Here is a 144179-nt window from a genome sequence, read left to right as displayed (position 1 = left end):
ATGATAAATTGACTAATTATGTTCCAATATGTATTGCCAACATCTGCAAAATTAATCAGTTTGAAATTAGAATATTTCATTTCATGTATTTTCCGTTCTATGTATGAATGTATGTATGTATTTTTTATTTATTTCAGTAGAGTCTTAAAATGTATATATATGAAGATTATTTTAATGTATTTAATTAAGCTCTCAAACCCATATGAGGTTTCTTTTTCTTTTTCTTTTTCTTTTTCTTTTTCTTTTTCTTTTTCTTTTTCTTTTTCTTTTTCTTTTTCTTTTTCTTTTTCTTTTTCTTTTTCTTTTTCTTTTTCTTTCTCTTCTTGAAAGAAAGAAGAAAGGGCAATTTCTATTCTGGAGCTACAACAACGGATCACACTGCATTCTCCTACACAACAAAATAAATAGCATACAGCACTAGTCTGAAATGAGATAAATAATCTAGAGCTCGAAGGTCAACAGCATGCCTGTGGGAGAGAAAAATGTATGTTAGAAACACCCTTCAAGGTATTTGTGTATATGTATGTTCTGGGAGATCTGGTTACGGATGGTATTCCCCAGTAATTCCTAGAACAGGGAACAATGATGAGTTGTGCCTCTCTAGATGGTTGTAATTAATAATGCAATTGCAACTGCAAAAACAACTGCAAAAGGTATGCAGAGAGTGATAAATGTGGAGTTATTAGAACACATGCACCGCAGCCATCTGTGAGCAGTGATATGAGGTAGGAGGAGGCTGGGGGAGGAAAGGGAGAGAGAGGAAATCAGTGCAATGAATGTCTCCAGCCTGCACGTGTGAGAGAACCCTGCTCAGTAAACCATTTCCCCTACAAAAGAGCTGGCAGTGAATAAACTCGACTGTGGGGATTGATCAGCCTTTTGTCCTCAGACAAAGGAATTGCTACATTTTAAGCCTGTCTGTAAACATCTTAAAATGATTGACATTACTATTAGCATATTTGACTTTCGTTTGTGACTTGATGGGTTTTGAAAGTCTATTATATCCTATTTGCAACATGAAAACGGTGAAAACAAATCGACAGAAAAGAACAGAGGGTGAAAAAAGGCAAGGAGGAGAACAAAATAGAAAGTGTTAATTTGGGCAGATATAAACCAAACTTTTAAAAACCAAAAATCCAACATAAAAGCAATGAAGTGCTTTTGCAAGATGCTGGCCAGCATCAAAGTAAATAAGCTATCCTAGAGCTTCAGATTGCTGAGTTTTTCTGTTTTGAGTTATGAACAGCACTCCCAGCTTAGAAGCTGAAATCTCTACATTAGAAAGCATTGAAATGCTTTGATATTACAGGCTACAGTTTTTCCTCAAAAAAAAAAAAAAAAAAAAAAAAAAAATTGTAAGCTTCAGCCCAAAAATTCATGAAATCACATTTTTGAGCTTACTATCTTCTGAAAAGAATTTGCCCAGCTGTATTTTCAGACTTCAGTGATAAAGCAGGCCTCCTTCAAGTCTCAATGAATGTCTTCTGAATTGATGCCTTTACCATTACCACAGCATTGCACTGGCAGCAAGTTTCAGACATCTTCAGACACTTGTAATCCAGAAGACACTTCATGTTGTAATGACAGTTTCTAGGGATAGCAATTCTAGAGACATTTATCCATCTCTGATCTGCACATCTAGTTTTTCCAATGGAGATTTGGATCTCTATTAATTGAATTGAGTTTACTGAAAAATGGCCTAGTTTTTATTGCCTTCTGCAAGGCTTACAAATAGTCCATATATTTCCCAATGACTGCAATATGGAGAAACACTGAACTATGCAGAACAAGAAGTCTGTATTTGACTGGCTGGGCTAAGTCACATTTACATTTAAGCACATCATGTAGGAACAGTTGGAGTGGAGCCCTAATCTGTCTTTTCCAACGTATATTATGCCACCTTTAGCATGAAAGAGATAAGATCAATATTGGCTTTCACAGCTTTCCTATGCACAGTGAGTGTGATCAGGTTCTGGCAAGTTATACAGAATGTGGAGGTAGCAGCAAACGTACAGGCAGCAAACCTCAGTGGACAAGACTGTTGAAGCCTGACCTCTTTACCGAAATTGACTGGAATAGATTAAATATTTCAAAACAAAGTACTACAAAGAATCTCACCCAGTGTGTTCCACCAGAAAAATAAGAGTTGAGTATCTCCCTGTTGCATAAGTTCAGCCCTAGGAATCTGAAAAATGTAGTAGGTGCTGACACTTTGTGCTTCTGAACTGTGGTTGTGTTTTAAAATATATATATGTAATTGCTCTTTGCTTTGGCTCCACCTCTGTGCTCTAAGGTAACATTAGGACCTGCTAACTGTTTCAGAACCTGTCTTTATTCTTTCATTACCTTAGAAGAATGTCTTTATTTTTAAATTGTGTATGGATGAAATTGTATACTCTTGATTTTTGCTAATACTCTATACCTGCATTTTATCTCTTAATTACAGCAAATAGAAAATCTAGACAAGCATGAATACAATAAGAGAATGTCTCTTAACAGCAACTAATTAAACCACAAAACAAGACATGCTATTTAAGGGATAATGTTCATGGCACTTAAACACATCAAGCAATAAACTGTGTTTGTAGTTGATTAAATGTCAGAGTGAATGTGAAGCATTAGATAATTGCAAAAATCAGCTTCCTGCAGGTATGCTAATAATATGAATAGGTGGAGCTTCACAATAGATGAAGTATGTATGGAAACATCCTGAAATTACAAGGTGGAGGAAAGGTTTGATCCAGAACCAGTGGTCTACTACTGAACTGTGGACAAGTATCAGACGAGAAAGCAGTGCTGTGCACACTTGAGACAGCACTCCTCTGATCCTGCATTGCGCTAGTCCTTTTGCAAAGTGAGAAATGGGTTGATTTCAGCCCTGTTTGGATGTTTTTGTTTTCTGAGAAATTCAAGGGGACATTATATATTCCTGACATTTTCCGAAAAAGTAAGGACATGAAAAACATTGTGGCAGAGTATAGACAGGTCAAGGTAATAGCTCCACGCTTTCTCAATTTCTTCTCATGGTTATGATTTAATAAGTTAAGATCTGAGTCTTTCCCAATCTCAGTCTCTAGTGTTGCTTAGACAATTCACCAAAAAAAAAATAAATAAATAAAAAATAAAAAATTAATTGTAAGGTTAAAAAAAAAGAAGAAAAACAAAACAAAACAAAAACAAACAAACAAACAAACAAAACACTTTATTGCATGTAGCATTAGTTTACAATGCCCTGTAGGATATGTATTCTTAAGCAGAATTATTTGTAGTAAAGGATCATGTATGGAAAGAAGAAATTTCATCTACTTTTCTGTTATGGATCTATAAACAGTACTTCTCAGTGATTATTAATACACTCGCTGCCCTTTCTTGAGTCACTGGTCTCAAGTATCAGTGTATAAATATTAATGAAAGCTTTCTGTTTGGTGATACGTGTAAGCTGCTTGATCACATTGGTGCATATTTTCTGGACCCAAACTTATTTGCTCACAGTTGAAACTATGCACCCTGTTGAATTGCAGATAAGTTTCAGACTCATTTTAGAGTATCTGTTATACAGCTTCTGGCCCACAATTGGCTATAATCCCTCTCCTGTCATCACGTAACTCTATAAAGTGTCTTGAAACAGGAGAGATCTGGCTAACAACATCTCAGTGCCATATAATTATCAGACGGTAACTGCCCACACTGATTACCAGTCAAATTAAACAGGAGTTTAAAGATGGATTTGTGTATGTATGTGTGGGTGGTGCTTGTGGCTCATCTGTGCCCAGTCTCTTTGGCAGTAGGAAACACAGGTACTGTATTTCCTCAAGCAAGAACACTAACTGAGAATTCCTAGCTAGAGCACAGAAAAAGAAAATAGGCCTCAGTCCAAACTGTTTTAAGAGGAAGAAAAAAAATATATTTCCTAACTTGGCTTGTTTAACATCAAGCGGAACTATTGCTACGGAAGGGTCTGTGCTGAAAGTTACTGTGTTCATGCAACTTGTTCTGTTTTCCTTATGCTACCTCTTGGCCAAGTGAGGGTTCATTTCTGGGCTTGTAACAGATCAATATACATTTCTGGAGAGAAAGTGAGGTCACAGAGCCCAGTCTGGTTGCTTTTGCTCACAGAGCAGGCAGGTGCTCTAACTATGGAATGGATGAGAGCAAGAGGATGTAGTCACCAAGTCAGGGAGTGAAAACAACAGCTGCCTCACCATTTAGCCCCTTAAAGATCTCCAGCTATGCAATACATTGCATTAAAGAAGGAATCATAAAAAAGCCTTAACTATCTTTGTAGCTGTGGTCCTCACAAGTGCGGATGACTATACATTTCAGTTATCTCTCTGATACGTTACACAGATTTTTAACTGGGACTTCTACCAATATTTGACCAGGTTGCCACATCTATCAGGTTTAATAGGAACATTATCTACAATGGCATTAATCTTCCACTTAATTTTTTAAATAAATGAACCTAAATACAAGTTCAATTTTTCTAATCATGCAATTTACATTAAGGTGATCTGTGAACAGATGTGGAAGACAGAATCATGACAGTGCATCAATCCATTTGCAAGGGGATTATTTTACTGTTTCTGTTATTACCTAGATCATCATCTGAGAGGCAAACCAACTTCACTCCAAAGCACAACTGTAGTAGGCATTTCCATTTCCAGACTTTTGACAGAAGAGAATGAAAGTGTGTAGAAGCCTTAGAAAGGAATAGTTAGAGTCTGGCAATCTCTACCTGTAAATACTGTAATTTTCTGTGAGCATTTTTCAACAGGAATCTCAAAAGCCTATTTTTAAAGAATGGTGATGACTTTAGAGATCTAGCAAATCTGGATGCTTTTGCAAGTAGGCATTTTGGATGTTGGGGCTTCAGGTTTTCCCCTATTAAATCTTGGTCTTATTAATAAATGGTATGGGCATGGACAAGAAGAACAGAAGTTGAAGGAAAATTTCAGCAATGGTCAAGAAGTCTTGGACTTTGCCAGGCAGAGGGAAAAAAGAAAAAAAAGTTACAGGATTTTGTGGGGGACCGAGGTCACTGTCAGTGTTACTACAGTATCAAAGGTCATTTTGGTTGGAAAGATGAGGTGTGCATTTAACAGGTTTGACTTGCCTCAATGTGGTTGGGGACAGGGATGTTGTACACATGATTGTTCTAGTGAATTCTAGATGAATACTAAAGAAATCCAGCCAGTACAATGCAATTAAATATCATATTGGCAAAATAGGGAAAAAAGAAAAAAAGAATTGGGCTATTTTATTACCATTAAAAGTGGGTGTATACGTGTTAAATGGTTATAGCCATCACACCTCATTCCAAGGTATATAATAGCCATCTTTCCAAACCAAAAAGGAAAAATAAAAAATAAAAAGAATGGCAGGGGGTATTTATCTGATCTTTGGTGTACTATTTCTCATAGAAAGACTACCTGGCCTTTTTCTGAATAGGTACTTCAGCTTTACATTCTGTACAATATTAGATGAAGGCATCACAGCTCAAGGGAAAACTGTCATTCAAGAGTCACTGCCTCTTTTAACTCAATGTTACAGCAGTGGTATCATCAGATATGGGGTCAGATTTCTCAAATGATATGAGAAGAAATTCCTGTCATTACCAATTATACAATGTTATAAAGTTATACCATTTTCTCTTATCCAGCGGTCAAAAGCTTGGAATGCTACTTCAAGTTATGAATTTAACACTTTTGTTTTTTATATTTTAGAACTTCTGCTGGCATAACTTGGTTTATAGCCCTATTAGTTTGAGTTGCTAAAGTGTTACACAAAATAGCAATAGTGTTCAGACAGATTTTGGAGGTGCAGAGCCATACATTTTGACGGCATTTTATTTGATGAAAGTAAATAGTGTCATTTTCCACTTTATGAACTCCATTTGACATACACTCTGATCTTAAAAATTTATTGCATTTGGAGAATGGAGAAGATGGGCTGTTCAAATTCTCCATGACCAATAATTTATCAAATCTGTCTGCCATTTTTTCTTCACTTACAAAAGACTCTTCTGCTAATGTCCTCCAGTATTTAAAGCTAATGGGCTCTATTTGGGGTATTCTATTATCTAGAATATGTGACAAATATTAAGCATTAAAGATGTCTGCTGAAAGGGCAACATGATTTATTATTAATCAAAAGAATAAATCAGGTTTCCTTCCTCTTTGGCAATCCTTGTCTATTTAAAATGGTTGCTAATATTCCATTTCTCATATCTCATTGCTAGTGAAGCTACAAATATTTCTGTTCCTATGGGGTTTTAAAAAGTTTTCACCAATTCAACATCTATGTCCCTACAAAAGGGACATCTACGATTTCTGGTTCTGGACTGAGAAGTGCAGGACAACAACTGAATACTAGACATCAGTATCAAAATTGCATTTTTTTTTGAGAACATATTTGTGTTCAAAAAAAAAAAAAATCATTGCTACTAAAAAGACTTTTTGTTGGGTAAGCCTTACTTTTTTGTTAAATGATCTAGAAGTGCAATGACACAGCTGGGTGCAGCTCAGATATGGGACTCAACAAAAATTCCAGTGATTCCAGTTCCTCTCTTCAGCTGCAGCCTATAATGGGAAGAGACATCTGTCCCCATCATATCAAGAATATGGGGAATACACTGTTTTCAAAGAATCATAGAATCATTAAGTTTGGACAAGACCTCCAAGATCATCCGGTCCAACCATCCCCCTACTTCCAATATCACCCACTAAACCATGTCCCTAAGCACCGCGTCCAACCTTTCCTTAAACATCCCCAGAGATGGTGACTCCACCTTTCCCTGGGCAACCCATCCCAATGCCTAACTGCTCTTTCTGAGAAGAAATGTCTCCTCATTTCCAAACTAAACCTCCTCTGGCACAACTTGAGGCCATTCCTTCTAGTCTTGTCACTGGTTACCTGTGAGAAGAGACTGATCCCCAGCTCCCCACACCTTCCTTTCAGGTAGCTGCAGAGAGCAATGAGGTCTCCCCTGAGCCTCCTCTTCTCCAGACCAAACACCCCCAGCTCCCTCAGCTGCTCCTCACAGGCCTTGTGCTCCAGGCCCTTCACCAGCTTCATAGCCCTGCTCTGGACATGTTCCAGGGCCTCAATGTCCTTCTGGTAGTGAGGGGCCCAAAGCTGAACACAGTGCTCGAGGTGCGGCCTCACCAGAGCAGAGCACAGGGGGACGATCACCTCCCTGCTCCTGCTGGCTGCACCATTCCTGACACAAGCCAGGATGCCGCTGGCCTTCTTGGCCACCTGGGCACACAGGTGATTGAGCAACTTCTGCCAGCTGCTTATAGAACTCCTCATCCATCTCCTCATCCTGGTTTGGTGGTCTATAACAGACCCCAACCAGCATCTCTGCCCTGTTGGCCAACCCCATAATCCTTATCCACAGGGACTTTACCCTATCATTTCCAACCCCAAGCTCAGGGTATCCAAGGGGAATACAGCTTCTAATGAACTGATGCTCCCTGAGCCTTTCAGGAGGGGAGACAAAGAGTTACAAGATCTTAATGAGAAAAGTAACAGAATACAGCTGTTTCCACTGCCTCAGCTTCTACTTTTTTTCATCTTAACACGACAATTGCATGCAGATACTCATATATCTGTCATAAACCCTAATTCCCACTTCATAATCCCTTGGTGGGCAGGACAAGAGGCTATTTAGTTAGTAGGTGGGCCTTCATTGCAGTGCAGTGAAAGAAGGTCAAATCACATCAAAAAAGCTTTAGGAATAAGAAGGATGTGGTCCATAGAATGTTGGGAAACACTATCAAAGGCAGAGAAGCATTTCCAGCTGGGAAGACCTAGTTCCTTCTGTTTCTGGAAAGGAAGATGAATACAAGAGTTTTCTTCAACATCTTGTGCTCCTCCCTAAAGATCCAGTTAGATGATACTTGACCTGATGAACCTTTTATAGAAACCAATATGGCAACACTTATGTGAAGAAATGCTGTTTTGGGTTGATGATAATTTCACAAATTATCAGACAACGTTAGATGGGCAGAAGAACTGTGGAAATCAGACTTCCAGTCCATTACGTTTTCTGTTAAATATATCTGTGCTTAGTGCTCCCAGTTGGCTTTTCTCCCTCAAGGCAGGGATTCTATTTCAAAAAGAAAAAAAAAATCCAGTCTGGGGAGGAGGCAGGGGAGAAGGCAGGGGAGAAAACAAAACAAAACAAACAAACAAAAACACCACAACAACAAGTTTTGACAAACTTATTTTCTGATACTCAGTGTGTTTATTCTGATCCCTAGCATCCAGCTCCTCACTGGGAATTGCAGTTTGATTAATGATACCATGACTGTCCTGAACCAAGAAAAAGCAGACATAAAGCTAAGCATAAAGAGCTGTTGGACACCCCAGCCCAGACCACAGAACAGATACCATGCCCAAAGATGTGGTGCTTTACCCAAGCACATGTACAAGTCATATCAATGAGAGCCCTTTAGGAAAGAGAGCCCATTTTTCCTTTTTCTACTCTCCACTCACTAGCTTTGGGATATGTTAAAGACACAAGTTATTTCTCAAAGGGGAAAATAAGTTCCTCTTCTATCCTCCCTGCAAGCTATCTTTGACTGGTCAGTCCTTAGATCAGTATTCAAAGGGGTATTGCCACATCATCTACCCTCACTATTCTACTCCCAGATTACTCTCATGAGATGCCTACTTTGACCACCTGGACTTCTTACATGAATAGATATTCTGATGTAGCTGAAGCCACTGATGCCATATGGGGATTTTAATCCTCATTCCTTTCTGTGTTTTGATATGTGTTTCCATCTGTATTGTTAAATTAAAATAGCAGGAGGAAGAGTAGAAAATGAGAAAATATTAAGGGGATCTTCTTAAATATAGCCTGAAGTCTCATGCGAAGACCTCACTATAGAAAAAAATAAATTTGTTATTTTATTGTATATTTTAGGAGAGAATAATATCTCAATTCCGGGCCTGTAATCACTTGCCTTTGAGATGTTTAGAAGTCTTGCTCCCTGCCACAACATAATTATACAGCATATAATAATTATTCTACAGTCAATTAAGTACACTAAATGTGCATATTTAAGAAACCTGATTTAAACATCATCTCAACCATGTTGCATAGAACACTTGTAATTCCTCCATCTAAACCACAGATCAATGAGCACTAATGAAGCTCAATGTTTCAGCCATCTTCTAAAGCAGTATTTGAAAGTTCCCTTTCAAGAACCTGCCTCAAAGCTTGTTCTAACTTGTGTATTGCTAAAATCAAAACTATAGAGAAGCACCATAAAACTTACTGCTTCAATTCCAAGAATAAGATTTCTTGTGGCAAAGCAATACATTTTAAAATCACATATCCCATAAGTCAATGAAAACTTTCATTTTTGTAGCAGACCATATTCACAGGATGCACAGATACTCTGTTTTTGTTAATGGCTGAACAATGGTTTATGAAAAGCTCTTATTAAGAAAGATAATAGTCATGTAGAAGTGATCTGGTGTTGGGGGGGGTTGTTCTCCAAATGTTATAATATTAGAAGAATGACTAATATTATGGTATGTATAAAATTCTTTCATCTTTTCTGAGGCACAAGTTCTTTTAAGTCTACAGATTAACTAATAGGCATGTAAGAAGGAGAAATACATTGATGCAAGGTGGAAAGTTAGTTAGCTGCTTTTCCACCCACCATTTTACTACACTACTGAGATAGAAGACATCTGATATGGCTGCTAGACTAAGTAAGGGATGCCACTGACTTCAAACAGAAGCAGAGTGAGAATGAACCAATACAGTGAAATAACAATTCTTTCAGTGAGAGCTGAGGTGCTACCTGAAACAAGTTCTGTATCTTGAATGTTTCTTCCAAGTATATTTAAAGAAAAAAAAAGCTTTTCTTGATTTTTTTAAAACTCCACCTGCATCTGAATTGTTTATTATTTACTATGTTTTACCCTTATCATCTACTTACAGTAGGCAAACACAAAAGTGAATAACACAACCCAAAAGGTCATCAACTATCTGGGGCTTTTATATTAAGTCAACCAAATGCTCTGTTAGTAGCACCTCTCTCTACTTAACATAACTGTATTATGGGGGACAAGAAAAAGTTGTAGTACTACAAGGTTCCTATCCTGTTCTGTGATCAGTCCAATTAAATCTCCTGAAAACCTCTGTCACTTCAGACATTTCTAAAAATAAGGATATCATTCTGACAAGGATGTCAATGCTAAATGATAAGGGTTATCTCCCTTGATTTCACTGAGCTGATCCCAGCTCACATACCCAAACCTGGTAACTTCTAGGTTACCTGAAATGTTCTCCCACTTTTTAACTTTTCAACTTTTTAAAAGGACATTTTAACAAAATGTCCTTTTATTTGTTCTTTTAAAAACAAAACAAACAAGCAAACAAAACAGACTTCAGACATACTCCTGAAGCAACCTGGATTGTCCCTGTTCTTTATCAGGAGCTAGCAGCCCAGCAGAGCGAGTGTGATAAATTAGATGTGGGGTGAAGGAAAACAATGAATGAGTGCAGACTCTGTCAAGGTTTTTCTGGTAGAGAATGTTAACAAAGTATTTGGAGTTTTGTGATAACTCTGTCAGATGGTCCTTTACTGGGAAAAATCTTCCCACCCAACGCCATACCAATGTAGCTGTGGAGTCAGAATTTAGAAATAGTGGCACTTATAAAATGCAAAGTGCAGGTAGTTTTGTTCTCTGGTGCCCAAGTACAGGATTGAAACAAAAATTTCTCTGTTCTGACTGTCATAAATACAGTCACTGTACCTAAGTGAGAGCAAGACATATAGGGCTTGCACAGCAATTCAGGCTGTTTTGTAGAAGCACAAATTCAATGAGTTATCTTTCTGGCTGTACAAACAGACATTTCTTAAGCTATTTATGTATGAGGGAAATGAGATGAACAGCCACCTCACTGGACTTAAAACACATTAATTACTTGCATTTTTTAAAATATAATTTAATTTTAGAATTAAGGCAGGATTTCAATCCAGCTGCTCAGAGGAGACATCTCCCTAAACTGAGTGAAAAAGGTGAGGGGGGACAACCCTGTTTCATGATTCAGATGTCAAATAATTTCTTCACTCTTTCAAATTTAGGCAAAAGATTAACATGATCTCTCATGGGTTGCTGAGGGCTCTCCATTAACTCCAGAGGCCAAAGCATTTTTGCTTTCAGTGAATATGCTATTCCTGCTCTGCAGCATTAATTTTTCTACTCAAATGCAATGAAATTCCTTTAGCTAACCTTGAAATAAAACCAGATTGATTAATTCTGTCTTGAAATGAAATACACTTCTGTATTGAAATCAACACCCTGCTGTGTGAGGGGTGGCAGAGAAAGGGTGTTGAAAAGGGGCTTTATCTTAAAAAAATAATGTTGTTTCCCTTGTGTAAGGGAAAACAAAACAAAGCAAAGCAAACAAACAAGCAAAAAGTACTTGCCTGTGTAAGCGTAGCTTTGGATGTCTTATGAATTCCAGTTTATACAACAATTATCTTTCTGAAAGTTGTTCTGGGAGTATCCTTGCAACTCTGAATTTATAATATTCCTTACCAAAGGCTTAAACCTGGGAAACAAATCAGAATAGTCTATATGTTAGCTGTTTAAAAGTAATTTTTAAAGCATACGGGCTTGGTGTCAGTGTACAATTTGTCTAGCTACTGTATTTTTTCCAGCTGCTAAACTGCATCAGTGATCCTTCTTTACATGACATTCTGAAAGAAACTCCATTAAGGAAAGACTTTGTATGTAAACACCACTATTCCAAATCTGAATAGGTGATATTCATCTAGAAACTCACTAGATATAAAAGAGAACAAAAGAACAGGACACATGATTTGAGCTTGTATTCAAAATGCAAGTGCTCTAATAGAAGGACAAAATCAAAATAAAACTGGGGGAGTCTTTGGCAATTACAGTTACACGCACACAAGTAAAAGTAAAAGATAAAGAAGTTTGCAGAATCAAGACTTGGGAACTAGTAAATGCTAGAAATATGAGTATATGTGAATTATGTTCTGCTCCCAAACAAGTATGATTTTAATGAAGCAATTACAGACTATTTCTTTTCCCACAAGACACCTGCCTCCTCCAGAGCACAGGAGGGATGGTGTCTGTGGATGAATCAGGCTTGTGGAGTGAAGGAGACTGTTTGTGGATTTGCCTCCTCTCATTTGATCGAAGCCTTGCCAAGAAAATTCTGGCATATCTGTACTTTTTAAAAATTGCTCCACCAGATGGTTATTATTCAGCTTACGGGGGAGGCACTAGGGGAGTTGTTTAGGAAACCAGAACTTTTGTGCGTAGATGTCATCAAATTAATAAGGATTGTTTCTCTCAAAAAAGAACTTGGTCTGATCTGGTGCAACGTACAGGCCTCTGGCATACAAGACTGGAAATAGTAGTGTGATGCCAGTATAAGCTGCTTTCCAGGCTGGCCTTTCCTCTTGCTATGGTACCTTGCATTGGCTATATTCCTCGGTAAGGTGGGATGCCCACAGAGATACCTGGTAAGGAGTGAGGATGTAGGACATAAAAACATAAAAACTGTACCTAGGGACCTTCTGCACTGACAGCAGAAGGGTGCAGAGGATGAGAGGCTCACTAGGTGTGCCAAGGGCTATTCACACAGAATAGTACTGACCTAGCATTTCTGCCTACCACCCATTGTGCTTCTAGACAAAAGAGGAAATGGAGATATTTCTAAAGTTGCTTGGACAATAGGAGAGCTCAAGCATATATCTAAAGTCAGACCAGAGGTCAAACCATTCCGCCTGAGCCCAATGTGGAATAAGAAAGTGCAAGCGTGCTACCCTTCACGTGGGGAAATTGGCCAGGAATTGGTGTCTCCATGTTTAGATTTTCATAGCAAAGCTGTCTGATGATAAAATCCCCAGTGTCAGGCTTTGTTCCTTCTATTTATTTATTCATGTATTTATTTATTTATTTTGAGTCCACACTAAGACTTTTATTTTAACATCCTCCTTTACTCAGAAGTATATATAGATAGATATATTAAATGGAGGAGAGAAAGAAGGGGTGAAATATTTAAAAGTGTCTACTTAGCTGGGTTTGAAAAACCCAAACATCTGTATGAGCATGGGAGAATCTGTGGCTGTTTACTTGCTCTGAGTGCTGTTCAGACATGTTTTCATCAGTCAGTTTTCATTTATAACTTCAAATGTAGCATGTTCTGCCAGTAGTCTTTGATATAGAAAATTTGCTTCTCTAAGACTGAAATAAAAGTATTAATTAAAAGATGAAATAATTTCAGTAAAAATGGTCAGTGATATCTTGGGATTTTTTTTAATGGCTTCTGGGTGGGTGCTGAATCTTATCCCTATACCCATGCAACAAGGCCATGCAATATTTCTGCATCTCTGCACACAAAAAATAGTGACCAAGGATTCATAAAAATACACTGCCATGTGCTTACATCTTTATTCATTTACTCAGGTAGTCACAGCATAGCCCTGTCTTAGTTTAACTCAGTTAAAAGAAGCCAGTAGGTGTTGAAAGTCTTTGCAAGTTTGACAGATTTGTTTTCAGACAGGCTTTGTCTGTCTTGTTTAGATAAAATATTTTGAATTATACTGTGTCCTTCTCTAGGCCCACTTCCCAACCATGGAAGCTAGGAGATTTATCTTGTCAAATTTATTTTTAAAAACATTTTTTACAGGAGCTTGGGCAGAGCCTATTGTGTAGGACTTGGTGTCAGTAGGGTCTCCAATAATACTAATGGTTATTATTAAGGATAATTGATTTCTGTAGGTAAGGACTGATTATTCAGTCCTTAGAAGTTGCTCTCAGTTGTAAGAACCCACTCGTCACTGTCCTGAATCTGCCGGCACTGATATCAAGAGAAGACTCCCCCTGGAGTTCGGATAGAAGACACAGGCCGATACTAAGTGCTTCTGAATATCTCAGCCTTACAATCCTTTTATTTGAATGGATGCATTCTCTTTGAAAATGGAAAACTGAACAGGAATTTTAAAGGCAAAATGTTAACATCATTAAATATGTTGCACATTTACCTAACATCTTCCCGCCCAAAGAGTAGAAATACACTCAGCCTATATATGGAGTGCCTTGATACCCTGATAACAGTGAATATATCATCAAATTGTTCTGTTTGTCAGCAAATGGGTAGGCAACTCTGGTACACATCAGTTTCTGGGTTGCTGAACAGTTGCTATGAATGAGCCTTAAGGCAAGAACATCAAGATAAAACACTGTTCTCAGATATTATCTCATGGGAAGTTTAATATCCATGCAAAGAGGTGAGGATGTGACTTCTTGAACTCCTATCTGGAAAATCCCCAACCATTGTCTACCTGCTTTTGCTGAATAAAGGCATAAATTCACCCTGTGAGGATGCATAGCTATGGACTGTAGAGACTGGTAGGCATTCAACCCCAGATGTGGAAGGGCATGAAGCTTCCTGTCTGAACAGCTGAAAAATACTGAAATTTTATATGTGTGGAAGTATGGAGAACTGCTATCATTGTGCTCTCATAACCTCTTATACTACAGTAGAAGAGTACAGCAACAAACATGGTATAGATGGGCAAAGTAGATATGAATGAAACTACACATTAGGGGTGTAACAACCATAGTATTGATTGTATAAAAACATGATACTTCCACATTTTATGCCACAGGCATTGCCCTACTTTCATTTTACAGTGCACTTCATAGGCTCCTGGACTCAAGTAACAACTAGAAGAAAAAAATAAAAGCTGACAAAGCAAGAGTTATCTGCCAGAGGAAAGGGAGAAAGGACTGCCAGTGGATAGCTGCAGGTATCTGTCTGCAGCTGGAGAGGACGTAGGAGGCAAAGATCAAGAAAAGGGAGAGATACACATAATAAGATCTGTAACAGTAGAAGGTCAATGAAAACTGACCTAAAATGTGAAAAAGAGCAGTAGATTGGTGAGGGGAAAATAGCTACCACTTGGAGACTTCCAGGGTGAGTTTTAAATATTGCTGAGACTATATTGCTCAGAAGCTAACCGAATTGTCTGGGCATAAAATTTCATTTAGCACACTGCATTAAAGTGCTGCAGCTGTCTGCAAGGGTGGCAAAGTTTTTTTATGCAGTCTTATGCATTACACCCATCACTGTGATATCTGGCAAGTTTGTGCGTAACGTGATCTGACATGTATCTCACAGGTTATTCCTCCTTCCAGAGGGGCAATTGCGTGTGTATTATTAATGGATAAATTTTATATCCTGTTGGATTTTATTTCTTTTGTACTTTTCTTATTAGATCAGGAACAAACTTAGAACTTGCTAGGAAGTAATGTGTTTCCTCTACAAAAGTCTTAATTGAAAGCAATTTATTTTCACTCTGTTTTCACTGATAATTACATTTGAAATGTGAGCTTTTTACCATAAAACTTATTTTGATTAAAAATAATAGTGTAAGTTTTCACTTCTCTGAAATATTTTTCATAGGAAAAGTAAGTTTTTGACACAATTCTTCAAACACATTAAATAATAATGCATTTCTCACTATGATAGAGATCTACCACAGCACTCGTCACCCTGGAAGCGCTCAGACTTAGTAAACAGGCGTTACTATGAATCAGCTTGGGAAATATTTAAGCAGCACAAAAGGCAGTGGATGAGGTTAAATTGGGAATATAATCTTTCAAGTGATGTAAAACAGGATATTTAAATATAGGCATATTACTTAAGTTGGAAACTTAACCTTGCCAAAAACTTGTTTCTTGACTGAATGTGAATTCTAACTTTGCATTGTTTAACATACCAAAACCCTTTTCCTGTATCTGAGTGGTTGGCAAGTAGGTGTGAAGATAAACATTAATATAACTGTTTCCCCTATATTTACGGGTGTCCAAAATGTTGGCAATTTATGCCTTTAAAAGTGTATTGGAAGTGTATTGGAGTAAAATACCAAAGAAATGCCCTTGAGAAAGACAGATTTATTTGGGGGGGGGGGGGGGGGGGAGGGGGGAAAAAAGTTTACCTGTTATAATCTTCATTGTAAATTCACGATAAAGCACTGAGGGATTTATTTATTTATTTTTATAAATGAGAAAATCTGTCAAAAAATTTAGAGTTGTGAAGTTTTAAGAGGCCTGTTAATTCAGCGCTCAGCTTATCTGTAGCTTCTGTGTGCAGCTGCAGAGCACTATTGTGTCAAATTTATTAAAATGAGGCACTGATTTAGTAAAAGGGACTCTGCAGGAACTGATGAAAGCAATCTCTCTTGAGAAAAAAAAAAAAAAAAAAAAAAAAAAAAGGAAATATGCTTCTCCAGAGCTCTTAAAAGGGACACTTTGACAATGCACCAAGCAAATTGCAAACTCAAATGAAAACACACAAAGTCTGTATCATGTAGCTATCCATGATAAGGTAGCTATGAGATGCCATAACTTGGTACTCTTCTTATTCAGAATAGATTATCATGTGTTCAACCTTAAGACCAAGTTTAGGTCTTGCTGATTTCACTAGAAGTTAAATACACACCTAAATTAGAAGCACATCTGAGAAATACAAAAGACTTCGTGAGATGCAGCAGATATGTTTGGAATAATTGCCTGAGGTGACTTGGAAATTAAACCGATATTCACATTTTAAAGAAAAAGTACAGCATTGAAGAAGCTTCCAGGATGGAGTCCAGGGGAACTTGGTGTGCTGCCTCTAAGAGGAGCAGTACGGAGTGTGGAGTGGATCAAATGGATTAATACAATGGATTAAAATCACAAACTAGATATTCTCAGGCATTTGCATTCAGAAGCTCTACCATTTTTTTTCAACCTCTGTTTGAACGCTGGTGTAAGTGGGATGAGCTGTTTCTGCTCCAGAGATGGATGCGGTGGCACGATGGCACATTAAACCAGATGAACAGCGTGAAAGTCTGCTTGAACATATCAGGATCTGAGCATCAAAATCAACATACTAGGAAAGTTACCTTTTTAAAGAACATCTACAGCCTGCCTTGGTCACCTCCTTCTGAGGACACGATGGAAAGCTGCTGCCCAAACAGGCAGTCTGGTAACTTCTCTTTCTGAAGTTCAAAGGAAGGTAGAGCTGCCCTTGGCTTCCTGCCTTCAGATACAAGCAGATTCTTCCTCCTCCCTCTGCAAGCCCCTATGCACAGCTTTTTTCACATGAAGGCTGAAAACTCCTTAAATTTTTCACCTAACTTCATGTAGTCACAAATGGTTTTTTTAGTATAAATAACTCAACCCTTTTAAAATCCTGTTAAAGTTTTTTTTTTTTTTTTTTTTTTCTCAACTATTTCTTGTGGTATTGAGTTCTATGGGCTGATAATGTTCTACTTTAAGCAGCTTTCCCTTCTGTTCATTTCACATTTGCTGCCTGCCAATTTCATCAATTTTTCTCTTGTACCTGTGTTATGGAGCTGGGACTAGCTGTGGAGCAATACCAAATATTTTTCACCTAAACCGTACATTATCTTTGGTGGGCCTACTTAAAGTTGTGCTTTCTAAATTGAATGGTCTTGGTCATTTTAATCTCTGTCAGTATTTAATCTCTCCTCCACTCTGTTTTCCCCTGTCCACCTACTGCTTGTGTTACACTTCAGCTGCCACTGCGTGTTACAGTATTAAGGGAAAAAATGTATCACCAAATTACAAAATCCTAATCCTGCTCCAATATTTTCTTTAGTGATCCTTGCCAATTTTATTTTTATTTTTTTTTTTTGCATCACTTTTTTTTTTGCAATCATTTCATTTTTTGGTTGTTGTAGATTTGTTCATATTTTCATCAACACGTCAGCATACTAATGACAAATGTTAGATCCTATTCCTGAAATACTCTGGGCAATTTAGATCCCAACATTGTGTGAATAGTACTTGGGATCTTTCTCCCACTTTATATCACTTCACGTTTATCTAGTTTAAATTGTAGCTGCCACCTAACTGCATTGCTGATAGGTCTGTTCCATCCTCTTGGAGCTCAAATATCACCTATCCAAGTTGCTATCATTTTGTTGATTCTAAATTAACAGTACTTTCCTACTCCCTAGAGACAGGGTGAAGCTAAAGACATAATGGGTTTAGTTTCAGAGCCCAGACAGAGTGTTGGAAGATTGTTTGGCCTATAATTTGTCTCATGCAAAACACACAAAATATATGTAACCCTTACCTTACCACACAAGATACCTTTTGCCATCAGAGTATCTAGGCAAGAACATGTGTCCAGAATTTTTTATGATCCTTTTATTATTATTGTTATTATTATTATTTTTGCTAGTAGTCCGGTGACAGGATAGTTCTTGGGGCTCCATTTGCAAGACAACTCAGGACCCACTTGGTTTAATTTTGGATTTGTGTTTTCTTTCACACTTGGTTATCAAAGCTTTTCGTGACAATTCTTCGAAGCTGTAAAAGAATGTGTTTGGGTTAGAGGTCCAGAGAATGATGGCTAGTGAGATCTAAAACATGGTCTAGCAGTATATCCTGCTCTACTGCTGTAATTGGGTCAAGCTCATATCTTTTAACTATGCATTTCTTTCAGACTTTGAATTCAATAGAGCTTGAATCTAATACATTGGCTGGTAGGCACATATGAATCAAAACTGAATGTAATGGCCAAAGAAGAAAAGTAGTGTAAAACTGTCTGTCTCAGTGTTTTTCAGTGTCTGTTACCATAGTATCTAAACAATTATGGTGTATCAACACCTGCAGCTGCTGCTGGCTTTAAGAATACTTCCAGATTCTGTGATTAAAAAAAAAGGGATGGGGATTTTAGATTAACAAACATGCAAGACTTCCTTCTTAACACCCACCCACAATTTTTCTTTTCTTTTTTTTTTTTTTTTCTTTTCCCCTAGTGTTCAGCAGATTTTTACACAAACCTGATAGGATATTGTAGCCAACAAAATGAGAAGAACCAAAAAGTGTAGACAGTTTTCATTCTGGCATCCGGCACTCCTGCATGGACTGCAAACATATCCTCACCAGGTTGCTTAAAGTGCTGACTGAAAGTAACCTAATAAAATATAGCACTTGTTTTAATTGCTTGAGGCACTCATTAGTATCATATTCACTGTTAATGAACTAAAGTGCTGTGTTATAGTAGCAGTTTGATCACTGATAATGAGATAAACTGGCAAAGTTTCTTAGTGGTTGGCAGTTTGATTGCCTTTCATTTTTCAGTACCATGTAAGATCTTTGTTGAACTGTTGAACTGATAAGAATACCGGGATAGTAAACAATGATAGCTCATCAACTACTGCCATGCTTTCTTTTCAGTTAGCTGCGGGCGTATGAAAGTAATGCACTGTTTTTCTGTGTGTTGTGCTTTAGCCTCAGCAGGCAGCTCCGTACCACACAGCCACTCACTCACTCTCCCCAGGTGGGATGGGGGAGAGAATAGGAAAAGTAAAACTGCGAGAAATTGTGGGTTGAGATGAAGACAGGTTAGTAGGTAAAGAAAAGGCTGTGCATGCAAGCAAAAGAAAATAAGGTATTCATTCACTACTTCCTATCAGCAGGCAGGTGTTCAGCCACTTCCAGGAAAGCAGGGCTCATTATATGTGATGGTTTCTTGGGAAGACAAATGCCATCACTCTAAACACCCCCTCTTTCCTCCTTCTTTACACCAGTCTTTACTGCTGAGCATCATGTCATATGGTATGGAATATCACTTTGATCAGTCTGGGTCACTTGTCCTGGCTGTGTTCACTCCCAGCTTCTGGTGACCCTCAGCCTGCTCACTGGCAGGGCAGCACAAGAGGCAGAAAACTCCACGGCTCTGTGTAAGCACTGCTTTGAAACAGCTAGAAATGATGGTGTGTTATCACCACCATTTTAATTAAAAATCAAAACCACAATATCATACAAGACTCTATGAAGAGAATTAACTCTGTCCCAGACAAAACCATGACACTATGAAATATCAGATGCTGTACTGAACTTCTATGGTGAGGTTTTGGTGGCAGGGGGCTGCAGGGGTGACTTCTGTGAGGAGTCCCGAATCTGCCCCAGGTTAGATAAGTACCAGTTCCAGATGGCTCCAGAAGGAACTGCCACTGCCCAAAGATGAGCTAATGAGCAAAGATCGTTACACCTCTGTGACAGCATATTTAAGAAAGAAAAATCTGCTGTGCAAGAGCAGCTGGGAGAGAGGAGCAAGGAACAGAGAGAAACATCCCTGCAGACCCCAAAGTCAGTGAAGAATGAAGGGGAAGAGAGACTTGGGACCCATGGGGAACCATGGTGGAGCTGCATACCACAGGATCCCATGCTAAAACATGGGAAGAGATTGAAGAAGAAGGAGAGGCTGATGACAAAGTGCTCTGAACTTACAGCAACCCCCATTCCCCATTCCCCTGTGCCACTTAGGTGGAGGAGATAGAAGAGGGTGGATGGGGGAGGATGTTTTTAGTTTCTTTTTAACTTCTCACTGATCTAGTCTGTTAACAATAGGCAATAAATTATATTAATCTCCTTATGCTGAGTCTGTTTTACCCATGATGGTAATTGTTGAATGATCTCCCTGTCCTTACCTCAACCCAGGAGCCCTTTTTCATCATATTTTCTCCCCCTGTTCTGCTGAGGAGGGAGAGTAAGAGAGTGGTGTAATGGAGTTTAGGTTCATCATTTAGAAACCACTACAGATGTGAAACAGGACAATATAATTTTTTCTGCTTTGGAAATTATTGGTGATTTGTAAACATACAGATGAGATTGACAGGGGTTGCTTTGACTTGGTACCTTCAGAGCATCTCAAATTTTTAAAGGAATTGTGATAGTTGATTATAAACTCATGAAAAGAGACAGTGACCTGCAGAGATGGATTAAGTTCTTGAGGTTTTCAGTTCCTATATGACTGCCTTCATTCTCATCTCAGCTTCTATTGAAAGAACAGTCTTTTTTTTTTTTTGTCTTTTTCGGAAGAAAAATCTTTACAAACATAGTTTAACATATTAGATACTGTCTGAATCTACAGAGGGCCAGAAATTATGGCCAAAAAGGGCCACTGGACAATGTTTCAGTGAGTCAAACAGTGCAGACAAGATAGTAGGGCAGAGCTAGAGACCAGCGTATGCTGTTGCATTTTGTAGGCATCAGACTTCCACCAAAGATACAACTTCCTTTCTCCAGCCATTCTACCTTGCCTCGGGGACCTGGGATTCCTGAAGGCCAGTCTTGCTGGTGAAGACCGAGGCAAAGGCGGCATTCAGTACCTTGGCCTTTCATTGTCCTGGGTATCCAGGTTTCCTGTTTCTTTTTTTCCACATTTTCCCTAATCTTCCTTTTGGGATTGAGGTACTTAATAGAAATCTTTCTTGTTGCCCTTAATGTTCTTGGCCAGATTCATTTCTATCTGGGCTTTAGCTTTCCTAACTTGATCCCTGGCTGCTCAGACAATTTCCCTGCATTCCTCCCAGGTAACCTGTCCTTGCTTACACATCCCATAACGTAAGGTACTTCAGCAAGTATAACAAATATATAAAAAGAAGATACACGAGTGAAGGCAAGCAACCAGTAAACACCAGAATGAGTGAAGAACTGAAGAAAAATAGACACACTCAAAGATCTGATAGAAAATATTTCTCACAAAACAGTGATTTCATGTTTGTCTTTTCAGTTCTTATCCTCGAGGGAAACCTGTAAAACTGAAACCTTCAAAATAAGTCCCTGGGAACTAAAATTCATAACGCTATTGGATGCCAGAAATCACAGATTGGCTAGAGATATACTAGTTTTATGGTAAATTATGCCTTCTTTTGCACACGCCCAGTAACTCCTGCAAGTTCAATTGATGATAAATTGCCCATCTTTTTAATGCAGGAGAACACTATCTTATCATCTCTTCTGTCACAGGTGTCATTCCTCTGTTCCAGGGGTACCTGCTGCCTTTCCTCTCAAATGATATGACTGGCAAATTCAAAGCGATTGATCTCAGCTTGTATTTAACTCCAAAGATCGCTGCTTCTCTTTCAAGCCTGAAGAAGGACTTACATGCTTGAAAGCTTGTCTGTTTTGCTTCTATCAGTACTTAAAACAAAAACCAAACAACTAAACCAAGCCAAACCAACAACAAAAACCAACCAACCAAACTTCCCTATCCTTCAAATCTTGCCTATGTGTAGTTCAGGAAGCACACCTACATTTTTAGACAGAGTCATTTATGTAAGTTAAATGTCATAGTAAAATACTGGGTATTTTGTTCTTCATGGATACACAATGAAAAATGAAATAAAATCTGTTTTATCCTTTGAAGTAATGACATCCAATATCATATCTTACCACAGGAGTTAAAACAGTGCAAAGATAAATAGAAAGCTGATGCTTATAGAAATACTATTCTGCAAAAGGCTAAAGGAGATAAAATTCTCTGATAATTGCCTCCTGCTGTCTTACACATATTTCATAAGGCACATTGGGCCATATTTGAATGATGTAATTTACCATACGCAAATCTTTTAACTGCTCAGATGTGTACAAAAAGCATTGTGTAAACACCACACAAAGATAATCAGTCCAACCATTCATATCTCTTAAAAACATTAACAGTTTTCATTCATCAGGAAATACATTCCTTCCCCTTGTAAATATCTTTGAACATGAAAACAGTTTGTTAAATTAGACAAAGCCTATGCTTTTAAATAGAATGAATATATTTAAATATATATGTATATTGTTTTGTTTTATTTTTCCCTAGTGATTGTACTTATTTATTTGGTTTTGATCCAATTTACTCTTTTTTTTTTCCCTGATTGCTTAAAACTCCATTATGATTGATTGATGCTCCATTATGATATGCTTGATTCAGTTCTAATTATTTGTGCACAGTATGCTTTGATTTTCAGTGAATTCAGTTGATTCTCAGTGAATTCAGACAGATACATGCACAATTGTCTGAAGCACTTGTGGATACATCATTAAGTCTATCTACCAGTTACTATCTACATGGGGGATATTGATGTTTGGCTTTGGTAGCAGCACTCATTCTGGGCTTCAAGGTTCAGGGCCTGGCAAGGAGGTAAGTGCCAAGCCTCTGGGGAGCAGGGAAAGCACGAATATTGAGCCTTTGTAGTGGCAAGGCCCTGCCTTGTGCATTTGTAAAAATGCACAGGGAAGTTCAGAATGGAAAGAAAGCACTGTCTGCAGAGGGTGGCAGATGCCATCTGTGCCATCTTTAGCCACATTCCCTGCACTGTTCAGCCCTGCCAGAGACTTTTCCAAGGAAGGCAAGTGCTTTTCCTGCCCACTTCTCCCCCTGCAGAAGTATTTGTTTGAAAGATTTGTTGCTACTTACAGAACAGGCCAGCATATAATGCTGTCTAAAGTCATCTATTTTCTACATTTCAAAACACAGTAGGATAAACTTAGGGGGGAGTGAATATAACACCGAACCCCAGCAGTTGCAGCTTAAATCACTTGTACACACCACAGTCGATTCTTTCTTAATGTAGCTGCACTTGCTGTGAGAGAATTAGGTTAAATTTGCAACAGAGTATGCTGCCTTACATTTACAGGTCTCGCAGCCTTGGGCATAGGAGAATTGGAATTTAAATACTTTTATAAAAACAACCTAAATATAAGTGCTTGCCCATTTTCTCCTTCCCACCTCCTGCACAAACTGCTTCTCTGAGAGAAAAAAATAGCACTGATTCAAACAGAAATAAGTTGTGTTAGTTGGCACATCCAAATCCACAACATCAAAAAAAGATGAGCAACATAGAAATCCTCCTGCCCTTAAATATGGTGAAACTTCAAACATCCCTGAACTGTGCACTGCACCAGCTGATGGCTGGGATGAATCAGAGTAACCATATGGCAGGGAAAGAGCTGCAATTATGAAGCAGGAGGCTTAATTTGCTAAGCTTAAGAAGGGGTGTCAAATAGCCACTAAAATAAATAAGGGGTAAATAAATAAATAATGGAAACTGCCTGAATTCAAGTGAGAAAGAATGTTTTGGGATGAATACTTACCCAGGAATATAATACAAACACAGCCAGTGCTTTTCTAATGCTGTGCTCTTCTGCTCTTTTGAGCAGCCGGTCGAACACATTGGGTATATAAATATCCTGCTCTGTGAAGCATTCTGTATCTCGTGCTTGTCATTACAGCAAAAAGAACATGTGCTGGTTTGTTGTGGTAGGGTCAGCTTGCATACAGTGGTAAATCAAGTGGGTTTTGTGTCCCATTTGGGATTTTTGCACATAGGGAAGTATCAACAATCTTATTTCATGAAGACACTAGAGTGCATTATTACCATGACTCTTAATTTACATACAGCCTTTGTTGTTTAAGATGACAGTGTCCTTTCCAGGGGACTGCTGCAGCAATATCTGGGCTGCTCTCTGGCCAGCTAGGTAGTAAAAACACCAGGGAAAGCCTTTGACATTTTTGTTATTTTTTTTTTTTTTTTTCAAATAAGACACAGCTTGTAAGAGTAAGCAGGAAGAAGAAACTGATATAGCTCTTTATATGGTCTAAAGCTGCTTGATTTGAGTCCTATCCGTTCAGCATCCATTTAGAGAAATAGCACTGGAATTATCTATAAACTTGTGAGGAACTATAGTCCACCCTATCAACTATGCCACTTGACAGAAAGAGTCTAGATGCACCTCTTCTTTGCATTTCCACCAAGTCCTTTTGATACACCTTGTATACAACAATGAATCACACCTAAGTAGCTGAAAGGGATGGTACAGATTTTTTCTATTTCCACTACCAGGGAACATGCTTCCTGAGCCTGCAGACAGAGTATCTCTAGAAGCCTTCTTCTCCCTTATAGCCACACACACGCCACATCAAGGAACAACAAAGCTCCCATTTTCTTTCTGAAGTTAAGGATATATTGTTCTGCAAGTGCTCAAAAATATTGTCACACATCCAAAACTTTGTCATCTCAGACTATGACTTCTTTTCACATACCATAAGCAAATTTTTTAGTGTTTTTCAAAGCTGGTGCATGTGCCAATAATTCTCTATTAGCTGAAATATACTCAAAAGAACTCAAGATTTTGGAAACATTGCCAAAATGTCCCCTGTTGAACGCAGGACCATAGATACTATGGACCTTTAAGCTGCAGGAAACAATATGTTGGATTGTATCTCATAGAATCGTAGGTCATTCAGGTTGGAAAAGATCTCTAAGATCACCTAGTCCAACCTTAAACTAGTACTGACAAGTCCACCTCTAAGCCATATTACTAAGTTCTACATCTACACGTTTCTTGAAGACCTCCAGGGATAGTGACTCAACCACTTCCCTGGGCAGCCCATTCCAACACTGTGCAACCCCGTCAGTGAAGAAATTTCTCCTAAAGTCCAACCTAAACCTTCCCTGGTGTGACTTGAGGACATTTCCCCTTGTCTTATCACTTGGTGCTTGGGAGAGAGACTGAACCCCCACCCTGCTACAACCTCCTTTAAGGTAGTTGGAGAGGTTTATGAAGTCTCCCCTGAGCCTCCTTTTCTTGAGGCTAAATAACCCCAGTTCCCTCAACTGCTCCTCATAACACTTATTCTCTAGACTCTTCACCAGCTTCATAGCCCTTCTCTGGACATGCTCCAGGGCCTCAATGTCCTTCTTGCAGTGAGGGGTCCAAAAATGAACACAGTACTTGAGGTGCAGCCTCACCAGAGCCAAGTACATGGGGATGATCACCTCCCTGGTCCTGCTAGCCGCACTATTTCTGACACAAACCAAGATGCTGTTTGCCTTCTTAGCCACCTGAGCACACTTGCTCATATTCAGCCAGCTATGAACAAATACCCCCCCCAGGTCCTGTTCCATCAGGACGTTTTCCAACCACTCTTCCCCCAGTCTGTAGCACTGCTTGGGGTTGTTGTGACCCACTTGGCCTTGCTGAACCTCAATACAGTTGGCCTCAGCCTATTAATCCACCATATCCAGATCCCTCTGCAGAGCCTTCCTACCCTCAAGCAGATCAACACTCCCATCCAACTTGGTGTCATCTGCAAACTTACTGAGGGTGCACTCAGTCCCCTTGTCCATTGATAAAATACATTGAAGAGAACTGGTCCCCAGTACTGATTCCTGGGGGACACCACTTGTGACCAACCTTCAACTGAATTTAGTTCCATTCATTACAAGTTTTTGGGCGCAGCTGCCCAGCCATTTTTATTATTTTTTTTTATGCAACAAAGTGTGTACCTGTCCAAGCCATGAGCAGCCAGCTTCTTCAGGAGAATGCTGTGGGATAGGGTGTCAAAAGCCTTACTGAAGTCTAGGTAGACAATATGAACAGCCTTTCCCTCATCCACTGAGCATGTCGTCTTATCTAGAAGGAGATCAGGTTTGTCAAGCAGGATCCACCTTTGATAAATCCATGCTGAGTACGTCTGATTCCCCGATCATCCTGTAAGTGCTGTGTGATGACATTAAAGATGATCTGCTCCATTTGGAGTCCTGTGACTCAAAGCCTCATCTATTCATTCCTGTACAGCAATGTGTGTGACATTTGCTACCAGAAAGGGGTCCAACTAATTTGACATCAGGTGTCTCCCTCATCCTGCTCTGAAAACAGAAACAACAACAACAACAAACACACACCTTCTCATTTACTTTTCATTTTAGTATGATTCAATATCAACTAAATTTCCTCACTCAATATCTAACATACTGCTGGTCAATTACAGTCAAAACCAAGTGGCTACACAGGAGAGCTGCACTGGGAGTGTTTTGCTTTGGTACCCAGCCGTACTTTTTCATTTATTGTAGCAGGATTGTTCGACAGTTACTACAGTAAGTAAGATCACATACAGCATCTCGACAAGAACCCAGAAAGCAAATTCTATGGTGTTTAATTAAGTGACCCCCCACCCATACCACACTTTCTAAGGAAAAAATCATCCAGGAGATTTTATATATATTTTTTTTTGGATCAATTTATCTTTAAGCTCTAAACTGAAGCTAAATGGTAATTAATCACTGATTAAAAATCTTCTGTAGTACACTGAGTTTGTAGTGTTCAACTTTAGGAGGGAAAAAGAATCTGAAAGTCAAGTGAGAAGAAAATACCAGTAATATTTCTATGATCCAACAGGGGATTTACAAAACTTTCTTTTGTTCTATATGCCAGTATCCAGCCATAATTAACATGTTCTGAAAATAATAAGACAATCTCTTAATTATTTATATTTGCTTACTTGATTATTCATTAGAATGTGTTGGTTGTAACTTTAAAGATGAAACTCAAAAATTTACTGCTACCAAACCTATTCGGGCATTTTAGTTGCTACAGTAAAAATGGATTGATGTATGCACAAACATCCTTTTCTGCATACAGAGGATGGTATGGAAAACAAAAAGAGAGCAGTCAAAGATGTAACAGACTGAATTTGTAAAACAATACACATACATTGGTTGTATTTGTCAAGGCTCTGAACTTGCAATGATTTATGCCAAGGGGCTATTTGGAGTACATAATGTATTTATGTACATAAAGATACATTTTATGTATCCCAGCCTATGCTATTGAACTCACTATTTTGTGTTGAAATCAAATATTTTGGTGCCTGTTGTAGAAATGAAAGAATGTAGCAGTGTATATATAGGTAACAAACTTATTTCATTTTTCTGAAAAACATGCATCTTCAAGATGCCTACTCTCATCATATACTTTTTACGTGTAGGTTAGGTCCTTGGCTGGTATAAAGCAATACAGCTCTGCTGAAGTAAATGACTCTTTTCCAATGCATATGGAGTGAACTTTTAGCTCTGAAAGCAGATTCAGGACAGCAGAAAATACAACAATTGAAATTCCCCTACAAGAAGAGGTAGATCAATCACCACAGAAAGAAAGAGGCCCAAGTCTCAGGAGGGCTGATTTAAGACTATATCAAAAGAGGGCTATAGTACATGGAAGGAAAAGATGGATATATCTGAACAGGGCACCTTCTCATAATTAAACATGATCCAGAAATCAGGCATTTCTCTGTGTATGTTCTACAAGGAATTTACTTGGGAAGTCTACTGGGAACCTCTTTACCATACAAGAGGATCGGATGTCTGTGAAAGGTCCACACGCCTGCCTGTCATTTTCTGCTCAAGGTACTGCTGGAGGAATCTCCTTTTAATGCGGGAGCACTCACCTACATTTTGCTGAAAATGCAGGCCTAGTTTAGTGTTCTGCCTCCTGTGATTCAACTCCACCTCTTTATTGTCCAATCGAGCAGCATAGCTATCAGGCTTTCTGCTTTTCAGAGAGGTGTCTGTGTAAAAGGGTGTTTTCTGCTCCTTATGTTGGCTTTATGCAGGGGAGACTACAGGATTCATTTCACCAGAAAAAGAGACTGAAAACATTTATGACCTTCTCTCCTAATGGTAGTCACCCTGGATAGTTAATGCTAAGTCCTGTACAGAAGCTGGAGAACAAACACAGGTTTTCTGGGTAAGCTTATTCTCTTTTTTTTCCCCACATGAAACAATCACTGGATAAAACTCTGAAAGTTAAAGCATAAGAGCTTATGAAGTACATTACCATGCATGATTTCATCTAATGACTCATTCAAGCAGAGTAGCAATTTGTAAAATGCAATGTTTAATCTGTTGGTTACTAGAAAGAATTCAGTTAGATTCTAGATATTAATGAATTAATGCTCTTTTAAATTCTTACTTAACATTCACTCTTCAGGCAGTGGCACTTAGCTCTGAGTGGGTGTTTTAGGTGGGGCTGAATTTCAACCTTACTTTGGATTGTGGTATTGAATATTTATTCACTTATTTCACTGGGCCCACCTGGAGAGTAAGGTCTTAGTGGAGGGCACCAAAACCAGACTCTATTGAAGTTCACCTAGTGGCTGAGAATAAGGATTCTACTGAAAAACACCCATGTCTGTAACACAAAATTAATCTTAGTTGTCCTTCCAATTTAATCATCTATTTTTCACCATTTCTGATGATCAGTCTATAATAAATTAATGGTGGAAAACAAGAAGATAGCCATGCAAACACCGAATGCTCATGTGAAATATTCTGTAACACTTACCCTTATCTGCTTATTAATAATAAGAAAAAAAAAAAAAAAAAAAGGTGTAATCTTAGAACCTCAGTTTCTTATAAAGCTGTTACATTCTGGTGGTAATGATGCATCATGGTACTTGCTGCTAGAAGTTACAAATTCAAATGCTGCAGGCATTTTCTGATCAACGAGATTATGTCTGTGATTTATTGTTACTGTGATGTACTGATGTTTGAAATCTCTTATTAATGTATTCAGTGTAAGATGAAAGGCTGAGTGATGATGGCAGTCCAGCAACCAGAGACTGAAAATCAGAGGAATTCTGAAGCAGAGGGAAAAGGCTGTTGACAAGATATCTAAAATCCTAAACTTTTAGGGCTAGATGTTGCAAAGTCTCCTGTCTATGCAACCAGACCTAGATTTCCTCTTCATGTTTTTAAGGAAAGTATTGTAGTACGAGGTGACAGTTGTTCTAAATACTTTTTACTCATACTTTTCCATTCTGCTTCACTCCCAGACCCAAAAAGAGGTGTTACACACAATGCGTGCACAGTGTGTATAAAGCAATAGGAACACCACCATAGGTCTTCACTGAATTATTAGTGATGTTGTGTGGAGCAAAGAGAGATCTCAGTAGGGTTCACTACCAAAATAAGCTAACAGCATTTGTTCTTTGCCATATAGATTATTACAATCTTTTTTTTTTTTTTGCTCATTTTTACAGGGTATTTTTGATTGTACTGTATTTAATTATTTTGAAACTGTATTTTTATGTTTGCTGTTATCCAAAACTACAATAAAGGAAACAAAACAAAAAACCTTTAAACAATAAATAGCATCTAACAAATCTCAGAGAGAACAGACATTGCTTTTACAAGAATGAAAGGGGAGATATAGACATTAAACAGAAAATAGAAGCAGCATTTTTATGATGGAGTTTAAAACAAGGATCAAGAAAGTGATGGTGGGAGCAAAGAAGTCAAAAAAAGTTGAACCTGAAAGTGAAAGCAATATTTAAGAACAACAACAGACAAGAAAATATGCCAAGGTCATTTGAAAAGAATGAACCAAGAAAGACAAGAAGACAGGAAGCGTTTGTTTGAGCACAGCAATTTCTATGATGCTGAGGGCTTTGAAACAACAACAGTAACAGAAATGAAGCCAATAAAATGAGGAAAATAAAAAGAAGACGCATGAAACAAAAGATACAGCAACACTTAACCACGTAGTCCAGTCATGGCTGATATAAAGTAGAGGAAGAAAGATGTTGAAAAGGCCACTGAACGAGCTGGCCTTCAAATGAGTGGAATATCACTCTGGCTGGCTTTTGTGCTTTGCTGTCTTGAAATAAATGTTTTGAACTGCAATGTTTTGGATAGGGCAACCCCAGGAATTATCACTGGAAGAAAGTGTTGAAGGAAGAAAGTTGTCTCCAAAGATGGAAATACACAAAGCTTCATTGTAGTGGCCTCTGGCAAGCTACAATTAGAGTAAGCAAGTAAAAATAGAAGAGCAGATAAAGAAAGTAAACAGATGAAATGGAAGAATGAAGCAAATAAATGCAATAATTAGAAAAGCACAGACACTCATTCAGAAACATACACGTGCATAGTTGTTTTGTCTCCACTGAAATAGCAGGCAAAGCAAGAGATTTTGAGATGTATTTATATGAGAAGAGGTACAGCTTTTTAGAAAAAGCTGCCTGGCAGTACATCTGACTTGCAGATAGTTTAGAAACGATTATGATAAACTGTGAATGTGTTTCTGGCCAATCTTGATCTCTGTAAGAATGTATGGCTAGAGTTTTTGTTTGAAAGTTCTGTCTAGTTAAATCCTTATAAAGTAATAATATTCTGTACGTGAGTACAGAACACAGGAAATCCTGAAATACTGAAAAGAAAATACACTGCTGTTTATCAGTTGTTCCAGCAAAACAGATTACATAAATATTTAACATAGCATTGCATGCTACACTCAGTACAAGCAAGGTGCTACACACAACTCTACTTACTTCCTGCATGTGCTGAAGAGAACTAATAAACAGATTTCAAAAACCACATTAATGCACTGCTGTAGTTTTGGAACTTACAATCAAAGTACAAGCACATAATTTCCAGACTATTCCTTATATCGTGATGCAAAGAACAAGCTTTTCCCTTTTGAGAGCACAGTTTATGCCAAACCCCCAAGTAACTTTGAACAATGGCCTTTGAATAATCTGTAGCATAGTGCCTAAACTGATGGTGATTTTACATTTGTTGGAATAATAACACAAAGAAATCATAAGAGGCTAAGTGAAATGACAGCTCCAGCCATCCAGAAATAGTTATAAGGTTTATATATGCACTTCTGATTTTACTAGAGTGTCCCTATGAAGCATTCAGTGGGAAACTCAAGAGTACAAGAATAATCTGTGTATGTTTGCTTCTCTGTAAGTGTGACACAAACAGGAACTTTTACATGCCTCATTTTTCTTTTTTTTTTTTTTTTTTGGGGGGGGGGGGGAGGGGGGAGGGAATGGAAAAAATCATGAGTGCTTTTGCAGGCAATGGTAGCAGACTAAGTCTTCTGTGCTACCAACCAGCACACCTCTTTAGTACTTCACATGACAAATATCACCCAATCTGTGGGTGCTGGCTGATATCCTGCAGCATCACTCAGTAGCCAACACTTCTACCTGATCATTCCCATTCCCTCATTCTTTGCAGTGCAGACTTTACCTTCAGACATTGACATCCCACTGGGACTAAAACCTTATAATTTCTATGGGCCTTAAGGTTTTTTTTTTTTTTTTTCCTGAGCACTACTGTTCTTCTCTCCTCCAGAACTATTGGTGAGATGCTTGCCTGCTTCTGAAGAGCTCATGGTCCAGTGTAGTCAGGGCAGTCCTGTAGGAAATGGGACAAAAAGTCTGAGAGGGCCTGTTTCAGAGCTTTAGACTTCAGTATCACCCATCCCACAGGAGAGTAGGAAATTCCAAGTAGCTCACTTCTTGGCTAGATGAGCCTTCTTACTCTGAGTAATGATGAGTTTTACCCTAATATATTGAACAAGGCAATCTGTAGCTGAGAAATTTTCAGAAGACAGAAAAATCATTTTGCAGTTCTATTTACAGCATCTGGACATGTTGATGCTCAGCTTAGTGGCAAACTTTATGCTGATGTTTTCCTTGCTGGACAGTTCTCTATTGACAATACTTCTGGAGTGCTGAACTTGTGACTGTGTTTGCTTGTCTTCAGCTGAACTTTTGGTTAAATCAACTGTACCTGTTTTAAGCCAGAATTAACTTGTAAGGGATGGGTAGCTGCTGACAAGTAACTTACTCAGACATGCAATCCATGGACTCCCATCCTCAACACAATTGTTTGCTGCCCTCTGAATATCTCCCTGGAAGTTAAAAGTGGATTGGATCTGCCAGGCTTCATTGTACAGTATTGGATCTGAATTTTCTGTATCCATTTCCATTTGAATCAGCAATCTTAACAATGAGGTTACCCAAAGCACCCGAGGGAACATGCCAGGGTGAGGTACAAAGCCTCATTGAGAAGAAGTTATCAATTAGCAGATTCCCATTTGCTATTCAAGCTGCACTAGAAAGTAATTAAATTTAAGCAGTCCTTCATTCAAAGCTGCAGGGGCAAGTAAATAAACTCAACAGAAGCCACAGCTATTAAATGAAGACATATGGCTCAGGCAGTCAATGGCTGTAAAAGACTCCTGAGAAAAGAAACTCTTTCAGCTTATGGTTGAGGAGGAAGCATAACAGTGGACTCTGACCAGAAAAAAAACTTGCTCTAGGTTTTGGAAGCACTTGCTGACAGCATGGTAAAGTTGAGTTTTGTTCTTAACAAAGGTCTGGGGTTATAAAAAAACACTATGTAACATCTGCAAGTTGACAGCACTTATTCTCTGTATACAGAATGACTTCTCCTATGAGTTACAAGTAAGCCATTAGTTTACAATGTCAACAAATTAAATGGAACTCTCCAAGACACATGTTAACTGTTATGGTGTGCGTATGCATAGAATGAGTAGCCATGCAAAATAACTTGTCTTTGCTGATGCCAGTGGAAGGCAGGGAAAGAAATCACATCTTTAACAAAACATTTTCATTTCATTTGGGTCAAAGGTATCCAAAGTGCTTTTGTTGAAATCACCTTGGCACTACTTGATATTCCAAAGGGACAAGATAAAATTTCACTAGTGCCAGGAGTATCTCTGTGGTTTATGAGTAGTTGGGATAACATTGCAGGGAACTTATGCAGCTTTTCATGTTGCATATACAAATTTGACAGTGTGGGGTCATGGATATTAGGTTCTCTTGAGCACAGCTATATGAACAAAGTCATACTGTGTTCTTTATTCCACTTTTTCTGTTACCAACTTTTTAAATTACATTGAAAACATTTGTTTTAGGACCCTGTCATGTGGAATTTGCATATTTACAGGAAAATTGCCTTTTCTTTATCATCTCCAGATTTATGCCCGCTTTCCTCTATCTAAATTTTTGAATGTGGACTCCTGTCCTTCTACAGTACATCTCTGTAAAACTGGTTTCAGGGATATTTTCAACCTACATCCATTTTCTACAAAAAATAACATTTGTTGTTTTTAGCTCTGTCTCGAGGTTGGATCCTACTTATGTTTGTGATCAAAATAGGAAGCAAACAATTTATCATGCTCCTTATTCTTGTACACTCTTGACTGAATTTTTAAGGCTCTTTATGCTCTGTTTTGCTTTGACCCCGTGATTTGGTAATCCAGTCCACTGAGCATGGAGCTTTCTCTCCAACATGTTGAGACTGATCTGTCTCTATCTTGTAGATTGACATCATTTTTCTTTTTTCTTCTCTAAGCCTCAGTCAAGATCTTCTAATCGTCTTTTCTGTATGACTCCTCAGAAATCCCCCAGAAAATAAGCTTGCTTTTCCTTGTCTTAACTAGGCTGTTAAACAAGTCTAATGGCACTGTCTTGATAATGTTAAAACAAAAAGTCCCCTTTGCTCATCTTTCTCTCTCACACTTCAGAGAATTTTCCTACTTAAACAGCTCCTGAGTTTCTGAACCTCTCCTCACTACCTTCTCCCTAGTGGTTATATTTCTTATGATTAGGCAGTGATCTTTCATGGAAATCCTCAAGTTTCATCACATAATAAGAGTAAGTATTCAAAGTAGTAGGGTTAAAATACAATAATGATAAAATGTATTTAAAAAGGGGTAAGAATGTAGATTTGTCTCCTAGTGAGTCTAATTAATGCTGGTACTGTTGATAGTACCTTTGGGAACAGATTTCCTGGCAAAAAGAAAGGTATTGTGTGAGGTTCCTGGCCTATCCTTGTAACTTGATGGCATATCACTTGGGGTTTGACCTCCATTCCTGTACATGTATTTGGGCTGAAACCTCTAGATGGTTCAACGTGTAGCTTTCCAGAGCCCATGTGTAGATCAGCATTCAGTACTAATGCCCAGCTGCCACAGAGTATCATCACAGAAAACAAAATCAGGGAATCCATGAAGCTAAAGCAACATGAAAAACAAAGAAAATCTTATTTCACTCTCTCCTAGAGGAGAGTCAGTTACCAGAAAATACTGGTATCTTTTGGCTCAATCCTGCTGCCATCATCAATGTCCATAGGAAAATAGAATGAAAAATCCCCAAAGCACACAATGTTTAGCCTGACCTTTCAAAACAACTCTTCTAAAAAGATGGTTAACAGTAACAGTCTCAGCACTACAGCTATAATTGTGCACATGCCTCCACATTAAACAGAAATCAGAAGAACCATTAAAACTCAAGTATAAATGTCAACCTTATGGTGGACATTTATACTTTTTTTTTGGGGGGGGGGGGGGGGGGGGGGACGGGCAGAAGGGGGTTCAAACAACTGCTTCTTTCATCTGAAATCCTCCAGATATGTAACGCTTTGAAGTGTTTAATATATTATGCATTGAGATGTTTAATATATTTGACATGATGTATTATTCTGTGTCACTGTTACACAGGATGCTTCCTTAGATTGTATGACACAGTGTCACAGGGGGAAAGATATCAAGAGGAAGTATCAGAAAGGTAATATGCTTTTGATTTCACCAGGGTAGCCAGAATATGATGCAAGGAAAGGTGCATTGTATGTGTGATAGTATGTAGAGTAAGGTCTTTACAGTAGACAGGGAAAGGAACAGTTTGGGGGTAGTTGTTCTACAGATCACAATCTTTAAAATGATCATTCTCTCAGTTTTAACGGTTGTGCATTTGGACTTCTCTACAACACTTTTTTCCAGATTAAATGTTTTTACAGTTGGAAGGAGCAGTGCATGCCTGGGATTTCTGGCACTAACCTTTCAGCTTGGCAGGGCTTTGGTTTGACTCTGAACATGCAGAAGTGCCAGTCAAATGTTAACTGCAGACCTGTTATTCTTACTCAATAAATCTGAACTCTTGAGAATTCCTGTGAAGGTACTGCCCGCACACAGAAAATCAGACACTTTACACAGTGTTAGATGGAAGCATAAAGCACATGCACATATTTCTAGCTAGGAAATGCTAGGAGAAAATGTGTGGCTGCTTCACCATACTCTAGGGCCACCATCAGTTTGCAGTGTAAATACAGGAGTTTTGTTGTCTTTGCCAATGCACAAGAACAACACAAACTACTGAAGGAGAGGGGTTTTTAATTGCTTGTGTCTCTTATCAGGCAGTATGATTAGTAATATTTTGGTTTTCATTTTACCAAGTGTCCTTTATTCATCACTGAAGGCAGTGGGACACTTCCTCTCAATTAACAACTGCAGGAGTGCATGGCTCTGTCCTTCACCCCCACCTCCATGGTGTATTAGTTACCATCCTGAAAACTGCCTATTACAAGTGCAGAGTAGCTCCTTGTCTGAGTCTCCACCTTTTAAACCCATTAAATTATTTCTTTTAGCAAGCCCAGCTACCCTCCTGGGTCTTTCAAAGACCTAGTGCTTTTTGAACTCAGGCTTTCCCAAGATCTGATTTTTTCCATATGTGAATGTCTCTACCACCAAATAAGGCCAATTCTACAACCATGACTCCGCATGATCTGGCCTTCCCCCAGCATCCTTGTTCCTAGTGTTTATTTGCAGAAATATCTGTGCAAGAACATGCTTGCAGATGTCAGAAATGCTATGCAGAGTACTGTTATCTGTATATTTAAGAAGAGCCCTAAATCCCTTGAACAGACTTATTCACACTTATGTTGTCCTTAAAGTTTCTATTTTCTCTATATGAATAGCACATACTTGATACATGCAATATTGTTACCTTTTCTTACTGGAATAATAAAGTTGCATTGAGCTTTGTAAAAAAAAATATATATGAAATGTAATGAATGTTATTTCTGTTTTAGAGTAAAACTGTTGCAATTTTAATCCTATTTTATCAAGTTGACTCTTAAAACTTGTCTATAAAATGTCATTCTGGTTTCAAATTAGGCATGCAAAATTCCTAGGCAAAATAAAAACAATTAAAAGGCAGAAGAAATAGGCTGGTTTTGAATTATACATATTAGGTCAGAACAAACATGCCAGTATCAGACATCACTGATAAAAAACAAAACTATAACTTGACAAGGGTGCGGTTAATCTTATTTCTTATTAAGCTTTTCAATCAGCTTTCCAAATGAATTTGATAATGACATCAAAAAAGTTATACTGAGAGGGCACAGCAGTGCAACACCGATCATTTTGTAGGTCTGTTGTCACCAAAATACATAGCTACTGCAGGTACAAATGCTGTTTGCAGAACTGCACCCATCTGTTAAATGAAAACGTTTCTGAATGAAATGAATCCCAATGTAAATTTTTAAATACACATAAATAAATGCTTGTATGCTCTTGTAACACACCACTATCTAGGAAAAATTCATTTTGTAAAGCTTTTTTCATGTGCTTAATATCACTTCTCCCAGGTGAGACGTTTTAAAATAGATTTTGAATTAATACAGTAAATTATAGAATGGAGAGATGCGCAGAAGACATACTTTAGATAACCTCTGCAGAACAAGACTAGGCTGTGCTTTAAATCAACTCAATCAAGTGACAATTGTGTAATCTGCCTTTTGACAATCTTAAAACCAGATTAGGCATCATATACATAGATTCAGATCTCACCCTTACAATTGTTGACCAGCTCCCACAAAAGATTCCCAAATAATCAAGTTCAACACCTTAATTAATCCAAATATAAGCCCTCTATTCTGAACACAGCAATACAACTACCTCATTTCAAGAAGACAGTGATGAGAAATTGTAGGAACTAAAGCACAGATGTGAATTGGGTAAAGAAAAATGATTAAAATCCAGGTAAAGTTTATGATAATAATTCCAAAATAATCCTAAATATCTCTTCGAATTTTGCAGAAATGTCCTCATTCACTTTCAGTATGATCAGGACAACTTTCCATTTAAAGCTAACTTATTAATAACTTTCTTTCATTTTTATTGTAAAGTTAAAATAAGTTTCAATTACCACGAACGAAGTCTGTAGCTACACTGTGAAAGAACATTTCTTCAAAAAAATAAGTGTGTTAAGAGGAAATACCTAAGGGCTTGCTTCTGACAGGTGCTGAATGCCTCACAGAAGCAGCTCAGAAGCTGTCAGTATCCTACTGAAAATATCTGATTTTCACAGAAGAGCAGAATAACTGTGAAAGCACATTTCTAACCTCAAATACACACTAGTTTACCAACTTCACTTTCTAAACTAAACAAAACCAAAAACTATTACTTATGCTTAACTTTTTCCTTTCTTTTTTTTTTTTTAATTTAAGTTTTGAATTTATGGACAGGAATGTGCTTAACATTAAGGAAAAAATAAGATTGCTTTTATTTTCAGTTTCTCATCACTGAAACTGGAGAAACCAAAAAATTCTCATTAAATGTTAATTCATCTGCATCTTGACCCAAACTCAGGATACGAATGAGATTCAATGTGAATATTTCTTTTGTCATCAGTCTGTTTCAGAGTAAGCCTTTGGCTAACTGAGTAGGGTGTCTCTCCAAACTTCTCCAGACCTGTTGTAAACTGAGCTACAATCAAATGCTAACTTTAAGAACTATCAACTTTTGCCATAGCCTTGGTTAAAAAGTTATTAAAGTGCTAGTGAATACTGCTGAAAGATGACAATTTCAGCCATAAAAATCAAATTATTATTACACTTTACACCTATGAAAATCAATGAATTAATCATGTCTTCAGGTTTGTGCTTTAAGTCTTTCAGTTCATTTGAGCTACAACTTTACTATGACCAAAGTACAATTGTTTCCAGATTGCCTTTGCAACCATTTTTACATGTTACCAAGTAAATTCTCAAATCCAAAATTTATGTACACATGTATTTGTTTGTTGTACTACTTTCTGTAAATTGTAGAAAATAAATTTCAGATTGCTTTGATAGATTATACAAAAATTTATGCAGGGGGAATTATTCAAGCAGATCTTTTTCTCCCTCAGATTAGATATGAATTTCTGAGAAAATCTTGATTTTCTATGCATGAGACAAGGTAAAGAAGAAAATTAACACAGCTTAACACGTTCTGTTTAAATTTCAGTCCTTAACTTTATGCAGATACCATGTAAACATATCTAAGTATAATAAGACAGTATTGCTGAAGACTACTAAGGTTTTTGTGTACACAAGAAAATTAATTGGCACTAGAATAACTGTGGGGGAGCTATACCCTAACAACTCCCTGCATATATGATTCTGAAATAAAAGTGATTTTATTCTGGAGTGATTATTCCCCTTTGGAAGAAGAGTAACTATTCTGGAATAAAATCACTTTTATTCTGGAACTGAATGTCTGCACTAGGGAGTTATTCCAGAATAGTTAAATTGTACCAAAACAGCTATGATGGAAGTTATTATGGAATAGCTCTACCGGTTAATTTCCCCCGTGTAGTACAGGCCAAAGGTTGAATTGCACCAGAATGTATTATACATAATTATGTGATCGATTGCTGTAGAGTAAGAGGGGTTTTAAAAGAGAATAGCTCCCATTTAAGGCCATTTCTCCTACTCCTCTTCCCCCAAAATGTAAAATCCTAGATAATTAAGTACTGCAGCTTAGAAAACTTTGAGGAAAAAAAGCACTGAACAGGTTCCAGATCAGGACATTAAATTACTGTCACAAGTTCCACCCAAATTATAAGGACCGTCTGCAATTGGCACTACCTTGTTTACTGTCTCATACATCTGTCATCCATATCATGTTGTCCTCCTCTACATTCACAGTGACAGCTGTCAGAGTATTCAGGAAACAAAAACATCTTGCATCTGTTCCTGGTAAACCATGGCTGTTTCAATAGGTTTTGCTGTATGTCCTGTAAAGTGTGAAAAATGAGGAAACATCATTTCAATTTGCCTTTCTGAAGAAAGCCTTTCACTCTGTGTCTCATCTAGCTAATGAGGAAGAGAGGAGGAAAAGAGATGGATCTTATAGCATTTAAAAACAGGTACTTAGCAGTAATAAAGTAGAATAAACTAGGGGCTGTAGATAAGACAGATCTCAGCACAGTATGTTGAAAATATAGTGGGGATAAGCTTGTAGGATTTTGTCAAGCCTCTACCTAAGGCTTTTGTTGTCCTTTCAGTTGTAGGAGCTGGGTATCAGGGTGAGGTCCAGGATTTGGACTTCATAAACTGATCTACACTATTAAGGCTGTGGAAAGCATTTTAAAAACAAGAAGCATTCACTTGCACTCCAAGAGCTTATTCCAGTTTGCTGTGGTGTATCCCAGCCCCAGCTCAAATGTGTGCCAGGTCTCCTGACTCCCCAGCTGTGTTAAATGAGCAGTGCTGGGATGGGTATGGTCCCATGCTGCAGCTTTCTGGCATGGCTCTGGAAGCCACTGAGAGACACTGATTTCTGTTAGATACACTGAAAAACAGTAACTCAAAGAAAAGGTGGGTGGGGGGAGAGACTAGGAGCTTGGTGCATCTGTGCATTATCACCCTGGAGAAAAGGACAATGCAGCAGGCTGTTCCTGGATCTGAGATCTAGGTGTTTTGGCTGGTGGTGCTGTGCAGAGGCTGGCTTACCTCCATCTGCCAAAACCTGCCCCAGTGAGTTCTACTCCCTGTCACTCCTCTTCTCTTTCCTGGAGCCAGTGTAGGGTGCTGGGGACATAGACTCCTGTTTCTCATCCCCTTCCTCAGCTCATGCTCTGACACAGAATTTCTCCTTTTTGTGCCAGACAGATGTCTAATCCTTCCTGACTATCTGGCATTAAGCATTTCTTTCGCTTGCTGGCAATCCCCTTGCAGTATGTTGATGTTTTCTTAAGAAGTAATATTTGCTGGCTGTTATTATTTTTAGTGAGAATGAGCACTATAAAGGAATGAAATCTCACTTGCAAGAGAGAGACACTTACAAGTATGATGAATGTTTTATTCTGGAAGTCACACTCATCTGCTCCCAGGTGTTTTCCAAGTAATTGAATTAATCAGATTAATCCTGCAAGACCAAGAACCTGTGACTTTCACGATGGCTTCTTTAAAATTAAGTCAACAAGAGCAATTTAGTTATCAAGAAGAGGATGTATAATCTTGTTGCTGGAATGACTATTACTTTTGCCCAAGTAAGGGACTGTGAAGGCCTTCAAAGATACAGGAAAAAAAAAATCAATGCAGTGGCACCCAGGTTGGGCTGGTCTGTTAATCCATGGCACCATTAAAAAAAGGAAGCTAGGTGTGCCTTGTGGTCATTAGGAAACTTTTGAAAATTTAAGATCAAAATCAAATAAGATCTTCAGTAAGTACTGAATCATGTTATCTGGCACTGGAAGTGGCCCAATTACTCTAAATGGGAGCTGCTGAGTGTTGAGCCCTTTGGAAATCTCACTCATCAAGTAGCCTGGTAAGAGAACAAGTCTGATCCATAGCATATATTAAATTTCACTTCAGTTTTTGTCCTCTTTATACTCCTCTCACTACGTGTAAAAAATGTAGGGTGTTCATATTCCTTTCTGCATTCCTCCTCTCAGAAAGTCAGGTAAATTGCACATGGGCTTTCCCAGCAGTGTTCTAACGTAACATTTATCAAAAATGTATGATCTATGTTGCAACTTTCACTATTATTTCTCAGGTTCTACCTCAGGGTGGATGTACCAGAGGGAACTACTGTGCAAAGTACCTGCTAGGAGGCTGGGATGGATGGGCAAGTGAAAAGACTGTACAGAACATAGGTGTGAGAGAAAAAGTATTTCTAACTAATGTATCCACTTCTAATTTATTATCTGGTTTTTCCAGATCTAAGGAATTTTTCACAGTATGTATAGACCCTGAACAGGGAACAAAGGTGGTATTTCATCATGAAAACATTGCATCTTCAGTTTTAAGACTTTGATACAACTGTAATACTCTTTACAGTTTTAGTCTCACATTAAGATATTGGAAACTTGGTGTGATTACACAGTCTTCAGCTTATGAAGTGTCCTTGCTGCATGTCTACTACTTCTGGGTGGTCAGACAGCAACAACAGGTAAGAAGGCAAACCATGTCAGTTATAGATTAACTAATCACCAGATTAAAAAGGAATAGAGTAACATGCAATACAGATCATATGAAGTGGCTTCCAGTGCATGACCTTGCTAGAGAAAGGGAATTCCTGTAACTAATGCAGTGGCTCATCAGTCTCCACTCCCTTTTGTTTGTTTTCTCAGATCCTCTTTTCTAATGCATTTTTTCCTTTTAAATTACAATATTAACTCTGAATAAAAAATACTTTATGAAATATTTAAATATTTAACTTACTTTAATCAAACAGTAGATATATTGCCTCTTCTTAAATGTCCTTGTCATAAAGGAATTCAAGTGAATCATTTGTTTCATCTTTAGCTTCTCTCCTTAGAAACTCCAAGTCTGGGACTGCTTGTCTTTTTTTTTTTTGCTAGTGTTATTCAGGTCTTCGTTTCACATAGACTTGCACCTCTAGTTTTACCTTCTCCCATCCACAGAAATCAAGAGGCTGATCTGCCACCTTTCTGTACTGACATAGAAGGGGCAACAAAGTGAATGCTGTATGTGCTCTTCTGGTTCAAGCAAAACAGGGTCTATGTACACAGTATGGTGTTTCTAAAGCTACAGTCAGATCCAAATAAATCACTCCTTCCGCACCATGGCTGATTACCTGGCACCTGCTATTAGGTTCCCTTCAACTCTGTGGTAGCGCTGAAGTTAATTTGCCATTTTATACCAACCTAACATGCTAGTCCCAAATCCATGGTAACTTGGATTACCATATTACTCCAAAAATGTACCACTGAGAAGTGACCCAACAGATTTCATAAAGTCAAAATCTTCAAGACTACAGGGTCTGCTATGACCTTTCAGTATAACCTCCAGCACAAAACAGACCATACTGTTTATACTTCTCCTTGAACTATAAGTCTTTTCAAGGACCAAGCAACTGCCAGGAAAGGAAAACAAAATGCTACATGCTGGGCATTCTTCTCCAACTGACTTGATTACCTCTTTACCCATAAGCCACAAGTCTGAGGACATTTGGTTTCCACCCTTTATGAGCTTCTCAATTAACAAAAACAGATTTAAGAAGGACAGCACTCTTTTCAGGACAGATTTTGATGGATGCTAGAACATTAAATGTCAAACAGAAGAGAAATTTCTCATTGGGGTCGTTTTCTATTATATTGTATTGCGCAGTGTGACTGCTTATCTCAGGTTGCAGAGGTTATTTGCTGCAGGGAAGGCTGAGAATGTCGTTAGTGCACTGTGCCCTGAGATAACCTGCAGCATATCATTAAACCATCTAATGACTGTATGGCCCATTGACCTCCATCACTCATTTGCTAACAATGTTTGTTATTTACAGGCACTAGGGAAATTACTGTTGTGTTATTAGTCACCCTTCTCTTGCTGCTGCCACCACAATATTTGGTGATATCCAACAGGAAAAATTAAGAAGCCAGTTAATTGACTTTAATAACTGGATCTGGTGTGCACACAAATTAATGTGGGTGTGTTTAACCAGTCCTCTCTGTCATCTGTTGCCTTCCCACCCCCAAATATTCTGGTAGATTGTTGTTATCATTGAAATAATGTTTTCACTTAGCAATGTCTTTCTATCCAGCTATGGAGTCCAATAGGTGTACTTTTCTTTTAGAAGCATGTTATGCAACAATCTGGTATGGAAATGAACCCAGTGTTGGAAGAAGCTAAATAGAGATCTGTGCTGAATATGTCACTTTAACCCAAGACTATTTCTGCTGGTGTGAGGTATTTGCTGCCACTATTATTAAAACAGCATTGCCATTAATCCAGTTATTTTCAAAGGCACTTAAAGCTATTAGGCATTTAAATCTCATGGGAACTGAAAGGTACTTGGCTCTGATTTTTATTTTTATTTATTATTGTTTTTTTTGGTTTTGGTGCAGAGGGGTGGAGGGTGAAGAGAGTGAAAACAGTTCATTTTTGGTTAGTTTACTTATTTTTAGGTTGTTATTTTTCAGTTTAAACTATTTTTTTTTAGTTAAAATGTAACAAACAAAATTCATGTTGTTTTCATTAAATAGTAATCTTTCCTTGTAGTTAAAGGCCTATTCAGCAGGCTAAATTCATTTGCTTGAACTTTTCATCTGAATTGAACTTTTATTTGAGGTAAATCAAGGCTAAAGAAAAATGTGGAATACACATGAAGTAGTATTCCAATCACGTGCTTGCTTGAAACCTCACAGAGAGGGGTATAGCTTTCACCGCCTTCAGTGAATTATGACAGAACAGAACAAGGCGTTGTGTACTGCTAGAATTAATTAGCATCACTGGCTCCATTCGAGGGTGACCAGATGTACACAGCCAAAGCAGGATGCCTATCACTGTCTGCCAGGATTTCAAAAGTGATAGGACAACAATGTGCAAATAAAGCCACATTATGTTGGTATTACAAAAAGCGCTTCAGCTTTTGGGTTTTCCTGTGCAAAAGGAGAAGTGACAAAAGCAAGGGTGCTCCTATGGCTTCAGTGGTGTTTCTGCTTGAGAGAGTTTGATTCAATTACCAGAGCTACTGAAGTTTTCCTTTTTGAAGCAAGAGTAAGTGCGCTGGGTTCATGAAAGTCCCACTGACTACCTCTTCATCACTTCAATTTACCATCTGTAAAGTGAAGTTCATAAATTATATTGTACAGGTAACAGTGTGAAATACACTGGATTGTATGTCTGGGATACAGGTCCAGCAACAGCAAATAATCTGTCCAGCCAAGGACATTCTGGGCATCAGCTCAAAGCAGTCTATAGAGCACCATAACTTAAGGAGGTTACTAATAACACATGGTATTAAGAAACTGAGTAAAGTTTTACAAAGCTAAAAAAAGTTGCAATCAAATAAAAGGTATATTGTTGCAGATTAGGATCATTTTTGTATTATTAATCTAGGATACACCAAGAGCTGGAAAAAGCTTAGCGTGAAGATGCACAAGTGACTTAACACAACTTAATGATGTATCATGCATCAGCTGACCTACAGGAGCTGACTATAGCAGCATCCTTTACCACCAGCAAATGTTATCCAGAATGCATTAATCTAAACCACAGTGCAATTGCTAAGCTATAGTAACTTCACTTTATTTTGTTTCACAGACCTTTAAACTTCTCACTAGGTTTCATTAAAGCCAGTGCAGATGGCTTCTAAACTCCTGATCCTCAAGGCAGAGAATTCAGAGGAGAGAATATCATTTAATTTTGTTACATTCCAGAGTTTGAATCATGCAATCATTCAGGTTGAAAAAGACCTTCAGGATTATCTAGTCCAACAATAACCCCACTACCAATGTCACTCACAATGACCCTAAGCAGCATATTTTAGAAAGCCATACCACCACCACCCCTCCTTATATGCCTGTCCCTTCTGAAGGGCTTGTAGCCATCCATTGCAGCACTTGAGTCAGTGTGGTCCCACCATGTTTCAGTGACAGTGGCTAGGTCATAGCTTGCCTGCTGCACAACAGCTTCCAGCTCCTCCTGTTTGTTGCCCATGCGGGGTGCATTGGTGTAGATACACTACAATCACATCATTGCCCTCACTCTCAACCCTGGGACTGCTCCCCCAGGTTCATCTCTATCAAGTCTTATTTCCCCCCATCCCTCTTCATACCTAGTTTAAAGCCTTCTCAGTGAGCCCTATCAGTTCCTGGGCTGGAGTACATTTCCCCCTTTGGTACAGGTGGGACCCATCAGCAGCCATCAGGTCAGGTGCCACGTAAACCTCCCCATGATCAAAAAAAAAATTCCTGTGAAGACAGGAGTCTCTCAGTCATTGACAGAGGACTCAAGCACAGAGAACAGAGCCAGAAAATAAAAAAAACAACCCTCAGGGCCACAAATGCTAACAGGCCATGAATGCACAGCAGCCCCAGCAGGGGTAATCACAGACTTTACAGCTAAAAAAGTGACCCTGCTCAGTCTCTTGGTAATACTGCACCTATGTGGTCAAACCCCTTCTGGTGCATACTAAAGCTCTTTGTGAATCCTCTGGAGTGTTACACAAATGGCTTTAAATGTCTAGAGATTAAAATATAATCCAAAAGCAGGAGCATACCCCACCATGTTGCAAAAACAAGTTGGCCAGCAACCTCTGCTAAATATCCCTCTATTAAGTGAATTCCAAGCACTTAAAATCTAGATGGCTACAAGGTCTAAAGACTCTACAGCCAGCAAAACAACAGAAAAAAAATCTCCCAAAATATAACTAACTGTCCCTAACTCCAAAAAAGACTACACCTTACATGCCTACCGCTGCTGGTTTCAGATACATTCTGGCACAGGGAACTTGGAGAATATATTTTTTCCCCTAAACCCTTTACCATCACTTTACCACCAAGGTTGTAACTTTGATAACATTTGACATACAGGTTAAGACAAAGTCACATTCACAGTAAGCCCCATAATTCTGCAAAAATCAGAAGAGACCTAGAACCACAAAGCAAACACATGAAGTAACATTGCCATCCTATCTGTAAACAGGCTATAAGAATTACCTGAAGGGGATCTGCATACAATACATGCACCTACTACTACATAGATTGCTTTAGTCTAAAAGATCCTACTAGTTGTTACCTCAAAAAGATGTGCTTACCTCTCTCAACTTGGAAACGCATCAGTCCATAGGCTCTGACACACCTAAATATCCCTGTAACTGACTGAAGGAAAAACAAAGCACTTATCCCAAAGAGCACAAAGAGCTCTCTGATGAGATGCCTGTGGCTCATATACCATCAGCCCCTCCTGACACCCATCCCAATCACCTGGGAAAGGGGAGGGAAAAAGCAAAAGGGAGAAAGATAGCAGGAGGAGAAACAGCTGTGTGTGTTTATTGGTTGATTTATTGACTTATTGATTATTATTATTAGTAGTAGTAGTAGTATTTTATCTGGCTTAGCTCAACAGGGTGCGGATAAGAGAACTGGGCTGTTTCTGGAAGCAACAATTCCCGTGCTTTTGCTTCAGCTTTGAATATTGAAAGGACACTATGACCAAGCAAGTAACTGAAACTATTTCAGCTGAAATTAGCTCAAACCTTTCTTTACATAGGCAAAAATAATCTAGGAGCATAACAGATTACATGCCAAAAAAAATAATCAATTCCATGTAATAACATGGCTCGTAGGAGAAATCAGGCACTTGAGGGCTACCCAGTGCCTTTAGCTCCCCTGGAAAGCCTCCCAGTGACATCCTGTGTCCTCTTGGATACCCTAGAGGTCTCCCAGGGCACACTAAGGTTCCCTACAAGCCTCCTCTTGCACCCTAGAGGCAAAATTAGGATTCTTCCAGGAATCTAATGGCCTCTGGAGGCCTCGCAGGGCTCTCTAGTGCTCTCTCGGGCACACCGGAGGCCTCCTGTGGCTGAACAAGTATGCAGGAGTTGTGTAGTATGTCCTAAGGTAAATAAGAAAATTACCTTCAGTCAGACCAACGGGGGACCTGTCAGAAGAAAATTATTGAGATTTTTCTCACACCCCTCCCCAGTTTCCTGCACAGTGGGTGCTGGTGCTGACACTGCCCCGGGCTTTTGCTCACCAAAGCTTGGTGCTGCTGGAATAAAAGTCAGTGTGAGAACTGGTCCTGAGCACATCCATGGGTGGAGCTGGAGGGCGGGGGGTGGGGAGGTGTGTGGTGGTGGCCATGGGAACGGCCATTGGCTCAGTGAAACAGCGACAGAACCATGGCCCAGAATTGGGTCCCCGAGGGAGCATCATGGCGACGATCCTGTCTGTCCCTGTCCAACCCCGTCCCCTCCCCAGCCATAATGACGTTGGTGGTGGGTGGCGAGCTCTACGATATTGTGGACATGGTGGGTAAGGGGTCCTTCGGGGAGGTGGCCAGGAGCTGTCGGAAGAGCACAGGAGAGATGGTTGCCATTAAGATCTTGAGGAATGAAGGCAACCAAGGCCAGAGCGCCTGGAATGAGGTGAAGGTGCTGCGGGCGCTGCAGGCGGTGGACACAGAGGCAGCGCACATCGTCCGCTTCCTTGAGTCTTTTCAGGACAGTGCCTGCACCTACCTGGTCTTCGAGCTGCTGGAGCAAAGCCTCTTTGAATTCCAGAGGAAGAACAACTTCTCGCCGCTGCCCGTGCGGCACATCCGCACCATCGTGGCGCAGGTGCTGGTGGCGTTGGCCAAGCTGAAGGAGCTCGCCATCATCCACGCTGACCTGAAGCCGGAGAACATCATGCTGGTGGACCATGCGCGTCACCCTTTCCGTGTGAAGCTGGTGGACTTCGGCTCGGCCTGCATCTTCAGCGAGGCGTGCTTCATCAAGGAGCCTTACATCCAGACCCGCTTCTACCGGGCGCCTGAAATCCTGCTGGGGCTGCCCTTCTGCGAGAAGATGGACATGTGGTCCTTGGGCTGCGTGGTGGCCGAGCTCCACCTGGGCAGGCCGCTCTATCCAGGCAGAAATGAGGACGAGCAGGTCCGCTACATTTGCAAGACGCAGGGTTTGCCGCCGGGGAGGCTGCTATGCACGGCCCGCAAAGCTCAGCGCTTTTTCCGGCGGGCACCAGATCCGGCTGGAGCTTGGCAGCTGAAGCCGGAGGTGGCAGTGGTTGGGGCAAAGGTGACGGTGGGGCGGAGGAGATACATCCTCTCCTCGCTGGAGCAGATGGTGGCAGTCAACATGCGACCGCTGCTTGGCGCCGAGCAGGAGGCGCTGGCCGAACGCTGTGACCTGCACGGGATGGTGGAGCTGGTGCAGAGGATGCTCACCTGGGACTCACATGAGAGGATCACGCCCAGCACCGCCCTCAAGCACCCGTTCATCTCCATGAGGCAGCTGGAGTCCAGCTTCCAGGCCACCCAGTACTACCAGCTGTGCCAGCAAGCTGCCCAGGCGTCCCGCGAGGATGCTGCTGGTGCCACCGCCACTCCTACTGTGGAAGAAGGCATTGCATTCCCACCAGAGAAGTATGGTTCTTGCAGTGCACAGACAGCCACTACCCAGATGGACAACCTCAGCCTGGGCGAGGAGAGCCAGCACGGTGCCTGCCACCCCATCCCCTGCCACTATGGGAGCTGGCACCGGGCAGCACAGCACCCACAACGCCCCAAGATGAACACGGTTTCAAGTAACCTGATTGTGTTGGGGCCACCGTCCCCTCCCGGTGGCAGGGCCAGGTGGCAGCTAGGAGCAGAGCATGCACAGGGGAGCGTCCGCCTCACCCCATGCCAAGGTACCACTGTGGGGCAAGGGGATGGCACAGGGTCCAGGGTGCCTTGGGTCCCCCGGGGGTTGCAGGTGCCTGGGTGCTCCATGTGCCTGGTGCTCCATGTCCACTGGTGCTCCATGTCCCCTGGTGCTCCACGTCATGGGTGCTGCAGGTCCCGCATGCTCCCTGAATCCCATATTATGGGTGTTCTGGGTTCCTCAGGGCCCCAGATTCTCCATTTCCCCATCAGCCCCATATCATGGGTACTAGTGTCCCTACCATTCCATGTCCCCATCAGCCCCATGTCCCCATCAGCCCCACAGCATGCATTTTGGGGTCCCTGCCATTGCATGTCCCCATGTGCTCCTAACATCATAGGTTCTCCCTGTCCCTGGGTCCCCAGCTCCACACAGAGACCCACAGCAAGGGCTGTGACACCTCCCCTGTGCTGCTCACCCCCTGGTGCTTTTCTCACCCACAGCGAGCCCTGATGAGGCAGCACAGCCCTGACAGCCCCTATCCCATCACCAGCCCCGAGCCCGGCTCATCGGAACAGGACTCGCAGCTCCTTCAGGCCCCCACTACCTGCAGTGCCGCTGAGCTGCCAGCGAGAGACAAGAGACCCCGCGCCCACCTCTGAGCATCCCGGACCTTCCTATTCCTCACCTCCACATAACCTCTCTGCTCCACTCATTGCCAGGTGCTGAAGGGGAGCAGGCATACCACCCTTGTGGGCACTGGCCATTGCAGTGCTCCCCAGTAAAGCTGTTGAATGAGCGTTTTGTGTCTCCTTGATGGGTGCAAGATGGACTTGGGACCGCATGGTGTCCCAGGATCTCAGGGTGTCCTGGGACTGATGCTCGCTTACACCACACAGGGTGGCACAAAGGATGCAGATGCTACCCAGCGGCATGGCACCCACCTTTAATTTCAACACAAAGTCTACAAAAAGTGCTCTGTACCCCCCAAAACACCCAAAGCATAGTGCTGGGATCGGCTGAGGTCTGCTCCTCCTCACCCCACAGCAGGAGCCGCACAGCCACTCCCAGCGCCCCGCATTGCGATGTCCACACTGTACGGGGAGCTCCGGTCCTGCTTGACCACTACCCACAGCTGGCCCTGCACAGTGTGTCCCCCCTGGTATGACCACCCTCAATGTGTGTCCATGTCCCCCCCATATGTTTCCCCCAGTTCTATCTCAAAATAATGGTTGGATTTGCACCAAGATGCCTAGAAAGACTGAACAGACGTTGTCCCTGATTGCTATTTCCAGCAGCAACTGTGTCTGGGTTCTCTAGATTTCTGAGGACAACAGATCATACTCAGTCACAAGAAGGAATAGAAGGAATGGTGAGGGGCCTGGAGAACAAGTCCTACAAGGAGCGGCTGAGGGAGCTGGGCTTGTTCAGCCTGGAGAAGAGGAGGCTCAGGGGCGACCTTATCGCTCTCTATAGGTACCTCAAGGGAGGCTGTAGCGAGGTGGGGGTTGGCCTGTTCTCCCACGTGCCTGGTGACAGGACGAGGGGGAATGGGCTTAAGTTGCGCCAGGGGAGTTTTAGGTTGGATGTTAGGAAGAACTTCTTTACCGAAAGGGTTGTTAGACACTGGAACGGGCTGCCCAGGGAAGTGGTGGAGTCACCATCCCTGGAAGTCTTCAAAAGACGTTTAGATGTAGAGCTTAGGGATATGGTTTAGTGGGGACTGCTAGCGTTAGGTCAGAGGTTGGACTCGATGATCTTGAGGTCTCTTCCAACCTAGAAATTCTGTGATTCTGTGATTCTGCGATTTTGAAGTTGAGCTTCCTAAGTGTAGTGGGTTTACATGGCAAGGTTTTGGTAGCAGGGGGCCATAGGGGTAGCTTCTGTGAGAAGAATCTAGAAGCTGCCCCATGTTAGGTAAGGGCCCCACTGCTTACCAGAGCTGAGTCAATAAGCGATGTTGTTTTGCACCTCTGTGAGATCAGATTTAAGACAGGGAAAAAAACGCTGTGCCACACAGCAGCTGGGAGAGTGAGAGGAGTGAGGAACAGCCTTGTAGGCACCAAGGTCAGTGAAGAAAGAAGGGGGAGAGGTGCTCCAGGTGCCGGAGCAGAAGTCCCCTGCAGCCTGTGGTAAGGCCCAAGGTGAAACAGGATGTCCCCTTGCAGCCCAAGGAGTACCATGGGGGAGCAGGGGTTCATGCTGCAGCCCGTGGAGGAGACCACGGTGGAGCAGGTGGACCTGCATTGATGGAGGCTACAGGCTGTGGAAGACCCCTGCCGGAGCAGGTTCTAGGCCGGAGCTGCAGCCCGTGGAGAGGAGACCATGCAGGAGCAGGGGGCCTGGGGCGAGCTGCTGCCTGTGGGGGACCCAGGTTGGAGCAGTTTGCTCCAGAGGGATGGACCCCGTGGTACGGACCCATATCTGGAGCAGTTCTGGAAGAGCTGCTGCCTGTGGGAAGCCCACGCTGGATCAGTTTGGGAAGGATGGCATCCCATGGAAGGGACCCCACAGTACAGGGGACAAGAGTGACCAAGAAGGAGCGGTGGTGAAGAAGCACTATAGACTGATCTAACAGGTTACACACCAAAAAAAAATAAATAAAAAATTCAATTCAGTGTAATAACATGACTCGCAGGAGAAATCAGGCACTTGAGTAGGGTATCTAAAAACCAGAAGGCTGTGCTGATGGGTCAAAATACACTACAGGACACTGAAACCTGGCCTTCTGCTGCACCAACTTAAAAACTACCCCTACACTCACCAAGGCACAACCCCAACTCAAACACAGACACAGCATTTTAGCTCGAGTGTTAACCATAACCATAACTTTTCTTTTTTTTTTTTTTTTTTTAGTACCCTAAAAAAAACTCCTTAATCTCTCCACCTCCTCCTTGAGCTCTGCCACCAGGCTGCTCCGATCCTCCACCTGCTTTCACCTCACGCAGGCAGTATCTCTGTCAGCCTCCATTGGTAGCGGCTGGCTCAGGCACTCCCTGCAGCCAGGAGCCTGAACTGCTGCATCTTGGGGCAGGCACCCGGTCTGTGTCACCACAGTCTTTTTGGCGAATGCTTTATTGAGTGTTTGCCAGCTGGTGGTGACCATGGCTAGGGTTGCTGTCTGTATGGCCTGGCTCCATAGGCCTGGGCAGAAGGTGCTGCCGGCCCTGCCTGTGCCTCCTCAGCCACCCTCACAAGGGCTGCCAGGCCCTGGTGGCTCCCTCGGCTGCCTCGAGGGGCCTCAGGGCAGGAAAAAAGCCCTAAAAAAACAAAAAGCTATGCCCGCTGCCGTCCCTGGCTCTGCTGCAGAATGTGTCTGCCCCAGAAAACCTTCATATCGAGATTGCCAAACTCTCGAGGAAATACTGACTCAACAGAAATTGTTGCCATCATATCTATCCATCAATTAAAGCGTCTGTTCTTTAGGTCAGTAAATATTCTGACCATCAGTCCGGCCCGTTTCTCACTACAAGCCTGAGAAGAGGATGCACACGCTGCATTAAACTCCTCTAAGCATTATCAGGTCTTTCAGGGCTCACAAGATTGTTATGAAGATTTCAAATGACACAGATATCATGGCCCCTGCCAAATCATTTCAATGGTTAACTGCTCCTCCTGTATAAATCAAGGGTTCCTTTCAATCTGAGATATAGTCCTGCTTCAGTTATCAGATATTGGAGTTTATTATGGTTCCTACTGACCTGTTAATAAGCCACCTCTTCAGGTCTCTTTATGCTTCTAGATGTGAAACTGTAAACTCTCATTTTGTATGAGAAACACTGTCTGCTTTCCCTGTTATCTTTCACTTCTGTGGTCAATGAAATTTTGAGAGTTGACATATAATTAACATGAAGAATAATGGAGTAAATGACTCTCCTCCAAGGAGAAGCCCAGTGAAGCACTGAGATGGTAACAGCAGAGAGAAACCCCAGCCCTACCCTGAAAGGGAACGGTGCTGTAGCACAAGAACTTCCTTGTAAACAGCTGTTGGTGTAGCATCTTAAAAATGTAATAGGGAATAACAAAACAAAACAAAACAAACAAACAAACAAACAAACAAAAACTTTATAAGGGGCACAGTCTCCTGGGAAGAAAGGAGAGGCATGCTTTTGTTGCAAGTGGATCTGACTTAGCTAGTGAATGAGATAGGTGGTGAACTACTTGTGAAAGAGAGCTTGTGTGAAGCAAAGAAAAAAAAAAAAAAAAAAGTCAAAATGAAGGATACTATGTTCCTTTAAAAATCCTCACTGGAGAACCAAAGAAAATCCTCTTCAAAGAATGACCAGGCATGGTGAAGAACATGAGTTAGAGAAATGCAACAGGACTGTATATATCATTTTTCTGACAAATTTCAGAGTAATCGTATAGAATCACTTATGTTGGCTATGTGTCTGTATGTTATTGATTACCAGATGTACTCAGAGGGTTAATTCATAAATCTAGAGAAACTGCAATATTTGGGAGATGAGGAAAAGCGTGCTTAAATCTGGGAGCAATAGTCCTAGGGTTGTGGGACAGCATCACAATATAAGCTTGTGTCTGGCAGGAAATAATGTGGTGGAGGAATCGTAAAGAATGTGGAAGAAAAAAATGGAATTGTACTGTTCTGAAGTTAATGTATGGAACTGGCTTCCTGGGATTTGAACACATCAGCCTGGCAAGCTTTCAGGTAGGGAAAGCTCACCTAAAGCTATGTGAAAGATACCTTTTGTTTTATAATTACTTGCAGACTGTGACAAAGCTACTTCTTGCCCTTCTCTCAGCTCAAATAAGGAGGCAAAGATGTCTAAGGCTGACTAGTCAAAAGCCCAGCAAGGGGTGCAAATCTGAGACAAAATAATGTGAGAACAAAAGATCATCTTTTGGCTGGGACTTTATCTCTTTTGTATGCAAGCCTCTTTGGATTCCATCATTAAAAGCACAACACTCTGCTCTTCAATGGTGCTTACATGTAGTAATCGGTGCAGTGCTGGTGTTAAATATGCTGGATACTGCACTTCGCTTTTTGGTATCCTTCAGTACTTTACTGCTTCCTTGGCAGTCTACAGAGGTGATAATTGTGTGTGGAGTGGTTTTTTTGAAGGTTTTTTTTTTTAAAAACTTGGTAGCTATTGTGTATTTCTGTCACAGCTTTTATTATGTTCCAGTGATGGTTTGACAATTTTTATTTTCAAATTGACAGTTCCGATAATGATGTACCACTCAGGAAATCCGTAAATCTTCTGGTAGATAAATCCACTGTATATTTTTGTTTAATGTATTTGACAGCATTATAATGGATTTAAAATTACATTTATTGTGTGTGTTACTGTGTGACAAGGGATAGATTTCAACCATTCATTTCCCAGGAAACACAGCATTATTACTTGATGCAGAAATACTGCTTTTACATATAGGCTACTTATCACAATTTATACTTGCCCTCTGACAGTGATTCACATAAACCTTGCGTGCTCTGTGGCCAAACCGGGAAAGCTCAGCAAGCACTGAGTATTATCAGACTCTCGTGCTGCAAGGGAAAATGTAGGGATTATGATTATATTAAAGCTACTGATCCTGTTTCACGCTGTACCACCATAATGTTGCCAGATCTAAGAGCACCTCTCAACTCTGCCCAACATGGAGCCTTTCTTTCTGACCATGTGTGTTCTTCACATGCATCTGACTGCAGCAGAGGACCAGGGAAAAGGGAGCAGCAGGGCAGGACACCTAGCATCTCTCTGCTCTTGCACATGTTCAGGAAAGATGTTTGATGAGTCCTAATAATTCAGATTTGTTATTTGAAACTGTTTTTGCATGTGAAAGTTGTTATTCAAAACTGGTTTTGCATGTGAAAGTATACTTTATCCTCTCCTGCTTGAGTAGATTTAACAAACAAGCCAATTTCTCAGGCTTATACCATGGGAAAGGCCACGATATCATTACTAATTTCAAAATTATGCAAAAACTCTTTCCATCAAATTCACTTTCAGATCTCTTACAAATAATTCTTCATCTTTATGTAACACCTGTCTTTGTACTGGAAGACTTTTGTGAGATACCTTCTGTGATAGGGCTTTCAGTACACTGGGGGTCCAGGCTCCCTAGCCCACAGGACTTTTGATTAGCTTTCATGAGTTAAGTATGAACTATCAATTAAAGATCCATTTTTGTGTGTCATTACAACAGATTTGCTTCAACCCACACTTACCTCTTCCTGGCAAAGCTCTTCTTAACAGCATCTTACTGCTTTTCTAGATGCCCACTAAACTGTATTATCATCAGAGAGATTTACAGTTCTTGAACAGACTCTCTTAGCAAATGAACACCCTTAACTTTGTTAACACTATGAATGTATTTGCCTCACACAGCTTGTTCATAAACTATGTCCTTCATACTGCTGGCTAGTCAGTTAATTAGCCAGCACAGGCATCAGATGGACTTTCATGCTCTTTCCCATCTTATACTTCCTTATCCACTGTACCTCAGAGAAGGGCTGCCTGTGTAAAATCATAGATCCTATTAGCATGTGTGGAGACATATGCTAAATTGAGTGCACAACTTCCTCTCTATTCTCTACCTGTGGTTCCCCCATGGCTCATATCAAGCTTGTGGCTACCAAGGATAGAACATTCCCTCCAGATTCCTGCCACTATTGCTCTCTACAAGCAAGCAAACAAACAAAGAAAAACAGAACATCACCACCACTGACACCAAAAAATTCATTCTTAAGTGTTCCAGAAAGGGAAGGGGAAATGGCAACATTTCAGTTCAATCAGAAGATTTTGTTTTGGCTTTGATGCTTTTCCCCAATGATTTAGACCTGTCTTTCTTTAGTTTTCCTTTATTTAGTATGTGGGTGAGAGGGCAAGAACACAGAGAAAATTGATTTTCCCCTTTTTTCTTCTTTTATTCCCTCCGGTGAAACGTGGAGAACAGTTTTTGTTTTGTTCCATTAAATAAAAAAATAAAAAATCAGCAAGTGGCAAGAAAATCCCTTCCTTTCACTTTCCAGTTTGAGAAAATCAGGTGTTGGCCTGTTTTTACTCTAGTGAGATCATGTGTTGTTACTGCACTTAAAAGAAAAATTAAAAAAAAAAAAAACGCAGTAAAAAAAAGAGTGACTTTTTCTCTAGAAAATTATTCTCTGATGCATGTATTATACCAGTATATTGATGATGGAATCATTTTCTTTCTTACCTGCAGTAGCAATAACTGCAAACTTTGCTATAGAATCATAGAATCATTTAAGTTCAAAAAGACCTCTCAGATCATCAGGTCCAACCATTAACTTAACACAGCCGTCTAATCCTAAGCCATGTCCCTAAGCACCACATTTACACATCTTTTGAATATCTCCAGGGATGGTGACTCAACAACTTCCTGGGCAGCCTGTTTTAATATTTCTCAACTCTTCCAGTGAAGAAATTTTTCCTAATACCCAGTCTACCACCTTCCCTTCCCTCCCAGCTTTCCTGGTGCAACTTAAAGCCATTTCCTCTTATCCTATCACTTGTTGCCTGGGAGAAGAGACTGACCCTCACCCTGCTACAACCTCCTTTGAGGTAGTTGTACAGATTGATAAGGTCTCCCCTGAGCCTCCTTTACTTGAGGCTAAATAACCCCAATTCCCTCAACCACTTTTCATAAGACTTGTTCTCTAGATCCTTCATCAGCTTTGTTGCCTCATGGTATTGCCTCAGTGCTCCCAGTTTTCTCCATTCATCCTTTTTCAGCATTTTCTTTTCTATCTTTTCTTAGCCTGATGATGATAACTTATTCAAGAGTTGTTAACATGAAGGGAGTTTACACATTTTTACTCTCCTTTTTTTCCAGGGACCAAAGCTCATTATGAACATCTAGTTCCAATACAGTTTTTATCTCTTTTTTTGTCTAAAACTTATTTGTTCTTAAAAAAAAAAAAAAGTAAAATAAAAAGTAAAAAAAAAAAATAAGGTTAGTATTTCACTGCAGAATTCACACTACCAATGCGAATTTCGCAGATACAAGTTAGCGGAAGATATGTTATAAACTTTATCAAACCTCAAATAGTAGCATTATATATGGCAAAATTACCTAATACAATTCAGTAGGCTACAGCCACCATTAAATCATTCATGAAGCTATGAAAATTAAAAAAAAAGATAACTTTGATGTTATTCATTGGGACTTTAAAGAGAGTAATTAGCATTTTTTTCTCCCTTGACACCATGACTGGTTTTTCCTCATCATTCTTTCTTGAAAAGAATCTTCTCTCAGAAACACAACTAAATATTATGAAAAATTAAGATGAAGACAAATGTGGGTGAGTAATGTTGACTACACCAAGGGTTGTGACATAATTTCTCTCTCTCATCAGCAACTGCTTGCACAAGCAGGCAAAGCACATTTAGGAAAGTTACAATCATACGATCTGTTCCATTGAACAGATGAACTTTTGACTTTTTACCTACGAGTTCCTTTTACCTTCCATTACTCAACGGCTGTGATCACTTTTTCTCTTCTAGAGCAGAGGATGAGTGTTGAAGAGGTTAGTATGTCTTGCTAGCAGCTACTCATTCCATTTTGGGAGGTTACTGTCCTTAAAGATTTCCTAGGGGAAAAGTCCACGAGTGCTCCCTCATCCACTTCAAGCTAAATTGATCAGGTTAGTTCATCACTGGGCACTATTTGACACCTTAAAGCAGATTCTTCTTGCCTGTATAGAGAAAAGGGTTCTTTTTGCTTAGTCTAAAATGCTAGTCATCCTATCCAAACTGCCCTTTGTGGATTCCCCTCATGGTCTGTTGCCACCGATATTCATCACATGTCAGTAGACTGAATTGCCTCTATGATTTTCAAAGTTCCTTCATCAAGTGTCCAAAGAGAGTCTAGCTGAGACAAACACCTGTTTTCAGATGGTGAAACTTAGATGAGATGAATCCTACTTTAAAGCAACATAAATTGCATTAAGAATCTTCACAATTGCTTTTTTAAGTTGTTATTTTTCAAATGGCATTATTCCTTCTGTGATTTAAACAGAGCATTTATTTAACAGAGGTTTGTAAAAATCTAGATTTGTAAGAAGAGAGACTTTAGACATGTTACATATTACTCTATAACTTGGACAAAGCCAATTCTGTGCTTTTTCCAAGTGGCCTGACCCCAAAATCCATTTAGGTAATTTATTTTTATTATTTATTTTGTTTGTTTGTTTTCTTTTTTTATTTTTGACCTCAAATAAAACTATTGAGCAATTCATTTTTATAGCTTCAGGCTATTGTCTAGTAATAAGTGTTGTTTACCCAAGCCATGGTTAGAAATCTAGCTAAAAGAAGCAGCCAAGTATTTTGGTCCAATTTTTCATGGTCTTCATGGGAATGAAAGAAGGGAACAAAATCCACTTATTAAAGCTTGCTCTTGTCCATTTAATTCAAATGGGTCACAGTTTGTTTCATAAGTTCCTAAAAAGATATACTTCTGCTAGCAATGATTCCAGAACTTATTTAAATGAGCAGGGATAAGACTTATCCACAGTGACTAACTGTGAATGGACACCTGTTTATAATGTACTTTTAGAACACTTCTCTTTAAAAATATTCATAATTATGTTAAAATTGAAATCTTACATCCTTTTCTTGGACAGCATTTTCAACGTGACTAATCCATTTCTAACTCAGCTGTGTATTACTCAGTGAAACACATCCAATTAGAACATTCAGTGATACACATAGAATAAGGTAAAAGACATAAAAACCCTCACACTTCCTTCTTTAAGATTAGCCAGATGAGAAATGGATTAATTCATTTAACAATAAATAAATAAATAAATAAATAAATAAATAAATAAATAAATAAACTGGTGACACAGTAAAACACTCAAATACAATTCCTAAACATATCCCTGCTGAATCTTGTTTCAGATGAGTGGAAATATTTCTCTGGAATGGATTTCAAAATGTAATTATGAATGTCAAACAGGGAGTCTACACAATTTTATATCTGAACATTTTACTGTCTCTCTCCCTCCCTCTCTCTCTTTCCTCTGTTTATATTTTAAATTCTTAAAAATAAAATAAATTAAATTCAAAAGCTATTAAGTAAGGGCTTTGAGGTTTTTAACCCATCACTCTGATCATAATGTAGAAATCCTAATGATTTCTGCTTGCCATCTTGAAACTGCTAACAGATGTATTTTGAAGAAGAAACTCTCTTCCTTACATCGCCTTTTCTGTGGATCATCCATAGCTGAATCTCTTGTCTAACTTTAGCCTTTGCCTAAAACTCACATTTCCCCATTTCAGTGAAAGCTGTTTGATCTCTTTCTTCCGTAGACAAAATAAATATGCAGAGGACCAATACCAAGCACCTATATTTGAAAACCATGGTCTTACAAGCATGTGTAACTGTCCTTAGATACACAAATTTAAATACATGAATTCTGTCAGTACCTTTGAGAAAAAATTCTATTCATTCTTGGACCATAAATTAAGCTTTTAAATTTATTTTGCAATTCGAGCTACCAGAGAATGAGATCATCATTATTGATTTATTTGTTTGTTTGTGGCAGCTTTGGAAGCTTCTAAATATTTCCTTGTTCACTAGAACACAATGAGGGACTCCAAGGGTGTTTGGGTATTAGGAACTTCATGAAAACTTCTGTTTATACTCAAAGTGTAGTACTTTCCATCAAGAAGAGATTATTGAAGAGGGAAATCTGAAATTGTCACAATAGTTTGAGTGAAGCTTTCCAGGAAGTAGTATGTTCTTAACATTTTTTGTATTTTTCCCCACATTGAGATGTGGGAATTGGAACTGTGACTTCTGTAAAATTTTGAAAACTTATAAAAACACTCTTTTATGAAGATTTTTGTTTATTTTTAACTTCACTGAATTAACAGAATAGAATAGAATAAAAAATTATGTGTAGCATAGTCAAAAAGCTGTATAGGCAGGTGTGGTGGTTTTATTCATGTGGATAGGGGCAAGATGTTACCTTAGCATTCTATTTCTATGTTGATCTGTGTGTCAGAGGCTGTTCAGATCTTGTTAATGATGCCTGTAATTGCCATGGCTAAGTCTTGTATGGATTCTGAAAGAGAAGGAATAATTCCATACTCACTGAGGAAACCACAAAAGAATATTATCATGACATACAGCAAGTATTGTATCAGTGTCTTATTCCTCCATGCCAGTGCTACTTTTAAAATCATTTTATCTCTTTAAAGTTCAGAAACTTTCTTTATTTTAATTTCTTTCTAAGAACTTTTTCTAAAAACTTAAATTTATTTCTAAAACCTTTTTTTTTTTTTTTTTTCACAAACTGACGTTTATCCAGATTCTTCAGAAACTAAACAATCTGTTAAGAGTCAAAGCAGCAACCTCAAGCTAGATGCCATATCTGAACTGTGATTTTATTAGTCCTGGTTATGGCTTCAGGCATCTTGGCAAAGTTTTGCAACAAGGTTACACCGTGCTTTTCAACCCCCTGTTCACTCATCAGTGGAGGGTTAGAAAAATGAACACGAAGTTCATATTCCTAAAGAAATTAAGATGATTCTGTATATTGATTCCGCATCAAATTAAAGCAAACCCTTTCAAAGCTGTTCATCAAAAACCCCAATAAGGGACTCATGCTCACATCTTTCTCCTCAAGGACTGGAAGGAGATTAGATTGTGAAATTAGCCCTCTAGTGTTTTTTCTGATGTCTGCTTTTGTCTCTCAATGATGTCCTCCAGGTAAAATAACTTTAGGGGATTTTTAATCCTAGTTTTGACACACCATGGAGGTAGGCAGCCTGCTCTTAGCTAGGATGCCAACACATCACCTCTTTTTCTTGAGCTTTCACATACAAACAGAATTAAGCCATTGTAAACAAGAGTGTAGTAGCCAGTACCCACTGAAGAAGAAAGATTTACTGCTGAATAGATGTGCTGGCTGCCAGCACCTAGCCTCATTTTTCATCTCTTCTTCAGGCTATTAAATTATCAACTGGTATTCACTAATGGGAAGAGTCATATGGTGTTGATGTGGCAATGCTAGCTCATTTTAACCCTGGGTTACCAACACACATTCAGTGGGAGGTACTGTGTCAACAAGGCTGTGGAAAGCAACCTCCATGTCTCTTCCTTAAAGACACTGCAGTTTTGTGTCCCCTCTCTTGTCTTCTCCCAGGAGTTCCACATTAATGGCAGTTCAGTTCCATTTGTGTGGGTATCAGCATCCAAGGAATACAATGGTAGAAAGCCATCGCTCAGGGACTGGCTATTTACCTTGGAGTTTGTCTAAAGATGTCTGAACATCCATGCTTTGAAGCAGAGTTTTTCAGAGGATTAGATAAACATATTAACATTAACTCTAAGCTCAAACTAAGGGGTATTACCTCACTTAAAGCAAGGAATAGAAGCCAAGTCTATCAACAAGTGTCTGTGCCATATATATTCTCATGGTCATTTAGGTTCCTCTCACATATAACATTGAAGGCTCTTTTAAATTCCTCATGACAAATAATCTCCAAATGTGACTATATTCTGTGTAATGAAGTTATTATTTTCACAATAGCCTTGGTCAACATAAATTAAGGAAAAAGGAGCTGTCCAAACATGCTTGTTACTAACAAAAGCCAATATCCAAAGATATGCCAATCTCTTTTGTGAGACTGAAAAGGTTTTCCAAATTAGTGAAATGTAAAAAGACAACCAGACTGCAAAACAGGCTTCTTCTGATGCTATGTTCTTGTGTCATAATTTAAGTAACATTATGTGGTCTAATATTCCTTTCTTGCTATAAGAAATAAACAGGTCTGTGATCTCCCATGCTTTTGATGGGAGGGTATTAATGAAGATTTGTTACCTTCATGTCCAAAATTCAAGAAAATGGTATAAGAAAACTGTCTCACATATAAGGTGTATTTGTAAAAAAATGCGTGTGGTAAGGTTACTATGCTTCAAAGAAAAGGTCTTAAAGAAAGGCCACTGGTGGCTATGCCACAGAAGCACAACATAGAAGGAGCGGTAGGGTGAGGAGAAAGGCACAGCTTGTCGTGCTGAATCAGAGGATTGGTCCATTCCTGAATTTCCCCTCAACAGCAGCTTTTAGTTGACATTTCAAAGGGAAATCAGATACTTAGGCCTACATTACTTCTAAAAGACTGTGTTGTTGATACAGTATAAAAATTTCAGCAGTTTCCGTACTGATATCTATTAAAATTGGATTCTCCTGTAGCTATAGTATGGAGCATCATTAATTTTTTTTAGCCAGGAAAAAATATTGTTGCATAGCTTCTTCAAATGCTCTATGCATTCAACCCCAATGAAAGCATCTCTAACTTCAAAATGGGGAAAAATATATTTTTTAATCCAATGTAGATTTTAAAGTAATTATATTCTGATCTTAAATTACTGTATCTATTCTACATTAAATTTCCACACCTCAGCTTACTTATCCTAAGTAAACGTAACTAAACTGATAAGTAATACTTGTACATACGGTTCTCTCCCTGATGGAATAATAGAGCCAAATCTGAAATGTTTAATGAACAGACAGGCCAAACCTTTGCTATGCTTAATTATGTAGAAGGCAGTTTAAAAACTTTATATGTGTAAATGATGACCCAGGCCTGGAGGATGTGTTTGAAAAGATTAGATGAGGAACTCATGATACGCATATGTCGTTGGCCATGTAAATAACTTAGCTTAGTATGCATGCCTAAATTGACTGTTGACCTATGAAGGAGCAATGGAAGAACCTGAAAGACCACCAGTAGAAATATACTTCAACAAGTTTCAGAAAATAGTGTGGATATGTTAACTATTTTTTAAATCTAATGAATATGTATGGTTTGATTGTATATAACCCCTGTAGTCTGGACATTTTGGCACACACACTGGCTGGAGTGATCTCTTGTACATCTCGCACCACAATTAAAGAATGTCTGCTTTCCAAACCTCCAACTTGAGTCTTAGAGAGTTTCTTTGACCAAATTTTACAGCAACAAAACCTTATTTCTGAAATTCCTGCATTTGTAATATCTAAGCTGGAGATAATTGCAATGCCTCTGATGTTTGTTTGGTCTCTTCCTTAAATTGCTTCAGTGTGCTTTTAACCTCACTGTCACTTTATCAGTTTCTTTTAGAAAATTAATAAATGCACTAAGTTAGGTTGACCCTGACAAACCACCTCTGTGTTCCAGTATGCTAGCCCTCTGCCCCGAGGAAACTGTTTATTCCTGACCTTTGCTTCACATGTCACAGACATCTCCCTGCACCTTTACTGCCCATTCCATGAGCACTGAGATGGGATGAGCATGAGCAGAGCAGGACACAGCACAGGTGCCCTAATGTAATCCTGAATATACAACTGTGCTTCGAGGGGTAACAAATGCAGATCTTATTTGCTGCAGAGCTGCCTCTTCTTGACTTAACCAGCTGGCATTTAGCTTTGCCCTGGACTGTGCTGCTGATGGAGGACAACAAAGTTGGAGCAATTATGGCCGGTAGAGCAGCTGGGGCAGGTGTGGCATTTGGGAGAGTTGGGGAGGTGTGCCAGTTTGATACAGTAAAGGTCGGTCAAAGAAACTCTCTAAAACTCAATTTGGAGTTTATAAAGCAGGCATTCTTTAATTGCAGCACCAGATGCACGGGGAATCACTCCACCTAGTGTGTGTGCTAAATTGTCCAGGATACAGACAGTATATATAATTAAAACACACTTATTCATTAGATTTCTGAGAGATAATTAACATATTCATATCATTTGCTGTAATTTGATAAAATACGTAAATGTTCCTGGTGCATGTGCATTTGTTTCCACTAGTGGTCTTCTGGGGGTCTCTGGTGGTCATAGGTAGTCTTCCTCACTATGTTCTTGTGCATGCTCGGACCATCTCCTTCTTTCTTATCTTGTTCCAACTTAGCCATGCATACTAAACTAAGTCATTTACACACCCAAAGAGGTGCATACCATGAGTCCCGCACCTATTTTTTACAGGCACCTCGTCCAGGCCTAGGTTATCTTGCCCCCCCCTTCCCCTGTCTGTGTTACAATTCTGTATGGTCTTACAGATAAGGCTGGTTCTTTAGTAAGGCAGCATTAGACACTCAAACTGCCTAGTCCTCCTTCTAACTAAACATAGCAAAACATTTCAAATTTGGTCCTCTTGTTCTATCAGGGGCAGAACTGTATGTCCTTCTGACTCAGTATGAAGTGCAGTTAGGAGGTGCAGCAATTGGAACAGATGTAGCAGGTGAAGCAGTTGGGAGGTGGGGCAGCTGAGGCAGTCGAGTATTTGCAGAATTTTGTACAGTATTTGCAGCAGAACAGCAAAGGCAGGAACTCCTGAAGTAACTTTTAGTCATTAAAGATGCATTTTGGGGGATCAAATCTCTACGCAAGTGGGAACGCCCATGTTTTCAGATCACTATACTGCTGTTATATACGGTGCTGTCACTAACTACATACTTTTAACCAGGCTTTTTTTTTTTTTTTTTTTTTTTTTTTTTTTAAATAATATTTTGCTACATGGGAATGGTTCTTAATAGATTTCAGGACTGGAATGGCTGCACAGGTCTTTGTTGCAGAACTCTTACAAAAATTGCAGCCTCCCTATGAGGCCTCCAGAAATGTAAAGACTGCTGCTGCTGGTGGCAGCAGAGAGTAGACAGTTATTTAAAATGCTATTAACACATGGTATATCACAATGCACCAGTGCTGTAAACAGACCCAGCATGTACACCAGTGGTTCAGTTCACCTATCAGTTTTCCCTATAGCAGTCTATATTAGGCTACATTCCACTGGGCTAAATTTCAATACTTCCAGCCAACACTTCCTATAACAGTTTGCCTCAGCAAAAATGTTTTGTTTATTATATTTTCCTTATTTGATAAAATTATTTATTAAGTTAGGGAGAATTCATTGCTTGCTTTGTGCTGAAACATCATAGCTGTTTCTGGGAAAAAAAAAAAAAAAAAGTTTATTTTTGTTTCTGATTGGAGCTTTGGGAGCTTGCAGCATGGCTGTCTGATCTCAGGGAGATGCGTTCCTAGACAAATTTAAGGTTGTCCAAGTTCAAAGTTTCTGACAAGCCACTTTTCATGTTGTGTTTATTAGAGATGTGCTTGCACCTAAATCCCCTGAGGCCTTGCACTGCCTCTGAACACATACTGGGAACACAAAGGAGTAGTGGTCCAAGCACGAGTGAGGGTGTGTGTGTATGAAAGCCCTCTCCAAGTGGCCCAAATCAGGTACCTCAACATCGAAGGGTTGAACAAAGCTTTCAAGGCTACTCCTCTGCTGAATCATATATATATACATTATATATTATGTATATTTGATATATATATTTGCTATTTGTTTTTAAAAAATCAGGGTCTCTACAGCAGGTTTCCAAGCCAGCAGGTTGTTTTAGCAGTGAGGGTGTTGCCATGTATTAAGTGCTGGACTTCACTGCCTGTTTGTAAAATGAATCCCAAAGAGTTCTGACATTTCCAAATGAATGCTTAGCTTTACAATATTTACTTTGTTAATACTTCTAGCACACTTTTAAAAGAAAGAATAATGTTCATTAGGCTGAATTTTAAGAATGATGTAACGCGTTTTTACATTTGTGGTTTAAAGTGGGTGTGTGTCTCTGAGCATGTGGCACAGTGATGAGCTGCAAGGCCAGACCAGTATTGCACTTCACATTTCTCAAACTAGCCTCCTCGTTGAATTCTGTACAGACAATTGAATCAAATTGAAGTGTTGAGCTCTGGTGAGCTGCCACCCTTTCCAAGTACACACACCATAGATCAGACAACAGCATTAATACATTCTCCTTATCAAGTTTTAAGAGAACAACAACAAAGGAGCTATTGTAGGTTTTAACTGCATACTTTAGAAGTCGTTTCCTCTTAAACCTCACGCTACATCAGTAAGTCCAACTACAAAGATTTCTGCATTTTGTCACTACCAATAAATAAATCATAGCTTTATTGCTTCCAAAGCTCATGGTAAGGTGTATGTTCACCAAAGAGAAAGTTCAAACACTTTTCCATTTTACTAACATTTTCATATGGAACAGATCATCATTAGAATCTTAGTTCTCAATTCTGTCTTGCTAGATTAACAAGTTTTCTTAAGAGAAACAAAAGATATTTGAAAGATATTTACCATGATGTAATCCTTTTGTCCTGAAGTTAACTGACAATTGCTCCTTCCTGACCATGTTTCACTTTTCAGGGATGTTGTACTTGGTTTTAGTGATGCTCCGGAAGTGTGATGATACCATGTCTGGAAAAGAAAAAAAGTGAAAAGAGTTTCAGTTTAGACGTTCACTTTTCCAGTTAAAAACACTTCTTTTAAATCTCTTGTGTGAAATAAGAAGATATAAAAATAAAGTTTAGTTTGAATTAATGCTATGCTCAGCCTGTGGGTAAATGATGAAAATCCCTACAGTATGTAGATCCTTAGATAAATACTATTTTTTAAAATGTTGCATTAAAATTCAATTTTACATAGATCTGCAAGCTAGAATATTTCAAAAAGGCGACATTAGGAGGCACGCTTATTGCTATTGCAGGAATTGTAAAAAGTGCAGGAAGCCCACTGTGATGGTTCTGTACTGACTACACTTGGGAAAGCTACATTCATTCCTGGTTTGGGAACAACGTAGTTTATGTGTGTTTATGAAAAATTTACTATTATTTTCAGACAAGACTCTGTATATAGGAGCCTAAAGGAAGTTGAGGGATTTAGGTACCTGTGTACCTGGGACTCAACTCCAGTATGATGACTGATTCAAGCATGTACTGGCCATGGGTATTTAAGGTCTAGCTCCCTGTGCAGTTGATAGAGAGATGTAGTTACAACTTCTGAGTTTAGGACCTGTAAGGGGACTGACTGTAGCCTCCAGGCTATTCTGGAAATCCTTATCAGCATCTCCCTGTACCTTTTGATGCCATAATACCTTTAGATTTTCCAAGTCAAACTGTAACAGATGCAGCATGACTTTCTCAAAACTGCCAAAGGTTTCCCCCTTTCCTAAATATATTAGTATTCTTTCAGTTATTGTTATGAGAAGGCAGTTGTGCTAAGTATAAGGATGAAGTACTGATAGAAATACCTTGTTTAAAATTTAAAAGTGCTCATAATAAATTATTTTAAGTTCTAAGAATTCAATAGTTTGCTTATAAGTATAACATTTCCTGCTGATATTTTCATAAACATGTTATACATGTTGATCTTGTTGGTAATGTACTTTAGAATATCTACTAATGAACTATTACAACTTCAAAAGCATTTATGATTATCTCTTCCACACAGAATGAAGCCAAAAAGGGCTTATTTATCATATGAAAATATATATTAACTAAAAATTGCAGTGAGCCATGTGGATAGGCATTGCTGTATGCTTTTATCTATTTTGAACACAATCTTTTACCTCCTTTTTTCAGCACTAATGAGTTTAAAGGTAACCAATGCTTGAATGCTACTTGATGTGTCAAGTAGCATCATGCTGAAAAGAGACAAAGGAAGACAGTTTCTAAGAATATTACTGCTTTAGAATTGCATTTTATTGACTGATCCATTGATTTATTTTATTATTTTTTTTGCAGCAAAACAGAAACACAGAATGGTTTAGGCTTAAAGGTCTGGAAGTCATCTTGTCCAACCACACCACTCAGACAAAGTCACCTAGACCCAATTGGCCCAGGACCATGTACAAAATTTTTCTAAATATATCTAAGGAGGGAGACTCCACAGCCTATTGGAACAACCTGTCTTCCGTCAGTCACTGTCACAGTAAAAAAATATTTCCTGATGTTCAGAGGGAACGTCCTGTGTTTCTGTTGGTGCCTGCTGTCTCTTGTCCTGTCACTGGGCTCCACTGAAAGAGGTGAAACAGCTTCTGCCTGGAAGTAGAAGAGATGTATTTTACTAGGAAAAAATTACCTGTTGTGCTATGTCTACTTCCCCTCTTTCCCATTAAAAGGTCCAAACTCTTCTGCCTGAAACCTCTGCTTCTGTTCAGCCAAAGATAGCAGCTTATCCTGTTCTCTGAAGTGTTTCTCTCGTTTAGCTGGAGTTTGTGGAGCAGACTCACAAAGGCCACAAGTCCACTACATATCCTTCCTTTCTATCTCTGTGCTACTTAGATAATGACAGATTACTGCAAAATGATAGGATCATATGTCATGCTCCATGACACATTCAGACTTCTAATCATTCTTCCACATATTTTTATTTTCATTTACTCTCTATTTCTATTTTGCCTATTACATCTACCTGTTCCTTCTTATAATCCTAGGGCATTTGAGTTTGTGTTTCAGCTGCATTTTATAGGGCCCCAAGCCAAAGATCTCTAATACTTGTTTAGGCCCTGTGAATCCTACTATCATATTTAAATACTTAAATGTTTGAATATCTTGCATAGTTCTGGGAAAATATTTTAATATTCGTTTTGTCCTAGTTACTCTGAAGTAAGAAAAATATTTCCTGCTGTTTCACGGTCTGTGCTACTCACACTATTACTTTTACCTAGAGCTGGCAGAACAGGATGAACTATGTAGAAGATGATGGATGACAGAAAAGGAGTGCTGAATCACAAGAAGGGTATCAAACCATGCGACAGCAATCCAAATAAAGCCACATGATGTTGGGAAAAACACTCGTCTAATCATGTCTTGATATTTATACATGCCTTATTGTAAAGAGGCATTTCTGAGTGAAAGACAGCCCTCTGCTGTTAATGCAGGAAGCAGGGAAAGAGAAAATGAGAAGAAAAAAATCCTTTTATTTTGCCCTGTAGTATGTGTATATATGAGGTCTGTTCTTTTTGTTTGTTTTTCTGTTTTGCTTTGTTTGTTTATTTTTGTTAAGTACATATCATTTCATTTCATTCTTATTTTAATTTCTTCAAATATGTTCATTCTTTCACTTTTATTCCCCTCAGCCCATCAGTGTGGACTGAGATTCTTAGTATTTCCAGTTTCATTTGAATGGTACACTTGCTAGAACAAAGTATTATTCAAAATAATCAGGATGGACAGAATCTTCCCTAGCACTTTTCAAAGGAGTCTTTCTCAGGGTTACAGAAAGAGAAATATTTTGGCTGACTATCTTCTTTAACTTCTGCCTACTTAGCAGTCTTTGATATTCAGAAATTATCCCAAGTACTGTCCACTTCTCTACAGGGCTGTATGAATAGGAAACGTCTCCTGCACAAAGCAGTGTTGCTTTAGTAGAACTGTTGCTTGGCGCGTTGCTGTGCTTTATGCTGACCTGGTGGGGTTCAGTAGTTGTAACTGTCACTTTGATGGTATTCTGTGGAATATTATTGTGGAATAGTGCACACACTAATGTTGTTAACTATCTTGACCTGTTTAACATGCAGTGAATATGTTTCCTATAATGTTTGTCAGAGTGAATTCCATTTCTGTATTTTGTTTCTTTCCTTTTCAATTTGAAATTCTTTTTTTCCTTCCATCAAAACTAAATACTAGGATTAAAATAGCCAAACATGCGTGCATAGGAATGGGTAAGTTTCTCTGAAATATTATGAATTTCTTATGATTTTGAACATTTTGTTCTGAAAATACTAATTAAAATTAGGCTCAGAGTTTACTATCAATCTTTGCTTCTGTTGCAAAGGATGTATTTCTGAAATTAAACATTAGCCTTAAATGTATAATTAACTATAGCAAACTATTAGCTATTAGAAACTTCTGTTTCTGTTCCATAATAAGCTCAGATCACAGCCAACAGTATCATCAGAACTCCAGCTGTGTCTCTTGACTTTGTCACATTTCTAACCCTGCTTCTATGAAATCAGTGTTGGTGTTGGCACATGAAATATCACACATTTACCCAATGACATCAACATTACTTGCATCTTGAAATGCAGCTGTCTTTCTCCTCTTCTGAGTCCAGACTGACTGCTAAAAGTTCAGTCATTCTAGGCACCCATCTACAAGCCATTTTTAAAAATAAAGAAGCCATGGTTAGGTGATTAAGTTTTAAACTTAAGATAAAATGTAAACATCTTTTTTTCAACCAAGTTAAAGTGGGTAAGAACTGTAAATGAACACCAACTCTGAAAATCAGGGCTCACCACTAGCTTTGTAAAAGGACTTACTCCTCAAAATTTCTGGCATAAGCATTAGAAGAAATGGATATTAAACAGGTTTCAACATCATTTCAGGTTCATAAAATAAGCTAATATTGGAATTGCTGGAACTGCTAAGCATTTCTGAAAATCTACTCTTTACATAGGTTTTTCAGAAACATTACATTATTTTTTTCTTCCACAGACCATAACACACATGTTTTCCTATTGCTCCAAAGCTAGGGAAAGTATGTTGTGGGCTCTTTCTGAACAATACTATTCCAATCTGTTTTACTGGTTCTGTTTTTCTCCATGGAAGAAATAATTCCTTCATTCCCTTGGGATATTGCTTAACAGGGATGTGTTAGAAAAATTAGCATATAACAATAATGGCTATTTATGGAATACAAAGTACTCAACAAAAAACAAGTAAACCTACTACTGTCTTAATAGTAATAACATGGAAGGTCTTTAACTCAGAGACATGTGTTAGGCCACTTTTTTTTTTTTTAATGTTGGGATTTTTTTTTTTCTTTGAGGAATTGCTTCCTTCCTTTCTACTTTATAAATCATTCTTAGATAGATGGAATTGTGCATAAATTATTAATTCAGGTAAACATATCATCCAGTCTGTCTAGGCAAGTGTTGTCTCGCCTAAACTTTTCACCAAGTAACAGGCAGCCATTTTCTTATGTCAAGAAAAGGTAGAGATGAGGAAATAACAATTAATGACAATTACAACAGCAGGCCTCTTTATCATGATCAAGGCTTAGAAGGAGCTGCTTTGAAGGGATGATTTGTGGACACAATCCCTAAACCAGACGGGCGTCGCTTCCAAACAGGTAGATTTCAGTCATTTCTGAGGCACAGATATTTTAGATTGTCAGTAATGGAATACTTACAATTCATTAGATGCCCCCCCCCAGGTGCAAGGCTGTCTTCTGAGTTAGACAACTCACTTCATAATTCCTTGGTCAAATGCAGCAAATATGGAAAATCAAACATTTGGCTTTCCAGCATAGACCTTTCAAACCACAGGCATTTAAATATCACACCTGCTGGCCAGTTCATAGAATCACAGAATCATAGAACCATTTAGGCTGGAAAAGGACTCTAAGACCATCAAGTCCTACTATTAACCTAACCTAACACTGCCAAGTCTACCACAAAACCATGTACCTAAGCACCACATCTACACATCTTTTGAATACCTTCAGGGATGATGACTCAACCATTTCCTGGGCAGCCTGCTTCAATATTTCACAACCCTTTCAGTGAAGAATATCCAGCCTGAACCTCCCCCAACGCAGCTTCACATCTTTCAGGTCCTATTGCTGATCACTAGAGAAAAGAGATTAGCACCTCCACCTCCACTCCCCCTCATGAGGAATCTGTAGACAGCAATGAGGTTATCCCTCATTCTGCTCTTCTCTAGGCTGAACAAACCAAGTGACCTCAGCTGCTCCTCATACATCTTTTCCTCTAGACCCTTCACCATCTTTGTTGCCCTTTGTTGGCCTTTGGAGAAGGACATTTATATTGAAATGCAGCTGCAGCACACTTACATCTTTTGCCTTCTTGGCAAAGAAGACTTTCTTCTGAAAAAATGCAGCATTGTGCCTGTATTTTTGTGTATGCTGTCTTGTGAGGGAACAAATTTGGCTTAAATTTTGAAAATTACCGGACCTTAGCACAGTCTTATCCTGAAAGAAGGAATCCCAGGAGTGAAATCCTCACTTTTCAGCAGGATGTTAATTTGGCAAGTCTTTTGGAGGCCTGCATTAGACATGGAGAACCTTCTACTTGCAAAAGCTTCCCACCAGATTTTATAGATTTCAGTCCAAACCTAACAGCTCTTGAAGAGCTTCCTCCTACACTCTCTTCTCCTTTGGCAGCCTCTACACTAGTCATATGGAGCAAGGGATGGTATTTCAAAATGTTGTGGCTGGCTTGCACAACCCTATTGACCACCTTCTGAAAGAATGTTGCAGCAGTATTTCATATGGCTGTTGTTTAGGGGGCTTTTAGGAATTCAGAATCATAAAGATTCTGCCTTAGACTAGCAGGTGAAGTTAGCATAATGAGATCTTTAAACAACTTAACAAAAGGCAAAATCAATGCAGACTTTTGCTTGATCTAAAGCCCTGGTAAGAGAAGACATTGAAGCAGGAGGATGTCTGAGGATAAGGAATAATATGGAAACATTTATAAATGTCATTCTTTACATTACTAATTCACTCTCTCTTCAAAAGCTATGTTCAGTTGTGGGTACTTGATCTCAAAAAGCATAATACAGAATTAACTGAGGTTCGTCAAGAATGAATAAGGGTATGGAAAAATGTTTATAAAAAGGGAAGCTGAATTAATTGGGGCTTGGAGATTAGGTGTGTGGCTGCTGTAGTTTAAAGTAATGCTGAAACTGCCATTAATATTAATGGAACAGCATCAGTGAGCAAACCAATCTGAAGATGACACAACAAAAAGGTGTAAAATAAAGAAAGGACATTGTAAAAGTGAATCTGCAACAGTTTTACAAACAGGAACTAGGACCACTGGATTGTAGCAAGTAAGCTTAAGCCCTCTGATGACACCTCAGACCTTGAGGCATTTAGCATCTTCTACGTAACAGACCAGGAGAAAACATTGTTAAGTTTTGAGCTGTAACTGCTGCTTTATGGTTTCTTACACATGTGGTGTAAGATGACAACCCCTCTCCCAGGAACAGAAGGTTGTGTTGGGTGTCCTGGGATCTGCCAGGCAACTCCTGTGTTTCTACAGCCTGGAAGTGGAAATCTCTCCTCGGGTCTGTTTCTTCTGAAACCACTGATGTTAAGCTGAGAACACTGAACTTCTGCATTTGCTCATTTCTAATGTAGGTTTAGAAGTTCCTCAAGAGTCTTCATCTATTGAATAAGGAAGGAAAGGAAGTCCTGGCACCCTGAACTGTTGTTTGGGTCAGGGCAGTGAAGTAGTGTTCATTATCATAACTCTCCTTATTTTAATGGTCTCATTCACCTCCTTGTCCCTTAGACCCTCCCCACAGCAACATCCAAATCATACTTTTAAATTTTATTTACTTCCAAGTCCCCTTCTGTAACTCTATCTTCAAGGATTGATTGTTGTCATTCCTTTTTATGTAGTCATATGGTAACATTCTCAAAAAGGGCCCTCTTGAAGGCAAACAACACAAGCTCCTGTTTGTGTTTTGAATTACATGTGTATTAAATCACCACTGTCAGTAACAGAACTGACCCCTGTCTGCACTTTTCAGACACTGATGAGGCATTCTTTGATGTCAGCTTTACAGACTCCTGATTTTGGCATCACACAGGGGCCCTTAGTGCCTATGGCCATGATTAGAGACAAACGTCTATTTGCTATTCAGTGATCCCAAGACAATGTATGGTGGCAGATATATTTAGTGAGCTTTTTTTTTACAGGAATTTTGTTCCTTTTTGGCTTTTATCTTGCCTCTGTTCCTGTATATGGCAACCATTTTGTTTCTGCTTGCCACTAACTTCACAAAGGTGCTTGTCAATCATAGCATTTTCCACTGGTTGTTTGCTTTTTTTATTGCCTTTAAAAAGTGGATTATGGAAAAGGAACCAGGGTAGAGAAAAAAATAGAGGAAAAGCTGCTCTTTTAAAAAACGTTATCCAGATCAAACAAACAAACAAAAACCTGTAAAGAAAGAGAATTATGATTCTGTATAACATTCTAACCCAGGGTTTGTTTCCATTACCTTCCATCCAGACATCATCTGTCACAGAGCTTGGAAATTATCCACCTTGATTAGCATGCCAGGTTAGGTAATGGCCTGGTTTCATCTGAGACAGAGTTAATTTTCCTCCTAGTAGCTGGTATGGCACAGGTTATTGAACAGGTTACCCTTGAATGAGAAACATGCTGCAATCAAGCAAGCCAAGTGGTCAAAGCCTCTCTGGTGTGGAGTATGATGGCTGAAAAGGGAGGCTGACAGATTGATTATATCACACTCTCTTAAATGTACAATGGCAAGTACCACGTACTTACAATGGTGGGAAAGCAACCATTGGATGGCTGGAAATATATCCTATGCCCCACTGCCTGGAACATACAATTGGGCCTTAAAAATCAGGTCTCATGGCAACATGACACGCCAGAAAGAACTGAAGCACACAATGGGACTCATTTCCAAAACAACCTCTTAGACACCTGGGCCAAAGTGCATGGCATTGAGGGGGTGTATCACACCCCTTATCATGCACCAGCCTCTGAAAATCAAACAGTACAAAGGACTGTTAAAGACCACACTGAAAACAATGGGTGCTGGGACATTTGAACATTGGGATACGTATTTATCAAAGGCCACCTGGTTAGGGACCACTAGGGGATCTGCCAACCGAGCTGGACCTTCCAAATCAAAACTCTTAGGTACTCTAGAAGGGAATAAAGTCCTGTAGAGCACATAAAGAACCTGCTAGGGAAGGCAGTCTGGGTTATTCCTGCCTCAGGCAAAGGAAAACTCATCTGTGGTATTGTTTTGCTCATGGACCTGGGTGCATTTGGTGGGCAATACAGAAAGATGCAGAAGTCCAATGTGTACCTCAGGGAGACTTGATGTTGGGTGAGAATAGCCCATGACTAGGCTATGAATTATATGATTTTAATTGCTATATAATACTGTATGTCATCACTATTATCGTTACTATATGCCATATTAATGCTGTTACAGTAAGAGTCATCCGGATAATGACAAATGAATTTTGATAGACAACTGGACAAACACAGTGGTGATGGGACCAGCACTGACTTCAGCATGCAACAATCCAGCACCATGCACCATATCTCCTGCCCTGAAAGACTGTCATCATAGATGAAGACCAAAGTCATGGACTAAACAAACTCAATGGACATTTTTGAAGGATGGCCCAGAGAACAATATCTCTGTGTGTATATATATATATATATACACTTAGCGATAGAGAGAGACAGGAAAAGTGCTGATTACTTGGGATGTTTAAAAAAGTGTGGGATGCAAGCATGACATAAATGGTATGGAATACCATTGCCCAGACAGGTTGTGGATGCCCCATCCCTGGAGGTGTTCAAGGCCAGGTTGGATGGGGCCTTAGACAACTCGTTCTAGTAGGTGGCATCCCTGCTTGTGGCAGTGGGATTGGAACTAGATGATCTTTAAGGTCCCTTCCAGACCAAGAATTGTTCCATGATTCTATGAATAGGGGGTGGATATTGTCCTGTTTTTGTCTGGGACAGAGTTAATTTTCCTCCCCATAGCTGGTATGGTTCTGTGTTTTGGATTTAGGATGAGAATAACGCTAATAACACACTGAAGTTTTAGTTGTTGCAGAGCAGTGCTTACACTGAGTCAAGGACTTTTCTGCTTCTCTACTGCCCTGCCAGCAAGGAGGTTGGGGATGCACAAGAAGCAACCAGGATAGCTGATCCAAACTGGCCAAAAGCATATTACACACTATGTGATGTCATGCTGAACAATTAATATGGGGTGGCTGCCCAGGGTGTGGGGAACCTCTGCTTGGAGCTGGACTGGGCATTAGTCAGTGAGTGCTAAGCAACTGCATTGCGCATCACTTGCTGTACATGTTCTATTATTATTATCATCGTCATTTTTTTCTTTCCTTTTATGTCCTATTAAATTGTTGTCTCAGCCCATGAGCTTTTACTTTTTTCTCACCAGTTCTCCCCCCCATCCCACAGAGAGGTGTGTGCAAGCAAATGGATGTGTTGTGCTTAGCTGTCTGATATATTAAACCACAACAGATAACTTCCTGATGTACCTTCCAAACTAACTTATTAGATAAATCTGTGTTTCAGCACATCATGTAGAGATTGCATAGGCATTAGGGCAATATGGTTACTACCTGACCAAGAGAACAATATTTTTTAACCTTTTTTTTTACACTGTCTTTGCATTTCTCTCAGTTTAACACATTTTGGTTTTTCTTCAATTTAACTTTATTAGTGAATTATATGAGGCTTCCCAGGAATTGCAGCAGCAGTATAATACTATGTTTACAGATGTGAATGAGCTCCAGTTTAGCATAATGTTTTTCTTACTCTATTTTCAGCATTTCTGATGAATAAATGTTATCAATACATTTTATGAGCTCAGGCTTAGTATCAAATTTGGTAGTTCTCTTTTCTTTGTTTCCTCTCCTCTTTTTTTTTTTTTTTTTTTTTTTTTTTTTTTTTGACAATGTTCTGCGTTTGATTGATTTAAATCCAGTTTAGTTTTCCTTGTCAAATAGCATGATGCAACCACAGGCTGAGTGTAGGAGATGCATGACTAACTTTGGCTGACTCAAAAGCTGACCATGCCAAGGGAATTTTATAACCTGCTACTAGAAGAAAGCGAGTTTTTAGATATGTTGCACAATCTTTTACTCAGGTCTTAAGCAAACACCTGTGGTTACAGAATCAGTGTCTAAGCTGTAAATCAGCTATGTGAACATGTTCATTTCATTTTGCATGTATTGAAGTTGTGAAGGAGGCATCCATAAAGATGCTAATTCTATATGGCTAAAAATGCATGTCTTCTAACAATGAATTACAAAGGTTAGTAAAGAATTATGTTAATTAAAAAAATAAATAAATAAATAAGTAACCAAAGTAGCCATACCTCTCTCTCTTTATCTATGTAAGACATACTGCCTGATAATTCTATGACATTTCTTCTAGGTTGGGACATATGAGCAATAAGCCCTCATGATTTTACCATTTATAGCTTTCACTCAGCCTAAATTAAACAGTTGCAATGATATTTTGAGCATATTTCACTTTGTTGACGGTTTTCTGGTTGTTTTTTAAACCCCACGCCAAGATGTGCTCTATTACTTTTCATCTGATGTAGTCTTGTTTTAGTCGCAGTCAGTGGAGTGAAGTGTAGGGTTTTTCTGCCACCGTTAGGGTGGGAGGCGTACTGCAGCAGCTCAGAAGCAATGGAGGGGCTCTTAGAAAAGCAGAATAAAGACAAAAGAGCACTTTCTTATTCCTAAAGGTCTTTCAGGTTTATGCAGCCAAAGTACATGAAATTAGATGCTCTTGTTCTTGTCTTGCAGTTCAGAATCAAGGCAAAAGGGCATCACTGCAGGTGAAATAACAATGGGTACAGTGACTGAAAATGTAGATATCCGCCTACTATAAGTGACACATTTAGTAAGAGCACTGCATTAACTCTGGATTCAGCAAGTGACATTACAGCTGATTATAAGATGAGATATAGAAATGACTGTCTTCATCAAAGACCAAATTGTCCAGCATCCCACTTGCCCTTCAGAATCAATCAGTTTTACTCCTTCACCTCTGCCAAAGGGTGATATATTTGCTCAAGTTCATAAAACAAAATGCAGTAACAAAAGGAAATGTTTTCAGTGAAATACCTTCAGTAAATTTGGAAGGTTAAGAGAAATAGCCAACATGAGAAAAGACTTGCTATATTTTGTGTGATTACAGAAGATTGATACATAGAAGCAAGTTTTCTTTTTCTCAAAAAAAAAAAAAAAAAAGTTCATATTCAGATTTAATTTGGAAAGAGTTTGCAGATATAGTTACAAGTAGAAGAGGAAGGCTTGGAAATGAAGAGAGCTTATATTTGCTCAGTGAGGGGCTTGTTTTGAAATTTTTCCCTTAGGTTGATTACTAGCATTTTCACAGAAATCAGTATGGATGATCTCAAGATTCTGAGATTTGCCAATAAAATATGAAACAATCAAACATTGGATTCTCAGAACTTTAAAGAAGACATGGCTAGGAGGAATCTGTTCTATATCTCATAGCACCAAAAAAAATGCTTTTTCACCTTAGTACAGCACAAGAAAAGCTGAATCAGATCAAGTAACCATTCAGCCTTGTACCTTGTATTTTCTGAGAGCAGTGAGAAATGTTCAGGGAAAAAGCACTGAAATATGGGATTAGGTGATAGGGTGAACTCACATGTCATGTGTATATCCCACCGTTAGTTCTGAGAAGGACTTTTACTCTCCCTGTACTCTTCCTCCATGACAGTAGCATGATCATGCTCGTAAACCTAGATTTCACTTCTTATTCAGTTGCTTATCAGTTCTTGGCAAGTCACTCTACATTGCTCTGCTTTCGTTTACCCATCTGTAAAAAGGCAGTGATTCTTTTCCCTTTGGAAAAAAAAAAAAAAGAAAAGGGTACTTATGTCTGGAATATTTGTCTTTGTGTCACTGGCCGCCTCTAACAGTCTTGTCTACATCTTGCTACTTATCTCCATTAAAATCTAATCTGAAAATTCATTTTTCTCTCTTTTAATTATATCTGATTTTATTTCCTCCTGCCTTTTTATTATTATTTTTTTAATCTCTGTAATTGCATTGTTGAACGTTTTCACAGATTTCTCAAATAATTATTAAACTGCTAAGAAGTCTTCCTTGTATGTCATATTGAACAAGTCTCACACCTTTATTGTCCCATAGTGTCAGATTTATCCACACTATAGCAAGCACGTAAACTTGTACCTCCTTCTGTTGAAATGCATTACCACCTAGATAGCTTTTCCACTACAGGAGGAAAGGTAACAATCCCTTAGCTCTTGAGTTATTATGGGAAAAGGAGTCTAAGTTTTCACCAGAAACTGTTGGAGACCATCTGGTTGTGCCTTGCTACATGTGGATTGTTCGTGACCTTTACTATTATAACAAGAACAATGTTTTGGCCCATACAGGTCAACTTTTATCTTCTTTCTCAAGAAGAAACCACAGTCTCAACATGATGCTGAAGTAGGACGAGGTAAAGTACAAGCATTGTTCTTAATCATTTGTCATGCTTCTAATCATAGGTTTGATTACAACAGAAGCTTAACATTCTTTTTCTGCTCTGTAAATTATGTTTCTGTCCTCAACTAAGTGCAAATTATTAAAAGAGATGGCTGAAGTTGACAGGCCAATGGGAACAGCAACTCAGAAGGGAACACAGCTCTATGCATGTTTAAACAAGCTTAACACTACACTCTGCTGTCTGGATATTGTCCAAAGTACATCTAAGATTGAGGATGCAGAGGTACAGCTACAGGAAGGACTAAATCATAAGAAATACATGTAAAGCCTTGGGACCTTCATTCTTGGCTGGGTGGATACCCTGCTCCTAGCATACTGGACTGCATTGTGCTGGGCAGCAGACACATCTTTGCTGTTTTTCCTTATTTTACTTAAATTATTACTATTTACATAAAGTTTTTGTTTGTTTGTTTGTTTTTTGGTGGTTTTGTTTTGTTTTGGTTTTTATTCCCTCTTCATTTAACTCCAATTCTGATGCTCAGGATCTCTGGGGATTTCTTTCTCTCAACAATGTTACAGCACAATTTGCTTGAACAATTAGCATTTTTAAAAAATATTTTTAACAACTGGTTTCCTCTATGAAATGCACAGACCAGCTGTAAGTGATGATTATGAGGAAACATTTGGTCCTTCCTTGAGGCACACTACTAAGGCTCAGAATGTAATATACATGTATGGTGTTTCTAAAATTATTACATCATACAGCTTTCCTTAAGCTCTCTTCATTTCCAAGCCTTCCTCTTCTCCACAGGTGCTAAGATTTTATGACAGAATAATTTTTGAGAAGGTGACTATTTATTTGTAAGTGTATTTTTCTTGCTCAAATTCAGCACTAAACTGGCCTTTTGTTGAAAGTCTTGAGTAAATCCCAGGCTTACATGAAAACATACATAGAAGTAATAGAAGATGTCTTGCTGGGCTTGTCTTTCTTGGATGATGGCAGGAATTTGATACCAGTCTATTTATTTATTACTGCTTTATTCACTAAAATGGATCAAAACTCTGAGAATTGTATCTTTTCCAGGAAAAAAAAAATATATATATATATATTTAAAAAAAAAAAAAAAAGATATAAGCAATTCCATGTGAGCTTGTAGTTTGTTGTTGATGTTTAAATCTAGCATTGAATTGTAAAAACAGTATGGGAATACAGACAAGCTCTTAGTGTAGAACTGATAGTATTTAATCAAAAATCAAACTGTCCAGTTTAATGTCCATGTTTAACTGATCACATGAGAAAATCTGGCATCAGAAGCAGTGCATGTAGGGAAACTGGATCCTCAGGAGGCTATTTGGGATATTTCCTAATCTACATAAAGGAAGCTGGATAAGATGACACAGTAAGATTTGTCATTGATTCAGAAGGCAGCTCCTCCTTTTGGTTAATAGAGTGATAGGGCAAAATCACTTTGGGATGTGTAGATTTATTGGATTAGAAGTGGCTTATGCTGTATAATGAAAATATTTTCTTGAAACACATGTGTTAGGCTGTTCTGATGCTGAAGATCTTTGAGATTTTTATAAGGTCTCTAGGAGGTTATTAGAAGTATCAATATGGAAGCAAGATAAACAGATATGAAATAATATTTCACCTGTAGAATAAATACTCCTCATCTATAGTGGCCCTCAGCAGCCCCTCAAACATTTTGCCCTCCAGACCCTTTATCCTTGTTGTAGCCCTCCTTTGAACACTCTCTAATAGCTTTATGTCCTTATATCTCAGCACCCAAAACTGCACACCGTACTCAAGGTGAGGCCGCACCAACACAGAGCAGAGCGGGACAATCCCTTCTCTCCACCAGCTAACCTTGCCATGCCTGATGCACCCCAGGGTAGATTTGGCTCTTTTGGCTGCCAAGGCACATGGATGATTCACATTCAATTTGTTGTCAACCTAAAGACATTTTTACTAGGTATTTTGTTCCTGCTCTATGCACTGCATAGGTAGCAAAGCAGAGGGGAGGTGTTCTTGAGAAGAAATATTAAGAGAGAATGATGAAGCACATCTTAGCATAATTACTTCCCCAGAAAATAATAATATACTACACTATAGGATTTTGTTTTCAGTTTTCTTTCTTTCAGATACATATATTCCACTGGGAAAACTTACAGAGATTGTTTTCAGAAGAGGAGAGTTTGGGGGGTGGGGAATGGACAGAACTTTTCCTGTATGAAATTTATCTCAGGGACTTTCTGTGTTGCAGCTGTTTTAAAAAATGTTCACTGTGTGTGCTTGAATGTCAGGACTGGAAAAAATGTTGCCAAAATATTTCTCCCCACAACTAAATTGAAATTTTAAGAAGTGGTTTATAATTGAAGGAGAAACTCCTCCAACACTAACTCAAGTGAAAAAAAGATAGATAGATACTTCAAAATAGAAAATTAGGACAGTTTCTGATTCACAGAAAACCATCCAATCAAAAATACATTTACTTTACCTCAGGTGAACTAGATGACTCTCTTTATAGATTCCTATCCATTTGCACTAGCAATGCCAGCACCATACTTGAATTAACTCTAAGGTCAGCCTGCCACAGCTTGAAGTTTTACAAAATGGGGAAAAAAAAAAAAGAAGAAAAAAAGAAAAGAAAAAAAAATCAGGGACAAAAAAAAGGGGGAATACTTTTCTATTTTATGTGCTCATGTTAGTGCAGTTTTGAGCAACTATTCTGAAATGATAAGGCAATCTCATTGCACACATGCAAAGTTTAGGTTCAATATAGTGAACAGCATAACCTATCAGCATAACCTGATATTTTAATTACTCACTGTTTGTAGCAAATTGTCTAGGTCTTGATTCTTTTGGACCTAATTGCAGATAGCCTAGCCAACTTTATAGATCATTCTCACTAGACCACAGTAATAGCATCATTCATAAATTGAAGCAATATATTCAAATTATATTCCATAACATGTGCTTATCCCCAAGTTACTACTGGCTAAACTACATACACTGAAGAACAGCATAATGGTATTGCTTAGCCAGTCTGAGTAATTAATTCCTAGGGACCAAATTCAATACTATACAAACTCCAGGTGGGTAATGCCATTACAACAGGGTGAAATTCTTCCCACTCAACTAAATGTATCTGATACTCTAAGCTGTGGATGATGGAAGGCAGAAGTTTTGTTGACTAGCGAGAAGAAAGGTATTGGGGTTGTGTTATCCTTCTAATAGTTGAGGTGTTCAGAAAGTGAAAATTGCTTCCAGGGAAAATTGCATCATAAAATGTACCCCAAATTTTGCATAAAAACAAAGACACACATTTTCATTGGAGGAAGTTTTCTTTAACTTTTGCTTTTTTAACATTTGCTTTTAAGCATTCTTCTTACATTCTTGCAGCCACACTTGAAGGAAGGCACTACACCTTACTGCAAGTTGAAAATGGTTTGAGTAGACGCATCCAATTAGAGGGAAGGGCAAGGAAACTACCTCCTAGTTCCTTTGTAAATCTACACTCACACTGTTGCTGGCTTCATATATGACTACCTAATCCTACTCTCTTTCAGTTCATTCGACTTTAGGATGATGTTGCTTTTGCAGTACATTAATTTGCTTTGAAGCAGGTAGCAAGCTCTTCCTATCAGTTACATGTCAAGATGTCTCACAGAACAGCAAACATAAAAGCTTACATAAGAAAAAAAAAAAAAAAAAACTTTTTATTTATTTTTTTTAAGGAATACTATGTTTATGGAACAAGTTTCAGAGTTGATGAATTTATTTTGGACAAAATGTTAAATAATTGTAATGGAGCAAAAGACCTGCCTTTTGTGAATAAATTAATGAGGAACTCAAAAGGTGAGGTAGCAGGGTGAAGCACTGTATTAAGATACAGTACTTCATTTTCTTGCCCCTCTCTTTCAAATTTCCATCCTAGTAGGATGCTGCTAAACTGGAAAAGTAAACTGAAGGAGAAGAGGAAACAAAAAATGCCATCCATACTGAGGAGCTGTGTCCTAAATTTCAGGAGAAAAATGGAAACTGCAAGCTAGTATTTTAGTATGTTCACAATAGAAAGTTGATTCTTTTGTATGGAGCGTGTGATAAAAATCAACAAGACTTTAAAGCATTAGCAAAGAATCATGCTCTTTTCAGTATAACTAATTTGCCTACCATAAATCTGGATAAAGAAGCACTTGACTGAATAAATATTGAAAATATTGAGATGGGAACAATTCAGGAGAGGATAAACTTAACAAGAACTCGAAAAACCTTTCCCTTGGTTGCTGCCTAGGTAGAAAAGTTACGTTTGTTTTTTAGAGTCAGACTTTTTTTTATAATTTCTACTTGCAATGACCAATATAGGTGACTTGCTAAGGTCGAGCTGTATTGTATGGCTTCCTACAAAAAATGTTTATATTTAACTAATACTTGAACTCTGTATTTGGACAAAGGAAAATAGGGAGATGAAGTTTATAAAGAGACAATGACCTACAGCTAACTTTTGACTTGCTAGTGCAATGCTTTTCATTATTCCCCATAGGAATGAAACAATTATACTGATCTCCTTCCTCAGTCAGTGATCCCAGGCCAGAAACCTTAACTATTAATACCAATTGGGATGAACTCATCACGATGCTTTCAAAAGCTTTCTGTATCCTTCTTACCATCTATTAGTCAAAGTAATCTTTGCAGAATAATAGATCAGCAGAGAAGGTATCCCTGCCCATGGCAGGGGGATTGCAATTAAATGGTCTTTAAAGCCCCACATAACACAATCTATTCTATGATTCTACAATTTAATCTTTACGTATTTTTATAGTCTCATCCAATGACAATTTTATTTAATTATTTATTTACTGCTTCAGGTTTACATTTCTTGTCCCAAACAGGTTCTATATAAAAGTAGGTAGATAACATTTTATGCACTATCAGTATTTTTACATTATGAAAACATATTGGATGAACAGTATGGGACCTGCAACACAGAACAGGTAGGATCCACCTCCACTAATTTTACCTTTGTTTAGAAGAGGAATAAGTATAAATTCTGTCTCAGTAATTTGACCTCCTTTTATAAAAAGTCACCTGCTGTAGTGAATGCACAGTCTTGAACTGGGGAAAACAAGGAAACCTTGAAGAAAATAGGGAGGCTTGTCACCCTGTGTAGTCTTTAGCTGAGAAAATAAGGAAACCTTAAAGAAAACAAGGAGACTGGTAGCCTTGAGCTAGCAGAAGCAAAGGAAGTAAGGGATGAAAGGTAAAAAAGCAAGGAGAAAAACAGCTGCAGGAAGATTCCAGACTGACCTGTGGTAACTTTTTGCTCATTAAAGGTCATTAACATATTGAAAATGCACCCATCAAAATGCTAATGCATGCTAATGTGGGATCCCCCCCAGCTGGTCCTCTGTAATCTCTGTAATGCACAAACTCCATAGAGGTAAATTAGGTGAGCTGAAACAGCCAATTAAAAGTAGCCAGGTAAATAGTTTCACAAGTTTGCTCTATATAAATAACGGTGATCCAAGCCAGAGGTGTGCTTGCTTCGTGAAAGATTGTCAAGCACCTGACTCTGCAGAGTTATAGAATTAATAATTTAATTAAAAGACCTTTTGTGTGCATTCTGACTCTATGTGGTTATTGGTGGCACACACTGGGCACAAACCTATGGATAACAAATGAAATTATGCACTTCACTTGGGAGAGAGAAATAGCAATGTATTTTAATAATAAAATGTTGCAATCTAACAGAGCGGAATCAAAAGTAAGAGTGACTTAAGATTCATGATGACAAGTTACACTAGATTATTTACTGAAGCAGCAAAGAACACTTAATTATGAACTACATGAAAGGCATTACATAAAAAACATTAGATACTACACAAAAGCTACATAGAGGACTGGGTCAGATGACATTACATCATGGAGACCCTCCTGTTGAGGTTTGGGATTTGGAATGGAGTCCCTGTCTGAACTCCAAGGAGTCTAGATTTGATTGGATCCTATCCCATTCCCAGCCTTAAGAGTGACACCTTTTTTGTTTCTCCAAACTGCTCCACAGAGGAGTCTGCGTACACCTGAATCCACCTTCACTAACAGACTTGGTCAATGGGGTTACGAAAGCTCTGCAAGGTTTCCAAGGGCTGTTAGCCCATTACAGGACCCAATCTAAAATATGATTTAGCCAAGCATACAAAGGTTTAGTATGATACTCATCACTTACCAAGGATCAGTCACAGCAAGCAAGTCTCAGCTTGCTTGAGAGGTGTTCCTACTCAAGGGGAGGTCCTGTCACACAGCCCACTCTTATGCAGGAAAGCTCAAAAGGCTCTTGGGCTGTTTACTATTTATGGGGTAAAATGATTGACTCATAGTCATACTGTTTACCAGTTGATCTCAGTAGGCACATTGCTCAAATTAGCCCTCAGCTGTTGAGCAAGATGCTTGCACATTAATTTCTCCCATTAGTCCCTCCAGTATTTGGCTTGAGCTGGACAATAACCAGTATTGTGGTTGCTGAGCAGGGCTCTGTAATTAGCCCTCAGCTGCTAAACAAGGCTTTGCAATTATCCCTCAGTTGCTGAGCAAGTGATTTGGGTCGGACAGTCAGTCTGAAGGCAGGGGAAGCAAGGGGAGCACAGTCACACTTGGTGGATGAAGGGAAGACAGTGGATGTGATCTTTCTGGATTTTAGTAACATTTTAGCTACTGTCCCTCAGGGCATCCTTCTGGACAAACAATTCAATTGAGAGATAAACAGGTTCATGCTATGCTGGGTGATGAACTGATTCAATGGTAGAGCTCAACATGTACTCGTGAATGAGGCTACAACAGTCTCCAACAGTGTTCCCTAGGGCTCAGTTCTAGGGCAAACTGTGTTGAATCTCCCACCAGACCAGCTTGCCCAAAGCCCCATCCAACCTGGTCTTGAACATTTCCAGGGATGGGGCACCCACAATTTCTCGTGGTAACCTGTTTCAGTGCATCACCACCCTCAGAGTAACGAATTTCTTCCTAATATCTAATCTAAACCTAGCCTCTTTTAGTTTAAAGCCATTATCCCTTGTCCTATCACTACAATCCCTGATAAAGAGTACTTCTCAAGCTTTCTTGTAGGCCCCATTTTGGTACTGGAAGGCCACCTTCCCAGAGGCCCTTTTATTAGATCATTTAGGATGGTCATTTTCCTCAAAGTGCTCTTGATTAAATTTTAATAAAGGAACATGTATGTGGTTATAGAAACCTGTCATGTAGCCTCTGTCAGTAACCTGTTCTCATTTTTTTTTTTCTGTTGTTGAAATGTGATTTTGAGGAGATTTGATGTATTAATAAGCCTAGTTGAAAACCATCTCTTGTGACTTGTCATTATGTTGTTGGAATGAATGCTTTTGTTAGGTCCTCAGATGTATTTTCAAATACTCTATTGATGTCTCCCTCTAAGCACTGAAGGCTGCATCAATTATAAGGCTTTCCACATCTTCATGTAGTACTAATGACCAGACGCATTCCTCAGGCTCTGCAAGTGCCCTGTTAACACTGTTCATTCTTTGGACTAGACTCATTTCATCAATAATACAGACAGATGGCTTGGTATGGTTTCAGCAGGGATCAGATTCTCTTCTACCCTTTATCTAAAGGATTTTTATTTTTTTTTAATAGCAATCCATCTGATGTTGCCTTGCACTTGGAATGCGTCTGTGGGATTTGCTGGTTCTTTCTCAGTTTCCAGCTTTCTGTACTAAACAGCAGTTAATACGTTCCCAAATAACTTCTCAGCTGCTTTGAAAATTACTTAATTTCTAATGTATTTACAACCTGGTGTTTTTGTTTTTTCTTTCTTTCTTTTTTTTTTTTTCTTTTTTTTTTTTTTTCCTGTATGTGTCCGGAGAGAAAAAAATGAAGAAAAAAAAAAAAAAAAAAGAAAATTCTACTTAGTCATCTCGATATGGCATTTCTGGTAAAGAGTCTAATCATCAGAACTATAAATGTAAACATTGTGTACTTGCTTCTCCGTTCTCTGTACCTTCTTCTAGTAATAACTAGTAGATCCAGCTACATACCTGTTCTACAGCATTTCCAATAAAGCTGCAGCATCTCCTCAGTCCTTGCAAACATTAGGTATCTGCACAGTTTAACTTCAGGTTAAATGGCTGTATTGTATCTCTCTTATGTCTCAGTCAACTGCTTCAATGCTCAACAGTCAGATAGCTACTGACAATTTCTTGCTTGAGATTCCTCCAAAGGAACTTAAAGAGTCAAAGTGGAAATTATTTCCATGCTGATCTAAGGAAATTCCTTATATATATCATTGTGAATGGAAAATAATGACATTGCCCTTCAGAATTGCAATTTGATTGCAAATCTGGGATGTACTCAGAGACATATACTATGCATTAATGTCTCAAACTGACAGCAGATTGACATTAAGTTATTTTGTATTTGCATTAAATAAATTTTTTTGAGTTTACTTATTTGTCAGTGTTTGTTGTCTTTTCTTCTGCTGCTTAATGCCAGGGAGCATGCTTGTGCATTAAACTCTCAACAGATTTGCAGGTATTGTGAATGTCACAGAGCTTTGTTGACATTGTGCACATAGGAACAGGAATAGCACCTGCATAGCTCCCCTGATACTCCATTATTGAATTTTCACTTTGATTATTGTCTTTGGCTATTGGAGAAACTCCTGCAGTGCTAGGAATATTGCCTATAAAAAGAAGACCAATGATCTGTAGACTAAGCCTCTCTGATTCAAAATTTGCCTCATGGCACTTTACTGCTTTTTTTCAAAGACAAGTGAATGTTCATTGAGATGAATGGAAGTACAGGCATTATAATTCATTCTTTTTTATCATTCTTTCTCATCACAATATGTGGCTCTAACTGAACTAATCACTGCCAGGGTTACTGGACTCACTATTGTGTGCTGTAAGGGAAACTTTCAGAAGCATAGCTGGAATCAGTCACCCTCACCCCAGGCACATTATAGTCCTATGTGTTTTAATTGCTCCTGCATAGTTTCTACCAAGATCCAGTAATCAGTTATACATACTGTTAATACTTCTATACAGTAAAAATAAATAAATAACTAATTTTAGATGGAACATAGTGTTTGGGATATGGAAAGGCTTTAAAATGAATGTGTGTATTATACTGATTATCAAGAAGATGCTTTCATTTTACTTAATCCCTCTTCCTTTTCAGCGAGTATCTAAAGGCAGTCTAAGAGAGTTTACTGTCCCACATCAGGACAGAGTGGCAATTATTTTCCCGTGCCTGGTTCATCACAGGGTCTGAATATGGGTTTCTTACTTTTCTGGGTACTTATTGGTTTCTCTACACTTTTTACTCAATTACCTTGAGCAAGACACAAACGCATTATTAACCCAGTGATTGTAATAATTGTTAGGAGCTTATATTGTTGTGATGTGGTGAAAGGACAGGGGCTGGAGTGTGTGCTATTGTCCTCCTCTGATGGTATTGTGATGATGTTATGTTGACTTTGATGGGGGGAATTCTTTTTGTTGATATAAGTGGAGTTTGTGAAGATTGTGTGATGAATATGTGTTTCAATGATAACTCTTACAATTCCTATAAAAGCTGGAAGTCTTACATTACAAAAATATTAATCTTCACAAAGTATCTGGACAATGTGATGGTAATTCTTACTACTAGGAATTCAGCATAGAATGTATACAAAAATACAAACTTTTTTGTACAGCACCTGAGCATAGAAATTAAAAGATAAATTTTTAGCTTTTCACACATAGCTTGAAAGACAAACATCAGAAATTAAAAGTGGTTGTATCAAATGAAATCAGCTGATCAAACTTAACACAAGAACATTTTCTCAAGGAATAAGTTCTGGGCTATCAGAAAGCAGTATACAAAATAGGTAAACACAAAGAAGAGTGAACCAAAACCTCCAAATCAATCAATCAATCAATCAATATACATATACATATATATATATATATAAAGGTTTTATGCAAAGATCTAGGGTTGTATATTTCAAAACAAAACCACATATATAAAAATATTTTACGCAGAGGTCTAGCTTTGTATGTTTTAAAGATGACGTATTTCTGGGAATAGTGGTGTTTGTTAAAACAGTAATGGAGTAGGAATCTGAGTGGTTGCCCAAGAATCCTGCTCCAAAGTGGGACATTTTTTCTGTACAATATTTGAGGTTCATAAGGGACAGTGGCCATACCCTACTCTTTGATGGTGTTTATGAACATTTTATTCATATTTAATTTAAAGTTAATAGATGTTCCACCAAACTTTCCTTACATGTTAATAAGCATTGACTGAATTTTTAATTCCAGTGGCTGCAAACTGATAAATTGTTCCTAGTAAAGCCCTTCAAAAATTGCCTTTTTTATCTTTCATAAGTCTTCAAATATTTTAACACATACTAGGGGAAAAGGACTCTGCACAATTCCTGGATTTTTCCAGTAGAACATTTCAAGCTATTTTTCATCTTTTGTAGCTGTACTTCTAGGCATGAAATATCAACTTTTTTGCCCAGAGAACTGAAGTAAAAATTGTTCCACTAATATAGGTAGATGGACCCTATAGCCCTTTGGCTGGGTACGATGTTATATAAGGAGGACACATGAGTCTAGCTACCACTGGTGTGCACAAATATATTCACTCTCACAAGCAAGGTCTTCCTTTGATTTCTGGAGACATTTAAGCCTTCAGACTCACCACTTTGTACACTTCTGGCCTGCTTCTCATTGCTGTATCTGATACTCCACTGGTGGCTGTACAACCCAATTGATTTCCAGAATTTATACTTTAAACACGGGAAGTTGAAAGAAAAAGAAGGTTCACACTATCTAAAATTTAGTCATCCAAATTAGCTGCTTCAAATTGATTTCTAGAAGTCTCTTTGCTAATGCCATAGGGAATATCTACCTGGAAATTCAGATGTGGGAAATGTCCCATCATAGATGCCTATATACTCTAAACCACCTGGTAAACATTCTGCTGAAATAAAGAATTCACGTTGGGAGAAGAAACCTTTACTTTGCAAGAATAAATCTAGGAGATAATGGTCATGGTGTGCTGTGCAGGGCTGACAAAGGGGGAAAAATAGATTGTTCACTAATTCATTCAAATAATTTGTTATGGTATTGCATTGAGACATAAGGAAGGTAGAGTTCAGGATAGAGTTGGCTTTAAATATTCTTGTGCCTTGAACTAGCCTAAAAGACACTAGTGGTATATTAGAAAAATATATAAGACCAATACACTGGTAAAGATACCACTGTCAGAATAATTCCATTTTAATGTGTTGAAGATGTGAGACCTGCTTTCACAGGATGAGCACTGCTTACATGTGGGGAAGAACTAAGCTATGTGTAATATCTCTAGCTGCTGTTCCTACCCTACCATGAACATACATGTCACTGTTAGAGGCCAAAAAATTTGAGTACAATGAGTGTATATGCTCAGCTACAGACAAGGATAGTTGCAAGGTCACCAAAAGAGAGCAAAAATCTGATCAACACTCATGTTTCAAATTAAAAATGTTTTGTTCATAGAACAATGACACACAGAGCATGCAATGTCATCATGGTCCTGTGGTCACAAAAGGAAGACTACAATAAAAATGACTCATATTCTAACAGGACAAATAAATCAAAATAAATTCTGGCAGACTTTTTCCCTATTTTTAGACGTGTTGTCTGCTGATGTTACAATGATATAGCCAAGAATAAGAGAAAAATTGATTCTTCTTCCCATGAGGACATACTTCTTTAAATAACCTACTATATTTCACTAGCTTCTTTTCTATGTGCTAGAACAGGTTATTTGTGTATGTTTCATCTGGCTATGCTTTTTTTCACTTTTTTTTTTTTTTAATATTAATATTTGCTTTACTGAAAAGAAGTCCAAATTTACCTTTTTTTTCTTTTTTCTTTTTTTTTTTTTTTTTCCTGGAGGTAATCAAAAATCTTACTCCTTCTTCCTTCTTCTTTTGTCAATTATGTCTATTTCCATGGTACATTTCAATACTATATTTTTTCATTCTAGAAATGGATGTGTTTGAAACTCAACTGTAAACTTTGTCATAGCTTAGCAAGATGATTCTGATACTACCTTAAAACCTATGAACACAGAGATGTAAAATTCAAGGTCTTATCATAGTATTCCTGACTTATATCTTAATATATTCTCTGATGCATTAATGACTTAGATTATACTTGCCAAGTAATGGTCTGTATTTACTTTATTAAATTCTTACCTTTATATTATATATATTATTTTATATTTATTAATATGTACCATTTTATATTTATATAAAAGGATATATGGTTAAAATTCTGTCCCCAAATGAGTCATTTAAATCTACAGACTGCATTCTGCATTTCAGAAATGGGGTCTGCAGGATATGATAAACTTTATTTAAGATTCAGGCAGAACCATATATGTGAAAGAATAAACATTCATATTAAAACATATAAGAAAAAAGGATTTACTTGACTATGTATCAACAACAATTTAGATTTATAACGCTTTAGTATTTTTCCTGGGAGCCAAATTTTGGTGTCTGGGTTACCTCTGTTTTGGCTTTATTTTCCTTGATTTTGAGAAAGGAGTATGAGAATGGGAAAAATGAAAGGAAAAGTGGAAGGAAGATCTTAGTTAAATTAAAAAAAAAAAAAAAAAAAAAGTATTCTGTATGATGGGCTGCTTTGTTGTAGTTTTGGAATTCCTCTGACAAAAGAACTGAAAATTTCAAGTGATCATCTCCTGCAGACAAACACAACCCAAATAATAGACTTTAACTAACATACACATAAATTAAATTTGGACAGTATTTGGCTCAGTATAAAAGCTGAATTGTCAGCTTGTACAGAGAAAGAGAAGCCAACTATTGTACCACTTTGCAATACCCTTCATCTTAAGGAGAGAATGGATTAAATATGACTAGTGTGATGTTTTGATTTCTCCTGGATGCTGTATGATATGCTGAGGATGCTGCTCATCAAATTTGTCAAAGAGTTAGTTGAAGAATCTCTGCTGCTATCTGAAAGCACACAACTCCTTAGATCCATGGAGAACTACACCCATCTTCTCTCTCCCCTCTGACACACACAGGTTATGAGAGGACCATCAGCTACCTAGTTTCACTGTAGTTAACTGCTTCTCTTTTCGGGGAAAGTCAGGCAAGTTTCTGTCAGAACTGACACCTGCCATCTGGTTCCTCAGTCTTTTCTCATTCAATGGCACATGTTTTCCATTAATTGTTCCAAGGCCCTTTCTATTTTTCATTATCCCCTGCTCTTAAACAGATGGTTTCCAGAACATCTATTCAATAATAGATATCTATTTGGGCAAACAAGGATCGTGAGAATGGCTGAAACTAACAAAGGGAAATAGTGAACGTCAGTCTGATGTCTCTGATGGCATTAATATTGCTGTTCTTTTGGGCCGGATGGTTTTTCTGTCTCTTTAGGTTCCTTGTGGCTGTGGTATATCCTTCCTGAGAGAATTCCACTACTTGTGTGCTAAGCTGACTTCTTCCCACCTTTTTGAATATGATCAGAATTAAATTATTTCCTTGCTTGATACCAGAATGTACCTCTTTGCCTCGGTCTTCAGTAGTGGTCAGGCTTTGACATCTCTCAAGTCCCCAGACCTCTAGGTGGGGACTGGGGGAACAGAGTTCTTCCCACTGTAAGTGAAGAACCCAGCTGTTTGGGACCTCCTGACACAACTTAACAGCTACAAGTCTATGGGCCCTGATAACATGCATCCCAGGGTCCTGAGGGACCCTGAGGTTGATGTAGTTGTCAAGCCACTCTCCATCATATCTGAAAAACCGTGGGAGTCATGTAAAGTCCCCAGTGACTGGAAAAAGGGAAACTTCACTCCCACTTTTAAAAAGGGCAGAAAGAAATACTCAGGGAACTACAGACCGGTGAGCTTCATCTCTGTGCCTGGGATGATCGTGGAACGAACCCTCCTGTAAGCAATGTTAAGGCACAAGCAGGACAAGGTTGTGATCCAGGACAGCCAGCATAGTTTCACCAAGGCCAAATAGTGCCTGACCAATCTGGTGGCCTTCTACGATGGAATAACTACATCAGTTGGCAATGGAAGACTGACTGATGTCATCTACCTGGACTTCTGTAAGGTTTTTGACATGGTCCCACATGACATCTTAATCTCTAAATTCATTTCTAAATAAATGTACTCCAAGTTGGTAGAACCAGGCCCGGATCACTGCTGCTTCTTTCCCTTTTCTCTTGTTTGTGCCTCAGCTCACATTCTAGTATCTTGTGGGTGATGAAGTAGACGTGACCATCGAAAACTCCATCAGCACCAAAAATTCCTAAGTTTTCCATGTATTATTATGTACGTACCCACCCACAGACAAGTTTTGCTTTTATAATTGGGGTCTCATCTTCATGTGTCATTTCAGAAGGGTGTGAGGCGTCATTGCCACTTGTCATCAAAAGCTTTGAAAACAGCTGCCCAAACAAGTAACGCCCACTCATGCTCTGATCTATTTTAACCACTGGTGTCACTGTCTGTACCCACAATGATTTTTCTACTTACTTGGGCCTTGTAGTCCCTATGACAACGATAGAAATAATCTGTGACATGGTTTGTGTTGCTTGGCACTCTGTTGCTGATTTGCCTACCCAAACTAGAGAGCGAAGAACTTGCCTTATAATAAATGTATTTCTTTATTCAGGAAGGATGAAGATGTCTATGATGGTGAGCTGTGTTTGTGAACTGAGATGTGTCTCATTATAACCTTCTGAGGTATGACTCACCTTAAAAAGAAGTGATTCATGCTGTTTTAGAAGCAACTTTGGCTCAACTCCCCATGCATTAAAAAAAAAAAAACAACTCACAATATTCCCATCTTGTAGATGTATGGAAGCACGAATACATGCTAGTTTCATAGCTCCTTCATGAGCCAGAGCAATAGGTGATTATTAGTCCTGTCTGAAGGCTCTCCATCCTCATTCTATTGGCAGGAGGCATTCAGGAAGGTGTGTCATATGGAAAACATGCTCAGTAAGTCTTCCATTCTTCATGGTATCAGCAAGGTCCCAGCTTAAATGCTATTCTGGTTTTGGGTTCTGATCATCAAAAAATAACACAGTTCTTTTCAAACAAGCACAGAAGTTACAATAGAGGCTGACAGAAGATCTTCAATAGCCACACTAGCATAGCATCCCAATAGCCACAAAGAACAGCAGGTGACATTTGAATTCTGTAGAGAAATGAGTCATTATGATTGTCTTCAAAGTATGTAAATGACTGCTGCAAAGTGCAAGAGAACAAATGAATAAATAGATTGTTCTGTGTTCACTATGGGTGAGACAAAGCTTTGGAGGCTGCAAATACAGTAATGGAAATTTAACTAGACTATTAGAAAAAAAAAATCAGTAAAATTGACACATGGAATAAGCAACAGAATGTAGGAGGGATGAGACACTGTGGAATTTTAAGTTGATATTAGACATGATTCTATGTCTGTTGGGTGGGATGGGACTAGAGATTCATTTGTGCAGGGAGTTCTTCATGGTTCAGCTTTATTTTTCTGGACTCCTTTATCCATTTCTTTATATAGACAATAAGATGATAATACTGATCTCTAAGGAGTCCTCTCAGGGACTTGATGTTTTGATGTATTAGATCTTTGTGGTCATCCAAGCATTGTAAATAGTTATATTTACTCTGGTGAATTTTCCAACCCTTTGTACCTACAAGTTCTTTTTGATGATCTGTTGCTGTGACTGTGACACAACCTTCTGAGGCTCCAAAATATTTGACATGAAATGGTTGATACAGTTGCCTCGTTCACCACAAGGCCATTGGTAAGCAGGAGAAAATAGCTTGTGATGGTAAATCACAAATTTTAAGAAGGCTGTAGGTGGTGGCCACGCCCTCAGCTGTCTCTCTCTTTGTCAGTAATACTGATTGAAAGTGATGAATGTCACATGCATCTGAACATGAGGAGAAAGCTCTTTATGAACAATGGCATTGCCCTCTTCCATGAATCAGTGTGCCTTGTGCTGGTGCTCAGCAGGCCTTGTTTAATAACACAAACAAGCCCGGTCCTTGTTTTTCTGTATTATTGTTATGAGCTATGAGACTAGAAGTATCTGGTCAGCATTTCTTGATTTGTGTTCATGTATTGCTGTTTCACGTAATGTCACTAAAATAATTCTTCTTGCCCAGCATGTGCCCAAGAAGTCTGGACAGAGGAAACTGCCATACCTGTATCATTTCCCTCATTAGAAGAACTCTCCTCATCCCCATGACAGCCTCAGTACAGAAAAAAAACATCCTGCTGGCACCTTCACCAAGACCAGTGACTCCAGGCTCGTACATCGCCATATGCTGTGAGGGAGAAGCAGCACTGGACTGCATCCATGTGGAACATATATTGTAACAGCGGCTGACAGAGCATGACAGTTAAGAGCCTGTCATCAGATAACAGAATTGTAGGGGTTGGAAAGGACCTCGAGAGATCATCGGGTCAAGCCCCCCAGATCTGGAGTCAGCCCAGCCTGCTCCCTTGCACAACTGTGCTGATGGAGAGAAGCCTTCACATCCCCACTTCCCACCTTCCTGCCCTGTGCAAAACAACATACTCTTGCTTCCCACCCATTTAGATTTTACTGTCTGGCCCCTCAGACCAAATTCTGCATTCATGTCAAGTTCACTCCTGTAAGTGCAGAAAAATTATTTATTCCTACCACTGGCTAATTGTACTTTGGCGAACCATCACTGAAGTTATATAGATTAATAAATACTCCTAATAGGACTATAAAGCTAAAGAAAGTTCTAACTCTCTTGCCCCTAGAAAACCCCAAGGAATTGTAATAAAAAAGGAATTAGCACTGTATAAGCAATTATACTTGATTCTGCATGCATTTTTACTGCTATTAACACCTTGCTTTAAAAGCAACGTTTCTACTTCCTACTAATAAGAGGAAACAAACTACATTTTTGTATCATTTTTTTTTAGTTTTAGGGCTTTAGTTCTTTCAATTTCTTCTATCATATAATGAATTTCATCATGGCAACAAATTGTGATTGCATCTTTCAACCAAGAACAGATCAAAGTCTAAAGCTGTTCCATCCTCAAGGGAGTTAGTAACTAAATTATCTGATTAAATTCTAAGTAAGGAGAAATGACAATATGCATACATGTATTGTACATATCTGAGTCTACCCCAACACTTCTGATCTTTTTATGCCTGTTATTTCTCTAAAATCATGTCGTTATTTATCTAAAATCACATCGCCAGATTATCATTAAAAATCTGGAACCTCTATTGCAGAAATACCGTCTTTATGTCTGCAGGCCGAAATTAAAGTTATTTAAAATAGGTGAATAATAAGACCGGAGGAATCAGGAACCTGTAAGAGGTATAAATTAGAATGATTGTGGCACAGATCAGTGTAAATTCTTGTAGTAACCAACAGACAAAGTAAAATCTCTTTTCTGGACTTTGGTCTGCAGAATGGTGTCTGTGACCTGACAAGAATTTATGCTCTACAGATAGGCTTGTTGGAAAGAATGAGAGAGGAAAATAATAATAAGGTACAAAACCCTTTGCTGCTAGAATATTGATATCGATTGGTCCAGGGTCAGGTGTCTCTGGAAGATACCAAGCTAAAATTATTCATGGACTTTGTAGTTTCTGGTTGTCTACTCCAAACAGGCCCACGTCACAAAGATGTTAAAGAAATACTCTGAAATAAGAAATACTGCTCTAAGTCAAGTTTCAGTTGATGTCCAGGCAGTTTCTGATACGTAGGCAAAGTACTTGCAATGAAGATTACTCTCCTTGGACGTAAATTCTGAATAAGATCAATATGCCACCAGTTATTACAGGGCCATGATCTGACTACTGAAGTTTATATAGCAAAGTATCAATTTCAGGCCAAAGTTTTTTTTGTAGAGATGAAACAGTCTTTGATTAGGAAACATGATGAATTGATTCCACTGTGATACATGAGCAGAGAATGAAAGCATCATGCTAACCATTACCGAAATGAGACTGCGGAGTTTGAGGAGATGAGGTGGAAGGAAAAAGCAATTAAATCAGGGGAAAATTTTAAAAACAGGCAGGGGAAGGGCAGATGGGTGGCAGAAGAGAAAAGACAGACAATAGCTTAGTGCAAGAGGATATAATAAAAAGGGTGGGAAAAAGGGGAGGGTGGGGAGAACAAATTGAAACAACAAAAAGAGAGGGAATAAGGAACAGATAAAAAAAAGCAAAGATAGAAAAGGAATTTACATGAGACAAGTATTATTCTTTCAATTACAGAGTTGACTGAAATTATCAGTTATTTACAGTTGGAAATTGAGGTCTTGGGTGGCATGAAGAAGATGCTTCCTATTACTTCATGTAACAGGTGAATGAACCTGCAAAAGGAACATATTATTGGACCTAGATAAAAGTCATGGTCCAAAAGAAAATCATTTTATGTCTCAGAATTCATGTTTTTCTCTTTTTGCTTCTTTCTTTTAAGGGGTGTGCATGGTTTCTTTTTTCTCCCCTGAGAGAGTAAGAGGAGGCATGGGATAAATTTCTACAGTAGGAGTATACAAGTTATATCAACACAACTCCTTAATGAAAATATCCCTGTTTTTATCGAGGGGAAAGAAAAAAAAAGAAAAAGAAAAAGAAAAAAAAAAAAGAGAGAGAGAGAAGTAAAGATACATCAGCTATTGTGAATTATGAATGGTCAAGTCAAATAGTTAAATCCAGGATAAATTCATGTGTGAGTGTGTAATGGGGCTCTAAATCAAGAATCTATCCTCCCAGATATCACTCAAAGAACAACACAACTCTAACATTTCAGGTTGTAATATGCAAAATGAAATTCAATTGCCCATTGATAAATGTGGATTCCGTTACTTATTTGACAAAGCAGCATGAACTGTGAAATATATGTTTCTTTGGTCATTAAAAATAGCTAGGGTGACTTACACCATCTCTATTAAAAATTAATGGTCTACTGCTAGAAATAAAGAAGACAAAAGAGGAGACCTGTGTTACAAAATTTGAATGGAACAGGGATAAAATATAGAAGGAAAAAAGAGCAGGAAATGGGTAAACTTGAGGGAAATCGATGTCCATCCATCTAAGGTGAAATACATCAGGAGACAGTGATCAAAAACACTTTCAGGAGAGAGTCAAACTGAGTCAAATTGTGTGATTTCCAGTGAGGTATCTAGAGTGCAGTAGAGCTTCCGAAGGACGTGGACTTGACTCCCAGAAAAGCATGAAAGTTAACACAAAGAGTCAGGAGGGGTTGAAAATGTTATTACAATTTAAGCTGAGAGAATCTCCCTACACAACTTAAAATAAAAGTCAGGCTTTCTCACCAAACTCTTGAAACAAGTACAAATCAACTAGACAGACTTTTATCTCTACTATTGTTTCTATTCTGATACTGAAAGTAAGAAGGTTGGAAAAAGGAAAAAATAAATAAATAGAAATAAAGAACTTCCAAATAGAAAAGCAGAGAAATGCTTATCCAGGACATAACTCATGGAAAATTCACTCAATAAATTAACAAACACTTCCATTAAAGCATATATGTAATTTACTCCATAGTCATCAGATAACTTAATTCTGTGCTACACGTGGATTTAGTGGAACCACAGTACACATACATGTACAAGATTAAACACGTGTTCAAATGCTTTGCAGAATCAGGGCATGGGTTAGGTGACAAGGAACTGTGGTTCTGCTCTCTCTGCACTTACTAAATTTGGCAGTGTTATGCAGGTTACTTCCCTTCTGATATCATTTGTGGGAATACCATACTGTAGCACTGACACACAAGGAACAAATGAATATTTCATGAAACTCTCAGTTATTGTTTAATCACAGCTCCTTTAAGAGCTGATGGAATTTGTGTTGGCTTGATACAAAAGGAATATAGCATGGCACTTTCTGAAATGTAATAGTGAAAACAAAGCCAAAAATAAACTAAGTTAATATTTAAAATGTAAGAAGTGCAGAGGAGAAATATGAAGAAATGATTTAAAGTTAAATACAGACATTTGGATGTCTTTACAAAAAGATCAATGCAACACCATAAGACAGAAGTGCTTATTTCTACGATATGACATTTCCATTCTTATTTATGTTGAGGATCAGCTCCTTCCATGAATATCCCATGAAACTACTGATTAATCTGAGTCAGGGCTAAAATGAATTGCAAGTAGAATGAATGTGACAAGTACATAAAATGCTGGTCCAAACTGCTCAACTTTTTTTCTAAACCTATCCTTATCTGAGAATATGCAGTATGGAAAGTATGGCTATTCAAAAAATAAAATCTTTTCTTTGCCTACTAAACTCCTACTATCAAAGTTAACAGCCCAATCAAGATTATTAAATCTAAGGTTAAATTTTTAATAATTTATCTAAATTAACCGGATGCAAGGTTTGTTCTTCCAGACCATTCATATTGCGACCAATCTTAACCAGAAACACACAGTACTTCAGATTTCTTAACATCCATGTGCACAATCACTGTGCACATACTGTGTTCTCTTAACTGCTGTAGTAGAGCCTAATCTAAACCCTTTGAAGCCAATGAAAGGACTCCCACTAACTTCAAAGGATTTTAGGTCCAGGGTATTTTCTTTGCAAGGTTTTAGTACTTGATAATATCTGGTCTAGTAGGGAAAGAAGGTGAGAGGGAAATTGATAACAAGCTTAGGAGATCTTCCTCAAAGAAATTCTATGTGTATCTGGCTATTTCAGGTCCATCAGTGCTTAACACAAAACTGCATTTAATTGTCTAGGTCCTTATAAAAACAAAACAAATAACAAACAAACAAACAAAACCATACACAAATGAAAACACAGTGCTTTTTTTCTTTTTTTTTTTTCTTTTTTCTTTTTTTTTTTCTTTTTTTTTTAACAAAAAAGCCAACGGCATCCTGACCTGTATCAGGAATGGTGCAGCCAGCAGGAGCAGGGAGGTGATCATCCCCCTGTGCTCTGCTCTGGTGAGGCCGTACCTCGAGCACTGTGTTCAGCTTTGGGCCCCTCACTACCAGAAGGACATCGAGGCCCTGGAGTGTGTCCAGAGCAGGGCTACGAAGCTGGTGAAGGGCCTGGAGCACAAGTCCTGTGAGGAACGGCTGAGGGCACTGGGGGTTTTAATGGTTTCCATCCCTCTCCACTATGCCTTAAAAAGTAGAAGTTTCTGTTACTACATTTTTGCCTTTTCAGGTGAGGCAAACAGAGTCCTCCTGTGCCTTCTGTTGAAAACTATGGAATCTAGTGGGGAGATTGATGAGTGTTTTGAAGAGCTCAGGTTTTGACAGAAGGGACTAAAACCTCTATAATTCCTACTTCTGGCATATGAGACTTGCAGTGTAGCTGGGAGCACAGGCTTAATTACTGAATGATGTGCAATCCTTTATCAATTAAATCAAAAAGTTGCCCACATTCACTTGCCAATGAATCATATTATTTCAGTGGTTGTAGAGTGTCACTTTCCTGCAAACCAACAGGAAATGTGAGCCACCACTTCAGCAGTTATCAGAATCTTTTCTCCTAAATTTTAATGTCACTAATTAGTAGTACTGAGTTATTTCCAAAAAATAGTTCTGGTGAAATTTGTCTGTTTCTTTAAAAGCAGGGCATGATCATTTCCTAATAGGATGCCTTTCCACTAAATAAATAGCAGTCCAGTCATAAATCAGAAAAGCAGTAGTGCAGGAATTTCTTGGATTAAGATACAGTCATAAAAACAAATCTTAATAGAAAAATGAGTAGACAATTCAGACTTACACGATCCTGAGCTGTGCATTCACACAGTATTTGGCAAGTGTACATTTTTAGTATGAGACGCAGCAAGAAGGGTATACCTAAATTGTCTTGTGCTGACAAAGTGATTTACCTGCTGGCTTCCTGCTTTAGCTCTTTTCTTACACAGCTATTCTTTGAGGACACTGCATTTCAACGAATTTGTTTTTATAAGACTAGGTAGATATGATTTTGTAATTAACCAGAATGTAATGGAATGTGGCTTATTATTTATCATGATTAACATAATATTCTATTTAATGAGTTTTAAAATGCTGCCAGAATGCACAATGCGCATCCCAAAGCAGTAGAGGTGCTTATGAATCCCAATTGCTAATAGCTGGAATAATAATTGTCTTGCATTGATGTGCCATTTTGTGTGCTATTCCTGTTCATGTTATGTCCAGGAGTCACTACTGTATCCACTTCTGTAGCCACTACTATCTGCAGCACTCACATTTTATTTACACATTCTATCTCATCACTACACAAATGCCCGTCTTCTTGTATCTCTTGTCTAGGAGGGCCTAGATATAAGACCTACTAACACCAATGGAAAACTTCTTCCTGAGTTTCCTGGGCTTTGGATGTGGCACACAACTCACTGCCAGAATGATAACAAGTATCCCTAAATTACTGAGCCATCATTTTGACATTTTTGATAACATTTATGTTATTTTCAAAGCAAGTGATTTTTCACTAATTATGACGATGATTACAGTATTCATCTCCTAGCTGGGAAATTGTTCTTGCAAAGGAAAAATGCTAGAACTCATAAGGAACAGATGAGTATCCCAATATACAACTACCTTAGTTCCCATAGGTCTGTTGGAGAGCTTGTTGCCTGAGCAAGTTGCAAGCAGACCAAGCAAAAATGGGGGCACACAGGAATACATACAGAGCTGGCTGTTCTGCATTACTTTTTCAATGAGACAAGATTTACTTGAAAAATTGTTTGCTGAGACTAGCTACTTTGGTTTAATTTAACTTCCAGAGTACTCCTCTGGGTTTCTAGGCAGCTCACCTCAGGGTCAGAGGCTCTGAGACCTCGGTGTCTGTAGCAATTTCCAGGGACTGTAAACAATGTCACGTTTTAGATGCAGGTCATTCAAGATTACCCTTCTAACAAGGTGTGCAGGGGGTTCACTGGCTTCTTTTCTCAAAAGCAAGTACTGCAGAATTTGTACGGCCTGTCCACAGAGGGTACCTGGCTTTTAAACACTGTTCTTACCCAGGCCTGCTCCTCAGATTGTTGACGCAATGAAGAGGCAGGCACGTCAAATCTTAATACATCTTACTGTCCTATGTCAGTCTTAAAAATTAACAGCCCTTTCCTCAAGTTTGGGATCTCCCAGATCCATTAAAATTAATATGTTAGTGAGGCATTATTACAGTGTGGAAGATGGCTCCAAAATAAAATTGTTTTTGAAACTCTGGGCATGGATTTGTTTCATGACAACAAAAGTCACATTAGAAGAATAGTATCTATGTTGATAGGTAATAATGATTCAGATTTTTCAGAGGAAACACAAAGGCTGCCAATGAGTGTTAGAGCCTTGCCTTGGCAAGAATCAAGGCCTAAGAATGTGCTTTTGAAACATTTTTATAGTTAACTGCCCAAATTCCATCTAATAGGAGAGAAAAAATAACTAAACCTTTTTCTCTTTAAATCTTTCCAGACACTGGATAAAGAAAGAAAAAGGCTTTCTATTTTCAAAATAGTTTATTTTTAGCTGAAACCATCAACCCTTGTGGCCCAGGTGATACCTTTTGTGATTAGGAACAGCAGTTTGCTGGTTGGTAGCAATGGTAGTGGTATTTGCCTTAGAGCAGTGTTGCAGAAGCATTGTCTCTGCAGGCCCTGAGACCATGGAGATCTCTGCAGTGAGAGATTCAGACAGCTGAGGGGCACATGGAGCTTGTTGGGCAGTGGGCCACCAAGCCACCTGCTTAGCTACCCATTGACATGGAATAATGGTCCAAGAGAGAGCTGACTCATCAGTCTCCTGATGTGCAGGGATTTCTTATCAGTGGCTTTGGGGTCTGTTTTCAAGAAAGATTTTGTTCTGCTCACGTCACCCAATGTGCCTACACCACTCCTACCCAACTTGCACCATTTATCGCAGAAAGACCTAGAAGCATGACAATATCTTTGCTTCGTTGGCTGCTGCAGCTCAGCCAAGACAGCCAGACCATGGCTTCCATCTACACGTTGCCACAGAAAAAGCTGTTACACAATGATCTCCAGCAAGTTCAGCCTAAATTAACCTGAATAAGAACTACTGGGTCACGTTCATAAAAACCTAATGTTAAACAAATTTCCACCCACCACTTTTTCTCTGGATTTCTTCATGGAGCAGGCAGTGGAGATGGAAGTCAGGGCAAAGCTGATGCCGTGGCCATGTGTGTCTTAAGACATAGCATAACATTGGGAATTGAGCATATCTCAAAATTAGTAGCCTGGATTGACCCATTTCTCTAATTCCTTGGTACTACCCCTACAGTAGCCAGGCTTGATCAAATATTTCTACTGTCTGGACACATGAAATTATGCACATAACAGAGCAGTAAACAGGACATTGCTTGTTACAAGAAAAACTGTATTTGTGATGGACCAAATTGTGATGGCAGCTGTCCTGGGAGATTGTGCTATTAGCATCCTGTCTGTCAGAGTAAAACACCTTGGATCAGGCTTCACAAGCTGAAAGAGAATTGTGTCCTCACCTCTCCCAACTGGCAAACATAAAACTGAGCAACCTTGGCATGTTACATATGGGGAAGATTGAACCATGATAAAGGGGGAGGAGAGTTTCCAGCTTGGCAAGCCCTGGAGGCATGCACCTGTTCTCATCCTGAGCCATCCAGAACCATCTCAAGCTCTCAACCTTTCTTTTCCCCTGGCACCACAATTACACATACACAGCACCATCCCTTTCCCCAACATCTCACCCAATGTATGGAATAAAAGGGATGTTTCTTTCATAGCAGAGGAAATTATCTGCATATCATCTAGTAATGAGGCCAGATCAGAATTAGAAAATTGAGTAGATTTTATATATATTGAGCAGAAAAGGGAAAGGGAAGAAATCTCACAGCTCACTTCTGTGTGTTACCCTGCTGCTGTTCCTCCATCTCAGTTCCACTCAAAGCTCAGTATCCCACCAAAAATAGCTTTGTGGCTTTTGCTATGAAATAAACCCTTACTGGTGTATTTAATAGACTAGAGCAAAAGAGTATGAGACCTTCCTTCCTCACCCTTTCTAATGTCTCCGTCAGCTAACATAAGACGCAGGAAGATGGAAGCAATGTACAAAACCTAGCTCAGCTGGGTCAAATACACTGCATTGTTACTGTAAACTCCCACAGCTGATGTGGGGCATGGCCTAATGGTCATTATGTAAATTCACAAGTGCTCACCCCTTTTAACATAATCCCCATTGCACTCAGGACTACAACAAAGGTATAAATTGAATCTACACAGTTTGGACTCAGGTTCACCACTCCCATTTTCATGTTTTCCTCTTCAGTATCACACAATTCTGCAAAATCTCCCTGTACTAAAGCTGAGTTGTTGTCCAAAGCAAGAAGGAATATTGCTGCACAGAACAAAGAGAAAGGAGAAAAATAAATAGTTGAGACCAGGTCTATACAAGATGGTTCCTATACTATCTCTTGTGTTTTGCCTTCTTTATGCATCACCATCCAGTGGGAAAGGCTTCCAGCTGCATGAACTGCTGGCATTCAAGCACAACAGCATTAAAAGTGGAGGACAGTTTTAAGCCTGTGATGGAGATCATATTATTCTCTGCGTAAACTGTGATTCTGAGGGTGCAGGTGAAAGGTGATCTTAGAAACCTATTTGGGAACTTAGTTTGGTATTAGTTGTGCCCAGAGGGACTGCCAGGCTGGGAGCACCTGAAGAGGACAGGGACAGTGTTTGTCACATTATAGACAAATATCATAGACAGAGTCTTTTTGGCAACAGCCATGGGCCAAAAAGATGCCCACAATGCTCTCTTCCATGAACTTACCTCTCGTGTGCTGTCCTCTCAACATTAAATAGAGCCCATCCTGGTGGAAAGCACAGGATCATGCTTTGTGAGCTGAAAAGACAGGGGCTTGTGCCATTTATATGCTTGTTATTTACTTTAGCCTACCTCCTTCTGCAGTGCACGTGGAAAAACAGCAGCTCAGAAAGCTCTCCGTGGAGTCATAAATAATTCTTTTGAGAGCATATTGGAAGTTGTGCTCATCAAAGTTGGAATGAGAGTTTGCTAGAAAATTCTATTTTGGCTCTCTTTTGTGCCAAAAAGCACAAAGGAGTATGTGTTATGTTCCCAGCAGAACCTCCTTGTGGTCTGTGGTTCTCTACCAGAGGAAAAGAGGGCAGGAGAGAAAAGATACAGAAGTGATGCAGGGCTCTTTCTGGATCTCAATAAGAGAGGCCTGACAACAACCAGTGTAATAAAATGGTTGTTTTAATAAGATAGAATAAAGAGGCATACAGGCAGTGAGTAAATCTTACATCCCCTTCAGATGCTGGAAACTCTGCTTTTGTGCAGCACTAAAAGGAACCTGCATGGATTTTCTGCTGATGTGTTGCACGGAGTGTGTCCTGTTCACAGGGAGCTGCTTGAGAGAGCCCGGCACAGGGCCACAAGGATGATTAAGGGAGTGGAGCATCTCCCTTAACGAGGAAAGGCTGAGGGAGCTGCGTCTCTTTAGCTTGGAGAAGAGGAGACTGAGGGGTGACCTCATTAATGTTTATAAATATGTAAAGGGCGAGTGTCAGGAGGACAGAGCCAGGCTCTTCTCGGTGACACCCAATGACAGGACAAGGGGCAATGGGTGCAAGCTGGAACATAGGAGGTTCTGTTTAAATACAAGAAGAAACTTTTTCATGGTGAGGGTGACAGAGCACTGGGACAGGCTGCCCAGGGAGGTTGTGGAGTCTCCTTCTCTGGACACTTTCAAAACCCACCTGGACGCATTCCTGTGTGACCTGATCTGGGTGTTCCTGCTCCAGCAGGGGGATTGGACTAGGTGATCTTTCAGGGTCCCTTCCAATCCCTAATATTATGTGATCCTGTGATTCATGGAGAGAGAGAGACATTCCTCCTTTTCGGTCACTGAAGATATTGTATGTAATTTCTTACAAGAAAACAACTCTATTTCTAATGCCTGCTCGCATGAGAGCTTCTTGCTACGCAGCTACATAGAGGCCAGGCCACACAGATGGTACAATTGATGGTACCCAGTGGGTACTACCCTCAGGCTCCTCTGTTACAAGGAGCTGCTGATCTTATCCCGTGGCCAAGGCACCTGTGCAACACAGCACAGCCTGACGGCCGCATGGGACACGCAGCACAGAGCACCACAGGACTTCACCTACTCATGTTGACCATTAATCTGGATAACTAATTCCTCCATGTACCATGGTCTCCTGGTCAGGCTCACTACAACTACTTCACTAGTTGTTCTGCTTTGCTCTGCTTGTTTATGCCACAGTGCTTGGCACTGAATCACACTTTTGTTTGTCTGTTTTAAAGAAAAAAGACATTTCCATTAAAAGCTTTATCAGAGATTAAGTCCCATTTTCAACCAAGAAAGTAACTGTATAACCAGAGAACCAGTAATCAGTAAGACAGGACTCAAGAATTTTTCCTGATAGAGGGGAAGTGACGCTGTACAGCTCATTAGAATGTGATAAAGAACTAAACTTCTGCTCAGCTTTAGTAACTGTTGGTGCCACCTTTCCCTGACTGCTTTCCAGTATAGATTAATGTTTGGTTGAACAGAGAAAGTTATTAGATCTATGCCCCTCAGGTCCTAATCCAGTAAAGTATCCCAGTATCAGACTTGCATATAACTGCATGTATACGTTTAAGCACTTAACTTAAATCTGATCTGTGCTGGTGTGGGTACATATATCACCCAGAATCATGACCAAAAGGCCAAATCCAACTCTCATTGTTGACACTGGACATTTTCCACTAACCACAGTGAGCACTATGTTATAAGAGGTGTTAGCAAGCCCTCAGAAAGAATAAGTGATAAGATCATAGAAAAGTTGATAACAATTTAGTTTAGTCAGGAGACAAAGGATAAACACCAAGTCCCCCTGCATTAATAACTATTTACCATATATTTTTTTTGGAGTCACAACAGGTGACTGGTCTTTTTATTCAAAGAATTTAAAACATATAATACTGAGCAAGATTTTTATTCTATCTGTAGCCCTTTTTTCTGCTCCCTTTTCCTATATATTATTTCACAACTAAAAACCAAAAACAAAAACCAGGCTGTCTTTCAAATTGACTATTTTTCTCCTTTTGGGGGGGAAGAAAGAAACAAAGAGTTCAGATGGTTTGAGGCCACAGCTACTAGAATGCAATCTTTCTTCAGGAAAATAAATAAATACATAAATGGGAGAGAAAAAGACTAAGTAATGTTTCTCTTCACATGCAAACCTTACCTGAAGAATTGTTTTGAACTCTGACAGACACAACACTACAAAATCTGAAGACAAGGCTGTTAAAGTTATATTAAATAAAAAATCAGATGGCTTTATCTGGACATCTCTTCTGATATATCTTTCCAAAAATCTACTTCCAGAACTTAGTCACAGCTGTGAAAGCATAAAAGAAAAGACTTCAGTGTTAAAGAAAATGCACATCTTATCTATGCATGTCACAAAGCATGCTGTCATAATTTTAAATCATAACACCGCGTAGGATGTAGTGTGTCATGGAATAAAAATAAAAATCTGATTAGGTACATGCAACAGCTTCGTCTACTTAATACCCAGTCTGAGAAATTAGTGGTCATTCAGCAACCTGGTTCTGTTCCAGCAGTGGGAGTTTCAGTTATTAGAACTAGATCAGATCCAGGGATAATTTAGTATCAGCACATTTCTGATTGAAGGCTTTCTCCCACAAAGCATCTGATGAGGCTAAGGGGTTCTTTTCTCATTCTGTTTCCTCACAGTTGATTTTTCTCCTTTCTTTGCATTTTATCATAATTAATATTTTATTTTAGCTAATTTAATGCCATTCTTTCCTCTCCTTATACGTAATTTATTTCTACCTAGAGAAAAAAATCCTTCATTGTGCAAGTTACATACAGGAAGGTTGAAAAGGAGAACAACAGAAAAAGTTCTCTTGGGATTCTTTATTTTTCTCAAACCACTCACATCCTAATAGTATCTATTCCCAGCATTACCAGTCTTCCTCACCCTGTGTCTGCAGTTAAGGTTCTTCATATAGCCAAGAGTTCAAAGGCTTGCACCAAGTATCTCAGGCAGCAAGGGAAAGGATTCACAGCTAGCACCAGATAATGTTTCTTATGCTTTCACTGTTCTGCCAAGGCATGGAGTTCCAATTACAGAGCCTTGTTGGCAGTGCAAACTGACTGATAATGATTCACAAGTGTTTAATTGGAACTGAGCCTTTATAGCCATATCAAGCAGTTTGGTCCCTGCTAATTGCTCAAAGTAATGCAATCCTTTTAAAAGGCTTGTGTTATTGCTCCCAGTCTTACAATCTGACAACAAGAAGACATCCTGCCCAAAGCTCCTGAATGCATTAACTCAAGACACTAAAGACACAAGCAAAGACATTTACAGTAGAAGCAATGGAACAAGCCAATCACCAACCCAACCTTGGCTGTTGCCTATATTCATGATGTAGGCACCATTAAGCAAAGGGTTTGTACATAGGAACGACAGCCACAAAAGAAACATATACTTGTCCTTCACTCTTAGTTGCTCACCATCGAGCTACAGAGGTATGGGCATGCTGGATAGTGGTGGGAGCACCAGTCTTTCTGGTGTCCAGCTTTAACCATGCTTGGTTTTCCAGCTCCTTTCCCCTCAGGGCAGCCCGTCTGCTCTGTAGCTATGCAGAGAGCACAATGGCCAGTCTTTAAACATAGAAGTATTATTGTAAGATGCTAGCCTTTACTGGTGGGTGTAGCTCTGTTATATAGACATAATGGATGTCAGCAGTACACTGCAGTTATTTTTGAATATAAATGTGTATGTATATATACAAACATACATATTCATTTGTGTATATATATATATATACTTTCTAACAGTTTTCCATCTACTGCTTTTTTTTTTTTTCCCCTTTTTAACCCCTTGGTGGATAACCTTGGGAACCCCTGCAAGGAAGGAGGTGAATGCTGAAGGGAAGGATGTAACAGAGATTGTACAGAGGGAAGAAAAATACTTAAGCAAGCAAATGATTGAATCAATGACTGGAACTACCAGTTCTCTGCTGGAGATTAATATGAATGAGATGTTATGCTTCATTGACTGAGTTTACCTAATTTCTACAAAAAAACAGCATTGTTTTTATGTTGCAGCTGCCTAAATTACTTCCAATTTGATATTTAATCTATAGAGCCACTATTAGCTGAATGGTGATTGTTAAAGCAGAAGAAAGATGCTCCAATTGTGCCTTAATTATTGCCCTTCACCTGATCTTCACAGAGAAGACGCACGGTCCTACCCTTCCTTGTTGTTCTCAGAAACTCACACTTTAGCCATAACTAACATTATTGCATCTGTTTAAGAACAGAACCAAATGTGTTTCAGAATAAGCTGTAAGTCTACAAAGCTTTGTTTGCCTTCCCTTCCTTCCTGTTCCCAGGCATCAAAAGGAGATATTTGGTTAACAGCTAATTAAACACTTCCAATGAGCAAGCCAGAGCTCTGTAAATCCACATCTTCCTAGCTGCACATTTGTTTGGAATCAGTTGAAAGTTTTGAGTTTGCATTTTGCCAGGTTGAAGGCTATATTCACACAATTGGAAACTGTGAAGCAAACCAGCAGGTTCTTAGACGAAGAGGTATGAAGTGGAAAAAAATCTACAACTCTCCCTTTAGAGAGAGACCTGAAGATATATCCTCGATAATGAGGTGCCATGCTGGCTTATTAGACCTCTGATCATTTAAAATGTAAATCCTAACAAAGATACAAACAGCTATGGCAAATAGAAAGAGTGGGTTGGTTTTTAATAAAAGAACATGCCATCTGCCTCTTATATCCCTCAATAAATCAAGCATTGCCATCTTTGCAATTAACGCTTACAAACTGCACTCTCCCAGGAAACAGGGCAGTGAGATAAAGTGGATTAGTTTTGCACCCCCCTTCTGAGCTAGCATGGGGCCAAAACTTGGTTTGTGATTGCAGTTCCTGCCCAGCAAAGCACACCGGTACAAATAACAGACAGAGTGACTGAGGTACACACATTATCACAAAAGCCTGTGAAATTTATCTTGAACATGCAGTTACACCACACTGGAGGTGGCATTTAAAACCTAGGGGGAGGCCATAACTGGGTAGAAATGGGGCTCCTTCTGGTTCCCTTCTTTATTTCCTACATGGTCAGTAGGGAGCACAGATAGATTAAGAATAAATCCCACTGGAGAGCTATGATAATCTCATAAAAAATCATCTGTAGGAAATATTTGACCTGAAAATAGGAAGATGGTTGTCCTTTAAAAAGCAAGCTTGTTTACTTTGTTGTATGTCTGTATCAACAATCTTTTTTCAAAGCAAATTGCTGAAAGTATACTGAATCAGTTGTTTCAGCTCCTTGCACAGGCAGCCATTAAAGAGGCACAGATATGTTAAAAGTGGACATTTGTAGTGTATACAGACTATTGCAAATGGAGCTAGCATTTTGCCTTTCCTTCCTAAAGAAGACAGGAAACGGCAATTTACATTACAGAGGAATTCACTTCACTGCAATTTTGCTGATCTGCACAGGAGGGAGACACAATTTACCTCTTAAGTCAGTCACAGAAGCTTTGCTTGATGCTTACATCCCTGGAAAGTACCACGCAGCTACTTGCAAACATACATTTAGGGATTCTGATGTGGAGCAAAAAATGCACAGGATGCCCATGAAACATGCAGAAAACATTTATATATATATACATATGTATCTATATAGACATAAATATAAAAGAAGAAATTTGTAAATAAGTATATAAATACATGGAAGATAAATCTTTTCTATTTGAGGTATGTTTTGAGCTTTATTTTTTTAGGGAACACATAATAACTGAGTGTCACCATTAGACTTGTCAACATAAGATTATTCATTTTTGTTGTTGAACCTTTTGAAGGCATTTGATGAGGAATATAATACAAAATCAAAGAATATGCAAGAGACTGCCCAGCTGAGTTAAATACGGGCTAATTTTGCCACTTGTTCTAGAAACTGGGATATTAGAGAGGATTGGACATTGCTTATCAACAGTAATTTATACTGACATTAAGAAAAGTTCTCTCCTGGATTTATCTTCTATTTGTTATGTGGTATATGAAGTATATGAAGTTAAAAGTAAAATAAACAAATTAAATGTTCCATTTAGTAAATTCGGGTCTGCAATCCCAGAAAAAAATCATGCTGTTTCATTTGGTGACAGCTACATATTTAAAACTGTAGGAGGGTATGAATTCTTGAAGGTCTATCTCTAAGTCAGGTAAATACTGAGAACATAAATTTACCTGACTTAGAGATATCAGTGTGTGTGCACCAACTTTAGAAACAAGCTAGTTAAAAAGTGCAATAAAGTTTTATGAAGAAAATGAACAGTTCATAAAATTTCATGTAATTTCATAGAATAGATCTTCAAGAATTTATTGTATTTAAGAATTTCAAGAATTTATTGTATTAAGTATTTAACTCAGCTGGTTCAAAGATGACTTGCAATGCTGGAATCTTTCCACATCGTGTTTTAATTTATAAAGAATTCTTTTTAATATGATTCACTTTATTTTGATTAGAAAGACGCACTTCTTGCTTTTCAAATGTCTTTCTCCATGAAAAAAAGCAAGAGAAAAAAAAAAAAAAAAAAAAAAAAGCTGAGATAAAATGAGCTATTCCCATTTATTTTGGAGCAAAAAAAAAAAAAAAATTCAGCAATTGCAAAAAAAAAAAAAAAAAAGTCCGTGAAATGATTGTGTTTTGAATGTTGTTGCAAAGAATTAGCATTAAAAGGAGTTTTAGTTCTTTTACAAAAAGTAACAGAAAGAAATAACATTGCTACAGGTTTATCTTTAAAAAAAAAAAAAATCAAAATTCTCAAAAAAATAAGCAACACAGTTTTCTACCTGTTTTACTAACATGTTTTTGAACTTTTAAAAAGGGTTTGTGGCTTGCCATAGCTGCAGGGTGAGATGGGGACACATTTATATATTAGCCTGGTCTCTTAGGTGACACAAATGATCAGTGCACATGATTCTGTGGAAACCACATCAGACTGAAAAAGATGAAGCTTCATTATTAAGAGTCTCAGGCAAAACCAGACTTCTCACTGGCCAAGCCTAGTATGCCTCTGTGCAGAAATGGAGCATGATTCCTAACAATCTAGTTGAGTTCCCAGACAAGTGTTTGGCCACTCAGAAAGAACACAGATTAGCAAAGAAGAGCAATGTAAGTAAAACAGGTCAGTAAATCCTGCAAAGAGCCAGAAGCACTTCTGGTGAGGACATGGAAGGAATATTAACTAAGTCAACAAAAGTTCGGGTAGAGCCATGAAACAAAAGTATTTTAAATCATAGACACGACTGAGTTGTAAGACTTGCAAGTTGTAAGGAAGATACAGGCTTGGTGTCAGCTGTCCAGGGGATTTCCTCTTTCCTTTCATTAAAGGTCATCTACTTTTGGTTGGTTGCTTGCTTGTTGTGTTGTGCAAAGCCAGATGTGGTTGCCAGAGAGAAAGACTGCCCCTCGGCCACAGGGACTGCCTTCCACCTCCCATCCAGTGCCCTGGGTTTATTTTGGACACTGGTTTCCCTTGGTCAGCTAGGTGGGTGACCTTGTCATAAAGGGAAATAAAGTTAATTAAACAGGACTTTTCCCTTGTGAAACCATGCTGGCTATGACCAATGACTATGTTATCTTTCAAGTTTGTTTCAGTTACTCCCAGAATAATCTTCGTAATTTGAGCACGCACTGAAGTGAGACTAACAGGATTGTAATTACCAGGGTCTCCTTTCTTGTCTTTCCTGAAAAATAGAACATTCACCAGCTTCTAGTCAACTCAGACCTCTCCAGGTTCCTAAAACCATTGAAAAATAGCTGAGAGAGGTCTCGTGATGACATTAGCCAGCGCTCCAAGTATCTTGGGATATGCCATTGGGCCTCATAGACTTATATTCATCCAGGTGGAACAGTGAATCCCACACAAATTTGGGGTTATCTGGGAATTTATCATTACTGAATTCACAGTCCTCCAACTCAGGGCACCTGAGGTACCAGAGCCCAGGATGGTAAGAAAAATGTCATTCAGGAATGCCATTCTGTCTCCCTTACTCTAGGTGCTGACCCTACAGAGAAAAGGAACTTGCGATAGCTTGCAGCACACTGCTATATTGCTCTTCTGTTGTTGCTAGAGAGACGTGTTGTAAAGCACACCACATTTATTTGCCTTACAAACAGAAAATCCCAGCCTGGATTGTACAGACCTGTGGAAGACCAGCTGTTGTGACTTCTCACTTGCCCCACTGTGGGACAAAATATTGGTCACTTGCTGAGGTAGCATTTATTACACAATATTTATCTGTGGCTCTGGTAGCCACTATTATCATATAATAATAACACACCCACATCAGAATAAAGGATAAAGGTTTGAGTGTTTTACAGCTAAATGTTTGCAATAAATAAAATTAGCAGAAAAAATAAGGATTTCATGGAGGGATGCTTCATTATTAAAACAGAAACATAAACAAAATAACTGCAAAACTAATTGGCCTACTTTGTGGCAGGATAGGAATACTCATATTTATGCAAAGAGGAAAACAGTGTACATACCTATGTACTCATTAGAGTATATGAAACCTTCATTTACAGAAAGATTCTAATTCCAGTATACCCACCTTTGTTCTGGAAGCAATTATCTGCTAATGAATGTTAGCTAAGGCACAAGAATGACTACTGAGAAAAACAGGCTGGGTGAGTGAGCAGGTTGATGATGTGAAATTTGCCCTCCCTGTATTGGCTAGTAATAGCAGAAAATTATGGGGTGTGAAGGGAGCAGGGGGTGACAAAGTAGAAAGGAAGTTATGTTTTAAAACATTTTCATAATGGTGGTCAACACTGATTTTTACCTCAACACAGGGGTAATTTGACTCAACCTGGACTCAATAGCATAATGAAGTCTTCATGGACTCACACTCAATAGCAAGAGGCAACCATGCAAAACCATAACAGAGGTGGCAGAACAGAAGAGATCCTTAAGAAACTCCCACTCACTTGGAATGATTCCCTCCAGCTCTCTTTTAAATGCAATTTCCTTCTAAAAGAGCATTTCCTATTCAAGAACTCATCTCCAAGGAATCTACCTTGACGTGCTGTTATGAATGTAATTTGAAGCGTTAAAAAAGAAAAAATCAGAAAGAAGTTTAGCAAAGATACCTTGGTGTTTCCACATACCATCCTCTACAACACAGGCACGACAACCTTAGAAGAATGTTTCTGTCCTTTTTTTAGACCTGAATACTACCTACAGCTCATGTCCCCATACACCAAATACAAAGTGGCAATCAATCAGGCCTTGGCTTCATGCCACAGCCGTTTCCCTGTTGGAACACATGGGAAGAAATCCATTCTCAGCCTCTCTCCCCTCTTCAGCCTGACATGCTCCTTTATGTGAGCCCTTGGACCACTGTTTTTTGGCTGTGTGTGGTGCTCAAAGACCCAAGAGTCCCTCTAACACCTGATTATGTTAGAAAGCTGACATGAATATACATGTGCAGTAGTCGAGATGCCCCCACGCACCAGGAAGAAGAGCCCCCGTTTTCTCCACTCCTTACATGCTATAATGCAGCTAGGCAAAAGTGATGACAAAAGGCCTGATCCTTTTAGCCACATAATGAACCTCCAGCCACAGGAAGGCAACTGAGACCTCAGGGCTCTGGATTGGTTTGGTGATTTTCCAGGTAGTAAGTGAATCCCCCAAAGAGTACAGAAGAGGATGAGTTTGTAGGGGGGTTTTCCTTTCAGGTGAAGGTGGATTATTCACTATGACTTTCTGCTCCATAGTGCATCTTGTCTAATGCCTTTCAAGCTGCGTTCCAGCTCTCTGACCTTTTGATTCAATGTCAGTCCCAAAGGGTGGGAAGTGCTTTTCTAAAGCACCTTTCAACTCACAGGAAGCTGAGAGCCTGATGTGAGCTTTTGAAAAAATCTGTAGGCCTGGCCATACATACTTACATACATTTTGAGGAGCTCAGTGCAACAGATTGTGGAGGTAGGCTTATTTGCTTCTTTTCCAGAAACAAGTGCTTGTTTAGAATAATACTACTGAAATAAAATGACTCGTTTTTAGCAGTGTGAGCAATGTAGCAATACCACTTGTCTGTGCCACTAATAGAGATTGAAACATGATGTGAATAAAAGCCTGAGCTCCAGTAAAACTAGATGTGATAACTGGAAGCATTACGGGAGAAGAGGAGTTTCCCAGCTTATATTCTTAAACCTTAAATACAAATGAAAGTGTTTCAAGTATTTTTTCCCTGAAATATATTTACATCTTTATGTGTTTCCATGTTGTTTTATAGTACATCATTCTGTAGCAGTAATTTCCTCTGCAGCATTACTAAACACAAGCAGATTCAGCAATTATGAATATAGATACATATATAAACACACATACAAGTATAACAGAATCCAAAGATTTAGAATCTGATCCACAAATATTAAACCTACCAGAGAAGTTATTCTTTAAATTAAGTTGCAACAGAAGACTATTTTCCTTTTGAACAAAAAGGAAAATTTACTGGGAGGGGAAAAAAAAAAAAAAAAAATGGTAATTGATACATTATTCCCTGAAAACCGTAATTAGGAGTAACTGAGAACAGTATAAGGAGCTAGAACTTGTCCTCAGCAGAAGGTAGCAGGTATCTGAGCTTCTCTTGAGGAGCCCAAGCCTGCTGCTCTGTCCTTGATAGTCTAGAGCTCCCCATTTTCTACCTGTGTGTGTGTGTATATTTTGTGTCAGAAAAACACTGTGACTTGGAACAAGGGGTAAAATTCCTTGTTACCTTATATATTTCCTAATGTACCTACTCACTAATTTCTGGGCAAATCTATGTTTGGGAAGCTAATGGTGAAAGCACTGCTATCAAGAAAGTCAGAAATAAGAGGTTCAGGTGGAGTGGCTCTAGGTGATGGCCTCAGCTTGCTCACACATTGTTGAACAGATACAACATTAGAGGACTAAAAAAAATCAAGGCAAATTGGGGATTTCATTTAAGGCAATGAGTAAATGATTGCTAATGCACAAGCCTTTGTATAGTGAAACTCCGCAGAACAATGTTCTGCTAACAGGTACCAGTGATTTAAAATGCCTCTCATATTTATTTTTAGATCTTCTGGGGTGAAGGGGATGCTAATCTGCATGGAGTATTCTGCACCTGTTTAACTTAATAAACTGCATCAGTTAAGGGTTTATTTATTTTCTGTATTATATATCAGTTTTAATTAAATTCATGTTGCTTGCTAGCTTTGGGACATGGAGTGCCATTTTATAGGTGTCTATAACTCACTTCTTTATTTTTCATGTTTCAATAAAACATTCTGACATAGCTACATCCTGTTCCCTTGCAACCGAATGGACAATGACAAGTGCTTGAACAATCATAGAACACTACTAAACTCATAAATACAAGCAAGTAAAGTATTCAGATTCACTCATTTTTGAGAGAAAATTCATCTTTTCTTTATATTTTCTTTTTAACCTATAACACAAGACAAAACTCTTTGGAAACACAGAGTGCGGAGAGAAAAACAAAAACAACAAATAAATAAAAACCAGCTGCTTTTAACAGACAGTGATTTGAAAATCAGTTTACTAACACTATTAAATCTCCCAAGTTGAGGAAAGGGAAATCACTGATAACTTTATAGTTTTGACCTGCAATGGTACAGGGGGGTTGTAAGCAGAGGGGATTTGTCTTTTTCTTTCTCATTAGAGTTTGTAAAGACTCCAGGAATCACGGAAAATTATATTAAATTTTACAGGTCTAATCTAACAAAATCCCTACATTTCATTCCCTCCCCTCTCCCCCCAAATTACAAATGAATGAATCCAGTTCCTAACATCCACATGAGTTTTTTTTGGGGGGAGGGGGGTTGTTTGTTTGTTTTTTACTATGACAGCATAGGCTGCAATGCTTTTGGTAAATTCTTCTGTGTTTTGTGATTTGAGTTGCCTAGAGTTTGCAAGGCAATAGGAAAATATACTAGAAAGCATTCCCTTACTACAACAATAGTAATTGTTGACTGTTCATTGATGTTCAGGTCAGTGCCCAGCATAGCATGAATCTCTGAATTAATTTTACTTCTGTATTAAAGGCATAAGAGGAAAAGGGGAGCAGTCCTGAAACCCCAGAGAGAAGTTAGTGATGGCTTACCGTACACCTTCTCTTGTACCATTATAAGCTGCAGAGCTGCAGCAACAGCATGAACTGGGTTTTCTTAACCTTACTGAACATGTTCTCTGTGACACCAAAGCCAGGTCAGCTCATTCAGGTGGAGAGTCTGGAGACACATTCCTTCCACCCAGGTGCAAAAACCCCATTCCTAGAAGTGGCTGAACACCTGCCTCCTGATGGCAAGTAGTGAATGAATTCCTCGTTTTGCTTTGCTTCCACTAGTAAACTGCCTTTATTTCAACCCATGAGGTCTCACACCTTTACCTTTCTGATTCTCTTCCCCATCCCACCTGGGGAGAGTGAACAAGCATCTGTGACCCTGCTAGGGATAAACCACAGCACAGTGGCAGAATTTGGCAATAGGGGGTCTGATTTGGTAGTGGTGGGATGTTGTTCTCCTTGAACCACGTGATTATTATTATTATTATTTCAATTTTGAGGTCAAATGAAGGATTTTTTTAAGTTGGGTCTGAATTGGATTAATTTCTGTATTCATTCTGTGTTAATAAATAAACGTCAGAATTTCACTGAAAAAGTGTATTTCAAAGAGATGGATTCTGAGAAGACTTAATTATATAGAAAGGATTCACAAATTGTCTCATCAGAATCTGTGAAATTCTAAATTTTCATCATTACATTTTACGTATGTATATTTTAATCCCGTAATTAAGATGACTTGAAGAAATGTTTGATCTCCTGAGATTATCAGAGCATAATCATTCCCAAATGCAGTAGGTTTATGTGGAAAGGTTTTGGTAGCAGGGGGCCATAGGGGTGGCTTCTGTGAGAAGAATACAGAAGCTGCCCTGTGTTAGATAAGGGCCCTGCTGCTGGCCAGAGCCGAGCCAATAAGTGATGTGGTTTGCACCTCTGTGAGAGCAAATTTAAGAAAGTTTAAAAACAAAAACAAACCTGCTAGGGAACAGAGGAGAGGGTGGATGGGAGGAAGGTGTTTTTGGTTTCTTTCCTTTGTTTCTCACTTCTCTAACTTGTTAGTAATAGGCAATAAATCTTACTGTCTCCCTCTGCTGAGTGTTTCACCCATTGAGCCATTCCAGTTGAACTGTTTTTCCCATTGAACTGTTGAGTGATCTCCCCATCCTTATCTCAGCCCTTAAGCCCTTTGCATTTTATTTTCTCCCCCTTTCCCTTTGAGGAGGGGGAGTGAGAGGGTGGTTGTGGTGGAGCTTGGCTGCCCACCTGAGCAAAACCACCCCACCCAGGCTTTGAAAATAACTGATATACTGAATTACACATTTCTACTTTTTCTTACAGTCTTGTTTTCCTCAGATAAAGACAGCCAGATTTACTGCCTGTTGTGTTGTTGAATCTCGAGTAAACAAATTATTTTGTTTTATATATAAAACCAAAAATATTTTTCTTTTATTCCATGGAGTCCTTTCATGGTACAATGTTCTGTAAGTGCATGGTCTTTGTTTCTGTATAGGTAATCCCTAAACTGAAAACTGTCAGCAAAAGTTAAATTTGAGCAAGTACCATGGCAATATGGAAGTGAACTGATGTTACAATTCAAGGAAAGGGCTGCTTTATTCACTTACACTGGTGAGAATTTTCACTCCTGAGTGAACAACTGAGTAGGACAAGCACCAGTCTGCCAATTGACAAGTAACTCTTCCTTAAGAACATTGGGAAAAAGCACAGCCAAAAGCAACCTCAATCCCAAAATTTTGTAGACAGGAAGGGAGGTTTTGTGGCCTTCACCCTCTAAACAGTCTCTTTCTGTTCCTGGGCTGGGCCTGTCTGCTCAAGCACTGCAAACCTTTTTATCTTCAGCCTTCTGTACTCTCACTTCATTAATTTAATTGTCTCCCTACAATTTTCGCTCTGAGCCCAGGCTTTTTTCTGTTTCCATTGCCTGAAGGCTTCACAAGGTGCTTGTTCTCAAGGAGCAGGAAAGTAAAGGCTTGAGAAAGAATCAAAAAGGAAATTACTGTTTCTAGCATGACCATTCTGAGGGATTGTCTGCCTTTCTCAGCAGACAGGTTCTCCCATGAGGAGAAATTTCTCCACTGTGTTTAGATTGACATAAGAGAGAAAGCAGCCCCAGGTTCTTTTTATTTTGCAAGACATTGCTATGTAACAGCTCCATTGTCTTGACCACATCCCTAAGCACCAACTCAGGATCCCACTAATGTTTTCATATGCAGACATCTATTCCCTGTTGCTATTAGGGTTATAAACACATTTACTTACAGATTGCAGACATGACGTCTATCAATGGGTATGTCAGTGGCTATTTCAATCTGCAGGATACTGAAAGTATTCCCAGTCTGCCCAAGCAGAAAGACTGGTTGAGTTTTACCCTCTGATCACCAGAATAAAGAACATAAAGAAAAAGACCTGAAAACACATTCCTGCTTTCCTGTGGACGTCACTAGCAAGTGATGAAAGCTGTCTATATAATTGTTGCCCCTGTCTGCAGCAACAAAGTCCATGTTTCAGGCAGAAGACGATGAAATTACAAACAAGGAAATTTTCATTTTTTTCATTATTCCTTCTCCCCATTCCACTGATAATGTATTGGTCTGAAAAGCCCATGTTCATTGACCTAAAGAACCACATATATGTTGTGCCACCACCTGAATCAAATGACACTTCTTCTCCTCTTTCTCCTCCTCCAGGGCTGCAGCCACTCCATCACCATTGGTAGCTCTTTGGCCCTGTGCCTGCCTTGCTAACATGGTGACTTACTAATAAGGTCACTTGGGATCTGCTCCTTCAGTGAAACAGGGACCATCTGCAGCTGTGAAGCTCATACAACACCAGCACTCCTTCCAAAGCTTTTATACTTCACCTGCAGTTCAAGTCCGCATCCTTACTAGAGGATGCCAGGCCATTGTACATGAGCTCCAAATAGATCTCTCTCCCTCTGCTGGCTCTGAAATAAGGCAGATGTTACGCACATGGCTGTGCAGCTGGGCAGGCAGATGGATGCAGTAGCTAGACACACAAACCCTAGATGTAAAGGGACGTCAGCACAAATGTGCTTTCCCACTACTGCTCTTGTGGGAGCTGCAACTGAAGATGCTAACCAGCCTGAAATCAGAGGGAATTTCAAATGAGGAAATGTCACAACCTGGGCATTCAATATTATTCTCTACCCTGTGTTATTTTCTGTATGTAAAATTAATTCACTGTCTCACCGAAGTGCTCTGTACCAATGAAATGGGTTGTATTCTCTCCCCTGCTCATGTGGTATTAACGGATTTTCACAACCCCTTGACATTATTTCAGCGTTAATGGCTACATTATGAGTTACTTCATATTTATGTTATCTTTTAATGCTCTATCAGCATAGAGAGAATTTTCTTTCACTAACTGAGCTTGTTCCCTTTTGATCCGTACAAGAGTAATCCTGTATTCAACATATCTTTAAAAAATGTTGCATATGTAAAAAAGCACACAGCACCTCACACCCCTCACCCCAAAAATCTACAGTCATTTCTAGTGAGTGTCTCAATAAGCTTATTCTATTACAATTTTATGGAAGATTGTAGAAAATTTATGGTTACCAAGAATATAAGAGCCGATGTCTGTTTGTATTTGGAGAAACATTTTCTGGGCACATGCCCAAGATACCTTCAATTTCTGTAAAAGCAGTTAAAATTATTCCTGTCACAATTGCCTGATTATGGTCCATTATAACAGAATTAATGTAAAACACGTAGAGAAGCATTTCAAAGTACATTCAAAAAATTTTATATAGTAATCTGATTTGGAGTGTTCACTAACTGAGGAAAAATTCCTTGAAGATTAACATGACACCCTGTGCTAATGCAGAGATAAACACTCTCATGCTCTGATTGGGAGTAGCCAACTGAATGCATTTGTCTCAACACACTCCTACAGATCTGAGGGAAGCCAAGAAAGCATCAAGGACTGGGAACAGGGGAACACACTGTACCACGACTGAAGTCAGCAAAAATTAATCAGATATCAGAGACCTGATCCACATCTAGTACAGGTGATAATGTATTTTGAAATAGGAGAGATTTTTGTAAAGGTAAAGTCATGAAACATCTGAAGGAACCATGGTTTTCCAAGCTTTCAGTCTTTGTGGTTGCTCTCATGCTGGATTTAGATTTCACAGCCTGTTAGAACATAGCATATCACTGTCCTGTTCCACGTTAGCATCTGTAAAGGCAATCTGATAAAGAACCTAAAAACTTCAGTCTCAGCATTAGAACTAATCGCATCAGAGCACGTAAGTTGCCAGCCCACAGTATAGCCTAACTGCCTGAAACAGCACACAGCAAACTTGCTATAACTACAAAAATGCCCAAGAATCATACCCTGTGAAAAAAAAAAAAATATATATATATTATAATAATTGGAAGATAGTAGCAAAATTAATTTCAAAAATACAAATAATATTTCTGTAAGTGCTCAATGTATTATCTTGCCTTGCATACTCATCTGCCTCTTAAAGTGCTTACATCCATCATCAGGTGACCAACAGCAATGTTTTTTATATTCAGGGCAAATCAACACCGAGTCACTGAGAGTATGGTGAATGCAGGCAAAGATGAGCAGCACCAGGAATATCTGGATTTGCCACGACAGGCCAAGTATCAGTTGTGCAGGTGTTGCATTAAAGGTTAAAGTAAATGGGAGTGCTGCTCAATTAGCCTTTACAAGTCCAGTCGCGTTCAAGGTATCGAGATATCGTGATTACAGATTCATGATAATGACGTTATACTCAGCAAATTTCACCAAAAGGACAGCATTTTGTCAAAAACATGGCAGACCATTGGCCCAGGGTAGCAAATGTGCATCTTATCGCTTCTGATGTACCTCTGAGTTCCCATCTTATCACAGAGCCTGGCTGCTGTCTCCACTCCACTCCACCCTCCGTACAGTCCCTCTTAGAGTCAGCACACCACGTCCCCCCAGTGTGGCCAACATCTAAGCTTGGAGACCTAGGAAACTTCTGTGGAATGCAGCTACATTCCACACTGGAAGCTTCTTCAATGTTGTACATTCTCTTAAAGATATGTATATAAGCTTAATTTAGAAGTCACTTTAGGCAATTATTCCACAGTAGGAAGAAATGTGATTATGAGCAGATTATGAGCAGAGATGCCATTTAAATTGAAAATAAATCATTTATCAAACCTAAGAGCCTGTTATACTTTATTACTCATGATTTCAAATTACCAAGTTGTTAATTTAGTGTTGTTTGTTATGTGTGGGTAGCTCTGCTACTGGCTGAGTGGTTGTTTTTTTTTTTATATGACTGAAGAAGAGTTTTTCAAAAGAACACATTTCCAGGTACTTTGAGAAATGGCCAGATATTAAAAAGTTATTTGCAGATGTGCTTAGCAGGAACTGCTTTGGAAAAAAGTGACCTGTGATATGTTTCATTATTTTTGAACATAATACCCAGATGATGGAGTAAGATACTTTCATATATTTGTATTATCACAGGAAAAAAAATCTCCAAAAATGTCATTTCCAAAAATGGCTCTCTGAGACAGTCTCAGAGTTAGTCATGGTTGCCTCCTTCTTTTTCTGGAGGACATTCACCTCCCGGTCCTCCACATCATATCTTACATCAGGCTTTTTTCTTCTCCTCTATCATACACAGTTGTTTTAAATACAGAAATAAATACATCCTTTAAAAATCCAAAATAAACATTGGTTTTAAAATTGTTTCTTCTTTGTTTTTAACAGGAACAATTCAAACTTGAGACAAATTTTGGAAATATTTCAGTATTGCCAAATAGCCTTTTTTTTTTTTTTTTCCTAATGAAAATAAGCTTCAAGGGAAAAATTTTGTCAAGATATAATGTTTGTTTGAGTGCTCTGCCGTGTTGGACCCAAGAAGGTCAAATGATTTGCTGAAGGTCACAAACAAACGGTTAGTACTGGAGAGGAGTATGGAACTGGACACATCCTGGATGTCCAAGTGCATGGACTTTCCTAAAATATTGCCTCAAGTGCCTTTTCAAAGAGATGACCTGCACAGTGTCATGGTACACTGTAGAAAGATTGGTCTCTTTTGATATGTGTTGGTGCCCTTATCATATATACCTCGTTACAGGTCTTTGCATTGTAGTTCACTGTTCAGAATTAGCAGAATAATTCATTGTTTTATTAGCTACCCTTCAGCTAGCTATCAAGGAGATATTATTTACACAGTTCTAACCTAAACTAAGACTTTACTGCCTTTAGAGTATCCAACCTCCCTATATTGCCTCTCTATATCACTTTCTGAAGGACTCAGATATAAAGCAGAATGACTTCCCCCGTAGAGACTGTTCAGTAATTCTAGTCAAAGACATACATGAAGCAGGCATAAAACAATCATTTAAGCATAGTTCATTCTACCTTACATTCATGACAGAGGTAAAACAAAACGATCAGTGTTGTCAACATAGATACTTCAATTCAGACAGCCAAACTCTATTTTATTTACCTTAAAAAGCAGTGCTCCAGGGAGCTGACCATCATACTGAAATCTACGGAGCACATTTTCTTCTTCTTTGCTCAGAAACCTACACTATTTCTAGAGAAACCAATACAGGTTCTGCATTAATTTGAGAAAGACATCTTGATGTAAAAAGACAACAGACAACTGTTCCTATTAGAACAGCAGTTACGCGCTGTCTAGATGTGAAAGTCAAATCTTACTCGAGGTCAAGGCTGCATTCCCTAAGGCACTGAAAAAACACACAAGGAAAGAAAATCCTTGCCCTCAGTAGGTCCTGTTCAAAGCTGAGAGGTGAAATGAGCTGCTGAAGATTTGACAGCTCCCAAGCAAAGCACATGGGCTTACAAATTCCCACTCTTAAGGTCTTGTGCACCTGCCCACACTGCCAGGTATGAAACATAAAACTGAAGGAAAAATTGTCTTTGAAAGGGTGAGCTGGCACCACTAACACTAAAAGGAGATAAAGCTGAGGTGTCAGTGCACGCACACAATATGGGGGCAGTCTGTTTCTGACAGAGACTGAGATAGAAAACAGATTAAAACAACTCCTGTAGGACTCCTGTTCAATTGATTGTAATTACTAATTGCTTCTGGTGCTTCAGTACAAACCAAAAGGGGATATTAGGGTGTTCTTGAATACACACATGGTTTCCCCCCACCAGTAATAACATTTCAGTTTTTAGGACTGGTGTTTGAATTGGTAGCATGCTTGGCCTGAAGCCTGAATTGTCTCCCAGGAGTGTGCAGTGCAGGAGTTGGGGCTCCAGAGGGGTCCTGGCTCTGAGCCTGACTTTAAGCATCTCCAGTGCTCACTGCTAACTGGCTTGTGTGCTTAGTTGGGCAGATTATCAGGCTCAGTACTTCATCTGCATGGCTCAGATACAGCTTTTAGATACACAGGCTTGGTAAGAATCTGGCCCTTCTTAAAGTCAGTAGGATTTTTACAGGCTTCAGTGTGATATTTCTCACCATTTCTGGATGCCAGAGCAAGTAGTTAGGGAGAAGGACTGTTATGAGTAAAAGAAAAAAAAAAAAAAAAAAAAAGTTTGCTCATAGACAAATAAAGCCAGGAAACTGTCTCGGAGTTATTTTTTTTTTGTCTCCTGGAGTGCACACTGATTATTGTTGTCAAACAACCCTTCGCAAGAGCTATCCTGGAATTGGTAAATTCCATTAGGATCTGTGCAACTGTTCTCCCATTTTTATCTCCAAAACGTACTGACAGTTTCTTCTAGGTGCCAAAGTACATCAAACACCATGCACAGGATACGCCAGTTCATACTGGCAGAGAATGAGAGACTGGCATAAGGCATGATTTGGAATTACATTAAAGCTTTTGGCATGCCATTGCTTTACATTCCTCTTGCAATTAATTATGTTCAGTCCTACCAGATGTGATGTGGAGTACACTTTAGAAGGGTAATGTTGGCTTTTAAGTTGGCATATTTACGTTAAAATTAAGGGCTTTCCCTTTTTAAAACAGGAAAGAAGAGGATTGTTTGGGCCACAAACGACGAGTAAAGAGTCTTTTTCCCAATGTATGTTCTCAAATGTGTAGTCTAACAGTGTGATTAGCTACACAGTTCATATTCTGTTTCTCCAATTGAATGATGAAATAATCATTAATTACCCACACGTTGGGGCAGTTACCAATCCAAATAAATTTATTTAAAAGTCTGCTTTCAGTGGACGTCTGTGTAGATTTTATCTGTGACTGAGCAGATCAGAAGGCACATGAACAAGGTTGAAGAAAGCATTTATTCTCAGCTTTTCAAAATATCCCTAATTGCTTTCTGCTTCGATCCACCAGTAACAGTTGGTCCTGAAATACAAGTGAGTGGGATCCTCAAAATGATTTCCTACCATTACTCAGCCTCTGAAAGCTAGTCATAAAACTTTCTCAACTTCAATCAGATTTTGGCCATTACTTAAAGCATTTCAGAATTATCCTAACAGGCAACTCTGAGAGCCACACACTATAGACAGAGGTCAAAGTTTGCTCTGGACTCATCCTGAAGGCCACTTTTAGTTATGTGTGCTCACAGTTCATCTTAGAGAACAAAAGTCAGCAGGCTGTGAAGTAAAATTTACTTCTATACGGTAAGTTAGTCTTTATGAGGACATTAGCCTTACTGTAACCTAGGCTTCAGCAGACTAGGGCCTAGGAAATTTAAGATGCCTACACTATCTGTCTGAATCTATATCCTATCATAATGAATAAGAAAGCAACTAAAATAAATACTTTCTGAGGAAAAAAAAATAAATCTGTAAAGGCCCAAATATTTTACAGAGACACAGAAATGTCCATATATGTGACTTTTTGACACAGAGGACAGAATTGATGCCCAAATACCAAATTTTTTGAAAGGGCTTGGCTTACAATATGAGTCCAAAAGGCTTTGTGCAATTAGTTTTCCCTTTGTTAATATCATGGTCATACAATAACTCAAGTTGGAAGGGAGGTCTCAAGTTCAAACTCTTGCACAGAGCTGAGCTCTACCAGATGAGGCTGTTCAGGATCTTGTCCAGCTGAGTTTCAAAACTCCTCTACAGGGACTGAAATTTCACAGTCTGCTCCAGTGCTCAGCTGCTTTCACTGCATGGACATTCTTTTTTTAAATGTAGCCATCATTTCCATGTGCAATCATTCACCCGCAACCATAATTTCCAACCAAAAGTATGTAAGCATTGTGTCTTACTCCAGAAGAGTTTGGCTCCATCTTATCTGTAGCTCCCCACACTGGGTACTTAAAGACAGCAATTACCCTCTGTCCGGCAGGGTGCATTTATTGAAATAGCCAGGCCTGTTGGCATTCACTGTGCAGGTTTGTTTCCATAGACACCAGCAGTTCTTACGGTGATCCCAGAAACTGCTGTAGAATTCCCTTATTTGAAGAAGAACAGTGTATTTTGAAGTTACATTAAAGCTACCATCTAAGAAAAAGCAGCATCTGGTTCAGATACCAGATAACTACTTTGGATAACTGCTTATCAACTTTATAGAAGTCAATAAGAGCTGGTTAATTAAAACATAGCGTGATCAGAAAACTGTATGTTCATCTGATCAGAATAGCTGCCTCCCACGTCTTCACTCTGATGCTTCCACACACATTTTGAAAGTTACTAAGGCGGCGCCAGATTACATGTGATTTTTAACATTCCATGTAGTATTAACACTTCAAGACGAGAATTTTCCCCTTTACAGCAAATGTAAACATTGATATTTTTACCACATTTATCACAAGGAGAGCTTCTATTTCGTAATGGGAGTTATTAAAAGTACTATTTGGAGGTTTCCTTTTCACAGCAAACATATGATTGAACATAAGCATATGCATAAAAATAAACATACGTGCTGACACGAGTGGGTTTTCAACATATACTGTCAAATCTGAGGATGTGCTTAATTTTTATCCTGATCAGAAGAAGCCTTCTAAATTTTGATTTTAAAATATATCTATATTATACTTACTTATTTATTTTCTGATAACTAGAAAGGCTACTTGCAATTCTGTTCCTAGGTACCAAACTGGAATCTATAAGTGACCTGATTTTGCTAAGGGTAGAATATCCCATACCACCCATGGTCCCTCTCTTTTTCTGAAAAACACAGCTCGTGTCATGAATGCATATGAACAAGAAAGCACAGATAAGGCTCACAGCCTTACATTTTATGCTTTTTTTTTTTTTTTTTTTTTTTTTTTAATTTTAACCTCATGTTTTGAACCATGTAGCTCTCAGTATGATCTTAATGTTGGTGCAGGCTGAATGGTTGTGTGAGTTTTATAACAAAGTTTGCACCAAGTGCCCTCAGAAAAAAATCTTCCTTTGAAAAGTGCTTGTGCTGAGAAAATTGGGCTTTTTAGTACTTGCATTTTCCAGGAAGCTGTTTCAATGACGATGTACTGGGTCTGTACCCGGTGGGATCAGACATAACAGCTATGAATGACAAGCTTGTAGAGGGGTATCATGAGCTGTATCAAGGCAAAGGTGGTTGAGCGTGGGGCCAGCCTGTGCCTTTGAAACTCCAGCTGACAAAAAGCCAGATCTCACATCTCGAGGGGGCTCCTCCTTCATCCCACCTTGCTCACAGTGTGGCTAACTGGAAAGGTGTCATATAAAGCCTACTGTACAGAGAGCTCTTCAAAGTGCAATCAGTAAAACAAGCTATTTTTACATCGACTAGAGGAGAGTGTATAAAAAGTTATAATTGAGTATAATAATTTTCCCCTTGAGTAAAATAATTTCCCCAAGTTTGTACCATAGATAGACAGCATTGACAGTATCATTGGAAAATGTCTCAAATAGTACAGAAGCTGTGGGAAGCCAGAATATATGTCATTAACTCACACCAGTATGAACTAGTAGGTTAGACTGGAGAAAAAAGCTCTGTAAGCACATAGTTTCTGATGTGAAATGAAAGTCTTCTTATGGAGCAAAAACCCTGCAGTAGGATTCAACCTATTTAAAATGAAATTTTATTCCACCACAGTGAAGCACTGCTCTTTTCCTTTTTTTTTTTTCCCCCCAAATGAAGAGCAATCTGGAAATCCTTATTGCAGAGATTAATGAGTTCAAGCTCTCAACTCAGCTATCCCAAACTCACAGCACTGTCTGTCTGCACTGACCCCTACCCCAGTCAACTATGAAGACATAGGTATCACTTAAGCTAAACAATTTGTAAGTGCAAAAAGGTACCTGGGAGCAGCAGGAGATGAAACAAAAGCCATCTTCTTCCACCTGCGGAGGATTCTGGTGTGTGAGGATGTGGTGGTTTCATACTGATGAACAGATAAACTCCACAACACTGCTCTCTCACTCCTCCTCTTAAAAAGAGCACAGGGACAAAATACAATGAAAAATAATTTCAGAAACATAAGGAGAACCCCTCTACAGCTACCTGAAAGGAAGGTGTGGGGAGCTGGGGGTCGGCCTCTTCTCACAGGTAACTACTGACAGGACCAGAGGGAATGGCCTCAAGTTGCACCAGAGGAGGTTCAGGTTGGAAATGAGGAGACATTTCTTCTCAGAAGGAGCAGTCAGGCACTGGGGATGGGTTGCCCAGGGAGGTGGTGGAGTCACCATCCCTGGGGGTGTTCAAGAAAAGGTTGGACGTGGTGCTTGGGGACATGGTTTAGTGGGTGACATTGGTGGTAGGGGGATGGTTGGACCAGATGATCTTGGAGGGCTTTTCCAACCTTAGTGATTCTATGATTCTATGAAATATTAACTGACATAGGAACAGGAAATCATACTGTCAGCACGAAGAAGATAAAGAAGAATAAGATTACACTTCTTTCATGTTTTTATACGGATATCAAATGCAGTGCATGTCAATACTACTTCAGAAGCTTTCATCCTGGTATATGTGTATTGTTCAACACCTCAGCTGGATCCTCAGTTCTGAACAGCACAAAGCCCAGGGACAGCACAGCGTTAAAATAGCTGACTCAGCTGCTATCAGGCAAACAGAAAAGTAACCCAGGAACACCACCTTACTCCCCACTCCCCAGAACACAAACAGGCAGACTGGCTTCGATACTGGCTTCAAATTTTGCTGTTGATCTTAAATAAATCAGTCACTATACCTGATTTTCACCTGGAATTAACTGAACTAACAGACAATGGACAAAACTCTATCTACAGATGGTTGAAAGTCTGTCCTTTTCTAGTTAGAATGATTAGGAAATATATGTCCTCTTCCCAAAAGGGAAACACAACAAATTAAAATGTGTCCACTAACCTGACTAAAATCTCATTTATTGTTAAACTACAAGAACTTCACAAACAACTAAAATTAAGCTTCCTTTTTGTTTTAAACAGATCTGGATTGTATTCAAATTTTTAAGCTAAACCATTTTAAAACTAAGATCTGAAGTCACCTAGGCTCCTTTGGCAAGTGTTGTCTCTTATTTCAGTCTGTATCCTGTTCCGGAACTAAAAAACAATGGATCTAGCCATAGCACTAAACTAGTTCTCTAATTCTGTTTTCATGAGTAGCAGCTCCAACTCTAATGAAACAGGCACGTCCATAGAAAAGGGGGAACATTCCCTGACATAGATAGGCACTTTCATTTTCTACCAGCATATTTCGGGTTGGATTTGGCAACTCGATACTAACATCAGATTAATGAAGATCTCTACACCAGGAATGGTCCTAGGAACTGCACCAAATGCTCTTCTACCTGCTAGGTGTCTACAAACACAGTAAGAAGAAAAGCAAGAAATGAACAGTAGGAGGGAGTCAGGGAGAAAAATTCTGCTCTAGAAACATGTGTGCACTTGTGAATAGAGTACACTTTCAAAATGCTAGCATAATGCGCCAATTTGTTAGCACCTTCTCTGAAGTGCTGTAATCATTCATAACATACATCACCATTACCTAATCTTTGGAGGATGCATACTCCCCTAAGAATCCCTTATTTTGTGCTATTAATTATCGTTAATAGTGATTTTGAATGCAAGTGCAAATGACACTCCCTTTATTCTCTTTCTTCCTTTTTTTTTTAATTTTTATTTTTATTTTTGGAAGCTGCCAGAAGCATTTGGTTTGGAGTTGATACATATTCCAATACCAATAAAACAAGGTTTTGATTTCCCTTTTTTGCTCCCTTCTCTCTATCACCAGATTACATTCCATAAATCAGGAGCAATGAAAACTGCAGGCTAGGACCTAATATTAAAAATGTAACTTGGAAGAAATACAATTTGTACCATTCTCCTTTATCTTTCAAGCAGCTAAAATGATTACTAATATTTCATAAATGAAAGGGGAAAATTAAAATGTAACCATTACAATTGGATCAGATTATTCATATAATGCTTACTAGGTAGATTTTGAGAGCTCTTAAAAAGACAAGAGTCTCTGAGAGGAACTGAGCTGCATGTTCCTCTATGCCCTAATGTTATCTTTTGAAAAATATCCCCTTAAGTCATTAGATCGCTTAAAAAAGTATCACAGAAACAGAGAAGACAGTATTATGGAAAGCCATAAATTGGACTTGGTTACTAAGGGACCAGAGCTTGCAGACCGTGTGTGGCCTTTTTATTTCATTACACTGCAACCCACTACAGAATGGTCTGCCTCCTCACTTATACAGTGACTTTTCCAGGACATCATTTATTTATTAATTTTTTTTTTTTTAATCTGGCACAGATTCTGGACACTCTCCTGTTTCTCTGTAGACTAGTAGAGCAGTTGTTTCAAGCTTTTTTGGACTAAGCTTGACTCCCCCTTACCTCCTTACAGAATCACAGAAGGGACCTCTGAAGATCATCCAGTTCAACCCCACTGCCGAGCAGGATCACCTAGAGCACATTGCACAGGATGGCATCCAGGTGGGTTTTGGATATCTCCAGAGATGGAGACTCCACAACCTCTCTGGGCAGCCTGTCCCAGTGCTCTGGAACAGTGCCCAGAACTGGACACAGTACTCAAGATGTGGCCTCACCAGGGCTGAGCAGAGGGGCAGGATCAGCTCCCTTGACCTGCTGGCAACACTCTTCCCAATGCAGCCCAGGATCCCGTTGGCCTTCTTGGCCACAGGGGCACACTGCTGACCCGTGGTCAGCCTACTGCCCACCAGGAGACCCAGGTCCTTCTCTGCAGGGGGACCCTACCTTCCATCCCAGCTACTGCCACAGCCTTCTAACTCACCCTCCTCCCTCCACAGTGTCTCTGTGCCCTCCTCACCTTCCTTTTTTGGTCCTGCCTCTTGTTCCAGCTGTACCAGTGGGGACCCCAACCTAACAGGCCAAGAAAAATCTATTAATTTGGGACCTGCTGTAGGGGTCCAGGGGTATCTGCCCCCAGTGCTATAGCATTTGAAATGGTGAGTCACTATTTCAGCTAAAATCCAACACCACCAGGAAAGCGTTCCTAACAGATTCTAACTTTTATGATGCATCATTATTGATTTCTCTGTTGCTTCACGTTGATTCACCTCAACCAAAATGTGTATTTTTGATATAAAGTAATTCTCTGTTGCCTCCCTTTCAGATCCCTAATTTGAGAAGATGTCCGGGAGTAATAAAAGGCACTTTTGAAAACCAAGGCTGTTAACAGTCAAAGAAGGTTTGGAGAGGAGTTTTGTCCTGTGGCAGTCACTATCAGTTTATCTGATGGAAAATTTTCTTTTTCCAGACAGTAGCACAGCCACAGCACAGTCCATGTCTGCAGCAGCAGGATCAACACCTGCCCTCCGTGCAGTGTTCAACATAAATGTTCACAGGCCACCCACAAGTACAAGTGATCCTGTGCCTCAGCCTCCATTCTAGCCTGGCAGCCTGCACCAGCTCTGACCAGAGATGCCTCTGGATCCTGACTGAGAAAAGCCAAAAGAGATATTCTGGAAAGGAATATAAGAATAAGTCAAACATGCAGTGATGTTTCCCTCATATATTCCCCTACCTCTAGCTTCCTCATCTGGACATGGTTTTTATGTCTTAAAAACCCTCACAGTGTACTTCTCAGTAACTTCTGTCTCAGACTGAACCCCCTAAACTCCTAGCATCCAAAGCAGTTTTGGTCAGCAGTGCCACACACAGGTCTCTGAAGAACTGCCTCCATTTGCTGGCTTTCAATTTACCTCATGCTAGTTTCCTCTGACAGCCCTTATTCTTCTTTAGCAGACACAGTGAGCAGTCATTTCCCTCTCCATTCACATCAGGGACCATTAAGGAACATTCAAGCAGACAAGTATTTTAAAGATACAAATTAAGGAGTCTGAGAATCGTTTAGAACCTAATCGCTGAACCAATGTATCCAAACTTTTCATACATAACAAGTCCTTAGGTATAAAAGATTTTTCCAAGGTCACAGAAAAGGCCAAAAGCAAGGAATTCCTTGCGTTTGCCAGTGCAAGCAGGCAGGCACTCAAGCTGCAAGGCCAACTTTCTCCCCCGGATCAACAAAGAGCTCAACAACTTTGTGAAGGCTGGAAAGAGTTTTCATATACAACACATAAATTCATTATGTCCCTATTTTTTCCCCCTTTTGAAATGGCAGAAGGCATTTTATCCAGTTTCACACACTTTAAATGAACAATGGCGATGACGAAAAAACTGTCTTTTGAGCTGCAGAGGAGATGTAATCCCACTCATCTCGAAGTTGGCTGCACTTAGCCTTAAATGAGACTCTCAGGAAGGGTCTATGGGTGGAGAACACTACCAAAGCCCCTGCATAGAGTTTGTGAGTTTTTTCATTTACATTAAATAGAGATAAGTTGGCCACCTACTGTTCGTATTTGCATATCAGATGGTTTTGTCTCACATCAAGAGAAACTAAATGGTTTTACTTTAAAACAGATGGCAAACTGTTGGCAGGAGCTTTCAGAGGCATTAAACAATTGTACAGTAAAGTAGGACTCATAGGACAGATGAAAAACAAAATACCCAATGATAGAAAAGTGACCTGAAATGAAATTCAAGGTATAGACCATCACACAGCATGATGTTGAAAACCTTCCTACAGATCTGCATTCTGCAACTAGCTCCTGCCTCTTTCAAGGACAGAGCAAAAGCATCAGGTTGAAAGGAGGTTTGCTCCTCAGAGCAATGAAAATCCACATTCAAGTCTAGATCAGAATATTTGCATGGTTCTCACAGATCATTTCAAGCAGAGTTTCCATCTCTCTTGAGCCAGGTGAGAAAACCTCTAGGTGAGACAGAACAGCTGAAACAAAACACTGTAAAATCAATTTGCAGTAATAAAAGTCCATCAAACAAGATTATACAGAAGATATTTCTGAAAAACACACTTATAAATACGCACTGTCTAGGTTCTCACCTGCAGCTCACCTGCCTGAAATCCCCATTTAGACATCTGGCCACCCAGCACCAGGGAAGATACTGCTGTCTGGTAAAAGGCTTGAATTCATTACCCAATGTGCAACAAGCCAAATACACACACTAGGCTGAGATATTGTTTATTTCAGAGTCATGCCAGTCTAGGTACCAGGTGGTTTTCCACAGAGCTGACCCAAATCTGTACCTTCTCCGTTATTTTTATACAATTCTACGTAGTCATTATCATATTAGTACACCCTCCTAAATTCTAACTGGACCTAATAGTAGTCTCCCTGGTAACAATACTGCTGTGGGGATGCACAGGCAGATCAGTAAGCCTGCACATGCTGCGAGGTTACCGCAGCTGGCAAAGTTGGAAAGACTCACATTTTGTCTTGCCTCAGTGCAGATTCCTAAGCATGGGGGAGCCCGTGGGACCATGGCTGGCTCTTTGTCTGGTGCAGGAGCTGCTGCTGGGATGGGAAGCGCTCCCTCAGAACAGGGTCACAGCCCAGAGGCTGTTCCTGCTGCAGGAGATGAGTCTGAAAGCTGCCACATAAATACTCTTGCTGCTTAGCAAAGGAAGCACAGGCCAAGGGCTGTTTAATGCAGTCTGGAGGAAATGAGTCAGCCAGACATGCAGAGTAACAGCTGGTATGTGGCACTTGGATGAAGCCAGCCATACCAGCTTTTGCCACAGTGCAACCATTTCTACAATTTTGCACCATTTCTACATGCCAGTTAACTCTTCCCCTACCATAATCACCACAGACAGTCAATCACTGTGGTTCTCAACTCGAAGCTCTTTCTGGAGCCTCACCCTCCTGTGCTCATTTATACTACACCCAGGCCTTCCCCAGTTCCCAGAAAAAGAGTAATGGTTAAGTGTGATCGGTGCTTAGGTTTCCATTTTCATGTGAAAGATTACATACCACTGCTTTAATTGATTCGGCTATTGTTTTTACTGAATCATCAGAATAAAACTGTTACAAATCACCTGAAGTTGCACTTAGAACAAAGTTGACATACAACATTTTTGCATCCTTTTGTATTCAAGACACGTTGGCAGGATTGCTAGATACACATGTACTACACTGCTGAATCTTTCATTTTTAATACAAAAAATGCTGCAGTCCAAATTTTTTTTTTAAATCTTGCCTCAGTGTTCTTGCTCTCACTTTTTTCATTCAGTCCTTTCCAGCACATAATACTGCTTATCTCTGTATCTTCAATATCCTACATCTGGAAGTCATTCCATGGAGTAAAAGATCTTTTTTCCTTTGTTCAGAAAGGCTGACATTAGTTAAAATATATACACTTTCTTACAGGCCATTAGAAAATCAGCACACGACCATAAAACCTTCAAATATAGTATCATAATAATAATAATAAACATTAAAAAAAAACAAGTACCCCTCCTGGAGGGGTACATTACCATGGGTTGGAATGATAGAGATTAGCATGGCCCCTAGATTTAGAGCATAGTGATATGGTTTAGTGGAGGACTTGTTAGTGTTAGGTCAGAGGTTGGACTCGATGATCTGGGAGGTCTCTTCCAACCCAGCTGATTCTGTGGCATCCGCGTTTTGGCAGCAGAACAGAATCTTGAGGAACGTGGTGCCCAGAGTGAAACCTTTTGCTTCAGTATTTGTTCAATTAATATTAAAGTTAACACCCCTGAGTATGACAATGAACTTAATGAAGTACATGCTAAACATATACAACTACAGTACCTGACTCTTCACCCAAATCATGATAACTGTCACCCCAGGGGATGAACAGATAATATTCTTTTATACCCTTTTTAGGATATATGTTTTTTTAGGACATAAAAGAGTGTTAGGAGTTAGTGTAAAAAGTTAGGGTGTTAGGAAAAAAAAAAAAAAAAAGAAAAAAAAAAGAGTGAGGGGAAAAAAAAGAGAGGGTTGCCTTCTTGGTAAAATCTGCACCTTCACCCTTCGGTGAGGAATTTCCAGGACAGCACTTTGCTAGCACTATTATGATATATTAGCGCTATTGCAGTAAGTATATTTGGCAATTCCAAATCTGTTATATCTGATGCCCAATTAAATAAGTGCAACTCTGTGAAACTGTCTCAGTGAAAGTCCCTGACAGGTCTCTGAAGCAGGCAAATGTTTGACTCTTGTAAGCCCTCTTAAATATGGCAACACTTCAGGCCTATTGTATTTTATAGCAACAAAAGAATAAAGTTAAACGTGCTCTTCCTTTAAGGAATACAACTGATTTGGAAAGTATTCTCCAGATATTGTCCTTTATCTTGTTAGCTTTCAGTTATTCACTTTGCTGTGTCTGTTTTACAAAAAGAGTGAAGAAAGATGCAATGAAGAGCAAAACCTGGAGGAACTTTCCTGTGTGCAGCTTTTACATTGCTATAAGAGTGAAATCATCTCTCAAGGAAGGGTTTACAGGCAACCCCAGCCATGTTTAAAAGGAGGCATGGAGATGAAAGTAGCGAACAGAAATAGCTGGGATCTAACAGCTTGTAGGTCCTGTCAGCATTTATTAGGCATAAAGAAGATGTGATAATATAAGAGGATGCAGAGTGAAAAGCACCTCTATTTTCTGGATTACAGTCTTTGTTAAAATACCTGACTATAGTGTAGAGCAAAAGGAGTTGAGGTAGGACTCTGAAAAGACTCTGACAGTGCTACCTTTTCATACTTCGTTGAAATAAAACGTAGAGAAAAGTGATAAGACACAGCAGGCTATAATTTATCTTGAGGTCATCAACTCCAACTAAACAGCAATCGCTTAAGAAGCACATTACATGTACTCTCATAAATGAGAGCATAAAGCTGGCGTGTGAACTTTCTGTCACTGCAAAATTTACTCATCTGTTGATGCACCAAAGAGACAGTCACTCTAACCAAGTGCTTAAACTGCAAATTTTACTCGACTGCAAAGTCATAGAAAATACACGCAAGACCCCTGCGGTGAAGAAGATTATTAATAGGTAATTGTCAGCAACAGTTTTGTTTTTGTTTTTTAACCTGGGAATTGGCCTTGAGCTTTCTAGTGTATGCAAGAGCTCACCGTTCCCATTTAGCTGCTCACCCTGTAACTCACAGGGCCATGCTCTCAAGACTCTACAGCCTGGTAAGGAAGTAAAAATGAGTAGCTGATCTAAAACAAGTTTCATGGCTGACCAAAATTACTTCTGACTGGTTCTAGAAAAAACTGAATGGAATAAATCTGAGCAGAAACATTCTCCACCCGACCACAAAGAACATTAAAAAAAAAAAAAATTAACAACAAAACACACACACACAAAAACAGAGCATAGCGATTTCTGGGTTTATTTTACACCTAAATAAATATTCCTGAATCATGCAACAAGCAATGGATTTACAATCAGAGCCTTGTTCCCATCACATGGACATCAGCATCAAGACTCGATGGGTCATGCCAGAGCACCACAGTGCTCCTCATCATCTGAGGGGACCTGACCTGCCATTTCACCTGTGGGTACAAGCTATTGGAACAAATACAACCATGCTCATGCTGGATCAGTGAATTTTGCTGTGTGACTGCTGCATTTCTGGTCTGAGGAGGAGGGTTATCCTGTACTTTAGCCATTAGCTAAACCTTCAGCTGAGTTTTTATGCAGCTTTGCTGACCAAGAAGTCAATTATAAACAGCCTGCTCCTATTTATTTCTCAATTACCAACAGCAGAAACCTCCACTCCTTTGTATGAGCCTCCCTTCAGACACGAGCTGCTCAAGGAAGCACCCTGCTCACATGGCACAGCCAAAGCTGAAAGATTATGTTTGCCCACAGCCTTATACTTTGGCAAAACATGAACATAAGGGACCGCATCATCAGCTACTGTGGACAAGCTGTTGAGGATCTCCTCCCATCTCCACAGAGAACTGGGAGCCAGGCAGTCTTTTGTGGCTGTTTCAGCTGCTTGACACAGCATTGCTGCATCCCTTCACTAGTTGCTTAAAACTTCTAATCAGCAACATAGTAATGGTATTAAAATGATGATGATAGTGAGGGATGTGAGATTTTTTTTCCTCCTTTCACAATCTAGTTCCTGCTTTTAGACATTACTCCATAAAGAACTACAGTCTTTCCTTTTACTTTTGTGGGACATATTCTACTGCAGAGTTATTTCTACTTCTCACAGGTGAGGTTTGAGAAAAAATTCTCCACTGACATTGAAAGTCTGCAAGATTATTATCAAGTGATTTAGGTAACTGACTCTACCAGCAGTCTTATCTTATTGTCTGGTACTTTCTTCGTACAGTAAATGTTGTCTAGGATCCTGATTCCCAGCAAAATAGAAGTGCCAATTTTGCTCCATTCACCTGGGTAATGGCTGGCTGCTTCAGAAGCCCATTTCCAGGTAGATACTCCTGATCAGGTCCTCACAACACTCCAGGTGTGCATCATCCGGCCAGATGCTATGGGAAGTAAGGGAGGTTTGAGGCACCGACCTCCAGGTCAAGGCCGACACGGTGCAGTACACCAAAAAGTCCTTCCCACTCAGCTGGCTATGACATTTTACAAGTGAATATAAAAGATAAGAAGAAATTAAAAGATGCCAAGAAGAACAGAAAAACTGAAAGCAGAAAATGCTGATAAAAACTGACTTTTTGGCACAGATTACAAGTTTGTTATACCTAACAAATCCTTTCTCTGTTCAACAAGAGAAATAAGATTGCATGAGCAACGCTCTGGTTCTTTCTGTGATTTGTTCACTAGTTCAGGCAGAGAAAAGGAATAATTCCAAGCATATCACAGGTAGAAAATTCCTTCCCGTTTATTCAGACTGGTGAATGGGCCATGCAAATATGAGCTTTTCTTACTCCAGTAACAACTGAAGCAAGAATGCAACGTTACTGGACTAGCATAGAGCAATTATAGGAAAAAAAGTTTCTTTTAGAAATGAGAATTCCAAACTGGAAGAAATTAAATTGTTTAGGAGAGGTTCAAGATGATGTCTTTAAGAAAAAGTAGATAAGGAAGAAGCAGTGGTTTGCAAGAGCTGTTGGAAAGTAATTAAGATATTTGTGTTGATACACTCAATGCGTAGATGTCTGCAAGTAATCTAAATCGGCAATCTACTTTAAGGAAATTGTACTAAAAGGGACTTGCTTGTATAGTTTTTTGTTTATCTTGCTTTCTTATTCTGTCATAGGTAATCTTTCTCTCTCTCTTCTTCTTTTCCTTTCTTTTATTTTCTAGAACTCACAGTAAATACAAATACTTTTAAAAGCTGGGAAATATAACTTCAGAGCACAATTACGAGCACCAATGTAGTTGTAGTTCTTCAATACTCCACCCTCAACCCTCTTGTCTTTTTCTCATGTTAACTCCTGTCCAGGCAAGTTCCTCTAAATAAAAATTTACCCAATGCTATTTTCTGACAGAACAACAAAGCCTAAAGAGAAAAAAAAACATAAGCAATATAACAATACTAATCTTCAAGAATAAAACTCTTATCACATCAAGTTTCCATTAAGTTGACCTGCAATCACAGTTCGAAAACAACAGAGAAATATTAAATAGTGTCATCATGCTGTATTTCTTAACCCTCTGCTACATTTATAGCTTCTTATGTCCCCAGATTAGGACACATTCTCAGTAGGACAATTCTTTTCACAGGTAGCCAACTTAGCCTTATGTTAGCAAAGACTACGGTGGCTTCCAGATTTCTTCATACAAACTACGATGACAACAAAGCTACATGTATTCACATCTTTTCTGCAAACATCTCCTTTATTGAAGAAACGTTGAAGGAATTTTGAAGAAATAACAGCAAGAAAAGAATGCTTGTTTTGTCTCAATTTGCTTCTTTCCAAGCTGGTACAATTGTAAGTGGCACAGAAGTGACTACTACTCTTAGTTATTGACTGCCAAGGCTCCTTGGGACCTTCCTAGGAAAGCCTCACGATCAATAGAAATACTGTTCTTCACTGTTGTCACCAAAAGATTTACAAGATGAATGTTTTCTACATCTATCTATTGTGTACCCGTCTCTCGCACTTGGAGCCTCAAACTGGTCTCAATGTCACCAAAAATATAATAACGCTCCTACTGGCAGTGTTTATCTGTTAAATCCAAACCTTCTGACAACTCAGAGAAGAAGCTGATTTACTTCAAGTATCTTATTTTATCCCTTTCGCTACCAACTCACTGGCTTATATTTATACTTTTTCATGACCTTATTCTGTTTTTTGTCACAGCAGGGCCACCTGGCAGGGAACAGGACCACCAGGACAGCCAAATGTATGTTTTTAGAAAGTTTTTTTCCTCTGTGTACTGATTTTTTATTTTATTTTATTTTTTGCTAGATACAGAATTTGACACGTGGATTGATCTGCCAGAGAATCTGAGTGGCAGCCAGCAAAATGAGGTGGTGTTTTATTGGTTTATTGTTTGAGTTTTCGAATCTTGAGCTTTTCATTGCCAATAAATAAATAAATAAATCATGTGACAGATGGAATAGGTATGAAGGACGTGAGACACAAGAAAAACACAAAAGGTAAAAAGCTAAACCAGCATGGCCAGCTGCCACAGATTTATTGCATGCCTACCAACATTTATAGGGTTTCAGAATCCCTTAAGTGTCCCTCAAATAAACTGTCAGTTTTCTTTCTTGGATGGGTTTATGCATTTAAGTGCAAATTTCTAGCCATATTTAAAATAGTAGTACTAAGTACTAGACTAGACGCAAAAGACATATGAATATGATGCAACTCTCAAAGACCTTTCATAGCCTAGATGTTACGCTTTTCAGCAAATAGCATAATTTTAAAGGTGTCACTGTTGTTGGATCAACAGCGTAGCGTGAAGTTATATGGTTTTAAAGAAACAGCCTGATTTAACTTCACCTGATTTCTTAGAAGTTGATTTTACTCACTAAAAAAACAAACAAACAAACAAAAAAAAAAAAAAAAACTTCAGATTCTGGTGAAATACAAATGCATCAACAAGGAACACTTCTAGATCACTGTGACAAGTTCACTGAAGCTGAAGTGCTATTTTTGGAATGTATTTTATAGATCATGCTCATCTTCCTTATTTCTTTTGTAGTGGGTTTACGTGGCAAGGTTTTGGTAGCAGGGAGCCATAGGGGTGGTTTCTGTGAGAAAGATCTAGAAGCTGCCCCATGTTTGGGAAGGGCCCCATTGTTTTCCAGATCTGAGCCAATAAGCGATGTTGTTTTGCGCCTCTGTGAGAGCGTATTTAAGACAGGGAAAAAACGCTGCACCACACAGCAGCCGGGAGTGAGAAACAGCCTGCAGGTGCCAAGGTCAGTGTAGAGGGAGGGGGAGAGGTGCTTCAGGCGCCGGAGCAGAAGTCCCCTGCGGCCTGTGGTGAGGACCATGGTGAAGCAGGATGTCCCCCTGCAGCCCATGGAGTACCACGGTGGAGCAGGGGTCCACGCTGCAGCCCGTGGAGGAGACCACGGTGGAGCAGGTGGCCCTGCACCGATGGAGGCTGCCGCCTGTGGAAGACCCCTGCTGGAGCAGATTCCGGGCCGGACCCGTAGCCCGTGGAGAGGAGCCCACGCAGGAGCAGGTGACCCGGCAGGAGCTGCTGCCCGTAGGGGAGCCAGGTTGGAGCAGTTTTCTCCTGAGGGATGGACCCCGTGGTACGGACCCATATCTGGAGCAGTTCTGGAAGAGCTGCTGCCTGTGGGAAGCCCACGCCGGATCAGTTCATCAAGGACTGCATCCCGTGGGTGGGACCCCACAGCACAGGGGACGAGAGTGACCGAGAAGGAGCGGCAGAGAAGAAGTGCTGTAGACTGACCATAATCCCCATTCCCCCGTTCCCCTGCGCTGCTCGGGGGGAGGAGGTGGAAGAGGGTGGATGGGGGGGGGGGAAGGTGCTTTTGTTTTTTTTTTTTCCTTTGTTTCTCACTTCTCTCGCTTGTTAGTAATGAGCAATAAATCTTACTATCTTCTTATGCTGAGTCTGGTTTGCCCGTTACAATAATTATTGCGTGATTTTCTCGTCCTTATCTCAACCCTTGAGCCCTTTTCACATATTTTCTCCCCATTCCTCTTTGAGGAGGGGGAGTGAGAGAGCGGCTGTGGTGAAGCTCGGCTGCCCACTCGAGCGGAACCACGACATCTTTAAACTTTTAGATCGCACATTCTTAAGCCAAATTATTTTACTTCATTTAAATAAACAGAAATTCTAGGGACTTCCTTAATACCTCATACGAATAAAAAAAATATAGAAACTGACAGTATTTTTATGTTCTCTTCCTCAGATACTGTACTTAGGTGTGACATAGGAATCTAGATGATAGACTTCTCCCCGTCCTCTTTCATAATTTTATGCAGTTGCATTAGATCATCTCTTCCAACAGGATAATTAAAAACAAGGCTCTGCAAAGGTCTATTTAGAAATGCTGCTGCTTATCATAGTCACGTCATGTCACATGAACAGATGGGACATTACTTATCAGGAAAAGTTGTGATGAATTTTAGATGCAACTGACAAAATGATGTGAAGGTGGGATGGACTGGCAGAGAAGTTCAGTAAAGGCCTGTTGAAGGGACGTGACGCCAGAAGGAATATACACAGCGATGGCATATTGTTCAGAAGAGCCCAAATAGTCTCTTACACTTATGGCTGTGAAAAATAAAAAGCACAGAAAATTATACTGAAACCATTTAAATGCACGAAGATAGTATCGAGGTTGAATTCTCTGAGGGAATCCTGTTCACTTTAAAGACTTGCCAAGCAAAAGCCATCCCCACTCCATTTTACCACACGTTAGACATTTCTATTGAGAGCACGCAGGCTTATGTCAGAGCTGATTTTGATTCTTAATGGTCTTAGGTACCTGTCTGTGGAGGTCTCAGTCAATTGGAAGCTGACAAACGGTGTCCCAATTTTCAAGGAAAGCAAGAAAGAAGACCTTGGTAATTAATGGCCTCTCAGTCTCTCTTTTGTGCTTGGTAAAAAATGGAGGTTATTCTGAGAGTTACTGAAACACACTTGAAAGACTCTCAGAGGCAGCCAAGGGATTTGCCAGGAGCCAGCAGCCCTCACGAGGGCAGCAGCCCCAGGGGACCTTGAGCGATCAAGAGTGCAGCAACTCTGTGCCATGCCTGCAAGAAAAGCAGTGGGGCGATCCAAATAATAGTGGAACCCCTCTGCCCTGTAGGTGTTGGACAGAGGGAGGGGACCTGGGAGATGAAAAGGAATAGAAATGGGTCCCTGCTTGGCATCGCAGGCAAGCCCCCTCCTTACCCACCTAACCAAACAGGTAAGTTCCACAGCAAACACTAATAGCTCTTGGAAGAACTAATCCCCCCCCAAAAAAGTTGTTACATCTGCGTAAGGCACTGAGCACTTATTCAAGCATTTTGTTCACAGGCCACTGATTCCTAATCATTTTGCTCAGTAAGGGATGTCTTCATTACCTCAGTCAACTACAATTAAAGCTAAGTTTTCAGTCCCGCACAGCATGTCTAAAATCACAAGTGGAGCTTATTTCTTCTTTAGTTAAGCAGAGAGAGAGAGAGACAGAGAGGGCATTGTTGCAATTTTACTTCACTAGATCAGCCTAGCAGCTCTAATTTGTCTGCGGAAAGAACAATTTATTATCTGGATTTAATTCCAGCTATGAATTTATTCAGCCTTCCTGATTCCTTTCATCAGTGAGGCTTTCTGAACTCATAATATCGTACGTCTCTGCACAAATGTAGACAACTTGTGACCATTTGAATTGAATTCTAAATGTTTCTCTGGATCAAATCAAAGTGTTTTGACACCACCTTATCAGTATGGTAGGTTCCTCGTAGCTGAAGCTTGTTTATATGTGTACAGGCATGATATGTGCACAGGAGGTCTAGAGACTAACCTGGAAAATTTGATTTTTTTGTGTTTTTTTTTTTTTTTTTAATTGTTTTGTTGTTGTTTTTTGTTGTTTTGTTTTGTTGGGTTTTTGGTTTTTTGTTGTTGTTGTTTTTTGTTTGTTTTTTATTTATTATTTCTAATCTGAAGTCCTAATAGCAATAGCTACTAGGATTTCTTTCCAACTGCTGTGTCAGATTTTTTTTTTATTTTTTTTTTTTTTTTAACTGTAGTGCTCTGTGCCCCCCTTCATTACACAGAACATTTTAAACTCTCCCGTTATCTCAGTCACAATGACAATTGCTTCTAGCATACAAAATTGAATTATTTTACTCCTTTAAAATGGTTAGACCTTTTCCATTTAGGTAGTAGTTCAGCAGGCTTCTTAAAAACCTTAAGCTGATTTTTTTTTGTAGTAAGAAACAGATCCTCCTAAATAAAACTTGTCTCAGAGGTCACAGTGTTGTGTATGTTCAAGATGCACCTAAAGAATGCATATTATTGGGGGAAAAAAAAAATAAGCTATACATTTTACATGACCTGAGTTTGACATCTATAATTCAGATAATGAAGAATACCAGGTGGAAAAATGATAACGTAATAGGAAACAACCCATAGCTGTGCAAAACCATACTAATATTCTATAGTACTGTTGGAAAGACTGTAGAAATGATCTCAGCATTACAGTTTTGCAACTGAGTTGCCGTATATTTGGGAGTAGGTGGACAGTTTGCCTCCTGGTCCATCACAAGTTAGATTTTCTGAGCACTGGTCTTTCCTTCTGACAGTGGATGGAAAACGCTTTCTCCTACATAATATCTAGTGTTTAAAGAAGTCAATTTTTAGTTATTCAGAGTTTTGTTTTTTTTTTTTTCAAGTATCATGTATGTTAGAAAATAAAACTGGAACGACTCTGTTTCTTTGTGTTAGTCTGAATTCTGCATGTGGTTTTGTATCCAGGTACTGGATGCTTGCAGTGCAATGTGACATTTACATTGGCTTTTGCAAGTGTTGCTTTAATTAGCTGGGTTTCCATGGGACCCTAGGTGTCATGAGATATGGCCAACGGGCCAGGACAATATTCATAAAACAAGTGAGGTCACTTCTGTAAACGTTTGCACAGCTTTTCCCATACAGGAATGGATGCTGTCAGATGGCTTATACTAAAGAGGATTTTTTTAATAAAGCCCTTCAAGAAATAAGGTATAACCCTATTGTGTTCTCCTCCCAACGCTGGTTTGTTGGGACTGGCGAGGAGAAACCCTTTGAGAACTATGTTTTTCTCCTACATACCAGAAGGAAAAACAAGACGATCAGATTGCAACACACTAAACACCTGCCTGACAAGCAAGGCAATATAAGGGCAAAGGGCCGCCAACACCTGATGAGATACAGGG

At 39.2% G+C, this 144179-nt stretch overlaps 1 protein-coding gene across 1 annotated transcript; it reads left to right on the top strand.

The window, feature by feature from the left end:
* Positions 1-47238: 47238 nt before the first annotated feature.
* Positions 47239-127147, top strand: HIPK4 (homeodomain interacting protein kinase 4; the record flags this gene model as incomplete). Its single annotated transcript, XM_084286030.1, has 2 exons — positions 47239-48661; positions 127032-127147. The coding sequence occupies 2 exons, from the start codon at positions 47239-47241 to the stop codon at positions 127145-127147; spliced, it is 1539 nt and encodes a 512-aa protein (XP_084142156.1).
* Between the last annotated feature and the right edge of the window lie 17032 nt (positions 127148-144179).

Source organism: Netta rufina, assembly GCF_964035555.1.
Source record: "Netta rufina genome assembly, chromosome: 4".
Classification (NCBI taxonomy): Eukaryota; Metazoa; Chordata; class Aves; order Anseriformes; family Anatidae; genus Netta; species Netta rufina.
Note: the sequence above shows the minus strand (reverse complement) of the source record. Positions and strands in the feature narration are given on the sequence as shown.